Source organism: Pinus tabuliformis, chromosome J, assembly GCF_031772625.1.
Source record: "Pinus tabuliformis cultivar Carrire ecotype Pingquan chromosome J, CPIR1, whole genome shotgun sequence".
In the NCBI taxonomy this organism is placed as follows: domain Eukaryota; kingdom Viridiplantae; phylum Streptophyta; class Pinopsida; order Pinales; family Pinaceae; genus Pinus; species Pinus tabuliformis.
In genome coordinates, this window is record NC_142295.1 from 104906703 (window position 1) to 105050881 (window position 144179).

Genomic DNA, 144179 nt, shown 5'->3' on the forward strand with positions numbered 1-144179 from the left:
AAGAAATTCAGTCTTGTCAATTGGGACCAAGTCACCCTCCCGTATGACAAAGGAGGTTTGTCAGTAAAAATCCCGAGTCTATCCAATCAGGCTATGGGGCTCAAGCTACTCTGGAAGATCATCTCAGGACAAGGATCTTGGTGGGTCGAAATAATAAAAAGGAAATACCTTAATGGTTCGAACTCTAACATCCTCCAAGATCCAATCGTGGATAGGCCGTGCACTCCAATGTGGAGACTGATTAAAAAAGTTCTCCCTCACTTTAAAGAGCACGTCTCTAAGAAACCTGGCAGCGGAAAGAATGTCAAAATATGGCTGGACAGAATCATGGGATCAAGTCCCAGAGAATCTCTTCGAGAATTAAGACCCCTTCAAATTTGGATGGAGACCCACAACATATCCTCCTTATTCGACATTTCTTCATGGTCCCAAAATACATGGTCAGACTGGAAGGTTTTAAACCTGCCCCTGGATCTCAGAGATCAATGGCATAAGCTAATAACCTCACTAGCCGGAGCTGCGCCAATGAATAAGGAGACGGAGGACAGTTACATTTGGGACACCTGTGGGGGCAGTTTCTCAGTGCGTGAGGGCTACAAATCATTGCAAGACAAGACTCATAGTGCAAGCTGGAACCTCCACAAGGCAGCCTGGAACAATGAGTGCATACCCAAGGTAAAGCATTTTAATTGGGCCCTTCTAAAAGGGAAAATTCTTACTGCAGAAAACCTGAGAAAAAGAGGAATACAAGGTCCCTCAATCTGCTGCTTTTGTCAAGCTGAGGAAGAATCCATTCTTCATACTTTCCACCAATGCACTTTCGCTCAAAACTGCTGGAACCAGCTCCTTAGCCCTCTAGAATTCAGAAGCAGGGATGACCAGGTAAACAACTTACAGAGAAATTGGAAAAAAGATTACCCTCTGAGCAGGAAAGGGAAAAGAAATCTTCTCCGAATTTGGAATTGTATCCCAGCTACTCTCTGCTGGAATATCTGGCTGGCAAGAAATCACTATATTTTCAAGAATGAGCAGATCAAAATTGACAAGATAATTGCAAGGACTATAGCTGGGATCTCTGAGGCAATCAGTGCGAACCACATAACTCTCCCTGATCCGCAGGGATGGACAAAAGAGGAGACGGATTGGTACAAAAGGTTCAATATTAGCCACTCCCAAAATCTTCCTCCTCAGATCAAAATCAGGGAGAAGGGGCAAAATTGGAAACTTAGGGGGGACAAAGAAGAAGTAAATAAGTGGATCATAGCCCAGAATCGCCCCATTCTCCTCTTTGATGGAGCTTCAAAGAGCAATCCCGGGAAAGCAGGCGCTGGAGGAATAATCAAAGACCAGAAGGGGATCACAGTAAGCTGCTACGAATGGGGCCTCGGGCAAGCAACCAACAATGAAGCGGAAGCCTACAGCTTACTTTTAGGCACAACAATTCTACACAGGCTTGGTCTACAGGATGCTTTAATCCTCGGGGATTCAGCTATAATAATAGCAGCTATGAACACAGGCAAAGATTTTTGCAAAGCCTCTCTCAACCGCATCAAGGCCAGGATAAATGACACCCTCAGCCGCTTGGGAAAAACTACTTTAAAGCACGTGCTGAGGGAACATAACGCAGAAGCGGATAATCTTGCAAACAATGCGGTCAATCGCAAGCAGGGACAGGTCAGAGACAACACCAGAATATATGAAAGACCCATCCCATAAGGACGGCAGCTGCCAGACTGACCACAGGGCAAAGGTCACCAGGATAAGTCAGAAATATGACATCAAACTTGGTCCACACACCCGCGCTCATCAAATCCACACCAAAATGCCGGCGTTTCCCTCCCCTCACAACCTCAGAACCTCCCCTCCTCGTGACAATCTCACGCTTCTTCTGGGCATACATCCTTTCGACCATATGGATATGAGATCTCTAAATCTGCTACCCGATTTCCCCTCTGCAAAACCTCGGAAATATCCTCAACACCATCATTATGGAAACCCTCTCCCTCGTTCTTATATTCCCCCTCCTAATCCTCCCTTCCATCACCATTTCGTGAAGCAGTTTGGGTGTGAAGTTCTCTCTGAGGCCAGTAGACTCCGAGGGAGCAAGAAGTGGCTCCTCGCCCCGGTTCATTCAGGAAGCAGTCAACAAGACAACAAGCAAGACATTACAAGCACCCCGACTCTCCACGAAGATATCAGGTATAACAAAAGTTATTTGCAAGGTTATTCGCTGTTAATCAGTTTGTGTGCAGACATGGCAGAGGGACAGCAACCGGAAGCTCAGGGAAGAGCAGGCCCCCGCGAGAACCCCCTCGAAAGAGTCTTGGGAAACGACGCATGCGCACTGTGCAAAGACCATTGCTTTCTGATCTCCCGCTTCATGAAGCACCACAATGACCTGCGTGAAGACTTCATCGCTGATAGCCGGTCCAAGCGTAAGAAATTGGAGAAACGCAAGAAGGAAATAGAGAACCTCCAGGACAGATGTGAGCACCTAGAGGAGGCACTCAAGCACATACAGTCCATCACAGCGAGTATGCAGGCAGAAGCCTCCACTAAGGATAGTCAAAAGGAACAGCAACAAGAAGACCACAGGGAGGAAACCGTCAATCAATTTTGGTGTTAATCTCATGACCTGTAAAGTCTGCCTATTAGATGGCATTTTTGTAAGACAGTATAGCAGGCATCTTTTTCAGTATTTCTTCTTCAAGCTAATCTTTAAGGCTTCCAGGGCTGCGTCCCAGCTTAGTTTCCCCTCTTTCACTCTTCTTCCAGCATATATGTATCTTTCTCTGCTCTTTGCAGTTTTTTATAATACATAAGTACTCGATCTTGTTTAAAAAAAAATATGTACACAATCCTTCTCAAGGTATCCTTATAAAATTTCTAGCAACATTTCTTTCCTATACTTCAACTATTTTTTTTTACCATTTAAACCTTTAAACATCTTCCTCGTTTATCATCACTAGTCATTATGAAAATTCTCAACTTCATATCTTCACACTTTTAAACTATGTAGATCATCACTGTGATCATTACCAATCATGTTTCTCGGTCCATTCATCAATACCCTTAAAAGAACTTTCTTCTTGATAGAACATCCCTTCATTTCCTCCTACCCGATATTCATAGATATATTTTTATTTTTCTCCTAGTCTTAATTTCCTAATATTCCATGTCTACTAGCTTCAAAAATGGAAACTTCTTCACTTCATTCTATTTTATTAAATTGACTTTAATTTCTCACCTCCAGTCATTGTGGTTTCTTTTCCTCCTCTCTTAGAAGCATAGCATTGATACACTTTGGAAATGTTGTTACTATTCCCCAACTTGGGTAATACCCTATAAATAAATTCATTACGATGGCTACCAAATGTAATCCGCTTATCATTTCCGGTTTTAAGACATCAACATAATAAAATTGCCTGATCATACATCTTGTTACCCATAATTCATGCATACAGTTAGTCACCTATGGAAAACTTTACAATGTGGCTCTCCCATTAGAGGGAAAAACTATTAGAGATGTTGTCATGCACACAACTTATCTCCTCCAAGTTGGCCATAATCACATGAGCTATCATTAGTTATCATCATTAGAAAATTTGCAAGTTTCTCCTTAGATAACTTTATCAAATATATGCAATTAACCTTGAATCACGAAACCTCATGTACATTAGACTTAACATCATAACTGGAATCATAGTGTACGATTTAGATGTATCATAAAGTTTAAACAATAAAACATGCTTTTAGATGCCCCATAAAAGTATCTGTCTTAGCTAAGTAAGCACTCCTAATCATTCCTTAAATTATTTTCATTTCCAATACATTGACTTATTTAATCCAAATACATGACTCATCAATGGCATACCAACTTCTTACTCTTTACTTTAATTATTTTTCCATTAGTCTTTAATCCTCAACTTATCATGAAATGTATCTCCTTTACCCATGGTAAACAATTAACCTTTCACTATTGGTTTGTTAACACTACTATTGATTTGAAAAGTGAAGCATTGAACCACTATTACACTTATTCATCCATCAAAACATTTTATATGCTTGGTGTACTTGGTAATTTCTTCCATTAGCCATAGTATAAACTAGATAAATTTCTTCTACAAAAATCTCATTATATCATCAATCTAGTCATGAAACCATGAATAAAATTTAGTCAAATATTCCTAACATAAGCTCTTAATTAATTCATGAGAAACCAAATTATTTATAAAAAAATCTTGTACTAAAAAACAGTGCATGCCCTTTGGTAAATTTCTTCTAAATTAAAGAAAACAACCATTGAAAAACAAAGTAGAACTTCTATAATTATTCTCAATTACTAGTGTGGGCAATTTTTATCATATATTATTCAGCTATGGGAAAAGCATTCAAAAGCACTTAACACTATGTTTATCATAAAACCTTTAATCACTTGTTAAAACTACCAATGAGAATCCAAAGACTATGCTATTTTGACGATGTTGATAGGTCGTGGGTCCGAGTTTCTCCATTGACTTGGTAATTTTTGTTTTAATTATCATTAATGGTGAGCCTTATATTTCTCCAACACCCATGACAAATTAGTTTATTATTTTAATGACTTTTTAACCCTTTTCCAACTAAATTTAACTGCATAAAATATTTTTAAACAAATATCTTGTAAATTATTACAATTTCAAAGGCATATAAATACGTACTGTAAAACCTTGTAAATTGTTCCTATAAAATTCATATTTATTATTGAACATAACGATATATTCTTAAGCACTTCGTTTGAAATGCATCATATGCATTAATTAACCGTTTTACATAATTTTTGGTACTAAAATGTATAATAGCACACCTTATTTGGTTAATAAATGTATCCCTATATATCAGGGAACGAGTGGTTACACATTACGCGTGAAAGAACCTGTAAAGTTTTGGGTGAACAGGTTTGGGTCCCTACTTTTGCTGGTTATCAAATTATTCTTATTAAGCTTGTTTTAAAAATTATAGCCGAGGAATGGTGGTAAAGATTACCCTACAGGGCTAAACATAAAGATTGTAAAATCTATGACATCAGATCCAGAACAAGGCTGGCAAGATAGGGTAACGAATAATTTCTTGATTTAGGAATCTGTTAACTGAAATAAAAAGTGGCAAGCAATTTAAAAGAATAGAACTATTTACCACCAGCATGCTTAAATAATTTATTGCAGAAATTAAATAGAAATTAGATCAATGTTATGGATTATTTGTACGAGAGAGGATCGAAGAGGTTGAGAACTGGCCACTGAAGGGTAATAGAAGCCGGGTCCGGTCCTCTTCGAAACTCGATTCTGGATACAAACAAACAAATGTGCAAAGCCGGGTCCGGTCCTCTTCGAAACTCGATTCTGGATACAAACAAACAAATGTGGAACGAAAACACCGTTTGGTACAGCAAAGAAATTCTCATAAACCAATTGAGAAGAGGTCAACTTGCCCACTAAATTCCATGAATATCAATGACGTTTTATGTAAATTCACGACAATGGTTGATAACTAAAGAAACTTTTTACATTCAAACAGTCAAACATATGTGGATTGAACCCTCAACATTTCAAGAATCCGCTCTTATGTTTAGATGCATGAGCAAACTTTAATACATGCTGCCTTTTTGCCATTTTCCTGAACCTGATGTATATGTTTTGCAATATGGATATCCTGTATACATAGTCTGCCATTTTCCTGAACCTGATGTATATGTTTTGCAATATGGATATCCTGTATACATAGTCTTTTATGATTCATGTTGATGTATTTGTCTTTTTGTACATGGTGCTTTCTAGGACCTCTGACTTTTACTTGTTCTCCGAACATGGCTTCTTTTGCCACCTTTTTGTATTTTATTATGTTTTTTATTTGTCTCAATATAATCTATGATGCTTTTTTCTCTGAAAAAAAAAACTTTAATCCATGCTATACTTAAAACCCGTAAAAACGAATTGGGGTTAAACCCAGGAAAATGAAACATAAATTAATTCGTATTGTTTAACAGACATTGCAACAGGATTGCTCATTCCAGTAATGAGAGTAATATGAAGCCGATCACCTATTCGGTTCAGTTCACACAAATACTGTCTTGTAACCCTAAGCTAGAAGCAGAGCAACATTATCAATTGAAATGTCGGCAAGACCGGCCATAGATCAACTCTATTTAATCATCTTCGGAAGTAATATCCCTTTTAAGTGGATAGAATCATTAGGATGTCACAGAGCAACATTATCAATTGAAATGTCGGCAAGACCGGCCATAGATTAACTCTATTTAATCATCTTGGGAAGTAATATCCCTTTTAAGTGGATAGAATCATTAGGATGTCACTGCTGGATTGGCTCATGGCCTCCAGAGGGGGTATGCCTGAAATGGCATCCGGAGGGGGTATGGGTGTTCAGGTTGGCTCTTGGTAAGAGAGCGCCCGGAATGGCCTTTAAAGTGGGAGGGTGCTAAAAACCCGTGATAAAGTTTGGTGTTTCCTTCAAATCTGGAATTAATTTTTTAAAATCAGAAAAGCTAAATTGTATATTGATGATTTAAATTGTAAATCAGCTCGGAAAGGAAAAAAAAAAAAAAAAAAAAATCCGTGAAATTCTCCACCTGTTTTTTTTTTCTCAAACTAATTGCAAAACGACAAGCTTGGTGCCCTACAAATGGCGGATTTTCACTTTAATATCATAACGGCAAACTTGGTGCCCTACTATGGAATACATAATTTTACCAAGCTAAAAACTGACACGGTTATAGAGCTCAATCTAAGTAGAAACAACTTATGAAGCAGACATGATTATGATCATCCTCAGAGGCGGCACTGGAAATTTGAGACACAACTGAATTAAAAGAAAACACACCTAATTTGGCATGAAATCGGATTGCAACAATCATTTCCTAAATTCATATGTATCACATGTAGGCAACACTAATTCTATAAATAATACGGTAATAATCTGAATCTTTTCAAATGTTGCTAAACTCCTAGATAAGAAAAGTTGGGAAGAAAACCATGACATCTACCAGTTTGACTACATGCTGGGCACATGGATGCCGAGAGGCTTAAAGCAGACGGAGTCACCATTCTAGCCTAATCCACGAAAGAGTTTAACATCTAATTCACAAGTTTGAAAGATTGCAGGTTGAATCCCCTTGACAGTCACTATTTTTGTATCTTCATTGTGCCCGGCAGGAGAAATTGGTTCATATCCCAGGAAAATACATTTACGAGATTTCACTGACACGGAGTTGAGCTATCAGGGAATGGATGACACTAATCGACTAGTGCTCAGGCATTCAATCTTACTGAGGTCACAAAGCCAAATGAGATCTGAAGGATAAGAAAATTCTCCTCACTTGAGGGCAGAAAGTTTAACTCTCTTGCATATGAGAAGTTGATTCGCTTGCTTGCAGACATGAACATCAAAATAAAAGTTATTTCTGCCTGACTTGTGGACACCAATACCACAGCCATAGTTGCTTTGTTTCCGGCAAGTGTTAAGGCCTCAGTTAATGTGATATGTCTACGACCCATGTTATGAAAGCCAGGAAACACATTGTAAAAAGGTCGACACATAAATATGGATGGAATGTGGATAAGCTTAATGCAATTTACACGATTTCTATTGGATTTGTGTGGAAATGACTGAAACCTATAAAACAAAACTTGAAAACAGAATTTCACACAATTTTGATCATGTTTGCATTCAATTTCTGTTACCCACTTCTGAAAAGGTGATTTTCCAAACTACCCCTTGGCATATATTCATATGCGAGCAACCTCTGATCTTCTTCAATACAATATCCAATGAGTTTGACCAGATTTGCATGGCAAAGTTCACCAAGGAAGTTGACTTCTGCCTGCCATTCCTCGTGACTCTGTAACCCGCCAGGGTTGAGTGTCTTGACTGCACCAGTGAAGCCAGTGCCAGGCTTGACAGCGGCTGTCCCATTCTCTTCTATCCAACCTTTGAAAACATAGCCGAACATACCTCCCCCAAGGACGCTCTCTGGCCTAATGTTCCTGGTGGCAGATTTCAGCTCATTGAATTGGAATTTCAACAACTGAGATGATACTCTCAATTTGTCCTCTAACCTAGGAGTAGATAGAACGCTCTCTATACTGGTCGTGCTAATTGAAGGACTTGTCTGGAAAGATGGATGGATAGGATGGAGATGTGTGTTTTTTTTTTTTTTTTAAAGAGGAATGCCGCATGTATTATTTCCCAGAACAAATAAGGAATTGGAAAAAAATACATCACGCAATAGAGATAGCTACAACGCAGAATAATAGAGGTATGGGGAAATTCCCGCCCTAAAATGGGCAAGCATATGAACCTGCTCTAAATCCCCATGCAAACGCTCTCTCTTGTAATACTCAGAAATCTTGATTAGTAATACTCGTGTTCTGATATATATGGGTTATGCGATATAACACTAAGATCCTAATAACTTGAAAAAAAAATACTCGCCCTTAATTCATGTTTAAGATCTTAGCCATAAAACCCATAATGTATGAGATTTCTTATACAAATACAAAAAAAAAGTTTTGGAGATTTGATGTGATAATAGAAGAATAATACTTGTGCCAAATCTCAGGCCCATCTTAGAATGGTCACCAGAATTAATTAAAATGACAATTTATCTGATTCGTGGTATATGAAGTCCAGAGAGATTTGGTTCCTGGATTCGATATAGATTTTGGAGGGTAGCCCTTAACAATAGTTTTCAGAACAAATTTAAAAAGCCAACATTAAAGCCAAAAATTTAATAACTATTTTCAAGCATATGTAAAACAATAACAATAGATTTTATTAGTTCTTGCATTAATGTTTAATTCCCAAAATAAACATGTAATTAATTAGATTAATCAAGTAATTTATAATCAACATGCAATTATCCACTAGTTAACATCAAAGTTCAAAACTATGAATAGAGACATTTTCCTGTGATTCCAGTTGAAGTTCAAAACTATGAATAGAGATACTTACCTGTGATTCCAGTTGAAGTTTGCTAACTGCAACAAGGTTTTGGGGACGACTCTCCACCCAACCGTAGGCTCAGTTGCATAAAATCTCGCTACAACTGGCCACCCCCAAGCCCTCAATCAACGTACTACTGCTATGGAATCCTTTGTCTTACACACTATTCTCCTATTCTCCTAAGAGAATAGATGGTGGAATCATGGAATGATGGAAAGCCTCCCATCTTCCTCACCATCTAATAAATAGAGCAAATATTGGAAGGGAACCACATGCACACACTCCATGTGTCTACATGCAACTTTATTGCTTTCTTGTTTTATTTGTTTTTGATAGCTTTACTGATTTTTTTTTTTATTATTTTTTTGTTTTATTTCTATTTATATTTATTTAGAGCTTTAGTAAGGTTATTTATTATTTATTACTATTTTTAATTTTATTTTTTTTATTTATTATTTATTATTATGGGATATTACACCTCGCATGCTCCCTGACTGGCAGCCATGTATTCAGCCTCTACTAAGCTAAGTGCAATTGATCTCTGTTTCTTGCTATACCAAGAAATTGCAGCTGAACCAAGGTTGAAGATTCCTCCAGAAGTGCTCTTCTGGTCTGATGGACTACCTGCCCAATCCGCATTCGTGAAGCCTTGTAGCTTCACTCCCTCTGTTCGTCTGTACCATAATCTGTACTGTGTAGTGCCTCTGAGATATCTCAGCACATGCTTCGCTGCCTTCCAAAACAACTTGGTAGGCTGAACCATAGCTTGACTCAGCTGGTTCACCGCAAAGCATAAGTCGGGTCATGTGTTCACCAAATACATAAGTGAACCCACCAGCTACCGATAAACAGTAGCAGCTACTACCTCACCTGAAGTAGCATCCTCCTTCCTCCAGTTCCCAGCTAGAGGAGTCTGCATGGGCTTGCATTTCTCCATGTGAAAACACCTGAGTATCTCATTGGCATACTTGTCTTAAGACACAAATACTTCCCCATCTTTTTGCCACACTTCCATACCTAGAAAGTAATGCATGAGGCCCATGTCCTTCATCTTGAACTCTCTTGCAAGGTCCTCCTTGCAAGATTTGATTAGTTGATCATCACCTGTCAAAATCAGATCATCGACATAAAGTCCAATAATCAATGGCTTACCTTCTACCATGATGTAGTAAAGGTTCGCATCTGCTTCACTCTTGGTGAAGCCCAACCCGGTGAAATAGTTATCGATCCTAGTATACCAAGCACAGGGTGCTTGCTTTAGCCCATATAGTGCTCGTTTGAGCCAGCAAACATGCGACTCACAATTGAAGGTCTCAAATCCTTCGGGCTGCTCAATGTATACCTCTTCCTTAATCTTCCCATTGAGGAACGTCGTCTTCACATCCATCTGATGGATCTTCCAACCCATCTGAGCTGATAGAGCTAGCATCGATCTGATAGATGAGTACCTTGCTACGGGAGCAAAGGTCTCATCGTAGTCGATCCCCTCACCCTATGAAAAACCTCGGGCAACAAACCTTGCCTTGTGTTTCTCAACACTGCCATCAGTTGCCTGTTTTACTTTATAAAGCCATCGGGAACTAACCACTGACTTGTCCCCAGGTCTAGGGACAACATCCCACACACTGTTCTGTATGATAGAATCGTACTCTTCTACCATTTCATCAACCTAAATTGGTTGCTGCACTACCTTCTGAAAAGAAGAATGTTCGATCGCTACACACTCCCCAACCAGGGCCATGTAGCCAGTGTATCTCTCGAGAGATCTCCTCTGTCTACGCTGAGAGGATGGCTACCCCACATTCTCTCTCACATCTAGCATCAATTTTTCAGCTTCCTGCGAGCGTTTCCGCCCATCTCTGGAAGACTCTCCAGAAGTGGTGGTCTCCACTACTGGATCCTTTGCATGTGGCTGATCCACATCATCAAGAGGCTCCTCCTCCTTTGGAACTAAAAGTTCCTCATCACCATGCAACTTAAGCTCCCTCTCAAGTGACACTCGTATGGCTCTTTGCTCGTCGAACTTTAGATCCCTGCACACTACGATCCTCTGACTGGCAGGCAGAAACACACGACAGTTGTGGGGTGTATGTACCCCACAAGTATCCCCAACTCAGCTGTTGGGTCTAGCTTCTTCTAAGCATCTTTGGTCACATGACAGAAAACTGGTGATCCAAACATGCGGAAGTGACTCACATCTGGTTGCTTCCCCGAAAAAGCCTCCATAGGTGTCTTCATCCCCAAGATACAGTGAGGACTTCTGTTTTGAAAGTACACTACTATATTGCATGCCTCAGCCCACAAATGAAGTGGTAGGCCTTGGTCATGCAACATCGCTCGAACTGCTCCCACAATAGATATGTTCTTCCTTTCGGCCACCCCATTCTGTTGTGGGTTATGAGATGCTGTTAGTTCCCATTTAATTCCTTCTGCAGCACAGAAGTCTTTAAACTGCTGGGAAACATACTTTCTACCATTGTTGCTATGCAAGGCCTTTACTTTCTTCCTAGATTCTTTCTCTGCCGAGGCTTTAAATTCACAAAACCTCAAGAAGGTCCGATCCTTCTTTTGCATAAAGTAGATCCAACATCTACGAGAAAAATCATTAATAAAAATAACATAGTACCTTTGCTTAGTGGTGGAGGTTGTAGAGAATGGTCCACATACATCTGAATGAACTCGCTCCAGGATTGCTCCAACTCTACTATCCCAATCTTGAAAGGAAGCTTTCGCATACTTACTCAGGGTGCATCCTTTGCATGTATCTGTTTGCTCCAGTTTTCCTTTGGGTAAGCCAATAGAAATTTGCTGCATGATCTTCAAGTCCCCGTGATGCAAGTGGCCCAGTCTTCTATGCCACAACTCGCCAAAATCTTGGCTTTGCACCACCTCTGCTTTGGACCTTTGCATGTATCTGTTTGCTCCAGTTTTCCCTTGGGTAAGCCAGTAGAAATTTGTTGCATGATCTTCAAGCCCCCGTGATGCAAGTGGCCCAGTCTTCTATGCCACAACTCGCCAACATCTTGGCTTTGCACAACCTCTGCTTTGGACCTTAGTGTAGCACAATCTTCTACCTCCAACTTGTAGAGATTCTTTACTCGAATCCCAATTCGCTTGGTCTGTCCGGTGCCGATATGCCTCAGGAAAACTTTTCCTTTACTAAAGACTACATCATAGCCTTTATCTTCTAGCATAGCAACAAACACAAGATTCTTTTTCAAACTTGGTACATACTTAACAGTAGATAGGGTGAGAGGAGCACCATGCTCCCTCTGAAACACAACTGTACCTTCACCATAGACAATACTTTCCATCATTGCCCATCTTGATCTACATCTGGAGATCCTTCTCCTCCAATGTATTGAAAAGGCTCTTGTCACCCGACATGTGGAAAGAAGCTCCACTGTCCAGGTACCAAACACATCCCACCATGGATGAAACCATGCATGCGATAAGCGAGAAATCTAGCTCAAACTGTGAAGCTAGTGCATCACCATCAGATCCCTTTGAGGAACCCTTATTGGATTTCTTCTGTGGACAATTCATAGCATAATGGCCCACTTCATGACAATGAAAGCATCCCACCTTCGACTTGTCAACCTTCTTCCCACCATGAGAAGATTTGGATTGGGACACCTTCCCTTTCCCTTTCTTAGCTTTACTTGCTAAAGCTAGATTTTCTTTATCATCTTGTTTTGATGAAGATCCATCCTTGGTGCTCCACCTTATCTCCTCCTGCATTAGGTCCGACCAAAGTCGTTCCCAATCTAGCAGTGCCTCTCTTCCATTAACTGAGTCCTGGTAACTATGCCAGCTCTTTGGAAGACCGAGGAGTGCTAGACTTACCATGTCGTCATTAACTGTCACGACCCCTACACTTGCAAGCTCATCCCTGCAGGTGGTGAGTTTATTCAGGAACGTAGAGATTGTGTTGCCCTTTTCACACTTGATCTTTCGAAGTTTGTCCTTCAGTGCCAGCTTCCTCTGATCACTGCTATTCTGATAAAGACCTTTCAATGTTTTCAACATCGAAAACGAAGTCTCCTTCCCATGGAGGCTTGAGACAATGTGATCTCGAACTCCCTCCAGGAGGATTCTCCTTGCTCTCGCGACACACTTTTTCCATTCCTCCAATTGAGTAGCATCAGTCGACTTTTGGACTTCTTGGTCAATGAAGTCCTTGAGACCGTTATCTTCCAATACTGCCTCCATGCGATCCTTCCAGGCTATATAATTTGAACTGCCATCAAGGGCATATTCGAGTCTTAAACCACTCAATGCCATCAGTGAAATAGATGTGATAAGAACTCAATTTAATATTCAGAAACCAAACTTCGTACTTCTCCTGCTTGTATACTGTTCTTCCTTAATCACCTTTGCTTTCATACCATGTAGAATTTTCACTGTAGATCTTATGATATATGCAATGTCCTAAAGCATATTATTAGATCTACTTCTACCATAAACTTTGTGGAAGCTTAAACAGATATGAGCATCATCAAGCATGAACAGATATAACTGAGGATGAGAAGTAATCAACCATAACACAAAAGATATATCATTGGGGAAAGCACCAGCCTAAAACCCCAACTATGTATTATCATACAAGTGGAAATCTTGTTCAAGTTACAAAAAGAATCAGCTCTCAAGCTATCCTGCTCTCTCTACAATCAAACAATACAACTCATAGACTGAATAGATATAGAATATATCTTCCTCAAGCCCTCCAAGCCTCCTATTTCCTTGCGCAGTTTTAATTGGGGTCCAATGATATGACATGTGTGAATTAGCCTATCACACTCATTGTAACCTCAGGTCCAATTGCGCAATCCATAAAAAATAATATTCCTTCTGCATGCAAGGAATATTCACCAAAGAATATCCTAACAACTGATAGTACATTGTCACTCTATCTGATTTCAACTGGGTCTTTGACTGAACTGACATGCATGAGTTATCCATGAGTGAATACTTAGTTATCTGAAATACAGTAGTTACATGCATGCAAACATTAACTAACTGAACTCTCATTAATTTAACACATTGTTAAATTAATCTAACTGGTCTTAACTCAGTTAAACTAAGTCAACTAATTACAACTCATCCTTATCTCTTTAATTGATGGATAAATCCCTCAATCAAAGGAGAAACTGTTGCATGTCCTCACATGGACTTCAAGTTTGATTTTCCTTAACTAATTAACTCAAGATGAATTAATTAATTAATTTCCAAACTGTTGTTGATATCAAATTTGAATTTTACTTCCTATGTTTAGTCCAGTGACTGACTAAAATAAGAAGGGATCCCGAAATGCTATTTTTAGAAAAGCTATTTTTAACACTTTCAATTTTCACCCATTGTTGCTAAGATCACCAATGGTTGAACTACTATTTATAGCCGGACTATTTATAGCAGTGCTATTTTTAGCATTTATTGTTGCACACTTTTCAACAACCAGGACTTCCCGGGAGGTCACCCATCACAAATCGCCTCTAGCTCAAGCGTGCTTAACTGTGGAATTTTCCCCCCAAAATCAAGCCCACTTAGCTTGCTACCCCATTTGCAAAACCTTAGCAAGTATTGTGCCTCATGAACCATTCAAGTAGGGTTCCCTTCACTCTTTTGTATTTAAGTATTAACGGGTTTTCACAATGCATTATATTAGATATCATTTTTTTTGGAATTCAACTACATTAAGTAAGTCATTCATCTATGATCATTACCATGAGAGATAGTTGTAATTGACTAATTTCTCATGATTTTTGAATAGTCTTTTCATGGAAATGGTCATAGATGAATGAATTACTTAACACAGTTGAATCCAAAAAAAAAATGATATATAATATAATGCATTGCGAAAACCCCTCAATACTTAAATACAAAAGAGTGAAGGGAACTCTACTTGAATGGTTCATGAGGCACAATACTTGCTAAGGTTTTGCAAATGGGGTAGCAAGCTAAGTGGGCTTGATTGTGGGGAAAAACTCCACAGTTAAGCGCTCTTGAGCCAGAGGCGATCTGGGATGGGTGACCTCCCGGGAAGACCTGGTTACCAGGTGCAAGGCCCAAAAGTAATGATTGACGTTATGTGATTCATTTAACTAGTTTCAATCCCACTTCTTCACCCCTGTGAGCATCACCCAATGCAATGAGTGCTAAGTGGACTATTCAAAAATCATGAGAAATTAGTCAGTTACAACTACCTCTCATAGAAATGGTCATAGATGAATGACTTACTTAACGCAGTTGAATCCCCAAAAAAAATGATATCTAATATAATGCATTGCGAAAACCCTTCAATACTTAAACACAAGAGTGAAGGGAACTTTACTTGAATGGTTCATGAGGCACAATACTTGCTAATGTTTTGCAAATGGAGTAGCAAGCTAAGTGGGCTTGATTGTGTGGAAAAAAACCACAGTTAAGAGCGCTTGAGCCATAGGCGATCTAGGATAGCTGACCTCTTGGGAAGTCCTGGTTACCGGGTGCAAGCCCCAAAAATGATGATTGATGTTATGTGATTCATTTCACTAGTTTCAATCCCACTTCTTCGCCCTACAATGAGTGCTAAATGGACTATTAAAAAATCATGAGAAATTAGTCAGTTACGACTACCTCGACGGTCCTTTTCTTTTGACATGTATTCAAACTAAACACATATATAACAACAAGTTGTCTTTAGTATAGATGAATGACTAATGAGTTGTCTTTAGTATAGATGAATGACTAACGAGTTGTTTTTAGTATAGATGTAATATAGATGAATGACTTACTTAAGCAATTGAATCCCAAAAAAAATTGATATCTAATATCAATGTATATAAATTAACAAAATTACATTTTAATTGGTAAAGCATATAAAATAATGAAATAGTCTATAACATGACTTTTTGAAAGCCTTTCCGGCGGGTTTTTCCGGTCGAAATCCGACAGGAATTTATTGGAATCGCAAGTTTGATAGCTAGTTTCTGCACAATGAAAGCGTCCCAGGGGTTTTCGAGGGTGCTGAATCCAAATATGCAGTTAAAAAACCATTTTAACTGCAACAAATCAAGATTTAACCTCAATTTCTTCCGCCGGATTCCGTCACCGGAATCTCCAAAAAGTCGCATTATAGACAACTCCTAAAATAATACATTGCAATAAATTATTATAATATTAATAAAAAACAATTTACCTATCATTGTAATTAAATGTCGTAAAACTTGTACAACCCAAGCATTTAAACCAAACTCCAACACGACATCACACAACCATGCAAGGAGACACACGACGGTCCTTTCCTTTTGACATGTATTCAAACTAAACACATATATAACGAGTTGCCTTTAGTGCGACTTTTTGGAAGTTTTTTCTGGTCCAATTTCTCTAAAATCCGGCAAGAATTGATTGAAATCACAAGTTTGATGGGTAACCCCTGCACATTCGAAGTGTCCTAGGGGTTTTTCAGGGTGTTGAATCCATCTATATGTCAAAAAACTAGTTTAAATAACACAAATCAAGATTCCACCTCAATTGTTTCAGCCGGATTCTGACACCAGAAATCTAAAAAGTCGCACTAAAAACAACTCCCATATATAAACATTATATTGTTTTCATTAATTATATATAATAAATTTAAAATATTTTTTTGAAAAATATTTAAATAATACATAATAATATTTTGTTCTCATTACCTAAGTATATGCATTATAAGATGGATCAAATTTCATTTCTATATCCGTTTTTGAAATCAAATCTCTTGAATTGTGTTTCGAGATGCTCTCCAATTCAAAATGGAAAAGATAATGTAATATCTTATCCCATTATGTAAACATTTTGATTGAGTAAAATTACATTAAAAAAATTAAAATTAAAAAACATAAAATAAAATAAACAATAAGATTAATAAATAAAATAAAATTGAAGTAAAATGATCAATTCACTGTATTCGAGTTTACAACTCTCTACTAATAAGTATTTTATTGGGGCTTTCAAGCGTAATATGAAAAAAATGTTGTAATGTCTTCTTATATTATGTAAACATTTAACTTGATCAAATTACATAATAAAATAAAATAAATAATTATAATTATTAATTAAAACATTCTCATTTAACAAAATTATATAAAAAAAAATGAAATAAAGTAAAAGATAAAATTAAAAATTAAATTATTCTGGATTTAATTTTATTCCCGATTTATTAAACATTCAGAAAAATCAAATCGTATATCACTAAATTTAATCTTTCCACACTTAATAAATCAAGAATTAAAAATAATTTAGACAATAAAATTTATATATAAATATTTTCTTACTACTTGAGCATCGCTTGGTTTCACTAAATTAGATTTTCTCACTGAACGTTGATATCAAACTACTAAGTTGATAGTCAATATACATTCTTAGAGAGAATCATTGCGTGATGTTAGGTATTTTCATTCGAAAAATTGTATTAGCTTTGTCAAGAATCATAGCGTAATTTTTGGGATGTATATATATTTTTTAATGTTAAAATACATCATGCCTAGCAGCGCAATATTAGGGATATTAAAAAATTATGTTAAACTACATCATCAAGAGAGCGAAGTTTGCATTATTGTATTGTTGTGTTTATTTTTAATCGTAATAAAATGAATCAGTAGAATATGTTTTTCTTCGTAGTGTAAACATTTAAAATGTGTTGTAAATTTGTAATTAAATTTACATATTATTTGGTTCAAAATTATTTGAATTTTTATATAATTTTATTTATTTTGTTTAATGATTTTGTGTGTGTTGAATTTTAAATAAGTTTTATAGCTGTAAATTCAATTTGAGATTACCAACCTAATAGATTTTAATAAATAAGTTTTATTTTATTTAATGATTTTTTTTATTGTTATTTCAATTTAGTTGTAATGGTTGTAAATTTAAATTGAAATTACTAATATAAATTTGTAATAAATTTTAATATGAATATTTCTCTTAAATTTAGAGGAATTAATAATTAATTAAGGTTATTTAGATAAGGTATAGGTTCAAATTTAATTATTATTATAAAACTTAAACTAGTGCTAATAAATATGGAACTTATGACTTAGCAAGAGACGAGACAACTCTTAGGGGCATTTATTCTTCTAGCTTTGTCACAACTAGACATGTCAATATGAGTATCAATCTTAGAAACCTTTTCATCTCAAGATACCTAAAAACTCTAGTCTTTTATTCCAACATAATGTCCACATTCCCCAACTCCCATTGGAAAATGACTCCATTTTTTAAAATAAGATAAATCTAATATATATAGAGATTTACAACACCAAATTATTGTGAAAATAAATTTGAATGAATAAAAAAAATGTCTTCTATCAATAATTTTAAAATACAATATCTTAAAATAGATCACACCACAATTAAAAAAACATTGAAATACTTCCTAATATTTTGACACAAGGAACCTAACAAGTGGATCACTATAACTTTGAATTTTTTTAATATTCTATCACAATCACCCATAATCAAGATATAATCCTTAACATATTCCCATTTCCCAGTTTAAAATCTTAACATATTCCTATAACATAAGGTTTTCCCAATTTAAGATATTTCAAAATATGATCAGTAAAAATCTAATTTTGTTTCTTTCTTATATCTTCCCAAGTACAACAATTTTTTTTGTTTGTAAGTTTGGGTGGGATAACATCATCATCATGTCCAATATTACACCCTGATTGGGGCGGGGAATTGAACTAGTGACTTTACATCAAGGAGTGCCTTAACAAAGCACCCGAACATAATCTATCCAAAACCTCATAAACAAGTACAACATAATAATTATATACACTCTTTTCTCTTTATTTTTTAAAGTTTCTATATATATATATATATATATAGATAGATATATATATATATATATGATAACCTTTTCATCTCCAAGATACCTAAGAACTCTAATCTTTTATTCTAACATGATGTCCACATTCTCCAACTCCCATGGGAAAACTCTAGCTTTTTTTTCCAACTTGATGTCCACATTCTCCAACTCCCATTGGAAAATGACTCAATTTTTTCAAAATAAGATAAATCTAATGTATACATAGATTTACAACTCAAAGTTATTGTGAAAACAAATTTGAATGAATAAAAAAAATGTCTTCTATCAATAATTTTAAAATATAATATTTTAAAATAAGTCACACCACCATTAATAATATATGGAAATACTTCATAATATTTTAACACAAGGAACTTAACACAAGGAACCTAACAAGTGGATCACTAAACCTTTGATTTTTTTTAATATTCCATCACAATCACCCATATAATCCTTAACATATTTCCATAATACAAGGCTTTCCCAATTTAAGATCTTAACATATTCCCATAATAACATATTCCCATAATAGAAGGTTTTCCAATTTAAGATATTTCAAAATATGAGTAGTAAAAATATAATTTTGTCTTTTTTCTGGTATCTTCCAAGGCATATCATAATAGCATAACATAATAATTATATACACTTTTTTTTTTTGTTTTTTGTTTTTTTTTGTTTTTGTTTTTATTTTATATATATAATAAAATCTTAAATCAAAATAAATAATTTGTTTCTTTAGGTCCGATAGACCATTGTTTGGTCTTAGTGGACGTTAACCACCACCATCATCATCATCATATAAATTGTATGATTATAGTGAATTATAATTTATTTTATTTTATCTTTTAAGTTCTATTATAGTGAGGCTACAACATGGTCATGTTCAAGAATAAAATGAACTAATAACTTAATATTTAGGAGTGCCTTAACAACACACCCACTTATCGTTTATCCAAGACCCGATATATAGAGAACTGAGTATTTAGATTTGATTAGATAAACGTTTTTCTAATTGGAGAATTAAATTTTTTTTTTTGAAATTTAATATAAAATTATTGAAATTATAAATTTGAATTATAGATTTTTGAAAACTAAATTTATTTATATATTAAAATCACATTTTTAAAGTAGAAAAAAAATTATATTGATGAAAATTCCAAAAATAAAAAACCTAAAACATAAATCATTAAACTACCAGATATATATATATATTATTGCCCCACGAATTTAGTATGGTAGATATGTTGTAATGTAGTGTTTAACATTTTGACTAAGTCAAATTACATAACATAAAATAAAATATAAATATAAATATGATGTAATATAAACATTTTAAGTTAGTCAAAATAAATAACATAATAAAAAGAATCCCATAAAAAATACCCATTGTATTGAGAACTCATGACATTCATGTGAATTATAATCTATTTAAAAAGAAAAATGAAACTAGCTTAGATCCATCTTAACTCTTGGATCTACCAAACACCTAAAAAGATCAAATCTTTTCTTTAAAAACAAACTTTTTTAAAATGAAAAAAAAATTGATTTTTCTCGACACTTAATAAATTTAATATATTATAAATAATCTAAAACTTCACCTTCATTTTTTTTTTTTTAATTCCCTAAACTAGCTACGCATACAAATAACTTGTATAAACATAATTTACACACTCGCACATAATATGTAACCAAACATTATGAAAAAATTCACCACATTCAACCCAAACCGTACCCCATAACAATAAACCGAATACACTTCATCCATAAGCGATACCAGAGCTTGCCTGGCCCATTCCTTTTGAACGCCATCAAACACGATGCACGAAACTTTCGCATTAAAGCGCACCCATCACACCTAACTTGGATCGATACCAATCCGGATCAATTTGACCAAAGAGTAGACACACCAAACCTTGATAAGTCGTCCCCACCCACCCACCATCCCAACGTGTGAAACAATCCCACCTAATACCCCAGAGGATGAATATACAATGTGTACGCCGGACCATTATTTTTCCTCAACACATTCCGGAGGAAAGGTTCCAAGTCAGAAGCCAAAATGAGCTCTGCAATACTCTCAAAGGCATTCTTGCAGGTTTCTCTCAAAGATGGAACCCTGGAGGGACGTGGGATGTGCGCCCCCAAGGCAGATCTTGCCAGGCTGAGAACGGTTCGGATCCTTCCCCAGCAAACACGCTTGAGAAAAGTTGGTACGCTTTTTCTCCTTCTGCCATGCTTCTATGACTTAGTACGAGGTCATAGGTTCGACCTCTTTGATTCCAGACCTTTTATGGCTTTAATTCACAAGGAATTCTCATTAGAGTTTTATTTTGTGTCTTTTTGCAATTGATTACGACACCTAGAATGAGGTACCAGGTTCAAATTCTGGCTGATTCCGTGACCATCTATGATTTATATTTTTAGCATGAACTCTTATTAGTCGGTAATATCTTCTCTGCAATTGTTTTTGACACTTGAACGCCTTAAACATGATAAGTCCTCCAGAACAAAAATATTAGTTTGATTTTATTTACTTTATCTGTTTGAATGCTTCCCGTCAACACTAGCGATCCGCACCCTCCAACACGGGATATTACAATGAAGCAATGTTTCACATGTTACTAAAGCACATATTAGTTTGATTTTATTGATTTCTTATGTTTAAATGATTCCCTTCAACACTCGCAATCGGCACCCTTAATTTTGGGATATTACAATGAAGCATATATGTTTCGAATGTTACTAAGCACCCTTCGCTAAGAGCCCTTTGTTAAGCAGTAATCACTGGGGTAAATCACCCTTGGTTAAGTACCCCTTGTTAAGCAGTAACCACGGGGTGTAACAATATCTGAGGACTTAAACCTGTCCCTGACCACATTAAATGGCTGTTTGGCTGGCTGGTGTAATGTTCCCTATTGATTAATCACCCAAGGGAGGATGGAGTAGCCTATCCAACCCCGTAGGCTATAGTCAATGATAAGGGGGAACCCATTATCCAATGTTTTGGGGCAGCATTGGGTAAATTTGGGGTAATTGGGGCAAAACTTGGGAAGGAAGCCAGAATTGGGGTTAAACTTGTAACCTCTCATATTAAAATAAGGACAAAATACCCCATAAGGAATCTATAAATAAGAGAGTGGAGAAATCATTTCCCATCATTGTGGATTGGATGTTTCTGTTTTGTGAGCTGAGGCTCTGAGGGTTTTAAGACCCCTTCTTCTCTTGATTAGTTTTGGTGGAGATGATCCCACCATAGCTAACCCTCTATCTTTCACTTAGTTTTGGCAAGAGAGGAGTTCTTTGTGGGTTAATTGGCTTAAGGAGACAAATATGTGATGTCTTCATACTTCCCGAGGCATTCTGTGTCAAGCAGTGAGGCATTTTTAGGCTTCCGTCCAAAAGTAGCGAGGCAGCTTGAAGGTCAACAAGATCGATTTAGGTCGCTATTCAAGGTAGCAAGGCTTTCTAAGGCCTCTGCTCTAGTCAGCGAAGCAGAAGGGTTTCTTGAGGCCTCTTTTTTAGCCAGCGAGGTAGATTGAAGGGCAACTAGATCGTTTTAGATCATTGCTCAAGGCAACGAGGCGCCCTGAGGCTCTTGTCCTAGACAACGAGGAAGTTTGAAATTCTTTACCGCGAGCCAGTTGTAGCCACAAGGAAATTGGAGGAAACACGACCTAATACCTTGAGTCCCGATTAGGCCACAAAGTACCCTGGGCCAACAGAAGACAAATCAAGGCGTAGAGTGAGCAGTAAAGGTTCTTAGTTAAATATTAGAGCCACGATTTGGAGTAGTTGAAAGAATAATTGAAATAATAGAGGTTTTGGTTAAGAAATCTTAGATTGCAAACAAATTTTTTTAAGTTAACTATTGGGATGCATTGGTGGTTAGGATTTTGACTATTGTTGCGATCTTATTACCAATGTTTGGAAAGGATTGCCACTGCACAACCAGGGTTACTGGTGTGATAGCCCTAGAGGCAAGATGTTAGATTGGAATTAATATGATCTGTTGAAGTTTTGTGTAAACCTACTAGTTGACTATGTGATTGTGATTCTCTTTATCTGTCTGAAATGAAAAGAAAGACTATGAGAAATTAGTCAATTTCTTTTGTGATGTTGTAACCCTAAGGGCAAAATTTCCTAAGAACATTATAGTGGTATCAGAGATGTGCTTCTTGCTAGCCTGTGAGCATATGGTTTGGTATCACTGATCTTTAGGGAAGGCTTCAATGGAGGACTTGAAGAAGTAGCCTCAAGAAGAAACCATGCAAATTATGACCGCTCAGTGGTAGCAACAACAACAACTGATGACTCAACTTTTTGCCCATTTTGTGAATAATGTGGGTAGCATTAGAATTAATGGATCTAGTGGAGAAGGAAGTGATTACTATGCAACCTAATACCCATGGACAAATTAGCACTGAGATAGCTAGTCAGAAGACTTTGAGACCTTGGCTTCCCTAGTTCCTAAACGGGCGGAAAACAAGAAATCGTGGGCTACTAGAATAGAACAAAGATATTTCGGATTATTGGAGGGAGTATCAAATGCTAGGAGAGGTTACTCGGGCAACCCTGAGCTTTCAGGAATTCTGTGACATTAAGTACGAAGGTAGGCCAAAGATTATGTTAAAGGCACACAACAAAAAGTAGTCATGAGGAATTGGAACGATTTTTGGACTAACCCTATTTGTGACCCTCATCGGCGGCCATATATGGAACAATTATCAAAGGATCCTGCAAAGGGAACAAACTTTTCAAATATCTGGGTAAGTAAGAATAATCATGACTCTACGAGCAACGAGGTTCAAAACAAGTTTGGGAATGATGAAAAGTTTGAACGATGCTTATCAAATGGACAAAATTTAACTAGTGACGCTAAGTTCCAATGTTTAGTTGATGCAATTGATTCTCATTTAAATGATAATAATGAGCTTGAATCAGGGTGTTTTGATTATAAGGAAGAAAAGATGAAGATAATGTGACAGGGAATGACAATGAAGAAACTATCGAGAAAAGAGATAATGAAACTTGCAGTTAGGAAAAGAAAGACATTGAAGAGGAAAGGAGAGGCTAAAAACAATAGCCAACCTTAGAAGAGTGGAGGCAATGACTCATCTAGAAATGAAAACAATGATGGCAAATAAAAACCTAAAGGTGAGCGAGAGGAGGATGGAAAGCAAGAAACTGTGACAAAAGAGAACACAAGAGATTCTAAATCACCAAAAGTATTGCCTAATGTTGGGCAGGCTGAGCTTCTTAAGGAAAATACCATCGAACTCAGGAACCAAGAAACACAAGTTGCAGAGTCTAAAGATGAGAAAGGAAGATGGGAAGTTGAGAACTTGAAAGACGAGAAACACGAATCATCGCAGTCATAGAGTCAGATTGCAAAGGACAAGTCCCTTAAAGGCTAGGAATTTAGTAGGTAGGTAGCAGGTGACAACAAGGATTCGAGAGAACCAAAGGAGAAAAACAAAGACTAGTCCAATCAAGTTATTGGCTACTCCTATAATTGGCAAATTTGCAATTCAACAAGTAGTCCAGATTACATTCCTTATCTTGATAATTTGAAGGCTACCCAAAAACTCCCAAGCACTGAACATTGTGAGCATTGAGAGAGACATTGCCCTAAAAATCCTCCAACATGTCTTATTCCTCTTCTAGAAGGCTATTAATCACCCATACATTGGTTAGAGAGTAGAGATAAGATGTGGTACAATAATGTCCTGTACACCAAGCCTGCAAAGTATAAAAAACATCAAAATTGGGTGAGGATATTTGGAGAATATATTACTTTCCTTGGAGGTGGGATTCAATTAAAAAATGGAGCTCTTCACTACATAGACTTTGTTGAGGAGACTATCTCAAATGTTGCATGGGGAAGGTGGAGCCGTGTGGTATTGGATGTCAGTTGTGGAGTTGTTAGTTTTGGAGGCTTCCTATTTGAAAGACAGGTCGTGACCATGCCCCTTGCACCTAAAGATGAGCATGAAGCACAAGTGTAGCCTGCTCTTGGATGTGGTATTCTTGCAATATCAACTGTGATGGGCACTCAAAGACTTCCTTTTCCCAGTACTACTTTTGATATTGTGCATTATGCTCGATGCACGGTTCCATGACATGCTGATGGTGGCCAACTTCGTATAGAGCTAAATTGCTTATTGAGACTAGGGGGTTATTTTGTGTGGTTAGCTACTCTTATGTACCAAAACAAGGAGGAAGATCTTCAGATTTGGAAAGAGATGTCTTCTTTGATGGCATCTATTTGTTGGAATCTCCTTACAAAGCTGTGTCACCGCATTTGGTGAATTTTTCGCTTGAAATTCGAAATTCACCGAATTTGAAAGCATTCAAATGAATTCAATTCTCATTGGACGAATTTCAAATCAAACCCACGTTGGATTGGAAACCAAAAGGAAAATAAATTTGGCAATAACTGCACAAATTCATTGAAATTGAACCCATACAAAGTAAAAAATAAAATGCAGAAAACCCTAGCCGCCCATTTCACATGATTTTTGTTTCCCCAAGTCTAGAGCAAGATTTCAATCCAGCTTTCTCTATGGCACACGTAGATTCTAGAGGTTGATGTTGGTTTTCTAATTGCCGAGTCATAGACGCCAACGCCCAGTGTCTCCTTCATTGCTTAGTGCATATTCATCTCCAAGCATGGATTGGGGATTAGATCACCTGAACTGAGGGATAAGGGTGGTGGATCGTAATTTGCAACAACACACAAATATTTAATGAGTTGAGTCTCTTTAGTCATTATAGTTTTCAATGTGATAGATGGAAATCTACATAAAATTTAGATGAAAAATATATGTTTAAATTTTGGAAATTTTTCATTATTTTATGTGTTTATTATATATATATATATATATATATATCAAATTTTGTAGTATCTCGAATTTAATGTCGAATTTCATCATTAAAATTTTCGCTCCCAAATTTTTGTCAAATTTCAAGGTCGTCGAACTCGAATTCGAATTTGAACCTGGTGACTTAGTTGCAAAGAAAGGTGATGAAGTCAACGAAATGGGTGTTGCAATCTATCAAAAGCCAACCTCTAACAATTGCGACGAGTCTAGAAGGAAAAACAAACCTCTATTATGCGAAGAGGAAGGTGATCCTAATGTAGCTTGGTATGTTCAAATATAGAATGCCACACGAGGAGGAGGAACGTGGAAGTGAGTGGCCAAAAGAGTGGCCTTTAAAGCTTCAAAAGGTTCCTTACTGGTTAAAGAAGGATGTGCATGATCATTTCATCTTTTAGCTACAGAGCGTTGGAAAAGGATTGTTAGCAAGTCATACCTTGTTGGGATGGGAATTGATTGGTCTGTTGTCAAGTGGAAGCCCAACCCATCTCTCAGGCAAGGTCTCATTAATCTGGATATTTCTTCAAAAAGGGAGAACTTACCTGTCTATAGTGCTGGCCAGAGATGAAGGCTAAAAGAAATTGATAAGAAAATTTACCAGATACAAAATAGGATTGAGCACGAGAGTATGTTTTTACAGGAAGAGAAACAATTGCTGCATGATGTGAATGAGACATTTGGCGACATTGATAAAATTTGATGTGAATGAGACATTTGGCGACATTGATAAAATTTGAGAGCATAGTAAATCTCTGGATCAAGGGTTGGATTCATGAAAAAACAGATCTTTCAAACAGAAAGGGGTGTGCAGGCCATTAAGAAAGAATTTGGTACCTTGAACCTTGGTTTAAGACAATTGCAGGATCAATGGAATGATCATCTGAATCTGGAGACAACAGGGATCCCTCAAGAAGGTTCTTTTGACAGGCAACAACAAATGCTTCATGGTTGGGCTGAAAGAAAGGGGCCACAGTTTGAAGGAAAGATTCATCTAAGCAGTGAAGTTGATGCTGACAAAGATAAAATGTCTTTGAATATCAAGGATTCTTTATATTGTCTTAGGGGTAGAGATGAACTATGCTTATACAAAAATCCAGAGGAAATGTACTACATGAAACCTAAAGAAGGATGTATTGATAAGCATAGAAAAAAAGATGGTTATGGAAGTTTTAACATTAGCATCATCCCAAACTTCAATGCTGGTCACGTGATCATTCCAAAGCATTCATGGGATTTTTTTGCAATGGCAAATATTTCTGATGATGGCAACGTTGGAGAAAAGTCAGAGATTGTTGCATCATTTGTTTTGAATGGGGGAAGGTGGTTTGGAAGTGACCAAAAGGAAAGATACAAGACAAGTGAGCTGTTTTCATTCTTGAAAGCAAGGGGGCAAATTTTGCAGCATTGAACTTGCAATTGCTTGAGGACAAGCAATGATGGGAAGGGGGGACTTTAATGTTCCCTATTGATTAATCGCCCAAGGGAGGACGAAGTAGCCTATCTAACCCCATAGGCTATAGTCAATGATAAAGGGGGAAACCCATTATCCAATGTTTTGGGGTAACAATGGGTATGTTTGGGGTCACTGGGGCAAAACTTGGGAAGGAAGCCAGAATTGGGGCTAAACTTGTAACCCCTCTCATTAAAATAAGGACAAGAGACCCCATAAGGAATCTATAAATAAGAAAGTGGAGAAATCATTTTCTCATCATTCTGGATTGGATATTTTTATTTTGTGACCTGAGGCTCTGAGGGTTTTAAGACCCCTTCTTCTCTTGATTAGGTTTGGTGGAGATTATCCCACGCTAGCTAATCCTCTGTATTTCTCTAAATATCTATCTTTCATCTAGTTTTGACAAGTGAGGAGTTCTTTGTGGGTTGATTGGCTTAAGGAGACAAGTCTGTGACGTCTTCATACATCCTGGGGCATACTTTGTCAGGTAGCGAGGTATTTCTAGGCTTCTGTCCAAAAGCAGCGAGGCAGCTTGAAGGTCAGCAAGAACGATTTAGGTCTCTGTTCAAGGTAGTGAGGCTTCTCGAGGCCTCTGCCGCAGTCGGTGAGGCGGATTGAAGGTTAGCAAGACCAACTTAGGCCTCCATTGAAGGCAGAAGGGTTTCCTGAGGCCTTTGTTCCAGTCAGTGAGGTAGATTGAAGTGTAGCCAGATTGTTTTCAAATTTAGACCTCTGTTCAAGGCAGCGAGGCTCCATGAGGCTCTTGTCCCAGACAACGAGGGAGTTTGAAATTCTTTACCGTGGGTCAGTTGTAGGCGCAAGGAAATTGGAGGAAACATGGCCTAATTCCTTGAGTCCTGATTAGGCCACAAAGTACGCTGAGGCAACAAAAGACAAATCAGGGTGTAGGGTGAGCAGCAAGTGTTCTTAGTTGAATATCAACACCAAGATTTGGAGCAGTTGGAATCGCACAGGAAGGCATCAACACATAAGCAAGCCTGGTAGAGTAGCTGAAATAATAGAGGTTCTGGTTAAGCAGTCTTAGATTACAAACAATCTTGTAAGTTAACTATTGGGACAGATTGGTGATTAGCATTTTGACTGTTGTTGCAATCTTGTTACCAGTGTTTGAAAAGGATTGCCACTGCACAACCAGGTTTACAGCTGTAATAGCCCTAGAGGCAAGATGTTATATTGGAACTAATATGACCTGTTGAAGTTTTGTGTAAACCTACTGCTTGATGATGTGATTGTGATTCTCTTTATCTCTTTGAAATTAAAAGAATGACTGAGAAATTAGTCAATTTATTTTGTGATTTTGTAACCCTAAGGGCAAAATTTGCTAAGAACATTACAGCCGGCCCATGAGGGGCTAACACATGTCAAGGGATTTGAGCCTTCGTTGGGCAATAACAATGCCCCTGCTTTACCAACCAACCACGCCTAGGTTGGGTTGACAACACTAGTTTGATTTTTCCAAAGCCAACAATAAGCTGAAATTCAATTTATCTATGCACAACAAAGTTACCTTGGATAAATTTGCAGTAGACATGTTAGATTGATACAAAATTTAATGTTATCACTGCCAGTTTCATGGGGATGGGATTGTATTGCTTCATAAGCTTCTTGTTTGACTCCGACATTAGATTGCCGGTTCCTCCAAACTGGTCCACTTATAGCTTCATCCCCTTTATTAAGAGAAGCAGACTTTCCTCCAAGAGGGAAAGTTAGTTGCAGTTCATAATTCCTTAACCTTTAGCATCAGAAGATATGTATCTGAAGGGACTAACGACATGATGGGATGTAGATCCAAAGGTCTCATAGATAGATGAGGAGGAAGGCAGAGAGATGTAATGGGGATTGTTTTGGGTGACATTAACATCTTTGAGGAGCTGGAGGAGTCACAGTGATGTCGGTGTGTATGATGATGCTGAAGAACTGTTGTAATTCATGGTACCAAAAGATCACGTGCATGCTATCGAAGAGCACTTATTATTTATGCATCTAAGAGTATATCAATATACACTCTTGTCATTAATGTACGATCTTTGATCAATTATGTATCTACAAATTATATAAATATAATTTTTTGTCATTTAAAACTTTAATATTAAGTTCGATGGTGATGTACATACTCTACAAATATATCATTATGATGTATGGTTTGTTGAAAATTATAGCTTGGATAGGAACTTCACACATGTTCTATATGAACACCTTAGACGTTAGAAGTGTTTTGAGGTACTTTCGAAAAGTAATTCTATTTTGTAATTCACTTTAGTAAAAAGTGAAAGTTTTATATTTAACAGTTGAGTTTACAATTGTACTTAGACTAGGGTTAATCATCAAAATAGATTCTCCGCTAAAACTATAAAGACGGCAGAGTTTTTCTCACACTCGAGTAGCTGAGAGAGGGAGAGACAGTGGGCAGCAAGGAAAGTCGTTTCTAGCAGCGCATAGTCTTGTATGAGCATTTGTATAGTTGTATGAACAATACAATATGGATCCATACAATAGCGTTGTACAATAGTCATACATCCCATACATCAATGTCATACAACAGAGAATTGTGGTTGTTGTTTTCTTCAGCAGTTGTACCTCAGAAATAGCTTGTAAAAGCTCAAGTTTGGTGTGATTTTTGATAATTGTGCAATGTCTTTTTTTGGGGCAACTTGTGGAGGTTTCCTTGTATGTTTTGCGAAGGAAAGAAAAGCTGATTTGAAGGAGTAAGTACTTGCGTATGTGCGTGAAATTAATTTTAATGCTTCCTAATATATGTGGATATCGGTGGCCTCCCACCTCTTCCATTGATTTGATGGTTCTGCATCTTCTTGATAGTTTTTTCTATGGTTTTCTAAGTCCTAAACTTCTAGGCTCATTTTGAGGTCCTAAACAATGCTTTTAGGCCATTTGGGGTGCCAAAGGTTGCCATGGCATACTTTGGCCCCAACCAAAAGTTGTAATCCTTGGATAATTCTTTATAATGAGCTACTGTGCGCCCCAAATGGAGATTGTATACGAAAGTTATGCCTTCAAGAAGTTGACATGCCAACTAACCACCGCAAGGCCCACAAACCTTTTGGTGCTTCATCTTCCAAGGTCATGGTTTTGGACCTTTAGAGTTCCTTTCTTTATGTTTTAAAACCATTCTTTTGAGGCTATCGTGTAATAGTTTTTGATAATGAGCATAGTCGTCATCTCTCTCTTTAAAGATAAGATACCACAATTAGAGTTAGTCTGTGTCCTACAATTTTTTTGTTATTTTATTTATCAATAAAGCTGGGTTTTCACTATATTATTGTGCTCTTTGTTGTATTTCTTTGTGTATTCCATTTCTTTTCCTGCCTTTCATTTCATTCCTTATACAACCCAAATCAGTAGTACCAAAGCAATCTGCTCCTTGTTGTTTCTCAATGCATGTCCTTGATAAGGAGGCGGTACAAAAATTTGAGTCTTGAGCTAGTTTTACTTGGGAATGATCACTCTTTCTACCCCGAGTAACCTCCCATGGAGGAAAAAAATAGAGATGATAAAGTAGGAGATCCTATTAAGTTGTTGCTCGAAGAAGCACTCACATGATAGAGGAACGAGATGATGGACAATTTCGCCTGGATCCTTCAACGATTGTCAACAATAGTCGACACACCTTCAACAAGCGACAATTTATGAGGTGTGACACCCTTCAAGGTACAAGTTAACTTTGAAGGCTAAATAGATGTAGATGCTTTGGAAAAATGGTTAAATTTGTTAGAGGGCTATTACTCTATCTGAAATTTTTCTGATAATGAAAAGATCACCTTCGTGCTCTTGAAAGCCCTTCCTTATGGCAAAGATTGGTGGGAAGGTTACTGGGAGAGACAACAATATTGAAGGTAGGACCCACTTCAAGAACCTTTGTTGATGCCCTCAAGGAGGAATTCTACCTTGTAGGGAAATACAATGACCATTACATGGGATGGACAACTTTGTGACAGGAGAGACACTAGATAGTGCTCGAGTAAAACAATATTTTCCATATCTTGAGCAACACCTGGTTTTGAAGTACCATAATGGTCTACATAGGTACATCCAATGAATTCTTGGACATCTCCTCATTGGGAGTTGTTTATTGATATACTGTCAAAATTGAGCAAAAAATTGAGAGGAATAAGTGGTAGTTCAGGTTTGCAAATCTGTCACAATAGAAGCTTTGAAAAGGTGGCTCTAACCAATGTTTTAAAACTCCGATTCCGACTCCGACTCGGTATCGACTCGGTCGACTCGATTTCATTGACTTGGTCGTTGTAAAAAATACATTAAATAATTTTTTATTATTATAAAAGAACATAATTTTAAAGATTTTCATTCATGTTTCCAAACACACAGCATTAGAATATAGATAGAAGACAACATATGATCAAAGTAGGCTCATGAATATATCCATTATATCAAAATGGCACACAGTGCACTGTCCAATACATACATGATGATGATATAGAGATCAAAACAAAAACACATAATCAAGGAGGCTAGAAATGGCCTCTACAACAAAAGTAAATTGTGACCAGTACTACTGGCTATTGCTAGAGGAGCCAAGATTATCTGGATCAACCTCTGGATCAGAGTCAGACAGGGGGCCCCATGGCTCCTCCTCATCATCGTCTCCAACTGCAACTGTAGAAGTGGTAGCACTAGCAGGTTGTGCAACAACTACAAGCTGAGATAGACGAGATATGCACTTCTGTCATGGCTGAGCAGAGGAAGCGCCTGCAACTGGAGGACTTGCTGGCTTTGAGGCTGAGGCTGGTACAAGTGGATTAGGATCTGCATTCAACTGAACATTATGTTCGAGTGATGCTATTGTCTGTAAATCATAATCAATATCCTCATCAGAAGCAAACACTGCTGGATGACTCTCCACTACCCAATCTGATGTTGGATCAATGTCTTCCAACACAATGGGATCTGAACCAGGGCTTTTGTTCAGCAAATGGTTGCGTCTGAGCCGGAGGTTGTATTGGACATAGACTAGATCATTTAACCGTTTTTGATCCAAACGGTTTCTCTTTTTCATGTGAATCCTCTCAAAGACAGACCAATTGCGCTCACACCTAGTAGCACTGCAAGTTTGACTCAAAATACGAATTGCAAACTTCTGCAATTCAGGACAATGGCTACCAAAATCCTCCCACCATTGTGCTGCAAAAAACATAGTAGTGTAATGAGTTAGCTCAGCAAAATTACAAATTATATCCAACTTTCAAATTATAAACGATTTAACAAAATAAGTATTAAGAATTTGAAAATTGAAATTTTTGTTTACCTGGCTCATCTGCTTCCCTTGCAATCTTTGCTAGGTTCTTCCCAAAGGTACCTGAGGCATTGCTGAAGGTTGTGGCTTGTCGGTGTATCTCCAGCTGATGACACTCCAATGGGATCATGCGATCAATGCAGTCAATTAATCCATCTCTAACCTCCCCCTTCAAAGCTCCTGTCTCCTTAGCTTTATAATGATACCGTGAGTTCAAAAAATACCCAGCTGCATGTATAGGGGGATGGAGTTGATTGTTCCATCTTTCATCAACGATTGCCCAAATGGGCCCATACTTAGCCACTTTATCCTTGCATGCCCTCTTTATTTGCTCATAAATGAAGCCCATAGCCTCATAAATGAAGCCCATAGCCAATCTTTCCCCATCCACCAATCGCAACACCTTAACCAGTGGCTTAGCAAGCTTCACAATCTCTGCTGCCTTTCTCCAAAATATTTCTTCATTAACTTTCTTTTTCAATTCTTTGCCTTCCTGTTTGTGAGACCACTGGCTTTGATTCCATTCTTCACTGGAAAATATCTTTTGTAAGTTTCTATGTTGTGAAAGCATAGATTGCAATGTCAAAAAATGAATAGCAAATCTAGTAATGACAGGCCTAATAATATCCTTGCCCCCTGTGTGTTTCCTCATCAGGCTCAAAATCCATGAATGGTTGTAGATAAATTTTGTTATGCTTTTGGCATGATTTACAGTGTTTTTGACCCAATCTAATTTGCCAATATCCTCAAGCATGAGGTCTATGCAATGTGCAGCACATGGGGTCCAAAAGATGGTTCTGTGTTTTTCCTCTAACAATTTACCAGCAAGAACATAGTTAGAGGCATTATCTGTGATGACTTGAACAACATTAGCCACCCCCACCTCCTCAACAACCTCATCCAATAGCTGAAACAACAATTGTCCATCTTTTACCTTATCAGATGCATCAACTGATTTTAGAAACATGGTTCCTTGTGGGCAGAAGATAAGAAAGTTTATGATGGTACGGTTTCTTTGATTAGTCCATCCATCTAACATGATGGTACATCCTGTTCTTGCCCATGAGTTTTTGAAATCTTTCAAATACTCATTAATGGAGGCAATTTCCTTCTGCAAACGATACCCCCTTATCTCATGCATAGTAGGGCCTTTGAATCCTTTTCCAACAGCATGTATGGCATCAAACATAGGCTCATAATATGGTGAACGAGAAGCATTGAAGGGGATATCAACATCATACCACCATCTACATATGTAATCACAAGCAACGTCCCTCAATTCTTTCTTCCAATGGTCATCTAAAGTGGGCTGCAAAGTTCTACTAGCTTGAGGACCATGTGCATCTGATGGAGAGGAGTGTGTGACAGTGAAATAACTTTTGATATTCATATCACCCTTCTTTTTCATTTTACCCTTACCCTTTTCTTGAATAGACTCCAAAGAGGGAGGAACATATCGGAAGAGGTTGGATGCATCAGTACAAGGGATAGAGGAAGAACCCTCAAAATCAAAATGGGGGTTGGTAGCCAACATTTTTTGTATATTCCTCTTTTCCTCCCAATTTCAGCCTCTAATTCTTTTGCCTAGCCTTTTCTTCTTTAAACTTCTCAGAGTTGGCTAACAATTCCTTCCTAATCTCCCCAATTTCATCTGATTCACATGGAGTAATTTGGTCTCTAATCCCCGCAAGTGTTGTTTCAGCCTATTAATGCCCCTAGGACCTTCCTTAATTTTTCTATGGCAAAATTTGCAATGCATTTGACTATAAACCATTTCAACGTATGCGCAAGCGTCATCTCTCACTCTAGGTGCCATTTTTTGACTTGGAAATGAAAGCAAAAAATCTGAAAATGAAAACAAAAATATAACATTACTTCAATGTTCATTTCTTTCACAAAAAACACTCTTTTCAATTTCCAGATTTGCACATAAAAATTAATAGGCAAAAATAGATTTTTACAAGTGAAAAAAATACCTCCAGGCACAAACTGCCTCCTTAAGGTTGCTCCAAGCCTTTAAAAAACCAACTCCTCAATGCTGCTCCAAATGGATGCCCAAGAAGCTCCTCATTCCTGCTACAGTGCTTGCCCAAGACTCCTCACTGCTGCTCCAAAAACAAACTCCACAACTCCTCACAAACTCTCACTCAAATGCAATGAGATGGCTGTGAGAAAATGAGAGGGGTTGGGTGGGTTTTATAGGGTTTAGGAGAGGGGAATGGACCCCAAATAAACTATAGGCAAATTACAATCCTATTTGGGGTACCCAAAAAGCAAAAAAAATAAAATGAAAAATCGTTGTTTATGAGGTTACGGGCTGCTGTCATCCAAACCGGCTGAGTAGGCTCGGACTCGGTCGAGCCAACCGGGTTATTACCGAGCCGACTGCGTTGTTAGACAACTCGGCCGGCTCGGTAATAACCCGACCAGCCGAACCGGTTCATTGGCCGTTATGACTTGGTGAGGCCTTGAATCGGACCAACAACTCGACCGAGTTGGTTCTGAGCCGGCCGAATCTTAAAACACTGGCTCTAACTTGTAGAACAAGGGATAGAGCAAGCAGAGCCAACCTCAAGATAACCAATCCATGCCACAAGCAAAGAAGGGTAATGGGAATACAAAGGACACTGGAAAGTGGTGTGAGTTTTACAAAAGCCCTTGGCACAACACTAATGAATGTCGCTGTTGCTCGAAACAACCATTGTTGTTTGAGCTTAAAGAGAAAGAAACAAACTCTAGCTTTGATTTTGATTCAGAGTAGTATAAAGGAAAGTGGATCATCGATGCAGAACCCAATGCTTCCATCATAACGTTAAAGATCCAACTAGAAGAGTTAGAGGAATTGAGGGGGGCACCTCTTCCATTCATAGATGTGGGTGAAAGAGACACCACCACATTTTATTGTTGATAGCAAGAGCCAAAAGAACCTGATCTCAATGAAGGTCATTAAGAGATTAAAGCTATCAACAATGCCACAACCCCAACCATTCACCATTGGTTGGTTGAGCAAGGGATGAGACATCCATGTCAACTAGCAATGTTGCCTGTCCTGTGGAATCAAGCTCTTAAAAGATGAAGCATTGTGTGATGTTGCCCCACTCGAAGTTTGTGATGTTCTTTTAGGAAAACCATATATGTGGAAATGTCATGTTATTTATGAGTCACGTCCCCATCGTGTCATTGTTACTTTAGGTCATCTCTATAGGGTATTAGAGGTAGTTCCAACTACTGCAATTTCATTGATCCTAGCGAAACAATGTCGAAAGGTAATCTCTTAGATTGCAAAGTTTGTCGTCTTCATGGTTTGGCCAAAAGGTGAAAGGTAGGTCATTGTGACCACTATAGCCTCAACATGGGGCCTCTCAACACAATAGAAGCAGGGGGATGAGATTATAGAGGCATACAAAGTTATCTTCGCTTCACCTGTGGGGGTGCTTCGACATTGCTAGGTTAGACATTCTTGGTGCTCCTTTACCTAATGGTCTAATATATAGATTCTCTCTTCTAAAGAGTGAGGAAATAAAATGTTAGATTCATGAACTCATCCAAAAGGGCCACATGTAATTGAGCTTCTTGCCTTGTGGGAGTCCCAATTGTGTTGTTGCAGAAGAAGGATTGGACATAGAGACTTTGTATTGATTATAAAGCCTTGAACAAAATCATTGCCAAGAATAGATACCTGATCCCTTAGATTAATGATCTTCTTGATTAGCTTAAGGGTGCCAAGTTTGTCCGTAAGATTGATTTGAAGTTGGGCTACCACCGAGTTCCAATTAAACAAACTAATTTATGAAAGACAACCTTTAATCTAAAGAAGGCCTTTTTGAGTGGTTGGTCGTGCCTTTTGGCTTGATTGATGCTTCAACAATATTCATAAGGATGATGGATGATATTTTGTGATCGTTCAAAAATCTTTTGTGGTTGTAAATTTGGATGACATCCTTATTTTTAGCATAGCCCGAGTGGAACATTTGTGACACATTCAGCAGGTCTTGGGCACCTTGAAACAACACAAGTTGTTTGCCAATTTGGAGAAATGCTCATTTGGCATTTAGAGAATTTAATATTTGGGATACATCGTGGATGAACATGGGGTGCATGTGGACCTAACCAAGATGCAAGTCATTTGGGATTTGCCAGCAATGCTGCAAAAGTCTTGATAAATTGCAATAGAATTGTTGCTTGCGAGTTTTTCGGAGCACTGATTTTATTGGTGATTTTTTTGATTTGAAAAACTCCCTATTTTATCATAAAATTCATGATTTTTTCTCGTGTCGATGGAAAAAATCATGGGTTGCTGCCAAGGCAAGTTAAATTAGATTTTGATGTTTTTTTTGGGGGTCATTTTGTATGCCCAGTGACACCACCTAGCATAGTCATTAGTAGAGGACATTAGAGGCTACCTCCTATTTCTTCTTCTAGAGGACGTCAAAGTCCAATTCTAGCCCTAGGGCCTTCTTCCTCTAGAGGAAATGCCATTATCTTTTCCCATAAAAGGGGTAGAAAACTCGCTAGTTTATGTACCTAATCTGATTGTAGATGACTCACGATGATGAGATACATTTATTATATTTCTTGTTGATATTTTGACTCTTAAGGATGAGTCAGGATTTGGGATTTAGGACACGATTCCTTGTTGATATGTGATGTAGCACTAGACATCTTATACATGTTACATATTAGTTTTCTTTTCATATTTATGTGGTAATGCATTTATCTAATGTTGTGGTTACTTTAGATGCTTAAAAAATTGAAAAAATTTGAATATTTGTATGTATATATATATATATATATATTTTTTTTTTTACTTTTGTCGATTTTTACTGATTTTTTCTCGACTTTATTTATTTATTATTTATATCTATATATATATATATATATATATATTTTTTTTTTTTTCGTTTTCGTTTTCGTTTTTTGGACCCTTGCTGATTTATTCCTGATGTCAATTTTTTCAACATTATTTGCTATCCTCGACGTCTCTGACAAAGATTCACAACTTCTTGGGCCTTGCTAACTTCTACTGAAGGTTCGTGTTGGGGTTTTGTCAAATTTCTTAGTTCTTAAGTCAAGTGACTAAGGGTGGAGCTAAAACAAATTTTGCCAAGTCTGAGTCACAATGAAAAGCATTTGAGGATTTGAAACATTGCCTTTGCTTTGCACCAATCCTATGCTATTGGTGCAGTCTTTACTTAGCAGGGACATTCAATGGTCTATTATAGTGAAACATTCTTTGATATGGTTTGTAGGTACACAACCTATGACAAGGAGATGTAACCCATCCTGCAAGCATGCTGACAATGGACGCATTATATTTTGGGGAAGGAGACAATCATCCACACTAATCATAGGCCATTGTAATTCATGCAAACGCAAGCAAAGTTATAGAATGATCGCCATAAAAGTTGGTCCACATACCAACAATTCCACTTGAAGGGAAACACCAAGTATGTTGTACACTACCTCATTTGGTTGTTGATTGTGGTGCTAATCACAATTCTTAACTCAAAGGCATGGGACCTTCAAGTGGCCACAATCATGCAACGATACTGACTTCGTTGCTACATATTGGATGTTGATTGCAGACAAACGAGTTCCATACTTCCACCTCTATGGTGCTCTCTTGTGCTACATGGGTCACCTTTGTGTTCCTTCAAGTGAGCATGCCAAGCTGATTTGGGAGGTACATTGCAGTCGGGTGGTAGGACACTTTAGTGTGGAGAAGATAGTAGTTGCACTTCAGAAGTATTTCTATTGGCCAAAGCTTGGGCAAGACGTCATTCGATATATCAGACCGTGCACTACCTATGCCATTGCTAAACTAGCCATCACGAAGATGTGGTTGTACACTCCTCTAACTACCCTAGGCAAGTCATGGGAGTCAGTCTCCATGGATTACATGTTAGTTTTTCCCTCCACCAAGCATGGTAATGATTGTGTGCTTGTGGTTGTTGATTGATTCTCTAAGATGGCCATTTTAGCACCATGCAAATAGAGTATCATAGTCGAAGCTATTGTTAATCTCTTCTTTGAGCATGTTTGGGTTCATTTTGGGCTACTTGGACCATTATTTTAAATAGGAACAATAGATTCCTCAGTACCTTTGGTGTAACCTTCTGTCTCCAATGGATACCAAGTTGACCAAATTGTTTTGTAATATCCCAAACGAGATATTTTGCAGAAATCTGGCTAAACCAAAATTGCTTCATAAAATTTTCCATCATTTTAACAGAACATTGCCATGTAAAAATGTAACCAATAGCATGCGGCAAAATAACAACAAAAAGAACAAGAACAATCTCAGCTTTGATTATAATAGAAATTGGGGTTTACATGCTGGTACACAAAATAGCTGAGATGAGAAACTAGCCTCAAGAATTTGCTCCAATGCTATGCTGGCCCTCCAATCAAAACTGAACTACATTGCTGAGCTCTCTTGTGAATTCTGGATGAATTCACCAAGGGGAGATGGGAACTTGCCCAATCTCACTGAATCACTCGAGGGTTTCTGTCCCGGGGCCACCAATGGAGTAGAGAACTGGGTTCTCAACCTCTCATACAAGAAGAAATATCAAATCCAAGATATCCTGCAACGGTCTCCTCCTCCTCTTTTATAGATCTGATGGATCCCTCTCGAACCTCCAATTTTATTATTATTTTAATCATGGTGCACCTTTCCCTCTTTTAATTAAAATATATATATATTTTTTTAATGTGGAAAAGGGTAAATTGGCCACCATGTCTTCTCAGGTCACTGAAACTCACTTCTAAGCATCCCATCTTGTAGATCTTCTCGTTCCGGTTCCAACGAGCTATTACACTAAGGTGTTCTGTCAAGTATTCCTCTTGGAATGCCACCTTAAGTGTAACTAATTGAGTCAGACCCAATAATAACTTTGTTTTTTGAAAGTTGTCGGAATGTATTGGAACGAAAGGCAAACTGTGTGGATGATGGAATATACCAAGCGAATGCCATCGGACCTCATAGAAACTCGTCAAAACCCCTCCAAAAGTCCCTCAGTCTGCTGATGACACCAACTTGCACCTGTGACCTGTCTGCTCCCAACTCTGAAAGTCCATCCTAACCATGTCATAAAGAACACCAGAAAAAGGAACATCATAGATTGCCTTTCACCCCCAAATAGATAGACAAACAAAAGTGGTCAAGCAAATGATTGTGCATATCTTGCAGTACAACTACAAGCATCTATGTACATGGGATGAAAGCCTTCCATATGTTCAATGTAGTTATAACAACCCTCCATGGCTCCATTGGCCACAATCCTTTTTGTGTGTGCTTGGGGTTCCAACCATTGGCCCCCATTGATCTAGCTCTGGCCTTTGCATCTTCATCAGCAGAGCCCTCCCATGCTCAGGCCGAGGCAGATAGAGCAACCAAATTTGTTAAATGGATTCAACACCTCGAACAATAGGCTCATGATATCGTTCAGAAAGCCAATGCCAAATACAAGCAATATGATGACCAATATTAGGATTTAGACAAGCTTCAGGTTGGTGATAAGGTGTGGTTGCATCTTCAAAACGAGTGCTTCATAGGCCCCCATAGGATGCTCGATGCACTCTAAAATAGGGCTTTACACAATCACATGAATTGAGTATTCCCCTTTTGCTTGGCTTGCTCCCATTATTAATGAGGATCATTAAAACATCAATGATTTAGTACATATATAACTTCAAGCATCTAGTGGTTATAACTTATAACATTGCCATCAAATGATCAATCATCAACCACAACATCAACATTCAAGTTTTTGCATATAGACTTTGTCATCAATACATTGTAATGGATAACTTTAACCATGAAATGAAAAAGAGCATCTTACTCATTACGGAAGAGTGGTAGGATGCGGTCAATTATTCAAAGATGGGTTTAAGGATCAAAGTTCAAAGTTCAAACTTGAACTGTCATATGATAATTACAAAATAGGCCATAATAAAGACAAAGTACTAAGTTCTAGATATTGCTTCTAAACATAAAAAAGACAACTAGATCTAGTATCTACTAAAGCTTTCCTCTTGCAACTTCTAGTTTCTTTTCTCGTGATCTATGAACAAGGGGAGTAGCACTAGGTGGAAGAGTTTGTGGAACACGACGAACAGCTACATGACCCCCATGCAATTCTAGATGTTGTGACGCTAGAGGCAAAGCTCCTGCATCTAGAAACTTGCTAGTGGATGAGGTTGGCATTTTAGCTCCATGAATGTGATCACCATCATGATCATCCAAAAATTTACCCTCCAAGCGCACTAAAACTACGACTCTATCCTTTGAATTAGCCTCCTTTGGATTGCTATCCATAGATGTTCCATCATTCTTCACCACCTCACAATATTGGGACAAAATCCTCAAGTTATAGTACACATAAGCCAAGCCTTTTGCTTGGTCTACATTTAGACTGTTTCTCTTCACATTGCTTGATTCTACCCATTTGCTCATACACCCTCCCCAATCACTAGCTGATATGTATTTGCAAATAGAATCATATTATACACGGGCTTAAGTAATTGCTAAACATACCTAACCTATGCCCAAAACTAGCCATCAAACATGGTGTCCTCTACCTCTTGAAATTCTTGTCTATCAGGCGTGGATGCATGCTTGTCTTTCAAACAATGCCATGAATCACTTGAGACCATACCTAACAATTTCCTCTCTTACCTTCAAAAGGTGCTTGAACATGAGGTAATAATTGGCAAATCTGGTCTTTGCATTTGCAAACTTTACTAGCTCCAACTTAGTGTGATTGTAAAAAGTGTTGCGAGACATGCTATGATTGGTAATAATTTTTATTATTTTTTTCCCTCTCTTGTACAGTGCATCAATCCATTTATAATCATGCTCCATCTTAATAAAATCTTGCATCAAGAGACTCAATGCATGAACCAAACACCTTAACCAAAATATGTTAGCGTACATCTCCTCAACGATTGCTCTCGTTGCCTTACAATTGGTAATGTATCAATGATGACTTGAATGACATTGTACGACCCATTCTCTTGAAAGATCATACTATTAGTAGACACACCAAGAATACTTATGAAGGGCATGCCTTTAAGATTTGTCCAATTATCATATACAATTGATATGCCATATTTGGTCCAATAGTTTGTAGATTGTCCTAGAGCAATATGGATTTTGGCTCTTTCCTTGTCAAGTCCCATGGCTTTGGCTTTGTCATATTGGAGGCTCCTTCATCCTTTGGGGGAATCATTGATGGCTTGTATCATTCCCTGCTAATAGGGTGAATGAAGAACATTCAATGGTAGCCACATGCATTAAAAAACTTGAAATTTTTTGCATGTACGCCGTTTGTACAAACTTGGTCAAGGAATTTGTTCTATGCCCTAAATGCATAGGTGGTAATCCACTAACATAGAGGGATGAGGATCAATCATCGAATATTCTATGTGGGCTTGAGATCTCAGATTCAATCTTTGATTTTTTGGATTTGTTTTGTGTAGCCTTCTCTTCTTTCTTGTATTTGTTTTATATCTTTCATTGGCACATGCTTATTGGCTTTAACTCATGTAGTCTTACTTTCATCCAATGGCATAATCCCAACGGGATGCTTTCTCACACCTTTATAAGTTATATATATGAACCCGTGTATGTTTTGTGACAATGGGAGCATATAAATTTTGCGGTTCCAACCCCTTTTCGTCACTCAAGCTTTGTCACATACTTCAACAAGGGTGTTGGAAAGTCTATTTGGTTTTAGTCCATCATCACTCTTGGTGTCATGGTCGTCATCATCCCCTTCCATTTCTTCCTCCTCTTCACAGTATGTGCTGCTTGCTTCTAGTTCTTTTTCATCATCATTGGTATTAAACTCCACAACACCACCGTCACAATAAAAAATGAAATGAAAAGGATCAACCACATTCACATACCCATTTTGCTTGTTCAATCGTGAGAATAACTTGTTTACAATAGAATGATGGAGAAGGAGAAAGGGGAAAGAGTAGGAGAAGGGAACATTCAAGCATATAACATAGCAAATTTACTAGTTTATAACACATGGAAAAAAATAAAAAACAAACAAGAATGGAATTTAGAGCTTGCATCTTCATCTTTACAATGGTGGTTGAATGAAAATATGGCGGCCTTCAACCTCCCTTCGAAGCTCTCACAAATGATAGCCTTCAACCTCCCTTCCAAGTCTCACAAATTTGCGTCATAATAACTAGCAAGTAGCCTACTCAAAACCCTAGTAAAGATGAGTGAAAAATGTGAAATGAGGAATAAAATGAGAGCAAATGGAGTGAGTGAGTGTTTTAATCCATGAAGAAACCTTGGCCATGCCTACACCTACCTTTTGGATGCTTATCTTGGTTCCCACAAGAAAAAGATTGCTCAAGGAGCATTTTTTAAGTTCCTTATTGGGAATGATGAGTTTTTTGAGAGGGAGCTTGCTCCCAAAAATCACTCCTAGAAGGGAGACTTCAGCAAGTGCGATTCCAAGGGTGCTTCCTTTGGGAGTGTGCTTCGGGAACAAAGTGTTGTGGGGGGCATCACTCTCTTGTAGCTTAACCAAGGGTGCACCACCATCACATGAAATAATGTATAAATTATGTGTGATGTAGTCGTTGGAGGCTAGATCTCATGGAAATATGTGCCAAATAGAGGAGCGCTCAACTAAAGATAATAGTTAACAATCTGAACAACCAATCCACATGTAAAGTGTGCTCACATAAGCAAAGGCATACATGCCAAGAAGGGAGATTGATCGTCCATAAAAGCATAAGAGTGTATTAGCAAACTGTGCAAGAAAGGTGCCACATCTTACATTAGAGGATCAAGGGTATCATAAGAAGATGTGACCTAGCACAAAGTGAATGAGCAGTAGTATGTCCTCATATTACATCTGTAAACCATGTGCTGTAGTGTGAACCCAAGTGCCAATACCCTCAATGAGTCCTCAAGTCAAATATGCCAAGGTGGAGCCCTTGAATAATGTGCATTGTATCATCCCATGCCTTCAAATATGTGAAAGGATGTGAAGAAAGGAAACACTCTACTTCATCACATGAACAACTACTTAAATGATCCCACACTAACACCTATCTGTCAATATCACATAGGGAATTCCCTTACAAAGAAACATTGTGTTATATGTTGAAATGTGTAACTACTTTTGGTCTTCATAAGTATATAGTAAAAGGAAAGAAAAATTTATTATTGCTATTTTGTAGCATGGGTTTCATGCTCAAGGTCTTATTTAGAGGTCTAGCACCCATTGAGTGCTTCTAGGGTTTGTCCTAGGGTCAAGAAGTCAAAAGAGTTATTGTCATACGAAGAAGACCCCAACAAGCACATTATAACATGTAAAAAGAATTAATTTTCTTATTTAAAAGAGTCAAAATACCCTCAAAATACCCTCCAAGACCAAGTCGGCCTGGTAGCTAAGAAGTCGGCCTCATTAGGGCATGTCGTCCTCCTTGGAAGCCTATATATAGGAGGGAACTTGACCTCCTATGGACACTCACTCATCTTCTCATCATCTAAGCGAAGGAGAAGCAGAAGAAGGCTAGCGAAGAAGGAAGAAGGACAAAGGACGAAGGTTTGGGTTATTTCTTTCTCTCTCTCTCACACGTGCGAAGAAGGAAGGCTAGGGTTTCGATGCTGCAAGATCGAACTTGAAAAAATTGCAGGAAGAAGGTTGAAGGAAGGTCTATTAGGTCACCTACAAACCCTAGAAGAAGGAGAACACAAGCGAAGGTCAAAGGAAGCCTTGGAAGCCCTGAAATTGCTCACATGTGTGGAAGCAACAACTGTTGTAGGGGCCGAAAATTTCAGACCTGCAGTGGAGGCCGAAATTCTGTAGTTGGGGGTCAAAGTTGTGCAGCTGGAAGAGATTTGACTGGGTTTGACTTGGGCAAAGGAAGCACATCATCAAGAATTTTTGACTTGGTCTTGGAAGGGTATTGGTCTTGGCCTAGAGGTATTGGAATTCGTCATTTGAAAAATCTATAAGAAGAGAAGAGATTTGCGGGTTTTCCTCTCAAGTGGAAAGGTTTTGGCTTTGGCTTGCAACCTACATCCTGTGTTCTTGTGTATTGTTGATCTCCTTGTTTTTGGTAGCTGTTTGATGATAAGAACAACATAATAATAAGAGAAGAAGCTAATAATCAAGAAAATTAAAAATACATCACAAGCAGTTATCAAGTTTAAGAGAAATCATCTTAGTTGCAGCCCTTTAGATTTCTCAACATTATGAATGATTTATCACGATAGGCACCAAGAGGTTAGACAACCATAGCAATGAGTGCATGCGCAAGTGCTCAACTTAGATGACCATGAACCATGATAAACAAACCAGTTGTGAAGATTATTGTCATCATTTAACTAAGATATAGCAATAATAAACCAGTGGAAGAATCCCTTTTGGTGATGTGCTCCAGGGGTTAACAATAATATGTAAACAAGTGTGCAAAACAACACTCCTACTCAGGACACCTTAGAACCCACCTGAAAGGTGGTTGACAGAGACAAGGGAAGTGTGTGCACAAATCATAATACCAGTGTGTCAATCAAGTACTCCATTAGTACCACTCGCATACCTTTGACATTTGTGATGAAAATCACAAGTAAAACTAGGTTGTGATGAAAATCATGAATATAAGGCCACATACAATATGTGAGGGGTGACAGACACTATCAGTGACAAATACAATACAAAAAAAGTCAAATTATAAAGTTAAAATTTTTATATTTTAGCCATTAAAGTCTATTTGAAATCATATTATATTTTATACCTTTTACATCAACCAAGAGCAAAATATCTCATCTTGTGGAATATTCACTATGTGTATGTCGTGCATACTTATTTTCATGTTGAAAAGGTTAGTGAGACATAGAAAGTTCTATAAATTATTAAAATTTGTATCTATTTATGGCAAGTCTCTAACTTAATGAGGAGCAATTTAAATTTCCTGTTTCTTTTTTCAAATTGCAAGCAGGATTATTTATTTATTTTATATCTGGGTAAACCTCATGAGCACTTCTTTTGACTCTGAGGGTGGTATGTGTATTTAGTACTTATTTTCATGTTGAAAGGATTAGTGACACAGTTTTATAAGTCAATTCAGCTTTGAACCTATTATTGGAAAGTCTCTAACTTAATGAGAAGCAATTTAAGTTTCCTGTTTCTTTCTTCAAATTGCCAGCGGGATTATTTGTTTTTATTTTTATATCTGGGTAACATATTTTGGGGGAAACCTCCTGTGTATATCACCTTACTCAGAGGGTGGTACACAAGTTAAACCCTAGATTTTTTAGGGCACAAGGCCAGGACAACAACTCATGAATATATCATATATAGCTTATCAACACTGGCTTACTTAGAGCAAACATGTCACAAAATGGGATTTGAAGTTTGAACATGGGTGGGGAAGGTTAACAACTTTTTCTTGCAACCACTCGAGTTACACCCGCTTGTCTTTAGTTTGATTTTGTCTCCAATTCTTTCAACTTTATATCTATTGTTAGAATGTCTATAACTTAATGATTACCAATTTAAGTTTCATGTTTCCTTCTTTAAATTGCAAGCAGGATTACCCATAATGAATTTGTACTCATTTTGCTATGATTTTGTCTTTAAAATGGCAGAGATACGAGCTGGTACCGGAAATACATTTGGTACTTTATTTCGTGTTACAACTTTTGGAGAATCTCATGGTGGAGGTGTAGGATGTGTAATTGATGGATGCCCACCTCGAATTCCTCTGTCTGAAGCTGATATGCAAGTGGAACTCGACAGAAGGTTTGCTTTTCATCCTTGCAGGATTTTTCTTTTTAAGAAAAGAAAGAGAGTTCATTTTGACATCAGTTCTTGATATTTAGAACATGCTATCTTGCCAATTCTTCATGTAATTTTGCTATCAGGAGCTGTATAAATTTCACACAATATGCAAATTCTTTGGGCATTAGTTGACCAATTTATCTCTAATTTTAGGATCTAATGATGAGCTGAAGATGGGTGGATTCTTTCTTATTTTCATTATTAATTTCACGCTTGGCTTGGTTATTTTATAATGAGTATCTTTATCATATCATCCTGTTCTAATGTAAAGGTGCTGTTTGGAGATCTGTAGTTTGATTTGTAAGGAAATATAAAGAATTTTGAAATTTTAGGGCCTCATTAGCCACATTGTTTGGAGTGGGAGACAGAAGCAATACAGAAATACTGTTTGATAACTGTTTTCCTACCTTGCCATAGTTATGGAAAACTGAACAGCTATTCAGTACTGCATTATGGATTTTTCTGGAGCATATTCCTGTTCTTCAATGTTCTGAAACCTCTATCATAATCATTGCCTATTACATCGATTTAATGTTTTGGAGATCAAGGGTGTTAGTTGTTAAGGTGGAGATATCTCTCCAAAATACTGCTGATGGCATAAGCTTTGAAGACCTAATTTTAAAGTACCTGCAATCAGTTAAAGTCTTCTCAGTACGTATGTGAAGGTTATAACTTATGAATTATAATATACACATATAAGTATACATATCACAGGTTTTTAGGGACATGCCGCAAAACAAGTCCCTCAACATGCGTACTAGAGTGAGCATACTACTATCCAAAGTTAGAGGCATCCAAGATTGCAGGCATCCCTAGAGTATTCATGGTAATCATCTTCATGGGCTTATATGCGTGTCTACTTCTACAATGCCCAGACCAACCCTAGGAGGTCCAATCAACTCATCTCACTGTAAATATCATGCCATATGTAAGTGTGGCTGATGGCACATGGTTATGTATCAGAACACCAAGGCATTTGGATGCCTTTAGATGCAATGCAACCTTGCCTATTTTTACTAAGCTTTCATCCAGTGTTGCGAAAATCTCAGTTTAACTGGAGTTTTTCCCTGAAATGATTAAATCAGCGATTTTTTTTTTGTTGAAAAAATCGTGATCAGACCAAAAAAATCATATTTTTCGTATTTTTTTTTGTTTTTTTAATTTAATTTTGCTGTTTTTTGCCAATTTTTACGATTTTTTGTTTTGTTTTGTTTTGTTTTTAATTTCCGGACCCTCGCTGATCTAATCCCTATCGCAAATATCGCAACATTGCTTTCATCCCTTGGAGGCTTGGACTGGGTACTTTGGGGATTTCATGTTTTAACTGTTTACTGAACTCAAAGACTCAGGATTGAAGGACATGAACTAATATATGATGACAAACTTAAGATATTAAACCCACTTTAATGTATTCCTTTGCCATATTACCGGGATGTAAGAAATTTATTTCATTTACTTGGTGCCATCATTGTGAATTCTTGTGATCCGGGGCGTGGGATTTTTAGTCTATTTATGTGGTACTGCCATTTTCAGTCCTTAAAAATGGGTACTTAGGGAGATCCTTTTACTTGGTACAATCATGGATTACATGGATTACATGTCAAGCCTTCCTTCTACCAAGCATGGCAACGATTGTGTTTTCGTGGTCGTCGATAGATTCTCTAAGATGGCCATTCTGGCGGCCTGCAAGAAGAGTATCTTAGCAAAAGCCACTGCCAAACTCTTCTTTGAACGAGTATGGGTACACTTTGGGATCCCACAGTCCATTATCTCAAATCGGGACAGCCGATTCCTAAGTGCATTCTGGTCAAGCCTCTGGTCGTTGTTAGATACCAAGCTCACTAAGTCCACGACCTTTCACCCCCAAACTGATGGCCAAACAGAGGTCGTCAATAAGATGATTGTGCACATCCTGCGCATGTACAACTCGAAGCACCCACACACATGGGATGAGAGCCTCCCCTATGTCCAACACAACTACAACAGGGTTCTCCATAGCTCAACTGGCCACAACCCCTTTTAGGTGGGACTGGGATTCAACCACTATGTCCCATTGATGTTTCCATACCATTTGCAGCTACTCAGCCAGATTCGGCTCATGTCTAGTCCGAAGCTGACATGGCTAACAACTTCATTGAGTGCATTCAACACATCTGCTGTCAGGTCCATGTCATATTGGACAGAGCAAATGCAAAGTACAAGCAACACCATGATCATCATCGGGTGCCACACAAGTTCTAGGTGGGCGACAAAGTTTGGTTACATTTGCAGAAGGAGCGCCTCGCTGGGCCCCACCGCAAGCTTCGCCTGCTCTGATATGGGCCTTACACCATCACTAAGGCTGTAGGGTACAATGCTTTCAAGCTTAGCATTCCACCGTTCCTTGGCCTGCACCCAATATTCAATGTGGACCGACTGCAGCCATACTTTCCCCCATTGTTGGACACATCTGACATTGCTGAGCAGTTGACACCAATAGAGCTCAACTCAAGTTGTATCGAACAGGCCACAATTGATAGGATCATGGACACAAATCAAGAACACTCACCAGTAAAGGATCCAACTATATCGAGTTGTCAAAGCAGGCCAACTCCTTCACAAGGGCAAGCGGCTCACTAGAGACCAGGTTCAACATAATTCCCTCACCTCATGGAGGCTTTGCACGCAATGGGGACCATTGCTTCCTAAGTGGGGAGGATTGATCCAGGTGGATATTGGTGGCCACCCGCCTATTCCACCTAGACCTCTAGTTGGTTTCATCAGTGTCCTTGATTATAGCAACATTTACTATTTTTAGCAGTTTTTCAGGTCCTGAACTTCCAAGTTGTTTTGACCCCCTAAACGGTCCTAAACTTAACTGCCAAGGGATGTTAAGTTGCAAGATGAGTTGGTCATGGAGGTTGCACAAAGTTCTGGCACAATAGTAAAACCGCTGCACGAGAGGAGCAATCACCGGGATAAATAACTACAACTGTGAGGAGCATAGCTGATAGGGTTGTCGAGAGGGTGACAAAGCTTGGTAGTGCAAGGGAATCAAAGCATCGGATAGTAGCACTGATTATAGTTTGTGGGATGCAAGGGGAGCAATGGCAAAAGTAAGGTATAACGAGTTATCAGGGAAACTAGTCGACCCCGACACATGAGCATAGGCGACAAGGAGCATGTTGTTTGTGGCTGGCACAACCACGACTACTAAATAGTCAAAGGACAAAGGTTGATGGAACCACAAGTGAGTTGAGTTGCCATTTGGAAAATGTTGCGGAGGATGCACAACTGAGCAAGAGATGTGAGCATGAGGGGACCTAGACTAGGCCGTAACAACTGAGCAAGGGTAGACCACGTACGAGTGGCAATTGAAGGATGACAAGCCAAGGTTGTGGGTGGAGTTTGCAGATTGACATAACAATAGTTTAGTTCAACTAGCAGGATTGACAGAGGTAACGGAGAGAGGGAGACCATACTAATCAGGGCGTAAGAAGACCAAATTTCTCAATTGATTTTTTCCGATTTCGAGATGGCAACAATTGGTCTGAGGTTTTAGGATATATTTGATGGGGCTTACAATTTTAATTCATGGAAGGAGAGGATAATGTTGGTTCTCATGGAGAATGACCTATGGGATTTGATTTTGTAAATGCCCTGGTTACATCTCCTTCAGACAGTACAAGTTTGGTAGCCCACAAATTAAAAGATATGAAAGCTAGATGTATCATCATGGATGTGATGCAGGATTATGTGATACTTCACTTATCAAGGAAAAATGGTGCCCATGAGATGTGGAACACTCAAATGAACCTTTATTAGAGTGATAATCAAAATCAGAAAATGGTGTTGAGGGAGAAGCTTAGGAACACCAAGATGACTGAATTAGACACACCGACATCATACCTCACCAGTGTTCAACAAATTCGAGATGAACTTGGAGTTATTTGGGGAAATTGTGCAAGAGGATGAGCTTGTAAGGATAGCGTTGAGCGGGTTCTCAAAAGCTTGGGCTACCTTTGCAATAGGTCTTCTGGCATGAGAAAAGGTACTAGATTGGAACAAATTGTGGGATGAATTCACTTAGAAGGAGATTTGGGAGAAATCATTGTCTCGAGGACAACAAAAGAGTGGGGATAATGAGAATCTTGCTCTTGCCAGTCAGGCAATGAAGAGCAAATGTTCAAGTAGCAAGGGTGAGGAGACAACCTCACAACTCAAGAAGAAGAAAGACTTGACTAAGCTCAGGTGTTTTTCCTGTCATAAGACGGGACACTATGCTTCACAATGTTCAAAAAGGAAGAAAGGGGGGAAAAACATGTAGTCAACAATAGTTGCGTTGGAAGAAACTTAGGAGGAGTATGCCAAGAAGTTTGAAACCAAGTTTTAACTTGTTTCCTACCTTACCTCAAGTACATCACTAGTGGGTGTGTGGCTGCTAGACAGTGGAGCCACATGGCATATGGTAGGGGTACTTGAGCTGTTTGATAGCCTGGCTGAGTGGGACTTAGAACTGCATGTGGAGTTTGGTGTTGATTCCAAACATTTTATGAAAGGGGTTGGAACAATGATATTACAACTTGAGTTAGGAGGTAGGTTAGAAGTGAAGTACATGTTATGTGTGTTAGAGCTCAGGTGGAGTTTGCTCTCAGTATCTATGGTAGAGAAGAAGGGGTTTTGTGTAGCATTCTTGGATGGATAGGTACTGATCAAACCCAAGGTATCTAGTTCTAATGAGGGACATGTCATTAGATTTAGAGATAACAACCTGTATAGGCTAAAGGACCAACCTATTTGAGTAATGGCACAAAGCAAAACAGTGACAAAGGACAAGGAGCGAGAAGCTTCAAAGGTTGAATAACTCAGAGGGAGTCAACCTTTAGGCTTAGGTGGGGAGGAGCAATCGATGGATTCCTCTAAATCTGTCAAGAAGGTCTCTTGGTATGAGATGACCTTACAGGATGTTCAGGAGAAGGAGGCTGGGAGCAAGTGGCAAGGACGACTTCCATTTTAGAGGGAGCAACCAATGCGACTGATATAGTTCCAGGATCGAAGTTAGTTCTAGGGGCAGAAGTACCTCTATCACTAAGAGGGAGTGTTGATGTTTGTAGCTCGGGTAGGTACTTCTACACAAGCTTAAGTGTCTAGGTGTGCGACATCTCCCAAGATCTCCTTAGACAGTTGCTCTAGTTTGAGCAAGTTGCTTTTGTACTTAGCCTAAGTTTCAACTTTAGAAAGACACATAATTATTGTGTTGGCTAATTGAGATAAAATAAACTTAGGAAAAGTGAAATATTTACTTTAATGATTATGTTTTAATCTCAACTGTTGATCTCAAGTGAGACGAGATTTAATCTTGGCTGTTAATCACTTTGGGAATTAGGGTTTGGGATTTAGCTCAATGCAAAGTTATAAAATCAAGGGTAAGGAGAGGGAGAAAGATACAATATACAACAACACAAGATTGAGAGAGGCATCTTAGTGAGGAGTGTGATACTCTAGTGTGTCAGGTTTGAGCAAGTGCAAAAAGGAGAGCTTGGACATTCGTATTAGCCAAGGAGATCGGGGATTGATCTAGGGCTTGATTTGTTGGGTCAGATCCAAGGTATATTGCTAAGTCACTTGACATGGGGATACATGATTCGACAGAAATAGGGATTCGAGTGTCGGATACAGACACATTGACCCCCTGGAACAGGACACGTTCGGATATGTTATATATATTTTAAAAAATTAGATATTTCTTACACAAATTCTCATTCATGATACAAATTCATTGATTTCAAACATAGATCTTCATCTAGATGTAAGTTTTACAAAGTAACATTATGCATACAAATATTGTGGCATAAATGATAAATCATAATACATATTCAATTCATCAATGATCCAATAGGAGAAAAACAAGATAGTAAGATAAAGATATTGTAGTTGTTAAACACACATGGGCAACAACATAATCTGAAGGATAAAACATGAGAATATATTTTTATTAACAAGAGATATACATTTATAGTACATGGTTTGACCGTTGGGTTTCACATCCCAAGGTCTCTTGGACTCCTTTTGTCTATTCGACTTCCACACTAACCCATTGAGGATTAGGTGTCCAACATTCCCTCCCTTAATCCGAAGGGTTATGTATGAGTCCAAGAAGAGAGCTGTAATACAAAATGTGCAAAAATGCATGGCAGCACTAGGCTGAATGTGCTCTCTGAAATGTTGGTATAAAGGGTGGTGGTTTAAGGATGACCACCAACACTGGAACACTTAGTGCAGTTCCCAGAACTCTTCCAAAACTGGGAAAAAGCTGAAGTCTTTTGCTAGAGGAAGTGCTCCTATTGTTTTGAAGAGGGAAACCTTCAACCATGAAAGGGAGGTCTCACCCTGCATAAAAGGGAGAACTTCAACCTAAAAGGGAAGTCTCAACCTGTGATGGTTTAAGGATGACCAACAACTCTGGAATGCTTAATGCAATTCCTGGAACTCTTCCAAAACTGGCAAGAAGATGAAGTCTTCTGCTAGAGGAAGTGTTCTCAATTTTTTTCTTGGAATTCTTCCAAAACTGGCAAGAAGCTGAAGTCTTCTGCTAGAGGAAGTGTCCCAGATTACCAACTGAAGGCATGTTTAGGGGCATCTTTGTTTCTGGCTACAACTCTGAATCTGGTATGGCAGGTTGTGGCTCAGGCTCGCTTGATGTGGCTTTGAAGCTTGTAGATGACCATCATTTCCCCCCTTGTCAGATACAAGGTGAGATGATGGAGAAAACTCAACTGCAAGACTGTTCAATACTCTGGAACAAGTTCTGACATGTGATTGGAATATCTTCTTGGCTGTTGATGCCCATTGCCAAGAAGCGATCCATCCAAGATGAATCTTTGTTCTTGCAGGATGTTTGTTTCTGAAGCATCTGTGTGAAGAATGGGTGGTTTTATGACAGTGCTTACATGGATGAAGATCAAAACAATGATCTTTCAAATGGCCAACTCGGTCACAGTGTTGGCATTTTACAATCTGTTGTTGTTGTTGCTGCTGTGGAAGAGGGGCAGAATCTGGAACAGCTGGAGGTGAACTGTCATGAAGGAATCCAACACTCTGAAACTGAATGGGCTTTGAGTAGTCTGGAATATGAAAGGACAAGTCCTTCTCATATCCAAGACCAGTTCTGTGCTTGTTGTAGACAAGTTGTTCCCAAGGTCTGATGATGGGCTTGGGAAGTGCAGATTGAGTTTTTGCATCTGCATGTACAACTGCTGCTTTATTGGGTACTAAATCTGAACCAACTGTAACATTATTGACTTGCTTTTGATGGGTTGCAGTCTCAATGTTCTGAACAAAAACATGTTTAGAATGAATCCTCTATTTTAATTCTTCTTGCTGCAGCTGAGATTCGAGCTGCAAAAAATCAATTTTCTCTTGTGCATTTTGTAGACAGACCTGAATGTCTGTGAGAGAAACTTTGCTGATTTTTAATGTATCATGAGTGGTAGACAATATCAGAGTTTTGAGGAACTCTAATACTTCATTGATTCTGGCCATTTTTTTTTTCAATGTCAGAATTACACCTTAAAAAACTGATCACAACTATTACTCAATGCAGAAAAGTAATACCCACTCACAGTACACATCAATATCCTTTATAAATGTGCAGCAAATGATCAGTGTGCAACCAGCAAGCACCAATTACAATCCATATAAAAATAAGAGTTTACTCATGACCAGCACTATGTTCTGACAATACAACCGACTAAACTTTTCTCCACAATTTGTCAAAACAATCATTGCCTTTATACAACCCACCAAACTCTTATGCAGCAGTCGAATCAAGGAATCAATGCATATATATGTAGAGAAAAAATGAGTTTTAAATACAATGCCACAACTGGGGCAGCAACAATTGCAAACTTGCTTGGATCCTTCAAATACTCCTTCACTTTCAAAGCAGAAATGATGGCTATCAAAACTTCAACAACTATAGCACCATGTCATGGACAGGACTTGAATGCTCATATATAAATACTTTGACTAGGGTACGAATCAATATTCTCTGATCTTGCCACTTTCTTCAAAGAAAACAATAGTCCACTGTAAGAAACCCAACCGGAATAACTAAGAGAAAACCACAAAGAGTCCTGAGTTTGTATGGTTTGGTCCACTGTAGTATTTTAACAAATAGTTTGTGTATCAAATGCTGTAGGTGCATTCCTTGTTGTTGGCTCATGTAAATACATAATATGCTGGGACAAATACTTGTGGAAGAACTTCAAAATATTAATTTGATATCAACTTTAGACCCAGCAAGCATAAATAATACTAATAACAAGTGTAGCAATACAAACTTCTTCACTCTTCCTTGAAATACATGTTCCGGATTTACACAATGATGTTGTACATGCTAGCAACCATTTAACTATTTTAATAGATAAAGGGGAGAGCTAGTACACAAACAAAATCTGATATATATATATGCATTGTCAATGATGGCATTAACTTACAGTTTGCTTCAGCATTGGAGATACCAGATTTGAGTAAGTTACTGGCAGTTTTTTTTTTTGGCTACCTCTTCAACATATATCCTCACCTCAACACATCCTCTTCTGAAATAGTGACCATGTTCAGAAAAGCCATGCAATATAGTTGAAGTTCATTCATTCATTGGCGACTTCATCAATTACTCATGCCCAAAACTCATCTCATCTTGTCGACGTAGTGATTGATAACTTAGTGAAGAAATCTTCATGCAGACAAACAGATGACTGCAACTTCCTTTAAAATTGCACCGGCTTCACCTGAAACCTCGATTTCGGCTCCATCCTTAATATGACAATGACTTCGCTCTTTCCAACAAACAACGGTTACCCTCTGTTGAGCAACGATTAACAATAGTTTATTGTGGCAACAACACTCTAAACAACAGGAGGAAAACGACTGTTCTCAACAGTTAGTGGATGACTAGCAAATAAATAACGGTAGTGAGAGATAAACTCTTAGCCGAGCAATGACTTTGTTGCTCTTGATGTGGGCAGAGCAGCTCAAGGGATAGCAGCAGCGGAAATTGTTTATGTGCATTCGATGGCAGCCAACACCGTATTTTTTTTTCAAAACATTTGATTTTCATAATATATTGACCTGCAACGTATATTATTTTCTGTGCAGAGGCATACAAAACTCGACTTTAACATACCATTCAGGCATATGCATAGTCCAATGCACAATTCAAACTTTTCAATGCTTCAAACGATCTGTATATAATGCAATTTTTTTTTCACAGCTTCAATAGAGTTTGCATATATCGGCCTTTTAGGAATATGTTTTCGTGACAACACACCCAATTTTCACACACGATTTCCAACGTACATCAGTCAACATATAACGATATTTCTAAATGAGTTTCAACATACCATTATTCAATGAAGAGATACCATAACCTCGCTCTTAAATCCGCATATAAACTCTGAATGTTTCGTCGTGAGACTATTCTCGAGTGTTACAACTGTGGTTGCAGAAATGTGTTTTTATTGGGATTCATTTCTGCCAAAATGGAAAGCGTTGTTGTTCTTTTATGTAGAGAACCTTGCTTGAGTGTCAACGCGCTGAAAGATATGAACTGGGATCTAAGCCAATGGTGCCCGCTAATCGATGATAGATGCTTTCTGCAGTGGCTCGTCAAGATACCTTCAGAGCAGGAGCAAGTTGCAACTGAGGGCACACCATATCAGTGCTCAACAAATCAACAAAGTAGAAGAACTTTGGAAAACAAGCCCTGATGCGACCCTTGAAGATCTCGAGAAGCCCGGTGTAGATGATGAGCCGCAACCTGTTGCTTTAAAATATGAAGATGCGTATCAGTATCAAAATGTTTTTGCACCGTTGGTGAAATTGGAGGCGGATTATGACAAGATGATGAAAGAGTCGCAGAGCAAAGACAACATTACTGTCCGTTGGGATATTGGTCTCAATAAGAAGCGCATAGCATACTTTGTCTTCCCAAAGGAGGATAATGAATTGCGTTTGGTACCTGGTGATGAGCTGCGTTTGCGTTACTCTGGGGATGCATTGCAGTCAGAGAAGAATATGAACAACCCTTACAACACAATCAAGTACCCGACGGGCGTTTCTGAGGCAGAGAATCGACAGAGTATATGGGCAGAGATCCAGGCATTAGGCAGGCAGAGAGACAAATGATACCAGGAACGTTCGCGCTGACATTTTCTGCAACTAGAAGAGGCGGACAATGTAACTGTTATGATAGCGGACAGTGGGCAGCGTAGTTGTCTGACACACAAGACTGGAGTAACGGTGTGCAAAAATCAAATAAAATTGTGCCATTCAATGACAAGTCAGAGGTGCGTTTTTGCTAGGGCAGAGATGGCAGGTCTGAGCAAGGAGCGTTTTTAGAAGGCAGGTGAATAAAAATGGCGCTGGAGAAATAACAGGTTGCAGCTAAAATTTAGCTGAGAAACTATTCATGAAATGCAGAATTGATGGTAGAAATGATCTGCACATAAAGGCCATAAAACAAATGGCTCAAATTAATTATGCAGGGCAGGAAATCGCCTGCTCTGATACCATGTTAAACACACATGGGCAACAACATAATATGAAGGATAAAACATGAGAATATATTTTTATTAACAAGAGATATACATTTATAGTACATGGTTTGACCGTTGGGTTTCACATCCCAAGGTCTCTTGGACTCCTTTTGTCTATTCGGCTTCCATACTAACCCATTGAGGATTAGGTGTCCAACAGTGGTTTTCTCATTAAGTCATCAAAATCAAAATGTGTTACATAGGTAGTGCAATGCCAATGGCAAATAGAAATAGCAAATACAAAACAACTACAAGTATACAAGCCTCAAGGCAGTAGGTAGCTCATGACTCATGAGTCATCAATCCTCATAGTCATCATCAAAATCAACATCACTGTACTCATCATCATGGTCACCACTGCTCTCCTTTGCTGCATCCTCCTCCCCTGTATCCAAAGTCATCTTTGCATTTGCTGGTGTGGAGGATGACCCCTCTACAATATCACCATCATCAAATGTGACAGGCTCTAGCACTAGATCATTGAGATCCAAGTTGGCCAATGCCAACTCAACACTGCTGTCCAGACCCATATCATCAGGAAAGACATCCCACATCTTTGTCTTTCCCTTCAACCACTCATCCCTCTGCCTGTAAATAAGACGAAGGTTGGTGTGCACATACACCATTGTCTCTGCCCTGCACTGCTTAAGCCTGCTCTTCTTGACACTATACAAATTCCCATATGTGCTCCAATTCCTCTCGCAACAAGAGGATGAAGTCCCCTGAGAGAGGAGCCTCATGGCTAACTGCTGTAGAGGAGGGCTTGTTGCCCCATGATTTGCCCACCAAGAATAGGGCTTTTTGAGCCCCCCTGTCTCTAATCAGATCATATCCTGCGAATCGACCAGTGCCAGTGGAAAAATTTGCAAAGGCATCCTCCACCTCATCAAGGAATGCTCTATCTTGAAAAACCCGCCCGAATGCATCTTTCCTCCCCTGTGAGATTTCACCATCCATGTGAGGAGGGAATCTGCGGGAAGGTCCAACATTTAGCCACTCATGGCTGTAGTATTTTGGGTTCAATGAGCGAGCCAAAAATGTGAAGGTGTGCAATTCTTGTCCCATATGCTGACGAGAATATCTTGTATGGTGGTGAAGAAGGCCTCTAATGATGTCTCATACTCGGGGCACTCACTCTGTAATATAATGCTCCTCATAGACTCAATCATGGAAGCCCATCCCTCTTAAACCTCTCCTAGGATGGGTTGGTCTATATCTGCAAATTGAAGCAAGGAAATGATAGGGTCCATGATTTGAATAAGTAGATCTACCCTCTCCCACCAAGCATCATCTAACACTGTGTCCTTCACTTTTTTAGAGGCTACTTGATCTGTGTTTCTCCAAAAAGACTAAAACTCTGAAATAACCATGGCCCCAAGAGCGGTCTTGACCTCCCTTAACCTCTTCAACATTATGAATGAAGAGGCAAACCGTGTATCCACAATCTTCAACAATGATAGATTGGTGTACTCCTCGTAGATAGTGAGGGCATTTGTATGATTTTGTACAAAGTTGCAGATATGCCGCGCATCCTCAATAATGCTACCAATCCAAAGCACATCAGAAGTAATAGATTTAAGTGCTAAGTTCAATGAATGGACAATGCAAGGTGTCCAAAACACTTGTGGATATTTATCTTCCACAATCATGCCAATAACCTTACAGACAGGTGTATTATCTGTAATGATTTGCACACAAGAATCAACACCTACATCTTCTATAACTTTAATAAACAACTCACCCATATATTGTGCATCCTTTTATTGTCCAAGTGCATCCACTGCTTTCTAGAAAACTGGACCATTCAAGGAAGACACCATGAAGTTGATGAGTGGGTGTCGTGCTGGATCTGTCCATCCATCAGAAACAATGCTAACCCCAGATGTTGGCCATGATGCTTTAATAAGCTCAAGCATTTTTTCCACCTCTTTTTTTGCCTTCATCAACAATGCGGTTCTAAGCTTCTTTGGTTCAGGAGGCACATACCTTGATGGAGACACATACCTTGATGGAGCCCCTTGAGTTAGAGCTCGACACATCTCAATAAATATAGGTGAGCGTGCGACATTAAAGGATATGAAGTTTTGATAGAAAAAAAGGCAATGGTGAGATCAAGCTCTTCCCATTTCTCTTTCTGAAAAATCTTGTCCATTGGACCAAGTGAAATTGCCTTTCTTTTTGTTGCTTGTCCCCCACCAAAACTCTCAAATGGGAATTTGTTGCTGCTTTTCCTCAAGAATGGAAGGGGGTCATCATTCTTGGTTTTTTTAGATTTTGCAGCCACATTTGCCATACCAACATTGGACTCTCTTTCCATTTCTTTCTTCTTTGGTAAAGGCACCTTTGTACAAGCTGCAATTCCACAACCTGGTAAAGCCAACAAATGACCTTTCACACGGAAATATGTGCTTGTGAAAGTAGTGTTGCAATAGCTGCATTTCCAACTCACATTGCCTCCTCCCTTCACCTTGCTGCTTGGCCCTTGCTCTCTTGTGACATATTTCCACAAGGGATATTTGTTATCTTGAGGAGGAAGTCTTCCCTCAACATTTGAAGTTGCTGTTGCAGCCCCACTTGCAATAGAGGGAACACTTGCAGCAGACCCTGATGAAATTGGGAGAGGAGGGGCATCTCCAATGGGAACATTCTTCCCCTTCCTTTGCCCCTTCCCTGCTGCCCTTGATTGAGCCATGAATGCTGTAAAAAAAAAAAAAAAATGCACAAATTTGTAAAAGAAATGCACATGCAAACTACTGTAATAAAAATGCAAAAAAAATAGAGAGAAAATGCACTTACATGTTGCTTGAATCTCCTTGAAAATGCTCCCACACCCTTTGCTTTTTGCTCCCAAACACCCACAGCAAACCCACAACAAACAAAGTAAGTCAATGTGAAAAAAGAATGGCAAAAACTGCCTTTTTAATGCTGTGCGGGTTGCCAAAATGGGGATTCGAATCCGAAAATCGGGACATGTTCAGAAGGACGCAAATCCGACCAAATCATGTCCGATTCGGGACACGACGGGCCTGGGGGACGAATCCGGTTTCATAGGTATATTGTAATTTGTATCTCAGTTGGGCCATTATCTCAATGTAAAGTTATAAAATCAAGGCTAAGGAGAGGGAGAAAGACACACCATATAGCACAAAAGATTGTAGAAGGGCACTTTTATGTGATTACTTCAAACTCAAGCACACAAGATTGTAGAAGGGAATTTTTTATGTGATTACTTCAAACTCAAGCCACAGTAGGATGTGCACTTCTTTTGTTATTTTTTGTGTTGGTTCTTTCATGGTGGTTGATGATGGTATTAGTTCCTTTCTTGATTGTGATGCAGATCAATGTTTCTCTTCTTACACATTATCGATATCTTCTTCATTATCTTGGATTTACCTATTGGTTTTCCTCCTTTGTATTCCTTCATTGCCACTAACGCTGGTTGTACCTTCAAGTCCCATTGACCTGCTGTTGTCATTTGTGGACATTGATATAATTACTTTGTTTCTTTCTTTCAGGTGATTTTATTGCTGTAGATAAGAGAAATCATCTTGATATTAGTTATTTCATTCTCTTTGATAATAAAAATAACCATATTCCATTAGTGGAGGACAAGCCACATGCAACAATATCTTCATTAGTTGATATTTTTTTACAGCAAAAGGTATTGGTGTTTATAAACAAACCATGCTGCTGCATAACCCATGCAACCATGGTACAATCCTAAAGCATACCAAAATTATAAGATTCATCTTAACTAGCATGAACTTCTTAGATACATACATACTGAAAACAATCTAAATTTTCCTTCTCACATGCATGTAGGAATAGTTTAATAAACTGGCCTAGAGTAAAAGCAAAAAGAAAAAGAAAAACCTTTCATAGTTTCAATCATAAAATTAAATTGACTTAGTGACTAATTGTAGGTTCATCCCAGGTGTCATATGTTGACCAACGGTCGGCAATATTGGTAGAGGACATCTTGTTGGGGTAAGATACACAAAGTTGACAAGGTTGAGCAAGAATGTCTTGTGCAGCAGAAATACCGCTTCATTAATTTTGCTTCTGAGAATGATGAGGTTGTCCCTAGCTTCCTTTTCCCAGTGTCTGAGAGCCAGAATATGCTCGACGGCTTTCACATGGAGGTGTTCCTGACTCTTCGTAGCTTTTTTGTACTTAGAATCAGCCTATTCCCTCTGCGCTTCTGTCTGCTCAATCGCTTTTGTCAGCTAATTGCATGGCAGCAACCATTGCTGAGCAACCTATATTGCTTCTCTTAACCCCATGGATGTACTGCAGCATTGTTGGGCAGCAAGTATACCTTTCCATGGTTATCGAAAGCATTGGGATATCTGAGCCCAGGTCTTTACAAGGAGCTCGCAAAGCACAACCTCGTCTCCTTGAAAGAGAATTCTAGGATGAGAAATGAAGCAGGGAGAACAAAATCAATCCATCTACATTCTGGGTTAAGGAAGGTATGGTTTGCCTGATGCAAATCTCTCGATGAGATCATATAGCAAGTATGATAAGCATGAGGAATTAACTTCTTCCAAGCCATTGTAATAGATAGGACCTTTGCACAAACTGGCATTAATGGCTTTGCTGTGGTGAGAAGACACTCTAGTGGTTTCAACTGTCTGTTAGCAAACTGTCCCTGTGCCTTCTTATTTGGTGAGCCAAACTCCTTTTGTTTCCATGTATCACAATTTGGGTAGAGAGTGCCACCTTTCATGCTTCCTCCCCTTGGGACTTTGTATTGATGATGGTATTGAGGTGTAGAGGGATTTTCCTCCCCCTCGATACATACTCAGAGGGTTCCTTTGTCTTCTGAAACTGCTTGCTTAGCCATCTGATTGACTTGGGAGTTGAATCTTTTTCTAACCTGAAAATAGTGGACTTATTTAAATGCATTGAGTAGCAGGACCATTTTATGATAGATGCATGCCAGGGCTTAGGAGGAGGGAGCTCTTTCCTGCTTCAGTGATCTTGTGATTATGTTGGAGTCCTCAACAATAACTACATCCCTTTGCACAATGTCCTTGAGGAACCTGACTCCTTGATACATTGTTAGTGCTTCCGCTTGTTATTAGTTGCTTGTCCCTATATCCAGGAAAATTTTAATTTCTAGATATGGTGCCCCTCCGCCCCCTGCCCGCCCCATACTTGCGACCCCCTCTATGAGTTGATACTACGCTTTTTATATTAGATGATTATTTTTAGACATGGGACAAAGATACCTTATGCTTGCTATTTGCTATGATATGTATACATGTATTCACCACTTCTATTGACTACTTTTGATCACTAGTGCCTGTGGATATTAAGATACTCTTCGTTTTCTTTCCTTTATAATACAAGGGCAGAAATGCATGCAATTCTTTCTGTTATAGTAGATATAGGAGCTGCTATACCACTCCCACTTTATATTACATTGATTGTACTCTTTTATTCCCATTGACCTACTTTTGTGGTCATTTATTGGACATAACTAAAATTATCTTATCTTATCTAAATTAGTTGTTTGTATTATATGTGGAAACTGTTTTAAAATTTGGAAGACTATTGTGGTTCATCTTGTGAGATATGAGTTGATTTCTGAGAATACCTCTCTTGGAAATTATTGTAAATCTTAGGAGGCCGGGACAAAGCCGTATCACTACTCCTCGTAAAGAAACTGACACATGCCGCATTCTCTCAGGTCTTTCTGAAGGTTAGTTTCCTTATTCGATCACCTTCCTAAGAATCAAATTCTGTGCATTTCTTGAAGTATTCATCTGTCTTCGTTCATTTTTTCTTTTTGCGTTTGGTACCAACCTTAAACAATGCATGGTATGCATTATTGTATAACATTTACAATGTCTCTAAAGTATCTGACCATGAAGAGTATTGCAGGTCAGACTACTGGAACTCCAATTGCTGTGCTTGTGCCAAATACAGATCAAAGAGGAAATGTGAGTACTTGAAACAAATGTAGAATTTAAATCAGACAGGTTCAATGAAGAAGTTACCTACTGATGTGTCATTTGTATTCTATGTGTTGTTACATTCTACTTCTGTTGTTGAAGCAGTGCATTAAAAAGAAGTGGAGCTGCTTGTAGTAATAGAGTCGAATTGGATTTTATGATGATAGACGTCTTCTATCATGTGCTTCCATGACCTAAAAAAGTATTGATCGACTGTAGTTGAGAAGAAAACAAGATGCAGGAAAATCATGCATTTTTATATAAAGTACATAGCAATAGTGTGTATTTTTTTCTCAAGGGAAATCATCCTTTCTCAGCCTGAGGACGAGAGTGAGGGTCAATACAACAATATTCATAAGCACATAGCCATTACAACAATATTTCTCATCATCATGTCACTCACAGGGAATTGAACCTGGGTAGGGGAGATAACAACCATTCTACCCAACCACCCAAGATAACTCCAATTGACATAGCAATAGTGTGTATATCCTTCTGAAATAAATAGAAAGAGAAAGTGATGCATTGTAAATACCAATGTTCCACCAAGGTTCTAGGACGAGGAGGCGAGGGAGCGAGGATATGCGGGAGCAGCCTATGCAAAAGCTCCCCACCAATTTTTAGGAAACGTGGGGGGACGTCAGGGTCTTAAAAACTTATAAATATAAAATATAATTTATAAATTGATGAATCATATCACTGAAACAAATTTAAAACGAAAACATAAACGCTGCAAAGCATGATCATTGATATGAATATCATTATCATATAAATTTAAAATTCTAATTTATAATCATAAATCATATGTTATGATTAATTTATTAAACCATATTGATGTTCCACTTCCTACTATGAACATTGAATGCTAAATATTGACATAAAATTATAAAAGTCAAGTCTGATACATCAAGAGTCAAAATTTTTTAGAATTATAAAAGTCAAGTCGAATACATCAAGAGTCAAAATTTTATAGAGTCAGAGTAACATAAGAACATCAACATATCAAAAGATAAACGAGCATAATTTTGCTCAAGCCTCAAGGTAATGCCCCGCTAGTCTCTGCATTCAGCGGCTGCATGAATAAATCAGGATCAACCATATCATCATCTGAATCTGAATCACTAGCATTCTCAAACATGCCGAGTGGCACACCAACCAACCCCATCTGTCTCTCATCAAGTCTCTCCTCCATATCTACCTATGCATCATCCTTTGGATCAACATCCGATCGTGTTGCTGGTCCCTTCAAATACTCAGGTGTCTTCCTATGCTCAAGACGTAAGGCACTATGCACAACAACTAACTTCTCCGCTCTTTTAGAGGTAAGCTTGTTCCTCTTGATAGAATGGATGAAACTATATGTGGACCAATTCCTCTCTGCTGCAGAGGAACTAGCAATCTGAGACAACAAACGCATAGCTAGATCTTTGAGCTCTGGAGCACCATCCCCATGCATCCTCCACCAGCCAATCGGGTCATCTTGGGCTAGATCTATGCGATCTGCCTGAGCACCGCGTGTGTTGAAGGGGTCGCTAAGAGATGCAAACTGAACAAACTGTCTTCGAAATCTTTCCCCCTCCTCCTCATTGTACATCTTTGCAATTGCATCTAGGAAGCCATTCTTTACCTCAGGATCATCAATAGGAGGCACCCTCCCAGGTCTCTCAACATACCATTTTGGGTTTAATGCATATGCTGCCATGTGCAAAGGTATGTTCATGTGATCCCACCTATGCTGAATGATGGGTCGAATCTGGGATGTACAGAACTCTAATGAGGGCTCCCTCTGCTGAATGGCTACCTTCACATGACCCAACATGCTATCAAAGGTATCATAGATTTCTCCAAGACTAGGAGCATCTGAATCAGTGTAACAAGTGACCTCCACAATATGGCCCAAGAATGACACCAAATAAGAACAATCTGCCCACCAATCATTATCCAACACCTGAAGCCTAACCTTCTTCCCCACTCTGAACTCACAGCCAAGGATTGTAGAGGTGCTTGTACCTCTAGCATCCTCTCCAATAAGAGAAAATAGCTAGCATATCTAGTATCAGTGGGCTTGAGGAATTCCTTCCTCGTGTGAGCCCTGTACATAGCCAAGGAGGTGTGGTGGTTGCAGATAAACATCTGCACATCTCTTGCAACTGTCACCAAGTCTGATATCCACTAAATCTTGCCAATGTCCTTCAGTGCATTATTGAGTGCATGCACACAACAAGGAGTCCAAAAAATATGTTGATACCTGTTTTGAATCAATAACCCAACTGATCTACAAACTGCTGCTGCATCTGTCACAACCTGCACCACACTATTAGGCCCAACATCCTCTATAGCTTCTCGAAGAAGCTCAAATTGGAAAGATGCATCCTTGCGCTTTCCAGAACAGTCAACAACTTTAAGAAAGAATGGACCTTCTAAAGATGTCACTATGATGTTGATTAGTGGGCGTTTTCGGATGTCAATCCATCCATCCATAACAATAGAGCAACCAAACCTCAACCATGTTTGTCTCATTCTCTCTTTTTGCACATTAATTTTGGACACTTGTCTATCTAAAATTGTTGTTCGTAGCTTATGTTCTCTGGGTGGTACATATGAAGGCCCTATTCTTGCAATTGCTTGGACCATTTCCTTGTAATAAGGAGAACGAACTACATGGAAGGGTTCCATTGGCAAAAAAATATTGCCAATTGCATCATCTGTGTCATTTCGATCTAGAACGTTGTACATCCCAGACACTGTACCACCCATTGCAGAAGAACGAGATGCACCAGTAGAAACCTTTGTCTTTTTTGATGAAGCACTGGATGGAGGAATATTTGTGGATGGATCAACATGTCTACTAGAAAACAATCCTTTTCCAGTGGCTGCCCTTTCTAGCCTCCAAAGTTGCTCTCTTTGAGCTGAATTCAGGTTCTTTGAGGGACACATATTGACTCCTTTACCTGTAATAGCCAAAATGTGTTGCTTCACCCTGGTATAGCTGCCAACAAAGTGATGCCCACAAATATTGCAGACCCAATCATGTGAGCCACCACCAACTTTTGGATTCTTTTTCGGCAGTCTGGTTGCATAGATTAGAAGTGGTTTTAGAGGATTAAATGTCCCCTTTGCAAATTTTTCCAGCTCTCTTGGTGGGCCTTCAGAATCTACACCATGCCTATTTTGGTTTCTTGCCCCCCTGTGACTGCTTTCAATTTCTTCTTGTGCATCTTGTGGCTCACTACCACTTTAGCTGCTGTCACTGTTCCCACTGTTCCCAGAAGAAATCTGACTCTGACTTTTAGTTGTAAGTTGAATGACAAATGTAGGTTGCACCCTGTAGTGAAAGTAAAGAAATTTAAAAACATTACATAGGCTGACTAATACTAACAGCACACACATTGAACACTGATTTTTTATTTTTTATTTATTTATTTATTTATTTATTTTATTTTATTTTATTTATTTATTTTTTATTTTTTTTTTAATTTTTATTGGAATTTACAAGAAAAAAATTAAAATTAATACACAGTCAACACTAAAAAATTAAAAAAATTTAAAATTTACAAAAAAGAAATGAAAAAAACACAGTCAAGTTAAAAAAAAAAAGCAGCCTACAGGCACACAGTAAACACAGAACTGAGAAATTTTTTAAAAAGTTACAATTTACAAAAAAAATGGAAAAAAAACAGCAGTGGGAAAAAAACAGGGTATTTACAACTTGACTGTCGATGGGGGCTGCAAACTAGACTGTCAAAGTCACAGTTCTGGTTCGAACTTCACAGTTCAAGAATGAAGGGGGCTGCCACAAGTCGCGGTGGTGTTGGAGTCTGGACAGGTCAGGCAGCACGGTGCAGCAGCGACGGTGCTTCAGTTGTTGGACGGAGACTGTCCGAGTGATGGCGTCCACGTCCAGGTCGACTGTCCCAAAGATTATTAAATATAAGGAAGCAAAAAAGGTTATCTAATGACTCAGATGGTGGATGAGCGGTTGCCAATAATGGCTTAATTTGTAGCCATCCTCTTGATTAAAGTTTTCTGCTTGTTTCTCTATTTCAAGGGCCTTTCTAATGATTTTGTTACACTTGATGTAATGACTGCTTACTAGAAGCTAATCTATAAACATGATTTTGATTTATCCTTATTCTTGTGCTATGTTTGTTGGTACTAATGTGTCTGTAGATGTTTTATTGCTTTGTAATATTTAGTACATTCTTGTGCTTTTACCGTTTTAGGAATCTTATCTACGTCCCCATTTCAAGTGGCATGGTCATTGAGCTTTTGTCTCAAGAAATTCCGCTGGAGTTTAAGCTTTTATTTAGTTATATGGTTTGTTGTGTTATCCTACGATGTATACAAAAGTCATATGGCTAGCTCAATTATGGGTGATATATGTAAACCTATATAAACTACTTTGTAAGCTACGTTTGTCCTGTCTGTTGCTTATTTCTCTCGTTTTTAGTACACAATGTAATATTTAGTACATTCTTGTACTTTTACCGTTTTAGGAATCTTATCCACGTCCCCATTTCAAGTGGCATGGTCATTGAGATTTTGTTTCAAGAAATTCTGCTGGAGTTTAAGCTTTTGTTTAGTTATATGGTTTGTTGTGTTATCCTATGATGTATACAAAATTCAAATGGCTAGCTCAATTATGGGTGATATATGTAAACCTATATAAACTACTTTGTAAGCTACATTTGTCTTGTCTGTTGCTTATTTCTCTCATTTTTAGTACACAATTGAAGCATTGTTACACTAAATTTAGTAATTTATATTACAAGCTATGAAAAGGGTCAATCAGGTCAATCATACCAATTTTGGGAGTAAAATGGGAAATGCCCTTATTAAGATCTAGTAAAATATGTATAATGCAACAAGAAATGTTGAAGTTCATCTTAGACAATTTTTATTAGAGAGGATGTGGTTCATTTAGATCACTTGCATTCCCCCCACAGCCTCACAGCTCTAAGATGGCCTTTTATGCTGAGCAGTTCTTCCATATTGTTGATGGTCTCAGTGTTTCCCTAGATTACCTACCACAACACTAGTCGCTTGGTTATGGGATTCCCTTGGCTAGTTGAGAGTATGCTCCCACCATTTACGAGTTGAGACAGATCACCTTATTTGCCAGGAGGACAGGATTTGTCAACTTCGCTTCCTTTATGATGTGGAAATGGAGGAGCACTTTACATTTGGGTGCCCTATCTATTATAAGCTTTTTGGGAAATTTCATTACTTGTTTAAATTTATACAGATTCTAGATTCTGTCACTGCCTTCTTTCACCACCCACACTGGATATGCTTGGCCATGTATATTATAGTGGTGCTGACTTTTTAGACGAAAATCCTTATAGGGACCTTCGAGGGTTCACTAGAGGGCATCAAGTGCCCAGCATATACTGGTGTTAAAAGCATAATCAATAGTAGATCAGTGAGACAGTTTATGCCAGTCACTAGTTTGTCTCATCCCACTGTTCCTTGCACCTGCATAAAGGGACTGGTTTCTGTTGCCTTCTATATTTGCATTTTATTTTTATCCAATTTCCCAAGCCCATGTACTAAAATACAAATCTAGGGCAAACTAGGGACTTCATTCAATGTCACAACAGTGAAAGCCCCTCTCTGTTTAGGTTGGTGCTTTTCCAAGTAAGTGGGATAATCTAATAGGATCACCAATCAGTCATTACAATGCTGTTACAAAAATGAGATTGGTGAAACAAGAACTTTGTGTGTCTTTAAAAGATAAAATGGTGGATCCTGGAAAGACTAGTGCCTTGTCTTAGGGTTGTGGAGTCTAGGCAACTAGTGGAGCTTTAAAACATGTGAATCAGGACATGATAAACTCCCTACCAGCAGATATTATCAACCATAACAGATCTGGCGTATTAATGGTAGCTATGTGAAACATACAAAGAAGTGCAGTGACACATCCGGCAACTTATTACAGCCATATCTGTTAAATATGAAATATGAGTAAAGAAGCAACTATGTTTTTTTTGCATGAACTACTCCTTAGTACATTGTAAAACATATTTGACAAGAAAGAGTGGAAGAGGGCTGCTAAAAACACCTTTCACACCCTATTTTGGATAGTAATAGATATGACAGCGATGAAATTCAATCGTGAGCTTACAGCTATGCCAGTTCTGTGAGAATGAATGAAGAAGATGGCAGTTCCAAAAGATGTAACATTCAAGTAACAATAGCCGACTATACCTGGACTTCTACTCCTTTGAGAATCACCCTTTGTAAATGAAATGAGCTCTCTATTTATAGTTGTATCTTTAAACCCTATAATGATTAGTTTAGATATATGGAATAATAAATAATAGTTCTCCTTTGCCTCCAACCTTTTCATTAAAATATTATTTAAGAAAGACCTAGAAGATCCTTCTTCACCTTTTCCTCCACAAGAAAACCTCACACCCTGCATAAAAAAAATATAAAAATGGCCTTGGAGTGTTACCAAGGAGAGTGTTCCTCTTCTTCTGGTTCTATTGTCATGACTTCGGTTTGAAAAGGTCCACCTAGGCACATGTCCTATTCATATGACAAATATTCCCTCAGTATACGCCTTTAATGTGTAATGTTCTTCTAGGTGAGTGCAATCTTGCTTGTGAGGTGTGCCGAAGGGTCCATATTAACGATTATAATGATGAAATATGCCTCCAAATATGCAGAACATGACTCAAATAATGTGTTCCTACCCTGAAGTCCTCCCCAAAAGTGAAATATGCCTCAAAACAGGTAGAAGCTCCTCCAACTATGTAGAAATACCCTGAATTTGAATCTCACTCTTATCAATGCTAGCTATCCTCATCTATGTGTGCTTAGTTTTTACCTTGGGGTTCATGCATTCCACAAGACGTTCCTGGACTTCATTTATCCCTGAAAGGGTAATGCAAGTTTCTCTGGCCCATGATCATGTTAAGAGTTTCCTCTAGGCCATTGCTTATCATTTGCTATTGTGATTGATATTCAACTGTGTATAAGAGTTCACTTCTTAAATATTAATGCACTTAACTGACCTTGGGAGTCCTCCTAAGGTAGTCAATGACTGCTTTGGAGCCTGCAAAATGAACCGTGTCTCTTCATACGATAACACTTCCCTTCATCGTTCTCAGCACAGATCTCACAGATAAATGTAGACTAGTATGTTTCTCTCTTCCTTGTAGTGTTCGTAAATGTCTTTGAATAAATCAGCCTCATTCTACAGGTTTGATAAGCTTGCTATAGGCTTGCTTTCTAGTTTGGGTTTGTGACTGAAATGCATTTTAACTTAGAATTGGAAAGTTGATAGAGGCAAAAAATTGGTATAACTATTACCTATATTAGATATGAAGAATTGTGTTTTCAGGTTTCTTTATGGTGAAACTCTGACAAATTCCATATTTGCACTTTTTTAATTGTGTAAACAATAATGTTTCTATTAAGGTAAGCTGTTTGAACTACACACACATTATTAAGTTTAATTATAGATATTATAGTACAGCTTGAGTGGGCCTAATGGTTAAGAACATGTGTTTCTTCGTAAGAGGTCACAAGTTCAAATCCAAAGGGGTGTAGAGTATGCACACCTCCGTAGACTTTAGCAGTCAAATCACTGCGCAGAGGCAGGTTCCTTGTCCCACAAACAAAGGGGTCCCATACACCAATTTGGTGTCCGGCTTGGCCGTGACCTTAAAGTTATATTATTATTATTATTATTATAATAATTATCTTGACTAGTAGTCTCCTTGTGGGATGACCGAGTGGTTAGCATAATAGGATGTTATCCCCTCCACCTAGTTTCGAGTCCCATGCAGGGGACATCTTTGGCATGTTATTATAAGGCTCAAGGAGTAGGCTCCCCCACCCTCATAGAGTCTCAACTCTTGCTAAGTCATAAATTCCTGGTATATCTGGCTTATGGGCTGTTGGATTATACTCTTGGTGTTAGAGTGGCAGTTGCTAGGTTTGATCTTGGGCCTCGCCCAGATTATTCCAACGAGTTACCGATTCACCATGGTAAAAAAAAATGAAAACAATATCTTGACTAATCACAATATATAGTGCTTGTATTCTCATTTTTGGCCATGCTTTATGTCTTATCATTTATGATTGTAGGTGATATGATTAGTTGAAATTCACTAGGGAAATTATGGTCTATGGTCAAGCTAGGATCAAGTCAAGAGGTTATATGACCTCTTGATCTGGTTACTATATATATATATATATATATATATGTTTCATTTGCAGTCAGATCAAGGGGTCAGATATATATTTCGTTAGTAACCAGGTCAAAGGGTTTGTAACTTTTTATCTTTAGATCATGGAGCAAATCTTTTCCAAGTCTTGAGGTAGTTTGAGATGGTGGGATGCCAACTAATTTTTCTCTTTACATGATATTAAGGATTCCTTGTGATTCTATAGGCAGCATTGGATGTTATAAATGCTAGCCTGTTCTTTCTTTATTTCATGTTTGTCGTTAACTCAGGGATGGAGGGTTGGCAGCACATGGAGACAAGATTCTGGCATGATTGGGAGGAGGGTAAATTGTTATGATTCTCTGTTAAATACACAAGGTAAATGTGCACGTGTATGTAGAGGTAATTAATTAGTCAAGTGTTGAAATAAAATGTTAAGATCTAAAGAAAACTGTTTTTTCTCCTAAAACTGGATTACCCACCTGTAGGTTGCTGAGGATGTCTGGCTGCACCTGAGCACCACTCAGCTATCTATTAAACGAACTGGGTATGATGGAGACATCCTTTACTAATTACGGCCTTTATGGACATATCCCTGCCTAACCTAGATTTAGTTCTTTTAGAGAGGAGTATCTATAGAACTAAATCTATATCTTCAAGGCTATCCCTAAAAGTACTAAATTTAAGTCTCTAAGGATTTGCGAGCCTTGCATTTTTACTGTGCTTGAGTTTTGAGGGTGAAATCTAGTAGAGGTGTAACTCCTTCAAGGCATTGGCAGTAGTGCAATGTTACTATTTAGCATTAAAGGTTTAGCTGTTGACACATTTAAGCCCTGTGGCTTGGTACCCAATTTCAATAGTGTATGCTTTAATTGCTATCCATGTATGTGGTCCTGGTAAGTCTAACCATATGTCATTATGTATGTGATAAGTAATTGGCTAAATCATAAGAGCGTGAAATCTAGTAGAGGTGTAACTCCTTCAAGGCATTGGCAGTAGTGCAATGTTACTATTTAGCATTAAAGGTTTAGCTGTTGACACATTTAAGCCCTGTGGCTTGGTAGTAGGTACCCAATTTCAATAGTGTATGCTATAATTGCTATCCATGTATATGTGGTCCTGGTAAGTCTAACCATATGTCATTATGTATGTGATAAGTAATTGGATAAATCGTAAAAGTTCTCGGGGACAGTTCACTCTATGATGATTACGTCTACTAAAATCATGAGTGCCTGGTTACAGAGTTTATACTCTGAATAGAGAACAGGATTGTGTCATACATTTCGGCATTGTGTTTTACAAAGTAATTGAGATAGTTGTTTACACTTACAGCACGCGAGCTTTTGAAATTCCGAATCCACTCTTTCTTGATTGCATTTTACTGAATTTGACAGGATTACAGTGAAATGTCATTAGCCTATCGGCCATCTCATGCGGATGCCACATATGACTTCAAATATGGTGTTCGTTCAGTTCAGGTATGCTTAAGCATGCCTATTTGCTGAGTAGTATGCCTCTCTTTAAATGCTTCTTGCTTTTGAAGATACAACTTAGTGATTTATGTGTTATAACTGCATTTCTATAAAATTCAGGGAGGTGGCAGATCTTCAGCACGGGAAACAATTGGAAGAGTAGCAGCTGGGGCTGTGGCAAAGAAGATACTTGAGCTAAAAGCTGGGACTGAGGTACGGTCATACTACTATCAGTATTGCAATTTGCAGAAATGTGTTGAGGCTTCTCGTATACTTTTTTCCTCTCTAGATGAACTAGACATTTTTAAATTCTGGGAACATTATTTCACTACTACCATAATATATATTGTTGATCTTAAAATTTACAGAAAATAATATAGTGTGGAATACCTCATTTAATTGCAGAAATTTCCAATTATTGAAAGCAGTGCCGTGAATGCTATGTCAAACTGTTTTCTCTGTTGGTATTTATGTGAAAATGGCTACAGATAATCATTAAAGGATTCATGATAGGCACATGGTAAACAATATCATGTATGCGTACTTATATTGCTAGGATGTAGGAATTTCCATTTTGTAGTTGTTCATAGGATCCGAGCAGAATAATTGTTTCAAGAATTGAAATTATGCCAAAGGATCTGAACTCATGAATTTTACCATGCCCAATTTTAGGCATGTGGCTTGGGCATTACTAAATATTAAGTTGGCTTTCATTGACACTTTAATTATAGAATTTAAAAATTAAGACATCTAAGTGCTCTAAACCCATCAACATGTAGCCATCCTTTAGTTAACCAACAAAATGAAGCAATGGAATACTAGTGGAAGACATGAAAACTAATGAAAATGCATGTTATCAAAATGTCCAATCTGATAGTATGTTTTAAAATTTCCTTGAACCCACCATCCTGGCAATTCACCACCTAGCAGATTACAAATCTACTGAACAAAAGTACGACTGGGATGTTAAATTATCCTAAAGCCAACTATCTAAGCAAACATATCAGACCTAGTTACTTGCTGGAATTATTAACTCTTGCATGTAGTGGAAAACGAGAAAAGAAATCACACACAATGCACAGTTATTTCTGCTCTTCTAGATCAGTTCATTATTTGAAATTATTTTCAGAACTTACGAGAGTTCCCTTACAGGGAAAATGGTTCTGAGAAATTAATCAAACGAATGGCAAACCTGAACAATTCAGTCTGCATAGAAATTGAGGCAGCCTGCTCTCCAAGCTGTACAAATGTACGGAATCCATAGGGATGGCTGTATGGCCTGCTTTGCTGGGATGCACGGCTGCTCTTTTCCTTGCTGCTGGCTGGCTGCCTTTTCCTTGCTGAAGACTGACTGCTTTCTCCTAGTTGAATTATTGCTGAAATCCTCACCAATGGTTGAAAATCAAACCTCTGATTTTCTCATTCACTCACATGACTTGTACAATGAATGCTCTCTATGTATCTTTGTCCTTTGTCCTCTCCTTTTATAACTTTGACCTGAGCCAAAAACCTAATCTTCAATGGTTAAGATCTAACCATGAGATCAATGGCTCTCTTTTAATTAAATCATTAAGTGACCCACTTTAGTCACTTTATTAATTAAAAGTCACTTTCATAAAAAACAATTAATTAATTAACTAATTAATAATGAATTTTTAGAAAAAAACATAGGATACATTTAATGACGATTTGCATAAGTAGACACCCTCGTGGAAATACCTGTCTGAGCTACAAACAGTATCATGGGATCTTAACAAAACTTAAACAATGGAAACAAAATAGACAACCAATGTCAATCACGTAAGTGCACAAATTTTCTGCCCAATCAAACAGTTCTTCATTTATTAAATTCAGAACCCATTCGGGCTCCCTTATTGGAAAATGGCCTTTCAAAAATTACATATACAACAATACTCTGGGTCTGATCCATCTGATCCCACCCTAGATCTTTCTTTCAATCTATCCCCTAGCGAATTTGGATCTCCCTCGCTGTGCCTTGCATCTTCCTCAGACCGATACACTTGAATGGAAGTCCTTTTCTACCCACTCACTGAGATCTCACTCTCACTGTGTCTTGTGCTCAAGATGTATTCTGCCGTCTTCCTTAGCCCAGCCTTTTTTTTATAAGCTTGATTTATGATCGAATCTACAACCATAATTTCCAAAGTGATTGATGGTTGAGATTAGTTCTCACCTCATTTGAGATCGGTAGTTGAGATTCATCTAATTCACTAATGCAAAAACCTTTGCATTTCATTAGATTAAGTCACTTTTGTCTTATGAAACAAATTACTTTAATCACTAAAGTAATTGCTAAGGTTAAGGGTGTATTAGGCAACTTATGCATGCCCAGACTCTTAGGCCTGTGCAAAAGTACCTACCCGAGCTACAAACATCACCACTCCCTCTTATTAAGGGAGGTATTTCTCGAAGAGCTACTCGGAACTGGTTGCCCCTTCGATCATGGCACATTGCCCTTCTTTGGAGGCTTGTTCTTCGTAAATGTGCTCCTAGGAGCTTCCATGTGCTCCTCAACATCACTCATTGTTTGAATAGGTTTTCTCGCCAACCTATATAAGTTGCTCTCTCTAACCCCGATTGCCATCGCTGTGTGTGGGCTAGACTTGTCTGGAAAAATGAGCACCTTCCCATTCTTGAATTTGGCCTCAAATCCTCTATCCTCCATGACTGATACTAAGAGAAAGTTCTCCAATCTTGCTATGAATAACACATCCTTGGCTTATAACGTCCCTCATAACTCTAGTTGAAACTTAATAGTTCCAACCCTTGTCATTGCATACTTGGCATCATTACTAAGCTCCTCATTTAAATCTGAGTCTCTCTCCATCAGATTGCTAAGTAGTTCTCATGCCTCTATCATATGGGGTGATGCATCACTATCTAGGTTCCATGCACTCTTATTCCCGTTGAAAAAAAAGGTACCATGCACTCCTAGTGGTGGTGCTGGTTGATAAATAGGTTACAAATGAGAAGTCCTCCTTGAACTTTGCTATAAACTCATCAGGCTGAACCTCTGTTGATGCTGCTATCTATTGTGACTTCCCTTTTCCCTTCTTCTCCAAACACTGTGATTTATAGTGCCCAATGTTATCGAAACCAAACCAATGATTGAATTGGAAAACCTTGTGGATAGGAACCGGACAAGAAAACTAGTCGACCAAAGACATAAAATATTTAAATTTTAAAGAAGCATATGTATTCATGTGCATTCATATGAATTCAAACCGTTTATACACAAATATGCGAAAGTTCTCATTTATATAGTAGGTAAGAGCGCATATAACCAAAATATCACTTAGTGCAAAACATTGTTGAACCAAAATACATCAAGAAGCAGGCTCTAAATGGACTCTATAGTCTAGGATAAGCACAATACTACAATACTACAACTACAAGTGCTAATAGCTATCACCAAAATCATCATCCTCCTCATCCTCATGCGCAAAATGAGTAGCCTATAAGTTTGCAGTGGGATTCTGGCTTGATTCCCCTGGCCTTGAAGGTGGTACTTGTGATATCTCTCCCTCTGGAGCCTATGGAGGTGGGTGCAAGTTCAATCAAGAAAGGTATTCATTGTCAAATGCTGGTGCATGACTCTCCACGACCCATTTTGATTTTGGATCAAAGTCACCCAAGACTATGTTGCTTGATTTTGGGGTTTTGTTTATCAATTGGTTCCGCCTCAACCTAAGGTTGTATTGAACATAAACCATGTCATTCAACTACTTTTATGCCAAAGGGTTCCTCTTCTTAGTGTGTATGCGGCGTGCGCTAAAAAATGCTCTAACTCCGCTCACACCCTGAAGCATTGCTTGTTTGGCTCAATATCCGAATTGCAATTTTTGTAATTTAGGGCATTGTCTACCAAATTGTTGCCACCAATAGGCTGGAAAAAGGTTGGAAGGCAAATAAGTGTTAGCAAATGGCTTTGCAACTTGGACTCAACAATTGCAATGAGTAATATAATTTACAAATTGTAACATATCTTACCTTGGGGATCCCTTGCTTTGTTTCTTATAGCCATAGGCATGCCAAAGGTACTAATACTGTCATTGAAATTCAAGAGCTTAGTATGAATCTAATCTTGAATCTTGGTATTTGGGGCCATACACTCAATGGATCTAGACAATCCCTTTATTACCTCCCCATTTGCCTCAAAATTTGTAGTGTAATGGTACCTTAAAAGTTCCAAAAACAAAAACTGGTCATTAATTGAGTCCAAATGTTTAATAAAACTTTTCTAATGAATGACAACTTATAAGCATTGAAATCCAAAATTACATACCTTCGATTTATGTAGCAGTCAGCTCCATGTAAAGGTCTATGGAGTTGTTTGTTCCATTTTTCATCAATGATTCTCCATAGAGGAATGTACTTCTACCTTCTATCCCCATATGCCAACTTTATTTGTTCTTTGGCCTAATCCATGGCCTCATAAACAAAACCCATGGGAGGTTTATCACCATCCACCATTCACAACACTCTCACAAGAGACTCACTAAATAGCACAATCTCTTCTGTTTTCGACCAATTTTTTTTGTCAAACACTTGGTCAACCATCTATTTCCCTTCAACCTTTTTGCTCCACTGGGATTAATTCCATTCATTATAAGAAAACATCTTCCTCAAGTTGGCTTTCTGCTGAACAAAGGATTGCAACGAAAGAAAGTTTGTTGCAAATCATGTAATGACTGATTCAACAAGCTCTTTACCGTCAATGTGCTTTCTCATAAGTTTCAAAACCCATGAGTGATTGTACATGTATCTAGTTATGGATTTTGCTTCTTCTACACACTTCTTCACCCACTCAATTTTGCCAATATCTTCAAGCACGAGGTCCAAACAATGGGATGCACATGGAATCCACCAAATTGTGGGGTGTTTTTCCTCCAACATCTTCTAGCTGCGACATAGTTGGAAGCATTATCTGTGATCATTTGTACAACATTGTCAACACTTACTTCCATAACCACTTCATCCAAAAGACAAAATAGTAATTGTGCATCCTTCATTTGATCAGATGCATCAAAAGATTTGAGAAAAATAGTACCTTTTGGGCAAACAATTAAGAAATTTAAAATGGTGCGTGATCTTCCATTAATCCATTCATCAGACATAATTTTGCCCTTGTTTTGGTCCATGATTGCTTGAACTCTACGAGGAACTCATCTATTCTTTGGACCTCATTTTGTAGAGGTGGCCCATTGATATCATGAAAGCTAGAGCCTTTGGAGCCTAGTCCACATGAAGCTATAACATCAATCATTGGTTGATAATATGTAAAACTAGTGGCATTAACACCCTGCTGATTTTTGAGTAGCTGCGGTCGGTATTCCCCAGCAACATATGTTAGCCCTTGAAAGAAAAAGAAATTTAAATTTTGGAGCACATGTAGGCCCCAAAATGATAGGTTGCCCCCTATGCAAATGGGCACGACCCTTGGTAAAACCCCCTCTTTTAACCACTATATATATACCAATTTGACCTCCCTCATTTGGACAATTTAGATCATGACACAATCTGATCTTCTGTTCACATGTGAAAGAGAGAGAGAGAGAGAAGACTGAAGTTTGACCAGGGTTTGACCAGCATTGACTGACCTTTCTGTTGATTGTTTGACCACAGTTTTGGGCAGTTTGACCGAAATACTTCTGGGCAGTTTGACCGTATTATGGTCAGAGTTGACTGAGGTTCTGGGCAGGTACAGGAGGTTGCATTTCGGTCTGTTGACTGAAATTCTGGGCAACAACAGGAAGGGCGAATTTCGGGCTGTTTGACCTATATTGATTCTGTGGTCTGTTTGACCAAATTTGACTAGAAAAATGAGATTGTACTTCGCTGAATTGAACAATTTCTCCTAAGAAAAGATTGCTGGGTTTTCCCAGGGTAAATTTATGTCTCTTTTATCATTATGCTTGGCTGTCTCTTTATGATCCTACTGTCATTATTGCATTACTGTTGAGATTTTCTATGTATAATTGCTTAATGGTATATGTGATATAAGATGAATTAATTAAGAAATCATTGGAAAGTAATTATTAGATTAGAAGATCAAATTTCTCTTTGAAAAATCAACATGGTTTCAGAGCCTAGGTGAAAGAGCAACCATTGAAGTATCTCTAAGAAGCCAAGTTTGAGAAAGTTTGAAGCCAACTTTTTTCAATTTATTCTAATAGGGTTTGTTTTGGCGTTAGCCCTTTTCATTTCAAACAAATCACACGATCCATAGCAACTGATTTTGTGAAAACATCAAGCAAAGAAGGAATTGCAGATCACAAGTGGAGGATGAACTTGAGGTCTATTTTTCTGTTTTTTGAAAGAGAATTTTCCCTAGTGAAGGAGGCCAAGTTTCTCATCTAAATTCTGGTCTGCTGGATAGTGGAAAGAAGGCTAACCTGAAGGGTTATGGAAGTTGTCAAGTTTGTCTGCTGTTGGAATAAAGGAGGCCGAAGTTTTGTACATCTTTGTTTGAGTGTTGAAGCCCTAGAATTTCGTTGCAATTGGCTGAGAGGTCCTTAGTACCAACTATAGGTAGGCTGAAAGGCCTCAGGGGTGACCTCAGGAGGGCTGAATGGCCTCAATGTGACAACAACAAAGGCTGAGAAGCCTCAGATTAGTGGCCCCGAAGTGCAGTGGTTTCCCAGGGCTGCTGTTCAGAATAGGAGGTTGCGCAGTTGTTTTGTAAAGTCTGTTAGGACTATTTCCCTCAGAATGGAAGACAAGGAAGCTAGTCTAGAACTAGAGGGAGCTTTTGTTTCTTGTAATACAACAAAGATACTTGTTGATGTACGAGGTATTCACTCTTTGAAGTTTGCGATTGTTTTTTGAACCATTGGCACCATTTGAAGTTTGTCATGGCTTTCAACTGTTGGTACCCCTTGAGATTTCACATCAATAAAAGGAGAAAGACAAGGCTTTTTCCATGTGGTGAACTTGGAAAAAGTACCTGCTAGAGCACACGACTCACCCCTTCAATGTCAAAGGCAAGTTTAAGGCATTCCATGATCACTATCGATCATCTCCACAATTCCAAGTTGGTGGCTGTGTTTGGCTATAGTTGGACAAATCAGAGGTCCAAGAATAAGGTCTAAACTTAGGGTTTGTAAACCCTAGAAGATCTGAAGGTTATGACTTGGATGTGAAAGTCCTAAGGGTTTGTGAAACGCTAGAATGTGACCATGAATGCTGAATGCTAGTAGGAGTGTATACTTGGTAGCATGGAAATGTCATTAGCTTGCAGTTGAGCCTTTGGGGTTGTTGGATAACTCGAGGATGAAGAAACCCTAGCTCATTCAAATCATGCAAGGAAGGAAAGGAAAACAACATGCATTAGTAGTTGATGATGAGGACGAGGATGAGCATTTCTAACTTGATGAGATTGCTGAAGGCAAGGATCAAGAGGGAGTTGACGATTCCTTACAATCCTCAGATCAAAAGATAAGTACTTCATGTCTTTCCTCCTTAATTATTATTGCCTTATTATTGGTCAACCTCTTGTCTTTGTATCCTTTTTTGCTTGGTTATAATTATTTTTTCCATGGCCTCCTAATGAGGTTTGTAGGTACATTGTGAAGGCTGCCAAGGTTTTGGCAGTAGATGGAAGCATTAGGAAGAACGAAGCAATAGTTTGTGGCAAGAGGATTCTCTTAGGATCTAGCATAAATTTAGCTAGAGTGATTCATGTTCGAGAGGGAGAAATTGTACTGACATCTAGAACTGTGCCAAATGACCGAAAAGCTTCTAGTTTAGAGGTAGTAGGCCAACAAGTTTGAACTTTGAAGGATGCCATGATGGAGGAAATTATGCCAAAACCTGAGGGGAAGTCAGTGGTGACTTCTAAGTGGATCTACAAGATCAAACATACAGTAGATGGCAACATAGAGAAGTACAAAGTGAGATTCATGGGAAGAGGGTTCTCCCAAAAAGAGGGAGAGGATTATGAAGTGTGCTTAGAACAACTTCAGGGCTTTGAGGTACACGAGAAGGAGTCTCATATTTGCAGATTGAAGAAAGCTTTGTACAAACCTTGGCCATGATATTCTTAGATTGATGGATATCTGTTGAGTCTTGGCTGATCTTGTTATTATATGACTTGTTTCTGGCAAGAGCAGAAGGGCGCATGTGACAGAGGGAGCAATAGTGGCAAGAGGATTTGCTTCCGTGATAGAGGAAGCAGTCAAGATTACCTCAGGAAGCCCTTCTTCAGAGGGAGTTTACCTTTGAGTTTGATATGAAGGATCCAAATTTGATGCATTACTTCCTTGGTCAAGGGAAGTATACTATTGAGATCCTTCAGATGATGGACTACAAGATTGTCAGACTAGATGCTTAGAGATAGGAGGTCTCTAAGAGCAGTATGCCTTCTATGAGTGGACCATGCCAGACAATAGATATGCTTCAGTGATTAGGAAGCAACATTGGCAGAGGGAGCAACCAAAATTGCTATAGCAGGATCTGTTTCAATGTAAGAGGAAGCACCGAGTTGGGGTGACTGAAAAGTAGCTACGATGATGGATCCAGTGAAGGAAGCCAGTTAGTTTATGGTTGAGTCGAGGCATGCGACACAACATGTGTTGAAGTACTAGCATGGTATAATTGGATATGGATTGAGATGTCTCAAATGATGAAGTACAACTGCAGGGATATACAGATTCAGATTGAGCAGAGAGTGCAGAAGACAGGAAGAGCACATTGGGATGTTGCTTTGGTTTGGGTTCTGCTATGATATCCTGAATGGGTAGGAAGCAAACATCTGTCGCACTCAACACTGCATAGGCTAAGTATATTGCAACTAGTTTGGCGAGTTGAGAAGCAATGTGGCTTTAGAAATTGCTCGCAAGATTGTTTGACTAGGTGCTGGAGACAACCGTGATGACAGGTCGAAGCACATTGAGATCAAGTACCGAGACATGGTACAAAAGGGAGCAGTGAGGCTCCCGTACATTTCTACAGATGAGCAGGTTGCAGACATTCTCACAAAGCCTCTGTCCTAGATGAAGTTTGTTTACTTCAGGGACAAGCTTGGAGTGGTTGAGAATGCTTCCCTTAGTTAGAGGAAGTGTTGATGTTGTAGCATCAAGGGTAGATATTCTCCCTAAGTCAAGGGTATTGACAAGGAGCCATGTAATGTGGCTAGGGAGATTGGCTAGAGAGCATGCGGGTTTGAAGTGATCCCTCGGTCAGAAGGTTCTAACCATATTGCCAAAGGTTACTTGGCTAGTGGGTAGAGTGAGTGCCCCATAACATTGGGCAAGTGTTTTACCATTCAAGTGTCATGTGATGACATGAGGGTTCACTAGTGGGTAACTAGATCCTTTGCATGATGCTTTCCTTATGGTTTTAGGATAGAACATGAAGTGGATGGATACATTAACATAGCAGGCTCATTCAATCTTTTCTTGGGATGGATAAATTGTTCAACAAAGAGAACATTTGAGGAAGTCAAGGTGAATACCTCTCTAGCTAAGAGGGAGTGTTGATTTTTGGGTAGTTGTGGTTAGTATTCCCTAGCTACATATGTCAATGCATGAAAGAAAAATAAATTTAAATTTAAATTATAAATTCTGGAGCACATGTAGGCCCCAAAATCACTGGTCACCCCCCCATGCGAATGGGTGTGACCCTTGGTCAAGCCCACCTCTTTTGACCATTATATATACCAATTTGGCCTCCCTCATTTGGACAATTCGAATCATCACACAATCTGATCTTCTGTTCACACATGCGAAGGAGAGAGAGAAGAAGTCCAAAGTTTGAACAGTGATTGATCAACATTGATCGACCTTTTTGTTGATTGTTTGATTGTTGTTCTGGGTAGTTTGACCAAAATGCTTTTGGGTAGGAGGTCGAATTTTGGTCTATTGACTAAAAGGGTGACAGAAATTCTGGGTAGTGGTAGGTTGCCCAAATTTTGGCTTTGTTTGACCTATATTGATTTTGTGGTATGTTTGATCAAGTTTGACTGAAAATTCAGATTGCACTTTGTTGAATTGAACAATTTCTCCTGAGAAAAGATTGTTGGGTTTTTCCCGAGGTTGTGTTTTCCTAGGGTAAATTTGTGCCTTTTGTGCTTGGTTGTGTCTTTATGATCCTACTGTCATTATCACATTACTGTTGAGATTTTCTATGTATAATTGCTTAATGATATATGTGATATAAGATGACATAATTAAGAAAACATTGGAAAGTAATTATCATATTTGAAGATCAGATTTCTCTTTGAAAAATCAACACCACCATTTAACAATGCATTCATATGCAACCTCCTCTATCTTCTTCCAACTGGCATCAATGGTGGGTTGCGAACTAGTGGTGGTGCGAGGTACAAAGAAAGAGTCAATCCCCTTACGTGCCCTCTTCAAAATAGTTGAATTAGGGCTAGAAATATGTTCATCTCCAACTCTAACATAGAAACTGGACTAATCTTCAAATTTGGGCATACATTCTTCAAAATCAACATCACTAAGAGCAACATCATATTTTTGACTTTCACCTTTCTTTTCTAAGTTTCTTGTTTTTTCCCTATTTTGCTTGGGAGGCTTCAATCAAACTTAGCATCTTTGCTTTAAGATCATCATAAACATTCCTATAAGGTTTTACTTGCCCTTTCCAATGTGCTAGTTGTTCTTTAATCCTATGGATCTCCCATCTTTAACTTTATTCCCACAATCGCTGCATATTTTTACCCCTTGTTCATCTAAATGAAAATGAATCCATTCTAGATCATTCTTGTTTTTGGGGGCCATGGCAACTTTTACAACAAATGAAAATCTGCATAGAAAACCCTAGGAGTTTTAAATTTCTAGGGCAAAAGAACAAAATTTTAGAGAAAAATAGAAAAGGAATAGAAGCCACGAAATACTTTGAGATCTCCAAATGTTGAGAAGAAAAGAAGCTCCAAATAGTAAAAAACTAGGATCTGTTATTCTGTAGTAGCCCCCACAAATCTAAAATTGCCCTTTCAAGCAACTCCAAAATCTCCCTTTGAAATTTGTCGAAGAAATCCCTCAGAATAGCCGTGCAAAACAACAATTGTTTAGGGAAAAATAGAAGATAGGGGGTCATGACAACTTTTGCAATAAAAAATAAAACTCTTCATTGAAAACCCTAGGTTTTTTAAAAATTTAGGGGAAAAACATTTTTTTTATAGAGAAAATAGAGCAAGAATGGATGCCATGAAATAGCTTGAGTTTCCCTCCAAATTTTTCAGAAGAAAATCAGCTCCAAACAACAGAGAAATCAAATCTGTAGTAACCGCCACAAAATTTGAAAATTGCCTCTTCAATTAGCTCCAAAAACCACTCAGCAACACTATTGGGCACCTAATCCATTAGGGTTAGTGTGAAGGAATTCCAACAGCCACTGAGGTCCAAACGACATCTTGGAAGATGAAAACCAAGGGTCAAAAAACTATGTATTAATATGTACATCTTGTGAATAAAAAAGCATCACACTTTTATCTAATGTTGCATATCAATTTTGTGTGGGTTTAACATGGTATCAAAGCAAGGTTCATCTTACACTTCCCATGCCCATCATTGACCTTGGGAAGAACTTGACAACAACAAGAACAACATTAGTCTCGGATATGAAATGGTTGTATCCTTTCACATTCCAAACTACTCAACCCATCAAGTTTCAGAGTACTGGGTTTCTTCAAGATGATTCATCTTCACCTGTTCCACATCTTGCTTCTCTTCCACAATCACTTTAGATTGCTAAATGCCAACATTGTAATCAAGTTGACATGTGAAAGATCAATGTTTTGATCTTCACCCTTGTGAGCATTGTGGAAAACATACTCATCATTCAAACAGATGTTCTAGACTTAAGACTCCTGTAAGAGCAAAGATTCACTTCAGATGGATCGCTTCTTGGTAATGGTTGTCTCGAGTATTGACAAGTCTTGCAGTGGAGATATCTTCATCTTCTCACCATGTATTTGACAAGGGGGGAATTGAAGATCAACTACTAGCTTCAAAGAAATATCAAGTGAGCTTGAGCCATAACCTGAACCAGAGCTAGCTACAGGAGCCTAGAGCTAGAGTCAACTAGTGCTAGACTCGTAGCTGTAGGCAGAGATAGATTGATGTTTCATGAGCATGACTTGTTTGGTGGCCAACCTTAAACCACCACTTGTAGAAGACTTCGACTTGTACTACCCATGTCATCAATTTGTGGTCATCTTCAAACCATCATCAAGAACACTTCCACTTTGCAAAAACTTCAACTTCTGGCTAGATTTGGAATTGTTCTAGGGGCTGTTTTGATCATAGTTCCATAGTTGGTGGTCATCCTTAAACCACCACTGGCAGAAACTTGGGGTTCTCTTGCTTCTTTTGATTTGTGGTCTTCCTTAGACCACCATTTTAGTGAGCACATCTAGCCATTGGCTGCTATGCACTTTTGTATTTCAACTCTCTTCTTGGACTCATATACACCCCTTCAGATTAAAGGAGGGGGGGGGGATGTTGGATGCCTAATTCGTTAGGGTTGATGTGGAGGAATTCCAACAATCATTGAAGTCCAAGCGACCTCTTGTAAGATGAAAACCATGTGTTAGAAAAATATGTATTAATATGTACATCTTGTGAATAGAAAGGCATCACATGTTTATCTAATTTTTCTTATCAATTTTGTGTGTGTTTAAAAAACACCCAAAGATCTTTGGGAAAAAATTTCTCTTGAAGTAGCGTCAAAATATCTCTTAGAAATAAGTCCAATAGCTCTCCAACTAGCTCTTCAAATTTGCTCAAGAAGTCCCTTAGAACAGCCCTTCAAAATCTGTCCAATTCTCCTCAAGAAACTTAGCTCAAGAATTTCAAGAAGCTCAAATGAATAGTGTGAGTGAAAGAGAGGGGGCTTAGGGTCCAATCAATAGAAAATAAAAGTTGAAAAAAATTGGGTTTTTCCTTGCTTGGGCCGCTCATATGGAATTGTACGTACTACGGATCAATATCGAACTATTCAGTTTCGTTACCGAATCGGCTACTGGTTCAATACCATGCCGACATTTTCCAGTTCCAACACCCGAACTGATCAGACCGACTGGTTTCGGTTCAATTCCGATAACATTGATATTTCCCACTCTTGTAGCAACTAAAGCAATTGATCTTACTTGAGTCCTTCTTCCCTGGTTGAGAGTTTGCCTTTGGAACCCTTTCCTTTGCCATTTTTGGTCATACCTTCCAAGGTTAGGTTCTTCTCTTCATCTTCCTGCTTGCTGAATCTAGACTCTTTCCAAGTCTCTTCGTGGATGCAGTCATCCCAAAGCCTTTCCCAATTGGGAAGGTGCTCTTGGGTGCATATTCCTTTGACAAACGGTTCCCATACTTGGAAGACCATTTAGTGCTACATTCATGAGCAATACGTCCTCCACCTTCACCTAGTGGTTGCAAGTTGATCCTCATGAAAAAATTCGTCTAGGCTTATTTCTCAAGATTATCTCCTTGTTCATGTTGTTGCTTTGAACCAAATCAACTAGAGCTTTGTACATTTCCTTGGTTGTCTTCTTTTTTTCTAAGTGAGAAATCAGGTGATCCTTCATGTCATCCATGATGACACAATTAACTCTAATGTGCTTCTTTTTGTGAGCTGCCAACTGTGTTGGATTTGTTGGTGATTGGGTCTCCTTATCCACAATCTCCCAAATGTCATTCTCCTTCAATAGCAAGGTAGCCCTTGCCTTCAAGGCAGGAAATTTGATGCTTCTTCCAACCATTCCTTGAATATGAGATTAGTCATTGCCATCTCTGATCTGCTCAATTGTTGTGTGCTTAACCCTTTAAGCACCCATAAGAATTAAAAAAGCTATTTTATAGATATACTAGGATATCCTCATGGATTTATGCTTTGTTTTTTGAAACATCGACAAAAATTTGATGCTAAACCTTTATTTGGTATGGTCTCCCTCTTTCCCTCTGAAGGTTAACCTTTGTTAATCTTTTTGGCTGTACTGATACTTATGTCAGAAGGTTCATTGAACTTCAACATTAAGGTTCGAAATTCGGTGAACCTAAAAAAATTTGAGGTTTCGCGAACCTCATCGAATGTCATGGCCATCGGCCAAGTCCATAGTTCAAGCTCATAACCTCATATCACAACTCGAGCTTGTACTCTATCTTTATAGTGTCCAAGTCCATGATATCATTTTTAATGTCTATTGATGTTGATATATATAGAAAATGTATGTAGACAAACCTAATTGCGATAAAATTTGAACTCAAACTGGAGATAATCATTCCCAAACTTGAACTTGAAATTGAACCATGTGACTAATACCGATACTGTCCTTCACTCTTGGTTGTTATGGCCTACTGTACTCAGCTGTACCCACAATATGGAAATATCTAGTTGTATAGCCCGACCTACTTTGACGATTGCTTGTACCCATGCGCGGTTACATTGACAACCCATCTTGCCTCTGCATCCACACATGCTCGATTGGACTCTAACCCTGTAGGCTGTGGCTTATTTGGGGCCTGGGCTATTGGCTAGATTGTTGTCACTTATGCGAGTCCACGAATGAATGTTGGTTGACCCTACTGGTCATTATGTCCCCACGCTGCTTGTGATCATTGCTCATGGTGCTTCCGTCGATTTGCTGTCTCTTGCACCGGTCCTGATCGCCACTCTGCCCCCACTTGTAGAATATGTCCCTATGCGCAAGTTTGACTATGATGGCTGCGACAACTCCCCATGACACTTTGTTTTTTGCGCGACAACATGTTGGACTTAACTAGCTATTAGAAACTTTTGTGTAGGCCTTGCACTCGACTCTACGTGGGCCCTTCCTAGCTTGGTGACTCCACCTTGTTGGTTGCCCTAACACTTTGCAGTTGTTTTCCCATCCCACTCCTGCTTGGCTCCCGCGACACACCTTCGCCCTACATGCATCTACTCAGCTTGCTGTTTCTTGTGTGGGCCCCCATTGCCTTTGTGTGTTGCATCTGATAGTCCTACTAGCCGTTGTGATTGCGGTGCATGGCTGGCAGCTGGGTCTATCGACCACTCATTTTTTTTTTATTTTAGTTTTTAATTCTTACTTAGCTCGTCTCTTGTCTTTCCGTATTGGGTATGAACTCATACAATTATTTATTTATTTATTGTTTATTGTTTATTTTTTTAAATTTCACTTCAGTGGCTCTTGCACCATGCTGCTATATGATCCAATTTCTCACCCCATGCACAACCTGCAAAATAAAATTGTGCCTTATACAGTCAGTGACCCAAATTTGGCCTCTTGATGCTTGTACGAACCCGACACGATTTTCTGTGATTAACTTCTTTTAGAGTTGACGTCGTGATACCATATTAATTCCCTTGAACTCAACAACATGGAAATTTACCACTTGGCATATTACAGATCTATTGAATAAAAGCACAATTGGGATCTTAACAAAACTTTAACAGTGGAAGCAAAAAAGACAACCAATCTCAATCACATAGCACATATTTTTTGTCCAATTAAATAGTTCTTTATTTATTTAATTTAGAACCTACTAAGAAAATGGTCCTTTGAGGAAATTACACATACAACAATACCTTGGGTTTGATCCAATTGATCCTACCCTAGATATGTCCTTCGACCTATCTCATCCCTGCTCTGGGTCTCCCTTGCTGCGCCTTGGGTTTCCTTGGACTTGGCATACTTGAATGGGAGTCCTTTTCCAACCAATCATTGAGATCTTACTCTCACTGTGTCTTGTGTTCAAGATCTATTGTGTCTTCTCCCTTAGCCTTGCCCTTCTTTTATAAGCTTGAATTATGACTAAATTCACAACCCTAATCTCGAAAGTGATTGACAATTGAGATTAGTTCTTGCCTCACTTGAGGTCGATGGTTGAAATTCATCTAATTCACTAATGCAAAAACCTCTGCATTTCATTAGATTAATTCACATTTGTCTTATAAAAGAAATTACTTTAATATCTAAAGTATTTGCTAAGGTTAAGGGTGTATTAGACGACTTCTGCATGCCTAGGCACTTAGGCTTGTGCAAAAGTACTTGTTCTAGCTACAAACATCAACAATTTGCACACTTATTCAAATTGTCCAAGGTGGCATTTAAACCTAGGGAACACTCCTTATCCATGGACTGTGGACATGTTGGACACCTATCGTTTATGCCCTCATCAACAATAACCTTGAGTTGTTTAAACTTTAAGGAATTGGATTGTTGAGGTAGAGTTTGTTCCCAGGCTCCATCATGAATGGTTCTCTATTTCTTGTTTACATGTTTTATGTGTCAATTTGTTGAGAAATATATCTTGAGCAGAGACTTTCGCATAGGTTCAGTCTGAATGTGGTGCAAGTAGTTTGAGATATTTGGAAAATTAACTCTATTTTGTAATTCACTCTAGGAAAATGTGAAAAGTCTTATATGTAGCTATTGAGTCTGATAAAGTGCATTTCATGTATTAATGACTTAGATCATGATTTTAGTGAAAAGTATAAAGACAAGTCAAGATGGAGAGTTTAGATAGTTTTTGTCAGACAGGGATGACGACCAAAAGAGAGAGATATTAGAGTGCATCAGTTAGGAGGAAGAGTACCATACAATAGGTCCATACAGTACAATGGTAAAACAGGTCCATATAGCCATATAGTACTGTATACGCAGCGAATCCATATAGTTATACAAATGTATAGTAGGCTGTACAACCGTATATCAAATGTTTATGTTCTTTTCGGTTTCCTTTTCTTCAACAGATTGTACACCTTAGGGTAGGTGTGAATTTATCAACTGCACAATTGCTAGGTTTTAGAAGCTGCAGAGGTTGCCCTGTAAGATTTGATTAGTTGAAGTATAAGTTGATTTGACAGAAAATTCTGTGGATGTGTATAATTTGTTGATTTTTAATGTACTTTGGACAAGTGGTTTCCCATAGGTTAGTCTCTACCTAGGGAAAAGTGTCCAAAATAATTCTTTTCCTAAGTTTGACTTTATAAAGTGAAAGCGGCTTTATAAGTGGTAAAGTCAAAGTTAAATTATAAAGTGAAAAGTGACTTTAGACATAAAGTACAATGTGGGCACTTTATTTAATGGGTGAGTTAAAAAATAGAAAGTGAGAATTAAATGTACATTTATTCTCATCCCTTGATCTAAATGAATTTGAGCCATTAGATCTTAAGGTTGCCCAAAAGTCATTTAGGGAAACAAAAGGGGGAAAAGAAAAGAGAGACTGCATTCATTCTTCATGAGTAGATTGGGGAAAGGAGGCTGAAAGATGGAGAAAAATTCTGAAGGAGAAATTTGTTGCAGCAAGCTGAAGAAGTGATTTCTGGGCAAAGATGGGCATGGAAATCAAGGCATAGAAGACAACAGAAGGTACAGTACGAACAACATTGAATGCTGTGAGCTGCATGTTGTTTGAGAGAAGTTTTTGATTTTTTTTTTTTGAAAAAAAATCTGTACAGTCCATATGGAGTCTGTAAAGTACAGTCTGTATAGTCGTATCCGTACAATACATATTTTCAGCTTCAAGTGGGCACAAAAATCGAGGCAAAGTGGGCACGATTTTCAAGGAGTTTTGGGCTGAAGAGATAAGTTGTATTTTGCTGTTTTGTTTTGTCTGCAAATGTATTTTTCCTGAACTTGAAAGATAAATAAATTTGAAGAGCTCTCTAACAGGTTTTCCCCGGAGAAGATTGAAGGGGTTTTGCCTGGGTCTAAGTTGACCAAAAATCTGTGTGTATTTTTATGTGTGTTGCTGGTCTGGTTATGTCCATATTTATTTTCAGCATGTGTTGACAGTCCCATGTGTTTTAATCTGCAAATGTATTTTTCCTGAACTTGAAAGATAAATAAATTTGAAGAGCTCTCTAACAAGTTTTCCCCGGAGAAGATTGAAGGGGTTTTGCCTTGGTCTAAATTGACCAAAAATCTGTGTATTTTTAAGTGTGTTGCTGGTCTGGTTATGTCCATATTTATTTTCAGCATGTGTTGACAGTCCCATGTTTTTTAATCTGAAAATTTCATTTTCAGAATTCTATATGTTGAATGTATGTTTATGGGAAAGGGCATTTAACTAAATGAGAGTGATAAGGTGAAATTAAAACTGGGTTGTGATTGTAGGAAAGTTTTTTTGAGTCATCAAATTTCAACATGGTATCAGAGCTATAGGCTGAAAATTGCAGTTTGAACAACGGACAGTAGTTTGGGACAGTAAACAATGGTTTGGACAACAAACTGAATTTTTAGGCAGGAAACTCAGTTTGGACAACAAACTGATATTTTAGGACAGCAAGGTGAAATTTCACACACACTGAACTTTTGGGACAAAAAGGTTGTGCTGGAAAGTTCATTTCTCCATTTTCTTGGTTTTGTAAATTTTGGACAGCAGTCATGTCCACGTTCTTAAGGATAGAGGACAAACTGGGTGGGATATCCGACTATGCCGTTTGGAAGGACAAAATTCAGACAATGTTTGAGGAGGCAGTAGTTTGGGACATAGTGCGGCAAGTGGTTGTACCTCCTATTGCTGCAGATGAACTTGCTGAATTCACAAAAAATAATGCAAAAGCAAAAAGGATTTTGATGGACAGTCTGAAGGATCATGTGGTTCCTCAGGTGCGAGGAAACACGTATGCATATCAGATGTGGGCAACTCTAATCACTCTCTATCAGAGTACCAATGAGAGTAGGAAGATGGTACTCAAAGAACAATTGAAGAACATCAGGATGACAAAGGCTGAAAGTGTAGTTCATTATCTTGGCAGGGTCAAACAAGTACGTGATGATTTGACTGCTATTGGTGAGGCAGTTGCACCCACAGAGTTAGTCAGGATAGTTGTAGCGAGACTTCATGAGTCTTGGGAGGTCTTTGGAGATGCTGTTACCTTAGGGAGAGTCTTCCCAATTGGGACAAGTTTTGAGATGATTGTGTGCAGCATGAGATATGGGAGACTGGCAGTGGTGGGGTGAAGATAGCAAATGAGGAGGATGTAGCCTTGACAGCCAGGGGGAAGAACAAAGGGAAGGCCAAGAAAAGGGCCTCATCAGATGGGGCCAAGGGAAAGGAGAAAAAAAAGAAAGACATGGATATGTCCAAAGTCAAATGTTGGGCATGTCAGAAGATGGGACACTATGCTGCTACGTGTCCTGAGAGGAAGAACAAGGGGAAGAAGGGTACTGCAGCTTTAGCAGAGGTGGAGCAGTTTGCTTCACAGTTTGACCAGGACTTTGCATTTATTACTTCTACATCTAGTAGGAGTACATCATCCGATGTGTGGTACATAGACAACGGGGCTTCCCGCCATATGACAGGTGCACAGGAGTTCTTTTCAGAGCTTGCAGAGAGGGCACTTGATATTGAGATTGTACTAGGAGATGACCGCACTGTGAGAGTTGTTGGTGTGGGGACTGTGACCTTTGAGAGGGAGTCTTTGCCTCCTTTGAAGGTCATGGATGTTTTGTATGTTCCGGGGATGAAGAAGAACTTGATTTCAGTGTCTGCTATGGAGGAGAAGGGGTTTGACGTCACTTTCTCAGGAGGGCAGGTATTGATGCATCCCAGGGGAGCTTCCATCACTTCGGCCAAAGTGATTGGAGTCCGCTCTGGGAAACTATACAGGTTCAGTTTTCAGTTGACAAGAGCATTGGTGAGTAGCACATCTGGTAGCACTCACACTAGTACCACCAACAATAGAGACTTGTGTGAGTTATGGCACCAGAGGATGGCGCATATGCATCATGGAGCTTTGAGAGTACTAAGGGAGATCACTACTGGAGTTCTTGATTTCAGTGTCGAGCATTATGAGGTCTGCAGAGGGTGTGCTTTGGGCAAGTACACCAAGTTACCATTCCCAGCGAGCGACAACAAATCTACAGGTATACTAGACTTGATTCATACTGATGTTAGTGGTCGTATGTCTCATGTGTCTTTGGGTGGTTATGAGTATTATGTTATATTCATTGATGACTACTCTAGGAGGACTTGGATATATTTCTTGAAGACCAAGGGTTAAACCCTAAACCGATGGTGGGTTTTCTGACTTCTGTGCACAGGAGGGCATTAGGAGAGAGTTCACGGTTCCTTACAACCCCCAACAGAATGGGGTGTCTGAAAGGAAGAACAGAGCTATTGTTGGGGTTGCTAGAGCGATGATTCATGATCAGGGGTTGCCTTTGTTTTTGTGGGCTGAGGCTTGCAATACTACTGTTTATCTTCAGAACAGGAGTCCTCACAGAGTATTGGGGAATATGACTCCGGAGGAGGCTTTCACTGGAGAGAAGCCTCATGTGGCACATCTTCGTATCTTTGGATGTCTCACATATTCTTATATCCCCAAGGCGCAGAGGATGAAGCCGGAACCCATGGCAGATAAGGGTATCTTTATGGGTTACAACGAGACTTCGAAGGCCTATCAGATCTTCATTCCTTCTAAATGGAGAGTGGTGATTAAGATGGATGTGAAGTTCGAGGAGGAGAGGGCCTATCAGAGATCACGAGAGTATGATGAGAGAGAGTCACAGACTTCTCCTTAGCAGGGAGGTCAGGTACAGGGAGCAGGACCTCAAGGTTCTGGATCGACTGGTACAGGAGGTACTTTAGTGTTAGTGACATCTGGGGCACCAGTGGTAAGTTCACCGAGCACTTCTTTAGGGAGTCCACTGGTATAGAGTTCACATGGCACTTCAACTGACACAGGCACAGGTGCCAGTACAGGTTCTTCGAGGACAGGTGCTGGTACAGGCACACCAGGGTCAGTTGGAAGACCTTCAGGTTCACCAGACTGGGGGGCAGAGGATGAGGTTCCCTATGGGGAAGCTTCTTCAGGGAAGAGGAGGCCCAAGTGGCTTCAAGACACCTTGAAGGAAGCGGAGTCCGTTGGTCCTTCGAAGAGGGTGAACAGGGAGAGTGTGCCACCTGAGTGGTTTTGCAGTTATGTAGCCAAGGCTACCAACATTGTTGACTCTGAGCCTACTAGCTATGAGGAGGCTGCCAGCCAGGAGGTATGGAGAGAGGCTATGGTGGAGGAGTATGTCTCTATCATTAAGAACAATGTCTGGGAAGTGGTGCCTAGGCCTGAGGGCAAGTCAGTTGTGACTTCCAGGTGGCTCTACAAGATCAAGCATGCTGCGGATGGCAGCATTGAGAAGTTCAAGGTGAGGTTTGTGGCTAGAGGTTTCTCACAGATAGAGGGACTTGACTATGATGAGACCTTCGCTCCCGTAGCTTGGTACACTTCTATTCGATCCCTTATTTCTATTGTTGCAGAAATGGGTTGGCAGATCCATCAGATAGATGTGAAGACCACATTTCTGAAAGGAGTTATAGAGGAGGCGGTGCATGTTGAGCAGCCACAGGGCTTTGAGGTACTTGGGCGGGAGACCCATGTATGCCGGTTGAGGCGAGCACTCTACGGACTTAAGAAAGCTCCAAGAGCTTGGTATTTGAGGATTGATACTTACTTGCAGCAAATGGGTTTCACGGAGAGTGATGCAGATCCGAACCTATACTACATTGTTGTAGGGGATGATCCGCTCATTCTTGTGTTGTATGTTGATGACTTGTTCATTACTGGGGCAGAGAGACTGATTAGTGGTTGCAAGGAGGATCTTGCTATGGAGTTCGAGATGAAGGACATTGGGCTAATGCATTTCCTTTTGGGGCTTGAGGTGTGGCAGGAGGAGGGGCATATCTTTCTAGGGCAAGGGTAGTATGCTGTGGATGTGTTGAGTAGATTTCACATGCCAGACTGTAGACCAATGTCTACACCTATGATCACCAACTAGAAGAAGCTTCATGCTTCAGATTCTAGTTTGGTGGATCCCACATTGTATAGGTAGCTTATTGGGTCCTTGACATATCTGGTCAACACTAGGCCAGATATATGCTTTGCAATGAACACACTTAACCAATTCATGGTTGAGCCCAGGAAGGTGCACTGGGTAGCTGCAAAGCACATTCTTCGCTACGTGCAAGGGACTGTTGATTATGGTTTGGACTATAGGTGGGGAGATGGAGTGAGGTTGGCAGGTTACACAAATTCAGATTGGGCAGGCTGTGCTTTTGACAGGAAAAACACTTCAGGGTGTTGCTTCGGATTGGGTTCGGCAGTTGTGTCGTGGTTTAGTCGAAAGCAAAAGTCAGTTGCTTTGAGCTCTTTTGAGGCTGAGTATATGGCTGCTAGTCAAGCTAGTTGTGAGGCCATTTGGCTTCGCAAGTTGTTGTATGGCCTATTTGATCAGGAGTTGAGACTGACGATTATTCATTGTGATAATCAGAGTTGCATTAAACTCACGGAGAATCCAGTGTTTCATGACAAGTCAAAACACATTGACATCAGATATCATTTCATCAGGGACTATGTTCAGAAGGGGGCAGTGAAGCTGGAGTATATATCAACAGATGAGTAGGTGGTCGATGTGCTCATGAAGTCCTTGCCAAGAGGCAAGCAGGTCCATTTCAGGGACAAAATGGGTGTGGTGAGAAACACTTTCCTCGGTAAGATGGAGTGTTGATTTTTAATGTACCTTGGACAAGTGGTATCCCATTGGTTAGTCTCTACCTAGGGAAAAGTGTCCAAAATAATTAATTTCCTAAGTGTTAATTTATAAAGTGAAAGTGACTTTATAAGTGGTAAAGTCAATGTTAAATTATAAAGTGAAAAGTGACTTTAGACATAAAGTACAATGTGGGTACTTTATTGAATGAGTGAGTTAAAATATAGAAAGTGAGAATTAAATGCAAATTTATTCTCATCCCTTGATCTAAATGAATCTGAGCCATTAGATCTTAGAGTTGCCCAAAAGTCATTATGGAAACAAAAGGGGGAGAAGAAAAGAGAGATTGCATTCATTCTTCATGAGCATATTGGAGAAAGGAGGCTGAGAGCTGGAGAAAAGTTCTAAAAGAGAAATTTGTTGCAGCAATCTGAAGGAGTGATTTCTGGGCAAAGTTGGGCATTGAAATCAAGGCATAGAAGACAACAAAAGGTATAGTACGAACAACATTGAATGCTGTGAGCTGCACGCCATTCGAGAGAAGTTTTTGATTTCTTTTTGAAAAAAATCCATACAGTGGTATTCGTACAGTACATATTTTGAGATTCAAGTGGGCACGTAAATCAAGGCAAAGTGGGCACGGTTTTCAAGGAGTTTTGGGCTGAAGAGATAAGTTGTATTTTTCTGTTTTGTTTTGTCTGCAAATGTATTTTTCTTTAACTTGAAAGATAAATAAATGTGAAGAGCTCTCTAACAAGTTTTCCTGGAGAAGATTGAAGGGGTTTTGCCCAGGTCTAAGTTGACCAAAAATCTGTGTAATTTTATGTGTCGCTGGTTTGGTTATGTCCATATTTATTTTCAGCATGTGTTCAATGACAGTCCCATGTGTTTTAATCTGAAAATTTCATTTCCGGAATTCTATATGTTGAATGTTTATTTATGGGAAAGGGCATTTAACTGAATGGGAGTGATAAGGTGAAATTAAAACCGTGTTGGGATTGCAGGGAACTTTTTTTATTCATCAAATTTCAACATAATTGGTTTACGCTTGCGCTATTTATTGTTTCCAGCTATTGTGTGGTTGTTGCACTATTTCAGAAATTAATTTCTGAGTCATTTGATTAACAAAATATTAGATCAGCCCAGGGTTGGGAAATTTACATGGTATCAAAAACTATTTCTCTGATTGAGATTCTCAAGGGTTTGTAGCAATAAATCAATTGCCAGAAACAAGGACACCTCATCTTAGGCGACTCATTGTGAGATTCCTGTTTGAGGAGGACACCTCATCTTGTGTGGGCAGCCCTCTCATTTCGAAATCTATGTTTGAAGAGGACACCTTGTGCAGCATGGATATATTGCATATGAAGACATGATGCAAAATCTTGAAATTGTGTTGTAACTTGCAAGGATGCCAAGGGAGAGGTCAACATTAGGGTTGAGCGGAATATGAAAGAAGAAGACCCTCGACAAGAAGAAGACATGGACCATTATGTGCAACATCATGACATGTATCTATAGGAAGATATTTTTAAATATCAATAGAGTATGTATGAGGATACTTTTAGATAGTGACATGAAATAGGGGAATGATCTAAAGTTCATGAGGGGGAAAAATATGTATAGGAGTGGCAAGATGTTGATCCCCTTCATGTATGCCTGATCCAGAAGGAACTTAGACTTTAATTAACACAAGTATTTTGCAAACATGATTTACTTTAATTAATTCTAAAGGAGGATGGATAGAAAAAGATTATAGTGAGAAACTGTTCTAATCCCCCACTAGTTAAGAAATAGAGGAAAAAGGATGTGCGGTTATTTCTTTGAAGAAGTAGTGGTGCTGATCCCATAAACATTTGTGTCAAACGCTTTGTTAGTGGAGATCCCCAAAAGACTTGTGGAATGTAGATTGTGTTAAAATTTTTTTGAGACATGTGGGACAAAAGTAACTTCATAAATAACTTTGTTGAAATTGATTACTACTAAGGGACTTAACAAGAAGGAATGTCTTGTTCCAATGACATGAATTCAACAAGCAAGCATTCAAGGAAATGGAGCATGACGAGTGATGACTACATGTAGTTTTAGAGGAAAAGGACCAATCCTGGTACTCATCACTAGATGTGAAAATTGTGGACTAATAGATAATTATCGTGCCCAAGAGTTGACTGAGGATGCTCAATGATTATGTATTGATATTTGTAGCATTGGACAGGAACTTCACACAGGTCTAAGTGTCTAGACGTGTGGAAATCGTCCAAAGCCTTCAACCTTAGCAAAATTACTTTAATTAAAGAAATAATTAAAGTGCATTGCTTTTTATAAGACAAGTGAGTTTAATCTAATGAAATGCAAAGGTTAGTTGCATTATTGAATTAGATGAATCCTACCCCTTCATCTCAAGTGAGGTGAGATGTAATCTCAACCGTCAATCACTTTGGACATTAAGGTCATGAATTTGGTTAGCAACTCAAACTTATAAAAACAAGGCTAGGTGAAAGAGGAAGACAACGACAGTGAGTACAAGACACAGTGAGATAGCAAGGATCTAAATGATTGGGTGAAGAACTTTCGTCCAAGTGTGCAGGGTCTAGAGAAAGACAGCAAGAGGATTTGCAGCAGTGAGAGGAGGAAACCCAGCAGCAAGTAATTGAAGGATGGAGGATTTCTGCAGCAGCAAAACCCACACAAAGGCAGAGAAAGAAGGCTGCAGAAGGCCACACATGCTCAGGCTGTACAACAGTGTGCATGTGGGATTATGGCAGACCATAAAGTGCACAGCCATCTCAAGTACAAGCTGTACAGGTTGTACAGCAGTCTGTGAGGGCAGATTTGCAGGTTGGAGTTGATCCAGAAAATTAAGAGGGCTGTTTGGCCCGTATAGGTGCCCAGTAAAAATTTCTGAACTGCTGTAGCTTGCATTTTTCTCATTGGGCCATTTTCCTAGTAAGGGAGCCCTTCTATGCTGAGATACTTATTTAATAGACAACAGATCTGAAGGGAAGAAATTGCTATGTGTGCATGTGTGAATTTGGCTAATTTTGCTTCCGCAGTTTTTTATTTTATCTATTGTTAAAATCCCAGCTCTGCAATTTATTCAGTAAATCTGCAGTTCAATTTAATTTACTGCAAGGAATTACCAAAAAATATTTTGCTTGTTTGCTTGGTTTAAGGAAATTTAACATTATCTAGGGGGAATATATTAGCACTAGTTGGTTGTTATGTCAAATTTGGTCTTTAGTTGATTTTGTCTTTAACGACATGTGGTAGGTGGGCTTTATTATTATAGTGTAAAATGTACTCTATGAAGTGGGTCATCAGTGAAGTGACTAGGTGATTATGAAGACATCAATAGGAAGTTCTTGTTATTCCTCAATCGTGTATGTGATCTTTTGTGTATGAAGAGGCTCCATATCTTGATTTGAATTATCATCATGAATAGATAGAGGTATTCTCACTTTTCAATGTATACCATTTCTCATCTCCCTCGCTTGGTAATTTGTACATTCTTTTATCAAAATAGAAATGAAGTTGAATAAGAGCATCATGATGATTATAGGACCTGTGAATGATGCTACGATTCTTCTTTCTATTGATTACGTTTACATATTTATGTAAATGGATTTTGAGTTAAGAGAGAGCTTCATAATAATTCTGCAATTTGTGGATGATGCTGTGATTCTTCCTTCTTTTCTCTTATTTATTTAAGTAATGTGCACACACTATTTTCTGGTAAATGTCTCATTTTCATTCCAAACTCATAACATACAGTGGATTAGCTCCCAACAACCATCCTGTGAAGTTTGGGGAAAGTTGAGTAGTCTTCTAAAAACTTCTTTGGTGGCGAAGATTATTTGTAAAAGATAACTCGAGATGCAACACACAACCTAGCTTCCTTGATCGTAGATACCTATCCATAGGAGATTAGAGCAAGAACCTTTATATAGGAAGTTGAAAGGTTAGGAAAGGATATGAATAAGTTGATTGTGCAACTTTAGAGCATATTAATATTATACAACATGCAAGAACTTATGAAGAAAGTATGCAATGATGTTTAAAATGTTGGAAGATAAGAGTTCACCACCTATTGTGCATCATTTAAAATATAAAAATGATCTGGTTTTGATCCCCCCCTATAGACATCATCTTGCAATGGGTATTAGATATTTTCTTCTTTTACATGGAGTTAGCAATTTTTTTGTTAAAATATGATTATCATATTCATAAATTCACAAGATGAAACCAAGAGTTTGGAAATTGAACTGAAGAAGTTAGTTGTTAAAAGAAGGTGCTATTAGTGGCACAGTCGTTGTCACTAGCATTATTTTTCATAGCAACAGTATCAACAGCATTAGTCTATGATATTAACATACCTTTGGACACCATCCCACCAATTAAAATCATCAGTTGACATTAAATTATCCTTTGAGTGGATTGCTAGAGTAGAGTTGGCAGCTGCTAGCCCTTTTATAGGTGAATTCATATTTTATCTACTAGGCTATTCTGTCATTTAGTGACTTTTTCCTTATTGGTATTTTAATTAAAGTATGTGGTTGATAAAATTATACTGTGCTAAAAAAGGTAAGTTGTTTAATGAATTGTATACATGTTCGGAAAGTTAAAAGGTCATAATTAGGAAGTCCCGATTGGTTGAGCATTACACAGTTGCACCCCTGCTATCATATGTATGCCCTCAACGAGAATAAGAACCCCCAGCTTGCAAATTGAGTTAACATCACAAGTGAATGTAGATTGCTAGTATTTTTCGTCATACTTGTCCCCTTTTTGGAATAGTCATTGTCTTTGGAGGATTTGTTGATTCAATGATTTTGATAGGGACATCATATCCAGTTCACCTCAAGATTTGCTTGAGATGCAAGCAAAGTTACTTGCAGGAGTTGGATTGATATGCAAACAAGGTGATAAGAGCATGTTGTGGTTGGGTGAGGATTATACCACCTATTTTTAGTTTGTTCTAGGGGTTATCTTATCATGATGAGGTGACCTTACATAACACCTATTTTTGGTCTATTTTTATGTTTGGCAATATGCTATGTGTGGATTAGATCTTAGTTATAAGAGAGCAAGGAGAAGAGCAAAGTTCCAATTTGATTATTCACTCTTCTTCAACTTCTAAGCTTTCTTGTTTTCCTCCTACTAGTTTTCTGAGTTTGTAGCAGCAGTTTGATAGCTTGAGAGGTTAACAAGATCTTGAGTAGTCACTGTGACCTATGCCCCTGCCAACTACTTGGGGGCAGATTTGTCTTGTTTTCTGCTAGAAATATGCAGTGGCATCTCGGAGTTGTTTTATTGTCAAGAATTCCAAAATGTCTCCTTTCTTGTGACATTTGTTTTTAGGGCTTCCAATTAGCAAGACATAATCTTGTATTACCTTTCTTGTTTTCTGCTAGAAATATGCAGTGGCATCTCTGAGTTGTTTTATTGTCGAGAATTCCAAAATATCTCTTTTCTTATGACATTTGTTTTTAGGGCTTCCAATTAGCAAGACATAATCTTGTATTACCTTTCTAATTTTTTTCTCTTCCCTTTTCTCCATTCAATTGGACCTTGCTTAGAGGATTACATCTTTCTTCCCAGTGCTCCCAGTGGATTGGAAAATATTTGGAGAATCAAAGAGATTTGTGACCCTGGTTTTAATTAAGTCCACCTCCTGACATTGTTTTCTATACCATCAGTTAAGTCTATATTGTGATTTTGGGAGGTCCCTTTCCACCTTCTTTTGCTATTAAGATCAGAAATGTTTGCCTTTCTACATATGTGCGGCATTACAACAGACAATAGACCTTACAAGATTTATGTAGATCTTGTTCCACCAAATTGATTTCCTCCTTCTAGCCTATCTCGGTAATTGGCGGTTCTAAACACTATATAGATGCCCTAGCCCCAAACATAGATGATATTAGGTTAGTGAGATATCCGCATTGCCCCCTTCTATTGGTATGCAACTACATTCACGAGGCCACAAAAATGTACCTGCTTTTAGTGTAGAGTTGTGCCCATATCAGGCAACCAAATGTCCATCACTAGATTTTTCTCTCTGGCCTCAAATGTTAGGAGGGGTTCAGCTGATCACCACCACATTGCTCCTCCCATGATGCCCTGGCTAAATATTCTGCGTCAGGCATTCTATAAAGGACATTATTGTTGGTCTTTGCATTGGTACCTTGGTGATGGAGATGAGGATGGCTCTGCTCCCTCCTATACATCTTACCTCTATATCTGGTATGGAGTATTGATTTCTACAATTTTAAGTTTTCCTTCTTGATTCACCTTTCCTTTCAGTATCACTTGTATCTCTTTATCTTTTAGCTTTCAAGAATCAAGAGTAGACTGGGCACTTCCACAGTATTTATTTGTCTCATTGTATTTTCTATTCCCATTGGCTTACTGTTTACTGTATCTTATCTTCCCCCTACAAATGTTTTTAACAAAAGTATTATGGTTCAGTTTTGATATGATGCTGATTGTGTTCTTAGTCACTGCATTTGCTGTTATTTTTTGGGGGATGCTGCGGGGGGGGGGTTTAAAATTGAAAGTCATTGAATTTAATGGCAAATTAAATCAGCCAAGCAGGTTTTTATATAAAATTTGTGAAAAAATTATTAAGATTCATTTTTTTTGTTTAAAAAAATAATATAATAATATATATATATGTGTGTGTGTGGGTGTGCATTTATGTATGTATCTATGAGCATGTTTTTGAACAATATATGATGGTTAACATGTTTTAGTCTTGAGACATTTTTGGATCAAAGTTGAAGTTATAAAAAATATTTGTGTCTTTTGTTTGAATATATGGAGTCTATCGAAATCTGCTTAATTCATTTTCCAAATATAATGGGAAATGCTATCGTGTGCTTGTGCATTTATGTATGTATCTATGAGCATGTTTTTGAACAATATATGATGGTTAACGTGTTTTAGTCTTGAGACATTTTTGGATCAAAGTTGAAGTTATAAAAAATATTTGTGTCTTTTGTTTGAATATATGGAGTTTATCAAAATCTGCTTAATTCATTTTTTAAATGTAATGGGAAATGCTATGACATTTTTTTGCATTGTCACATCACAAACACAAGCCATGTGACTTTGGTTGTGTAACTTATGTTAAATATGAATACAAATCTATTGAGATGAATACAAATGTATATGTATTTGAGTATATTAGCACTCAGGATAATGGATGAGGGCTGTCTTGGATATGGGATTCCCTCGGTAGTAAAATGCTATAAGTTGTTTTTGATGTTTACTTGTCTTCTGTTTGCATTTACAGGTTCTAGCATATGTATCGCAGGTTCATAAAGAGGTTCTCCCAGATGGGGTTGTTGATCATGACACATTGACTCTGGCTAAGGTACAATATAAAATTAACTCACCTGGTTAATTACATGTTAGGATCTGAAAATGAAATTTCTAGGGGAGGATTTTTTCTAAACCTGTTAATTTTAATTTGTGTCAATGGATTTGATGAATTCTGATGTCTTTCACTAAATGATATGTCCTAGAATATTTGTTATTATTGATCTTACTAGATTTGATTATATTGAGGAGAAGCTTTTAGCTTAATCTTGGATGTGATTATGCTGTTGAATTAAAATTATCTTTGAATTTCAACACCAGAATAACTGTGGGATTATATTAATTTAAACCCCATTTTTGTTGTAAATTCTAACCTTTATTGCACTTCGAAACCTTTTGCAGATAGAAAGCAATATTGTTAGGTGCCCAGATCCTGTATATGCTGAGAAGATGATAGCTGCTATAGACGATGTTCGAACAAAAGGTGATTCAGTTGGTGGGGTTGTTACCTGCATTGTAAGGAATGTACCAAGGGTATGTAACCACAATCATTATTGTCAGGAACTATGTTTTTCCTGAATTACTTAAATCATTCTTGTTTTGACTCATTTGAAAATCGATAAATATTGAGGCAATTCTTTGTAAAGTTATTCTTGGTAGTTCTGTTGCTAATAAGAATTTTGCATTCTTCAGGGACTTGGTTCACCAGTATTTGACAAGCTCGAAGCAGAGTTGGCAAAGGCTCTAATGTCCTTGCCTGCAACCAAAGGCTTTGAAATTGGCAGTGGGTTTGCAGGTAGTTTTGTAGAAATCAGTTTTTACATAATTCCCATATTGTCTACTCTTCTATATTGAGATGAGGATTTGAGAATCATGATGCCTACCAGCGGCAAGCTTCCAAAATCTGTGACTTAGTTGTGATGACCCATTTTCTCCAGGAACTCTAATTACCGGCAGTGAGCACAATGATGAGTTTTACATGGATGAGAGGGGAGATATTAGGACCAGAACTAATAGATCAGGTGGTATACAGGTATTGCCACAGTACATTAAGGGCACACATGTTCTTCAGTTTTTCATGTGTCGAGTTTTATAAGAAATTTATAAATATTGATTGTTTTTAACAGGGTGGGATATCTAATGGCGAGATGATAAAACTGAGACTTGCATTTAAACCAACGTCAACCATTACGGTATGTTGTTGATATCAAAATGTAATAGATGGAAACAATTTGTAACTCTGTAACTGATCAATAAGCTACATATTGGCCATACACAGATTTATGAACTCTTTTTCATTATTTATGAGCGAAGCATTAAATTCCTAACAATTATATTGAATTCATGTTTTTATCCTTTTTTTCCATACCTGCAATAATAGATACAGTTCCTTATTTTGCAAAGCTTTTCACATAAAGACAAACCAGTGGCTCTGAGCATGACTGCCTGTCATTTAAATGTGGCCCCTTTATTTCTGGAGTTTCACTTTGAAGCTAATATATGTTTATATGTTCTTACTTGTTAGTATGTTTAAGAAAAGGTATTTCCTCTCATTCCTGTTTGTCTGCCACCAATTTTAATCATTAGTTTAGTTTCTCACTGTTTCAAAGACCAGAGGTAGATTCTCTGACCAAAAGATGCTGATTGAGGATGATGTGCTTTTTACATTAATGAATTCTGTAAACAATTTTCCATGGGATGTTTTGAGCTGAATGTTCCCCTTTGGAATATAGTTTCTAGTTCTGTTGAACTTCCCACTGCTACAGGGACTGGAGTTTTCATTTGTGACCATATGACTTGTCTGCTTTCTCCTTTCCTATCATAATTTGGATTCTTGTTTTACTATATGAGAACATAAACTTTGAGTACTCAAATGCTATGATTTTTCTGCGTTTGGGCCAGTCTTAGCCAAATATGTCTTAGATAGACAATTGCTAAATGCTTTCTAGACTCTAGAGCGTTCTCCCCCAAGGGTCCATTGACTAGTATGGAGACATAATTCCCCTCAAAATTCTCTCAAATCTCTTCCTACTTCTATTCACTGTGAATGCTATTATTGTTCAGTGTGGAAGTTTGATCACATTACTGTTTAGTAAAGCAATAGCTGAATGTGGACAATGTTCTCAGCCTGTCCTTTCTTTGGTTCTTGTTGCCTCAAACTCTAGCAGGCCTTGTGAGAGGCCTCACAAGATAAGAGCCAGACTAAAACGCAACAATGAGGTGGATGCCACTGTCACCTCAGCTCCCAACCTCCTGCTTTTTAGTGGAATTTCACCACACCTAAGGCTTCCTAGTATAGATCACCTAAATGTATTCTAGGTTGATAGGATCAAGGTGATATTCTGGAAGGCTAGATCAAGGTACACCTCGCTAGGTACGAGGCACAATTCTTTGTAATAAAGAACAACATACCTATGAAGAAGCCTATACAATAGGGCTTATAGCCTAGGCTTTCAATATGTGGCTCAACAATGGCACATCTAGGCATATACAATCAAAAGGGAAAAGGTTTGTTTCCAAGCCATGGTAAACAAATGGAGTGACAAAACTTCAAATGACCCTTAGTTGAAGCTTTTATGTAGGTTTAGGGTTTTGCAAGACCTAGAATTGTCAAGGGTTGATGACATCAGCCATAGGGAGACACTTTTTACCTATGTTGTCAGGAAACGTGGGTGCGGGGACGGGGACGGCATTTTTGGAAACAGGGTGCGTGGGTTCGTCGGGTAATATAATAATATTAAATTTTAATAATTATATTTTATAAATTATAAATTTATAATTAATAATATATATGAAATTTGAATTTGTATATTTTTTCAACTTTAAACAAGAAAACTTTAATGATAATCATTTAAACATGCACATCATTGAACATTCAACATTGACATTGAAATTTCAAAATTTATCACCAAAAAACTGTTCTTTTGAATCTTTTCTGTGTAACCATGACACTGTGACAGCTATGTGAGAGAGCTCAAGGCTACTACTAAGATTGAAAATTCAAAATACATACTAGGATAAATGCTAGACTCAGCTATTTTGGTGAAACTTGGGACAGATTTTGTCACACACAGGGTTTAAAATAACTATGCAGCTTAGGTTCATTTGCAAGGATGCCTATCAATGAATCAGGCTGTGGTCGTACAGACCCTTCCTCCTACACAGCGAAGGAGTGTTATCATTTCTGCCTCCTGCTCTAATTTCAAGACAGCTTCTCTCCTTATTGAAATTGCTCATTTTGGCTGGAGCTTGAGCTTGTAACTTTGCTTTGAATGTTTAGTCTCTCCCATATAAAAACACAATTTTTTCAGAGGAGATTCTTCTCAACCTGATAGTGGTCTAGAATTTTCTTGATGTCTAATCATCCACCTGCCCCATGCGTGGTGTGCTCTGTGGTAAAGCAATCCCAAAAACAGTGGTAGCCTTACCCTTCCACAAAACACACTTATCAGTCTTTGTTTCCCAATAAAATGCACAGCAGGCATCTGATGGCTTGAGGGATAGTTTGTCTTTGAGTGCGAAGCTCTGCCTGAATATTAATTATCTAAACATAAAACATCTTCGCAGTTTTTAGAGATTACTTGGTGTACAAGTCTGTAGAGACCATATATGATTTAGGCATATTTTCCTAGTTTTAATCTTAACATGATGTTATCAGAATGCTGTGAGAAATTGGCAGATTTTGATACTTAATTTAGCCATTGTCCAAAATAGCCCTTCGCCATTTAACAGCATCAGCTGATTACAGCTTATGGCTGGTCTCAATCCTACTTTCTATTTGACCGAAAATGTCTGAACCTGTATGTGTGCATTTACAGTTTATAATTTGATGGTTATTTGGCTCGGGAATGAATGTTTCATTCCAAATTGATTTACAAGAATTCTTAAAAAACAAGACTTGTAAAAAACTTAAAAAACCGGGTGCGGGTACCCGTGCAACACAGGTTTTGATGGTAAGGACCGTGGAAGAATGTTTCATTCCAAATTGATTTACAAGAATTGATTTAGGGTTTTTTAGGTTTTGTTATAAGTTTTACCTTTGTTATAAGTTATTTTTTAAATTTCAATAAAAAAAAATTATTTGAAAATTAAATTTTTAATATAGTTTTTTTTATGAAGAACCCAAAGAACCTGAAGAACCCAACCCGAAGAACCCGAAGAACCCAAGAACCCAAGCACCCGAAGAACCTAAGAACCCAAGAACCCGTTAAAGGAAAAGAACCCAATTTTTTTTTTTTGAAGAACCCGGTTCTTCATGGAAGAACCCGATTCTTCTGGGTTCGTCTGGGAATAAACCGTACCCGAATCCGGTACTTGGGTGCGGGAACTCGGGACGGGTTCGAGAACCCCATCCCCGGGTGCGGGTACCCATGCAACACAGCTTTTTACCATGCATATTGCTAGATTTTGACATTATAAGGTCAAGCAAGGTAAGAGTTCCAAATTAGCTCAAACACTCGAGCCCTAGTTGAATTCAACATGAACCCTAACCCTGACGACTTTTCTTGAAGGGCCGAAATTGTAGGGGGAGAAAAAGACAAGATTTTGAAGTTTTTGATCATCAAGATGGTTGCAAGTGCCTTTTCTCTACTTGGGTGATGGAGTCTTAGGAACTTCAACCATGGAAATATCAAACCCTTGAAAGAAGTAAGGGGAAAAACCCTAGGTTTTCGTTTTCTAACCCTAGATATCATTTTATGAGGGGATAAATTCACTAGAAAAATGCTCTTGAGGAGGTTTTCTAAGGAGTTCAAGGATACAGGATTAAAGCATGTAATACTTACCAAGCATTTTATGTAAACATATGCATTTAGACAAGGAAAATAGAAATCCTAGCAATATTCCATTACATACAATAACCATAAAATATATTCAATATAAAGCACTCATAATATATCCAAGAACATGCTTTCTTTCAATCCCAAAATGATGTCTTCACAACAATAATTAGTCTCCAATAGCCAAAATCCCCATAAGATCACATCTCCACATGTAGCGAAGTACAGAGAGCAAGGCCGAATCTCTTTAAGAGAGGTCGAATTCCACACAAGTGATGATGAATAAATGAAAGAGGCGATCCTCTACTTATATGGGGTCTACGACATCTAATTTATGACTGAAATCCCCTACACAAGTTTTATTTTTCAGTGAACATAAAGTAAAATTGGGTTACAAGCCAATCCATTAGCTTAACAACAAAATAAACGAAAATAATCACACGTGTGATTCGTACGCCTAAAATGGTGATGACATCATGCCCTTTTAGGGCTCCAAATGCTCCATCAAGGCAAAGGAAAAGGCTAAAAATGTCTCCAGGAGTCCTGATGATCCTCAATTTGAGGAAGAATACTCAAACCAAACCTCGAAGCAGCTCCATGTGTCCAAAATCTAGCTCTAGTGCCACACGTCATCTTCATGGGTGCCAAGTAGACAACATGGTGCCTTCTCTCTCCAGCATTGGAGCTCCATTAGACAAGGAAAATAGAAATCCTAGCAATATTCCATTACCTACAATAACCATAAAATATATTCAATATAAAGCACTCACAATATATCCAAGAACATGCTTTCTTTCAATCCCAAAATGATGTCTTCACAACAATAATTAGTCTCCAATAGCCAAAATCCCCATAAGATCACATTTCCACATGTAGCGAAGTACAAAGAGCAAGGCCGAATCTCTTTAAGAGAGGTCGAATTCCACACAAGTGATGATGAATAAATGAAAGAGGCGATCCTCTACTTATATGGGGTCTACGACATCTAATTTATGACTGAATCCCCTACACAAGTTTTATTTTTCAGTGAACATAAAGTAAAATTGGGTTACAAGCCAATCCATTAGCTTAACAACAAAATAAACGAAAATAATCAAACGTGTGATTCGTAAGCCTAAAATGGTGATGACATCATGCCCTTTTAGGGCTCCAAATGCTCCATCAAGGCAAAGGAAAAGGCTGAAAATGTCTCCAGGAGTCCTGATGATCCTCAATTTGAGGAAGAATACTCAAACCAAACCTCGAAGCAGCTCCATGTGTCCAAAATCTAGCTCTAGTGCCACACGTCATCTTCATGGGTGCCACGTAGACAACATGGTGCCTTCTCTCTCCAGCAATGGAGCTCCATTAGGTGAAAATTTCCTTCCACAATCATCCAGGGGATAACCATCCTCATTTGGGCCCTAGATCATGGCATGCCCATCAAATAGTGTTAAGGCCTGCTTGGGGGCATGTTGGGTCTACTGGTACATCATCGAGTATCCTCCATGCTAAGTAAGAGACGCTCAACGTTCTAGCTTTTGGGGTGCTTTGGGATATGCATCAACTACTCATGTCATCAAAATGCCCAATGCTCTGCCATAAGTGGGCAACTCTACATTTGTGAAGTCATCATGCTCTTTAAAAATGTAATGTATGGCTTGGGCATCATGTGGAGTAGGGTGCCCTCAAGGCCTTTGCTGTCACGGACCACTTGGAAAAACCAACTCAAAGTCAAGTGAAAGCAATCATTCATTAGAGACTAGGGTCATAAATGCATCCAAGTGGACCATACTTAAGTGTTAAGGGCATATTGATACTTCAAATTGGGTTACGTTCAAATATCTAACTAGACCAAGTCCCATACAGGTGTTCCATACCTTTGTAGGGGTGGCTAAGTAGTCAACCCAATTAGGTGCTTCCGGACCCCAAGGGGAGGTGGCATTTGCAAGGTCATCCCTCTAATCTATAGGTGTTAGTGAAAGTAGGTGGCCATGGAGGGGAAAGACTTCATGGCCAGTGTCATGGTGAGGGGACCAACCATTGAGAGTCCACATCCTGAGTGTATAGATGTAATGAAGGGAGCAATCGTGGAGGCATGAGTCGCCCCTCTCGGCTCGCTTTTTCCAACCCTCCATTGCGTCTTTTAGTTCTTTTTGATAATGCTTTTAATTTGGTGCATAGCTCAAGGATCAAAGTTTGCTCTTTATGATGTAGCATTTGTTTTACCCCTTAAGATGAGACGACTTCTCACTCATTAGGGTTGGGACGTGCAAGGGCTCATTTTGATGAGATGGAGCATCAAGTGCTGAGGAACCAGTTGATGGCTAATGAGAATGGTAGAGCTCATGCTAGGCTTTTGCCCAATGTGCTAACTTATGTCTCAACCATCTTTTGCATTTTAACTTTTCTTTTTCTTTCATTGTGGCCATCTTATGCTTTTTCATTCTTTTAACTGCATCAACCTCTAGGGCAATGTTTCCCACCCCCCTACTCAAGGATGCGGATAAGAGAGTGCCAAATGCCAATGAACTAGTGATAGTTAACCCAAAGAATGGAGATGATATCAAAGGATAATAATGTGACATGGAAAATTTTAAGTATGGTAAAGGAGAATGGACACACTATTTCAATCCAAGTCTTCCAAGTAGTGCCCCTCCTATAACCCTAAGGCCTTAGGGGTGGTCCCACTAGACTAGGGCTAAAGATTAAACCACCTGGGAAGATGAGAGAACAAGCTTACAGTGAAGATAGTCAATCATCCAGACCACCCCTTTATTCATACTAAATGCCCAAAACATTAAGTAAAAGCATTCGATTGCAAAATGATGAAAGTACCTGTTGAGTGGTAGGCCACCTTCATCCAAGATGAATGCAGGATGATGAAAGGTGTATGACTGATGTAAATGGTGGAGCAACTGGCATATCATCATCAATAACCAAATGTGCATGGCTGCTGGATGGCTGACTATCCAAGATAGGAGAAAATGTTTACTCCTTTGTTGTTACCTATTTTGGTTGGTAACAGTTCCAATAACATAAACCAAAGTTTGAATCTCTCAAGTATATATTGCTGTTTCCTATTGGAATCTATTTAAGAATGTCTGTATTCAAGCAACTAATCTAAAACACATTACAAGAGTCTGGTATGAAATGAAGATTTTATGTTTGCTGGATCCGTAGGCCTCTCTCTTCCAACACATCCTATCTGGGCACAGAATCTTAATGGTTTTGTTTTGTTTTGATACAAGTTTTTGATTGGATGCTTCAGGAAGTAAAATTGGGAATTTGTTTACATCCTCACAAATTCCTTTATTAACATTTTGTTTTCTGTACATTCTCAGAGGAAGCAAATGACTGTCACCAGAAACAGAGAGGAGACTGAACTCCAAGCACGTGGTCGACATGATCCATGCGTAGTCCCTAGAGGTGTGCCTTCTTTTTACTAAATCTAAGGCAATGCTTGCTTGAATAAAGTAGCATGCAAGTCTTTTTCAAATTGAAAATTACTTCGAAACATCATGTACGGCTGGTTTCAAACGATTTAACAATCAGCACAGCAGTAGCTTGAAAAATACCTTTAACTGACCTAGAGCATTCTTGTTTCAATAGAAAAAAATATTGTTGCTTTTGATATGCATTTTTTGAGTTGGTTATTTTTTGGAACTGCAGCTGTACCTATGGTTGAAGCTATGGTGGCTTTGGTGTTAGTTGATCACTTGATGCAACAGTATGCCCAATGTGAGTTGTTTCCCATGGGTTCACTTCAAGATTCATTGGATCAGCAGAATGCAAAAGCAGTTGAAATGCTCAGCAAGTAGTGAGGTTGATAAAGCTGGAAGTCGCAGTTTTGTTTGGAGGTTGATTTTTATGGTATTTTCCAAATAACAGAGATAGCATGAAGGTTGTTTGTATGAAGCAAATTATATGTATCAGTCAGGTTAGGGTGTTGTATCCAGACAAGACCTCATGCCACAAACGAGACATATCAGCTTCTTTTGATTTGTAGTAATCCAGGCATGGAACTTATGCTAAGGAAATCTGATTTCTTTTGTTGGATTTAAGAGCACTGGTATTATAATTGAATATGGCTACTTAATGAAACTGTGCTATGACTCGAGCAGCAAGGCACAAATTTGTATATCAGAAGATTTTTAATAGAGGAGATCACGGGTAATACACTTTTCCAAAGTCTGCTGATGCAATACGAAAATAAAATATAATTGAGGCAGATTTTCTGTAATAATATCACAAGGATTGGAAATTGATGGTTATGTCTTGAACTGCCAAGTTCTTGAATGTAATGCATATTTTTATGTTGTTACGTGATTTAAAAATTCTCAATGCAGTGAATACTTTTTTTTTTGTAAGCTTGGTAGGACTCTCAGATTTTCGAGTTTTACATGTCCATTATTCACCCCACTACAAGGGAGGGTAGCACAAGATTCGAACCCAAGATCTCCGGTTCGGTGAGACTTCATTCCACAGCCATCGCCACTTGAGCTACCCCAGGCGGACAATGCAGTGAATACTTGACTAAGCTATTGAAACCTGTTTAATTAGCTTTCAATAATATTACGATAATTGTAGTTTGCCACATCGCTGAGATAGATATTGGCAGAGTAAGGAGATATTTTTGAGATTATTACTTTGATTTGTTGGATCAAAACAAAACATTAAGCTGTTGTTTTATCTTGTTTATCTCATAACCTGAATTGTAACTGGAAGCAATACCTCGGTGAACAGTGAACAGGGCTTGAGTTTCCAGTAGGCTCGTGTCCTAATTACACCATTGAAATGGCTTGAGTCTTGTTTATTGTTTGTTATATCTGTAGCAAATGGTTTCTTGTTTGAACTCAGGTGTATATTTTTCCAATCATTTGCTTGCATCGGGCCTGTCCAGAAATTACAAAATCTTAAATCTTGTGATATGTCTCTCTTCATTTCTCATGCTGAACAAGGCACAGATCAAGTTTTATGGAGTGGTAACGGCACTGATTCGAATTATGTCGTTGCAATTACCATCGAAGTTGACCTGAGAAGGAATTGCCCACCATAGTTTCCTATAACACAATCAATGGAGATAAGGGCATCCATAGGGATACCTTTCTTATTATTGATTTCATTCATATCCAAAGTTTATCTAGATGCTTAGGAGATTCGAGGCATGTTGCAGCTTTTATGGGTTTAAGCTGTGGCATGTTAGTTCATATGTCAAGGGTATGGACTTACGGCAGAACACACCGGAAGGATGATCTGCAAGCGATATGATGGTATGTTTACCCCGTTAGGCTGAGTTTGTAGATTTAGATAAATAATTTGTTAATGACTTTTCGAGTTTTATGGATTGGGAAACTTGAGTTCTATGTTAAATATTAGTTCTGATTATAAATATATTTAATAACTGAAGAGCGCCGCAGCTTAGAATTTGTGAAGTAAAAGCTATGGTTTCACAACGGTGCGATAATTACATGTATTGTTGACAAGCCGAGGATTTTGCACAGGTATATAAATTGAGAGCTCTAATGGACAACAAGTCATTATTTTGGTGCGTGTTATGGTGTTTAATTTGTGGCATGATAAGTTTTTCATGTGTTATGTTGGACTGGGGTAGGCAAAGGGTTTCACAGACTATTTCATAAAAATTTAAGAGCTGCAGTAAACAATCACTGGCTACTTGTGTGCGTGTTCTGGTGTGGGATGATATGTATTATGTACATATTTGATGTAGGTATTTTGCTACGCTGTGAAAATTATTTATAATTTTAATAATAGGGATAAATACGAAGAAATATAGATATTTTAGGTTTCTAATTAAACACAAATACAGTATTGAATTGAATTTAATTCAGAAATACAGTATTGAATTGAATTTAATTCAGAAGACTTTTTTCGCATCTTTTTCATTTGATTTATTTGTTAAAATGCTAAAGTTTATCTTTGGTAAAATCAAAACTATTTTAGGTTTCTAATTAAACACAAATACAGTATTGAATTGAATTTAATTGAGAAGACTTTTTTCGCATCTTTTTCATTTGATTTATTTGTTAAAATGCTAAAGTTAATTTTTGGTAAAATCAAAACTTATTGTCAACAGACATTATATGGTTAGTATTGCAATATTAATATTTCGCAGTGTGGTTCATCCTTTTAGGTTGTGATTATGGTCCAAGTGATGTTTATAATTGCAAATCACTATTTGCAATGACAGACATATGTGTGGGGAATTTGTTTCAAATTAATATTTATTTTATTTTACTTATAGGTTTATAGGCTATTAAACATATAATTGAGAATTATAATGTAAAAATTAAATAAATATAATACAAAGTAAATGATAATATAGTAAATGAGAATGTTAATGCCCAACACAAGGTAATGATAGTAAATATTGATAATATGTTAAAGATGAAATCATCATTAATACAAAAATGGGAATGATAGAAATCATTCACGGGGGACAAATCTTAATGGTGACAATAGAATTAAATGTGATTTTAGAGTAAATAAAAACAAATTTGACCTTGAATTTGGATTGCCTTGTGATTGACAAAGTTGGAGTTGTTTATACAGATCTTATATTAGCTTTAGTTAGCTTTTCGATCCTAAATTGAATTATAAGGCAACATACTTGGTGTGATTTGGATATTGAAATCATATAAATATTGGTGAAACAACTTCATTTGTATTATTCATTAACAATTATGAAATTCATTGCTTATCATAGATGTGCTATGTACATATAATAAGTTTGAGCTTTTAATTGAGTCTTTGACTTTTGTGGAGTTAGTCTTTTTACATTTATAACACACTTACGCATTTGTCTCGTTTCCACATTTTCTTTACATGTGAGAGTGGATTGGAGTATGATTGGCAAATTGGCGTCAATGTCTTGTGAGATATTTTTAAGATTAAATTGCAAGGTGTCTAATCATGTCTTATGGGAGTAGAAGGGATTAAATTGCAAGGTGTCTAATCATGTCTTATGGTAGTAGAAGCGGTGACAAGAGAAAGATCATGCTATCATTATTAGTAATATTTTATTCATGTCAAGCCTCCTCAAAAATGTAGTTTCTATTTTATTAATTTTGTCCTCTTTGATTTAAATACCATATGTTTATCTTGTTGTTGGTTGTTACAAATCAAGTATTTTTCTTTAAATATCTAGTTTAGTACTAAAGTTGTGCAAGTACATCTCTCTATTTCTTGACAACAATGACATAAAAAATGACAAATGCAACATTTATAAATGATTATTTAATGCTTGCATGTTCCTATATAATGTGGAATTAATTGTGAGTAAAATATTCTACACTTGCATGAATGGTGCAGTAGAATACAAAATTTATTATCAATGTTTAATGATTCAAAACATCTATTTTGAAACAAAATGAAGGTGAGTGTTAGTAAAAATCAAGAAGGATATCTAGAAAGCACAAAAAACATAATAATTGAGAAGCTCATTGAGTATTTTCGTTTTTGTTTTTGTTTTGTTAAATCTTTTCATAAAGTTGAACCAATTTAATTATCCTTGTACCAAACACCCCCCACCCCAACCTTTTTGAGATGAAGACAACACTTATTTAACAAAGTGATAATTCCACCAAACTGCACACCCACCACTATCAATGTCGTACGACAGGCTTGCTATTATGTTGTTTCCTTATGAGCATACTTGGTCAAAATTTTACTAGATTACGTGGATCTCATTTATACCTGTCAAAGTTTCACTCCATATCCAATTTAATAATGCCTATGGAATTTACAAATTCCTCTCTTGGTTTTTTAAGGTTGAGAAGATAAATTGATCAACAAGTGGTCATAGTTCTACCAAGTTGTACACCCATCACTGCCCATGCCATATGACAGGATTGCAACATTGTGGTCTCCCTCGAGCATACTTGGTCAAAATTTTGCCAACCCATGTGGATCACATATGTAGTAGTCAAAGTTCCAATTGACACTATAGTTACCTTATGGTACACCTCTACACAAAATTTGTATGTTGGTTCCATTAAATTGATGCACCTTCCTTATGCATTTGATGATATCTATCTTTTCCCTTTTTAAAACACCTAATTATCTCATGGATTTTGTGAAAAGGGCCATTGCTATTTTTTTTTGGCTGAAAAAGGTAGCTTAATTTTTATATTTTTGCGATGTTGGAGAGAGAATAAAGCTTTGGAACTCAGAAGAAATGAAAGTAATTCACATGAAAAAAATATTCAAACTTGTCTTGGTAAAAAGCAAGTTAGTACAAGAATGGGCTATGTTTAATGTGCCATTATATACATTTATTTCATAAATTTTAAAGATTTGAACCTCAAGACATTTCATTCTAATTTTGAAGTAGCGTTGAAGAATTTTATTTCGAAACAATCATTGGCACAATTTAAAATCTCGTGCGTATTGATTCACACAAGTTGCTTGGAAGCATTTATAGTGGAGATCACATAAAAAATTAATTATTTCCATAATTAATAGCCTACTTAAGTGGCATAAGGTGTTTGTAACAATCTTGAACATTAAAATGTAGTTAATATCTTCTTGCAAGATTATTTGAATTTGAAGTTTGAATAGATAATTGATCATGAAAAGGAAAATGTTTTTATAAATCATATGGATAAAGTATCAAAAGAAAAACTACCAAATGGGCAAGTCACTATTGAGGCAAACCTAGACGTTTATGGCAAAATGGTAAAAAGAAAAAGAAGACGTAACAAAATAAAATGTTGCACAAGAGGAACTTTCTGGAAGAAGAGGAAGTAGATGAGGATGAAATGGAAGACTTCACACTTAGAGAACCATAAGAAGACAAGGATGAAATAAATCTAATGCCTTGGTATATACACTATGGGGCTTCAAAACATGTGTCTTATCATAAGCACTGATTTTGTGACCTTGAAAGGAATTTAATCACAAAAAGTGTCATTTTAGGAGACAAAATGATATAATGATAAAAGAAAAGGGATTGTTTCCATCAAGTTTGCACATGACATTGATATTGATAAGGTAGAAAAACATACTCTATGTTCCTAGCAAGAATAATCATTTGATTTTTGTGAGGAGAATGTCAAATGAGAGATGAAGGTTAATTTTGACAATTGCAGTTCATAAAAAAATCACAAGGAAAATATAGTAATCATATAGGAACATATGAACATGAGGTTGTCAATCTTAATGTTGAGAATGTAATTTGAAAGGTATTGGCACCAACATGAATTTTCATGGGACAAGTTTTGAAGCAAGAGGTATGCCCACTTGAATCATCAATAATTAGAAATGAAGAATATAGTGCTAGAATGCCTTTGGTTGGTGAAATCACCGAGTTGTGTGTAGAATTTTCCACTAGGAAGCAAGTGGATAATTTGAAAACTCCAAGTCTAAAACTGAGAAGGCACTTGAGCTTGTAAACAATGAAATTGATGTGCATGTGAAGACTAACAATGTGCTTCATCATATTTATTGGTGAATTCACAAGTTCAATATGTAGATTTGCTTCCTGAAGGCTAAGTTAGAAATAGTTTAGAACTTCAAAACATTCAAGATAAAGTCTTCGAGGTCGAGTGACAAGAAGTTAGATATTTTGAGAACAAACAATGGAGGGGAGTCCATTTCAAATGGCTTCAAGGAGATTTGCGTGCACGAAGAAATCAACGACAAACGACAATTCCTGGAAGTCCTCAACACAATCAAGTCTTAGAAATGAAAAACAAATTTGTCACGGAAAGATAAAAAAGTTCTCATAGGAAGACATTCCTTTTACACAGGTTCTAGACAAAGGTGTTGGCATTATGACACAGATGTGGCGCTATGGCATAAGTGTTGTCCTTGATGGCAACTCACTCAAGTGGCAAATCACTGTTCAGGCTCTCAAAATGATAGAAAATGAGATACCCGCAGGTGCGCCTAACAAAAGCTGCGGACCCGTAGGAGCTCCGAACAAGAAGTGCGGACATACTCGCAGGTTCTCCGAACAAAAGGTACGAACGTCAAATTCACTCACTTTCATGCAGAGAAGCGTGCGCACGTGGGAAATTTTATGATTGATCCATGGTATTTAGTCCGACTTTTTTGATCCTATGGTTTTGGTCCGTGGTATTGCATCTAAAATATTGAACCCCGGTTTTGGGTCCCTTGTATTGGCTTTCTATGGTTTTGATCCATGGTTTGAGTAAGGGCTTGCCTATAAAAAGGAAAGGAGATCAATTGGCTAGGCACTTATGTGTTGAATATCTTAAGATGAACAAGATCTGAAATTCTTGTAATCGGTTGGTGAGTTCTAGTTGAACCTGAGCATGAGAAGACAGACCAATTGAGGGGTCGTGATCTCTTTGGCGCATGATCAGATTTGTGAATCTGACAGTCGATGGTATATCTGAGGACTGATAAATTGTCTTTAGCCGGAGGTCCACAAGCCAGAAACAATTCAGATGTGAAGGTACGCAGATCAGAAGACGCCCCAGGTGCGGAGGTGCGTGGATAAGCCGACAGTGCAGGTGCGGAGGTGCGCGGATAAGCCAACAGTATAGGTGCGGAGGTGCACGGATAAGCCGACAGTGCAGGTGCGGAGGTCCGCAGAGCAGCAGACAACGCAGGTGTGGAGGTACGCAGATCAAGAGACGCCTCAGGTGCGGAGGTCTGCAGGGTAGATACAGTACAAGTGCAAAGCTGCGCAGGCCATAGACAACGCAGGAGCGAAGCTACGCAGGCCACTGACAGAGAAAGTGCGGACATCCGCAGGTTACTATTGGTGAAGTTGCGGACTTTTCTCTTGATATATGTTTTAGCTGCTTCTGTCTATCACTGCTGTGTTCAGGGTTCTGAATTGGTGTCTGATTACTGGTACTGTGTTCTGAGAAGTTATTTGCACAAGGAAGTTGGTTGATTGCAGATGTAATTGATGTTTGATTGAGATTCTTGGATCCAGTTTGAAAATTTATGAAACATGGTCCCTGGAAGAAAAGAGAAGATTGAAGCCTTCAGTAGGTGAGCACCTACATACTAGTAGCTCAGCTAGTACAAGAGCTAAGGGGGTTGTAGCTCCCTTCCAGGAGAGTCTAGAAAACGAGAGAGGGTTGTAGCTCTCTGCAGGTTGCAGCCTGCGTACTGGTAAAGGACTGCACCAGTACAGAATCATTGTAAAAAGAAGTTTCTAATTGAAAGAAGATAGAGACACAGTGCAGCAGGTGGTTTCCACCCACATTGGGTTTCCACCTTATATCTAGTGTTCTTTGGTGTGACTGTCTGTTTTTCTTGTTCCTGTTCATTATTATATGGTACTGACATTCAAATTAATGGTCAACATCTGAAGAATAAATTAAATTATAAATCTAGAGGGTATATTGAAAAGAATTTGATAATACTGATTCACCCCCCCTCAGTATTATTTCCAACAAAAGGTGGTCAATACAATAGTTCACTTGTCGAGCATGATTCCTGTTGTCTCTAAGGAAACCAATTTCTTGGCTGTGGAGAAATTGTGCCTAAGACATTAAAGTTTGATTATGCATGTCACTCATTAGTATAAAGTGTCTTTATCTTGAGGAGTATGAAGAGCATTATTTTTAAAACCCTTGACATATAGGTGACATGAAAATTTCAAGATGCCATTTGATGCTGAATACAAATGCTGTGTGAAGAATACTTAGGAAGATTAGTGACAATATGCTGTATTTAACAGAAACTATTATCTTTAACTTAGAGGAAATACAGAGAAAGGAGATTTAAACATGGGAGCGCTATTTTAAGGAAATTTAACTTTATTCACAGAAGTAAACAAAGACCAACAACTTCATTACCATATTCAAAGAGAGAAAGAGATAAAATGACACATAATAGAGAGATTACAAATCATACTCAACACCGTATGGAAAACTCCTGATTCTTTCATTAATCATCAATTCATCAAGTACAAAATTGTGTAGTCTTCAGATTCCCAAGACTCAGACCCTTTTTCTTTGATTTTCCTCCTTTTATACATTATGGGACAATTGATAACTACCAAGAAACTGTCAAAATACTTAACTACTTTCTAACTGCCTTAAGTAAAAGTCATTTTAAAATATTACATTGGAGGGTACAAGACACCTCACTTTTCTTAGAAAATAAAATAACATAAAATGAAATGAAATCAAATTATGATTGATTGTTGCTAGTCACTGTTCGGATTGTTGGTTTGAGTAGATGGCCCTGCTGATGAATCTTTTGTCTGTTCTATCATCCACTCTTTGCATCTTCTCCACAATGGTACATTTGGCTTTGCTGCTTCTTCCAATTTGTTGAGTGCCATTCTGAACGCTGTGATCCTACTATAAGTAGGCTTGTCTGTAAACAAAGTCTTTACCATCCACAAAAGTTTAAAATCCTTATTCAGATAATTCACAATAGTTGCTCCTTTCAGTACTGCTGTCTTCTCATGGGTGCTGTCAATCTTACTTTTTGCTTCCACTAGCAAAGTCTCATATGATTCCCATGGCAACAAATTTCCTTGTAAATCCCAGCAAGAGGGGAGCCCAGCTCTAACTCTTTTATCAAATAGGATATTGAACCTAATCCACATTTAGGTTTTGTCTAATAAACTCAAGAGAAAAGAGTCGCATTGGCACAAATTTTGGTAGTTTATATGGTTTGACTGAGGCCCCATAAAGCCTAATTTCTACATGCTCTTCAAATATAAACCAGTCTCCACATCTTACATCTTTGCTCAATTGAAGAAATTCTTGAGCTTTGGGAAGAAATGTTGGTGGCAAGGTCCCATTCAAAATCTTGTAAGCCACTGGAAGAAATAAAGAAGTAAACTCAAACAGGTTGCCATCTTCTGGATCACCCCTCACCAGGTCTGTCCAAAACACCACTGACTGTTTCTTTTTATTTATGTCTACAATGTTTAGCCCCAAATTAGAAAAATGCTCAGCATTCTGGTACAAGAACAAATAAGTGACAACTGAAGGAAATTTAAATGAACCAGTAAGTGACAGAGTCATGAATTGAGTATTAATGGTGTCCACCCAGAATGATGGAATATCTAATATCACTTCTGGCTTCATCATCATAGTGAAAAATCCCAAAACTGCTTTATCAACCTGTCTGGAGTCTTCCCTTCCCAGAATTTTAGAAATCACTTGCAAAATTGGTCTTATATCTGCTGCAAAGATATCTAAAGATTTTTTTTTTTCATCTAGGGAGAACTGTCCAGGTTTGGGAGCTAAGAAGGATAAAGCATAAGAGGACTCTTGGGATGATAGGTTGTCATAATATGAGATTAAAGACTCTTCAGTAAAAGTGACATAAGTTCCAGAGACAGGGTAATTGAAAGCTTGGTGAATTAATTGAGAGGTTACCTAGAAGACACTTTCTCCTAACTGATTCATCACAAAACATTGCTTAGGGTACATAGACGAGGCTAACCACTGAATGAATTCTGGAAACAAGTGGGTTTTTGGGACAAATGCTGCTAAGACACCTGACCTAACCATTGCCATAAATACAGGGGACTTCTTGTGATTCAAAATAATGTCTTGATATAGGGGAGATGCTTAATTGTGCAGAAGGTATCAGAAATATCATGTTCGACGTCCATTAGCAGGGTATGGATAACAGAGGAGGAACTTACTTGTTTGGCCATGGCATCTGAAAATGATAGTTGTTGACTTGGAATGCTGAACTGGAGGTGAGAGTTTATGTGTTGGAGCTGCTTGTAGCAAGAACAGGTGACTAATACAACAAGGTTTATTTCCCTTTTTTAATTTATAAATGAAAGCAAAATGGGGGGAAAAGTAACGAATTAATGAAGTGACGGGGATGAGGTGATGGGGTACAGTGAGTGAGTTGGACAGAAATGAATGGGGGCAGAGGATGAAGTGGCGGACGTGAGGTGGAGCGGGACGATGAGGGGTGGCCCACTGCGGGGGTAGGGGGTGTACGAGATGCTGATCAAGGTCGAACCCCCGCAGTGATCACGGGTCGTCGATCTCCGTCAACCGTGCTGATGTCAGGGTCAACTATGGGGGTTGAGCCATGAATTATAATCCGTGTTAATTGTTCCCCCACAGAGTGCTTAATCTATCTCTTTTACCGACATTTGATTGTGCTTTGTGAAAATGCTCGGGCTTTAGTAGATGGGTCGGGCCCACCTTCTTAATGCCATTTAAATTAATATTTCAATTTTGTTTTTTCAAAACTTATACATGATATTTTTTTTTTTGGATTTTGAATAATAAAAACTAAAATGATAGAGTAAGCTACAACACCTGGCTCCACCTGGGGATAGTGCTTTTGCCACAGAAGCACTAAGAACTGTAGATTAGTGCCTTCACCTCGGGCATGGAGTCATGTATTGCTTCACCAAATTCAATTCTATGAAAATACAATGAATTCACTCTGGTATTTACAATGACAAGGTGTACGTGACTCAGAACTGGAAATAATGTTTGAGGTACTGCCCATTGACAAGCAGTTGTAAAGTTTCACCATCAAGGTTCTCCAAGTGAAATGTATTGTTTTCCCTTACCTCTGTAATCCTGAATGGCCCATACCAGAGAGGGTCAAACTTCCCATGTTTTCCCTTGTCTTCTCTCCTGGTATCCCACCTTAGCACCAGGTCTCCAGCTTTAAAATCAATTTCTTTAGCTTTTCTATCAAAAATACCTTTCATTTTTTATTGATACATAATCAAATTATCTCTCACCTTATCTCTACTTTCATTCAACTCCATTACCTTATGCATCCTTCTCACTAAAGCATTGGGTTCTTCCTTTGCTTCCTAAATCATTGCAATCACAGGTTTCACAAGTTGACTAGGAAACAAAGCCTGCATTCCATACACTAGCTCGAAAGGTGATTTGCCTGTAGACCTTTTTGTAGTCACTCGGACGGCCCAAAGAGCAAACTTCAATTTTGAATCCCAGTCCTTTTGATTCTCTGCAATGGTCTTTTTTAGAATTTTCACCAATGTTTTATTGGTGGATTCAGCCAATCCATTCCCTTGAGGGTGATAAGCTGTTGAATGAGATAGAATAACATTATATTTCTGACAAAAAGAAACAAACCTGACTGAACTGAACACTTGAGCATTATCAGTTATGATTTTAACAGGGCACCCAAATCTGCTGAAAATGTTTTCTTCTAAAAACTTCATCACCACTTGGTCATTTTCCTTTCTAGTAGGTATAGCTTCTACCCACTTGGTGAAATAATCAGTTGCTGTAAGAATCCATTTATACTGTCCACTTGAAGGGGGATTAATTTCTCCAACAAAGTCTAGCCCCCATTGTCTGAATGGTTCTTCTATGAAGACTGGAATCAATGGAAAAGGGGCCAACTTCTTCTTCTCAGCGAAAAACTGACACTTTTGACAGCCTCTGACAAACCTATATATATCACTAAATAAGGTAGGCCAATAAAAGCCTGCCTGGAGAATTTTATGTGCAGTGACCTTCCAACTGTAATGGCCCCCACACAACCTTTCATGATAATCCTTAATTATCTCTGTAGACTCATCTTCTGTCAAACATAACAGCAAAATTCCAGCAGGATCTTTCCAATACAATCTACCCTCTACAATCACATATGGTTGTGCCTTGATTTTTAATGCTCTATATCTTGCTCTATCTAATGACTGAGGGCAAGAAAGAAAACATAAATAGTGAACTATGTGCTTATACCAATTTGAGCATAGAAATTTGTATCGGATCTTCATACCTAGCTTTGATTTATCTTCATTTTCTTTACTCGTTTCTTCATTTACAGGTGTTAGTAAATTGATTCCTAAAGCCTGAAAATTTGACTCAGCCAACATCTTTGCCAACCCCTGTCCTTTCACTAGTTTGGTTGGCTTTATGTCTAGGTCATATTCTTGGATCTTAGCTATCCATTTTCCTCTTTTACCCTCCACATCACTCTGGACTAGGACATCCTTCACTGCAGCATTTGGCACATAAGCAGTAATTTGTGACTGTAACACATAAGTCCTGAAAGATTTTAGGGCCTTCACTAAGGCGTACACCTGCTTTTCAAGAATATTGTATTTGAGTTCAACATCCCTGAGTACCTTACTAAAGAAAGCAACTGGCTGCTCTTTACCTTCATCATTTTTCTGTAGCAAAACAACAACTATTGAACTAGGTGATGCAAATGAGAATATTTGAAAGGGCTTTTGATAATCTGGACTAATCAAAACTGGAGCTGCTTGTAGTGCTTCTTTGATTCTTGAAAATGACTCTTTAGCCTCTTTGGTCCAATGTACTTCATTTTCCTTTTTCAGCATATTAGTAATCTCTTTCACAATTTCAGCATAGTTTGACACGAATCTCCTTAGAAAATTTATTTTCCCCAAAATATTTTGAATATCTTTCTTACTTCTAGGTAGAGGTATCTTTTGTACAACCTGTACTCTTGCTGGATCTATTTTTACTCCCTCTCTTGAAACAATGTGTCCCAACAGCTTGCCTTCTTCTAGAGCAAAAACAGACTTCTTAGGATTCAAAGATAGGCCATATTTCCTGCACTTCTCAAAAGTCTTTTTCAGATGTTCCAAATGCTCCTCATCTAACTTGGAGAAGACCACAAACTTATCACCCACAAATGCAATATCCATAGCTCTCTGGAACGTTTCACCTGCATTCATCAGCCCAAAGGGCATCCGAGCATACATGAAGGTTCCCCAAGGGGTTGTAAACGCAGTCTTCTTTTGATCCTCCTTATCAACAACCACCTGATTATACCCGGAGAAACCATCAACCATTGACATTCTGAATGATCCAGTTACCTTTTGCAACACATGGTCCATTTTAGGTAATGGATAGTTATCCTTTAAGGAGGCTTTGTTCAAATTCCTAAAATCCACACATAACCTTATTTCACCATTTTTCTTCCTTATCGGTACTAAATTGGCCACCCAATCAGAGTATCAGAGTGGAACTATTATCTTGGCATCCAGAAGCTTCTTAACTTCTTTTTCAATTAATGGAAAAAGCAAAGGATTGATCTGCCTGAGTTTTTGCTTAAAGGGTTTAATCCCTTCTTTCAGGGGAATCTTGTGCTGAATTATGTTCACATCATATGTCTTGAGATCATCATATGACCAAGCAAAAACATCAATGTACTTCTTAAAAAGCTCAATATACCTTTCTTTATAATTAAATGGAACTCCCTTAAACAATTTGACTAGCTTGGGCTCCTTCTGGGTCCCAATGTTGCAATCTTGGACCTGTTCATCCTAAGAAACTTTTTCTGAACCAACTGCTACATCATTAGAACTAAAGAGTCTTTCAAGAGGGACAAGTCCTCTTGGAAAAACATTATCCTTCAATTGAATGATCTTCTGATTAGCTATGGACTTTTTATAATCACTTACTTCTGCATTTTTTGTTACTTCATCCCCATCTTGATCAATTTCAGTGCCTTGAAAGTCTTCAATCATTGTTAAGAACTCCTTGATTTGCTGGTCATCCTCGAAAACCTGCCAGTGCTTTATGTTATCTGGAACAGACAGTCTATACTTCATTTCGACCTCATACCTCAGTTTTGGATTTATAGGAGGTCTGAAAGTGCTGGCTGCAACAACCAATGAGTCTGCTAACCTGTTCCCATCTCTTGGAACGAACTGTATATTGAAAGCCTCAAAGAAATTCTCAACTAGATCCCAAACTTCATTTCTATATGCCCTGAGTCTAGGGTGTTTTGCTTGACAGTGATTTTTGATCTGCTTTATAATCAATTATGAATCTCCAAAAACAGAGATGGACTGAACCCCCATTTGTTTTGTTGTCTGAAGAGCAATGATTAAGGATTCATACTCTGCCACGTTGTTAGTTGCTTCAAATTCTAATTTAAAAGAAAATGGCATCATGTTACCTCTAGGGGTAATCAACAGGAAACCAACACCTGTGCCCTCCTTAGAGTAAGCACCATCAAAGAAGCACTTCCATACACCTTCTGTTTGCAGCTCTGTATTTACACATGCTGAAGTGAGCTGCCTCTTATTATCTTCAGCGAGTTCTGCATTATCATGCAACATAAAACAAGAGAAATCATCTTTTTCTTGACTGTACATAGGTGAATTACTTGCTCCATTCTTTGTAATTGTCTTAACAAACCTTGTTTCTCTATACAACCTTCTCTCTTCCCCACCAAAAACCGGTATAATAGCATAAGTAAAATCCAACTTCAGAACTCCTCCCAATTTAGCTCCCCATGACCTGGATAACAACATTCCAAACCTAGCCGGGATATCTACAACTACTACATCCATTACTAAGCTTCTGGTTGGGATCTGTGCTAATGACACCACCATATCCTTGATGACACCAAGACACTTGACCTTATTTGAATCAAAGGAATATAGGTCTCTGTAGGGCTTAGTGACTTGTAAATTCAGCTGTTTCATTACTGACAGTGGCATGAGGTTATGTGAAGCTCCAGAGTCGAGCATGCAGTTATGCAAGATGAAGTCATGAATCAATAAAGAAATGTAGAAAGGGGGGGTTGAAGAATCTACCTCCTCAACATGTGGGCCAAAAACAACTACAGGTTTATCTTCTTGTAGATTCATAGTATCATTCACATTTACATTTTGAGACAAGTTGATAAACTCAACAATTTCCTTTTTGTAAGCTGGTGTCTTGACCAACTCTGTGAGAGGTACTTGAATTTTTATTTTCTCCAATTCTTTAGTGAGACTAAATGCATGGAGTTGTCTTGTATTCCTTTCTGTTTCTTCTTCACTTCTCCTCATAATTGGAATTTCTTCAGGAATAGAAACAATTCTTTCTAAAGGAATTTCATCAGTTTTATCTTGAGAAGACTCACCTTGATGCATCTGAGTCTTGCTATTTACACTCTGCGACTGCTTTCCTTTATTTAATTGTTTGCAGGCTGTGCCTCTTGTGGAGTCGCCTTTTGTAAGGGAGCAGAAACCTACTGCTCACCTTCATTTTCCTGAACTCTAGATCTTTTTCTTGATCTCAAGTCATACTTCTTGTGCAATTCTTCCTGCATAAAATCAATAAATTGGTTCCAATACTCTTCAATTTCATTTTCATCAAAGGTGACATCTGTTTCAGTATATTCTTCTTCAACACCTATTTCATCTTTGCCCCCTGCATACAATGTGGAAATATGATCATCATGATCTTTAGAATGTTCTTTTGATGCTTCACCAGGATCTGCCTCCAAGTAGAGTGGCACTTGGACTTGATCTTGGTCCTTTCTTTCCTTCTGTATTGGGGATTAAATCCTCTGTTCTGTTGTACTTGCCTCTGAGAATTTTTATTCTCCAATTCCAATTTAATCAATTTGCTAGACAAATTTTTTATCACCTTGTTCATATCCTCCAATGTCTGGTTTTGAGATGATTCCTCTTTGGCCTTTCCCTTATCTTGTGCAGGCTGTGTCTCTGGTGCTTTGCCTGCAACCACCAGATTTGCTTCTATTTCTAGAGCATCAATTTGAATCTGGTCAAGGGTTGAGGATCTTCTCTCCCTTAATGTGAATCCAAAGTCTGATTCAAATGCCCCTGCAAAAGTCACTTTTGCACCAGTAGGAGGGGGCTTGATCTCCACTGGAAGACTGTTGTAAAGTTTATTGAACCTCCAGATGAAATCAACAATGCTTTCATCAGATTTCCTTTTGATAGAATTAAACTCTGTAAGTGAATATCCATGATCTTGTTTCTCTCCCCATCTCTGGGTGAACTGGCGCTCCATCTCCTCCCATGTAGGGATAGAGTTATTAGCGAGCCCCTTAAACCACTTTCTTGCTTCACCGTCTAAATATTGCACAAAAAGTCTTAAAACAACATCCAGGTGTTCAACATTGAGATTTTCTGCAAAGTTACAGAAACACCACTATATGTTTCTCTGTTGTTTGTTCGTCTTCCCCCGTGAAACGAGGAAGAATCTTTAAGTATTCTTGAGGCATCAGATTTAGTTGTTGAGGCAACTGAATAGGTGCATACCTATTTAGCAAGAATGCAGGTGCTGCCATGTTTGCACCAGAACTCACTGAGCCTTGAGTACCAGCAGATGTAGAACTTGCCTGAAAGGTAAATGAATTATGAAAAGGAGGTAATGCTGATATAGGTTCAGGTTGAACAACTATAGCAGATATATTTTCAGGTACTGAAAAGAGAAAGACAGACTCTAAAGATTGTTCTTGAAATTTAGGCTCTTGAAATGAGGTGGGTGTAAAAGGTGATTCTTGATCAAGAAAAGATAATCTTTTTGCTAAGCTCTTGGGAAAAAGATGTGCAAAACTGCTACTAGTTACAGACAGTGTGGGACTTGGTGTAGATGGAGTTTTTGGTTTCCAAACCCTCTTAGAAACTAATCTCTCAGGATTTGAAAGGACTTGAGCTTTCTGCTGCGAGGTATCTGACCTCGTATGAGGCCTTTTTGAAGCCAGAGTTGCAATTCTTGTTCAATACAGCCAAATATTTCCTCCTCACTGAACAACTAGAGGAAAGTATTAAAACCCAGGGAAAAATATTCTTATCTTCGGTCCCCAGCAATGGCGCCAATTAATGTTGTCTCTTAGGAAACCAATTTCTTGGCTGTGGAGAAATTGTGCCTAAGACATTAAAGTTTGATTATGCATGTCACTCATTAGTATAAAGTGTCTTTATCTTGAGGAGTATGAAGAACATTATTTTTGAAACCCTTGACATATAGGTGACATGAGAATTTCAAGATGCCATTTGATGCTGAATACAAATGCTGTGTGAAGAATACTTAGGAAGATTAGAGATAATATGATGTATTTAACAGAAACTATTATCTTTAACTTAGAGGAAATATAGAGAAAGGAGCTTTAAACATGGGAGCGCTATTTTAAGAAAATTTAACTTTATTCACAGAAGTAAACAAAGACCAACAACTTCATTACCATATTCAAAGAGAGAAAGAGATAAAATGACACATAACAGAGAAATTACAAATCATACTCAACATCGTATGGAAAACTCCTGATTCTTTCATTAATCATCAATTCATCAAGTACAAAATTGTGTAGTCTTCAGATTCCCAAGACTCGGACCCTTTTTCTTTGATTTTCCTCCTTTTATACATTATGGGATAGTTGATAACTACCAAGAAACTGTCAAAATACTTAACTACTTTCTAACTGCCTTAAGTAAAAGTCATTTTAAAATATTACATTGGAGGGTACAAGACACCTCACTTTTCTTAGAAAATAAAATAACATAAAATGAAATGAAATTATGATTTATTGTTGTTGGTCACTGTTCGGATTTTTGGTTTGAGTAGATGGCCGTGCTGATGAATCTTTTGTCTGTTCTATCATCCACTCCTTGCATATTCTCCACAATGGTACATTTTGATTTGCTGCTTCTTCCAATTTGTTGAGTGCCATTATGAACGTTGTGATCCTACTATAAGTAGGCTTGTCTATAAACAAAGTCTTTACCATCCACAAAAGTTTAAAATCCTTATTCAGATAATTCACAATAGTTTCTCCTTTCAGTACTGTTGTCTTCTCATGGGTGCTATCAATCTTACTTTTTGCTTCCACTGGCAAAGTCTCATATGATTCCCATGGCAGCAAATTTCCTTGTAAATCCCAGCAAGAGGGGAGCCCATCTCTAACTCTTTTATCAAACAGGATATTTAACCTGATCCACATTTAGGCTTTGTCTAATAAACTCAAGAGCAAAGAGTCGAATTGGCACAAATTTTGGTAGTCTATATGGTTTGACTGAGGCCCCATAAAGCCTAATTTCTGCATGCTCTTCAAATATAAACCAGTCTCCACATCTTACATATTTGCTCAATTGAAGAAATTCTTGAGCTTTGGGAAGAAATGTTGGTGGCAAGGTCCCATTCAAAATCTTGTAAGACACTAGAAGAAATAAAGAATTAAACTCAAACAGGCCACCATCTTTTGGATCACCCCTCACTAGGTCTGTCCAGAACACCACTGATTGTTTCTTTTTATTTATGTCTACAATGTTTAGCCCCAAATTAGCAAAATGCTCAACATTCTGGTACAAGAACAAATAAGTGACAACTGAAGGAAATTTAAATGAACCAGTAAGTGACAGAGTCATGAATTGAGTATTAATGGTGTCCACCCAAAATGCTGGAATATCTAATATCACTTCTGGCTTCATCATCATAGTGAAAAACCCCAAAACTGCTTTATCAACCTGTCTGGAGTCTTCCCTTCCCATAATTTTAGAAATCACTTGCAAAATTGGTCTTATATCTGCTGCAAAGATATCTAAAGAAAACAAATTTTCATCTAGGGAGAACTGTCCAGGTTTGGGAGCTAAGAAGGATAAAGCATAAGAGGACTCCTGGGACGATAGGTTGTCATAATATGAGATTAAAGACTCTTCAGTAAAAGTGACATAAGTTCCAGAGACAGGGTAATTGAAAGCTTGGTGAATTAACTGAGAAGTTACCTGGAAGACACTTTCTCCTAACTGATTCATCACAAAACATTGCTTAGGGTACATAGACAAGGCTAACCACTAAATGAATTCTGGAAACAAGTGGGTTTTTGGGACAAATGCTGCTAAGACACTTGACCTAACCATTGCCATAAATACAGGGGACTTCTTGTGATTCAAAATAATGTCTTGATATAGGGGGAGATGTTTAATTGTGCAGAAGGTATCGAAAATATCATGTTCAACGTCCATTAGTGGGGTATGGATAACAGAGGAGGAACTTACTTGTTTGACCATGGCATCTGAAAATGATAGTTGTTGACTTGGAATGCTGAACTGGAGGCGAGAGTTTATGTACTAGAGCTTCTCGTAGCAAGAACAAGTGACTAATACAACAAGGTTTATTTCCCTTTTTTTATTTATAAATAAAAGCAAAATGGGGGGGAAATAACGAATTAATGAAGTGACGGGGATGAGGTGACGGGGTACGGTGAGTGAGCTAGACAGAAATGAATGAGGACGGAGGATGAAGTGGCGGACGTGAGGTGGAGTGAGATGATGAGGGGTGGCCCACTGCGGGGGTAGGGGGTGTACGAGATGTTGATCAAGGTCGAACCCCCGCAGTGATCATGGGCCGTCGATCTCCATCAACCGTGCTGACGTCAGGGTCAATTGTGGGGGTTGTGCCATGAATTATAATCCGCGGTAATTGTTCCCCCGCAAAGCGCTTAATCTATCTCTTTTGCCGACATTTGATCGCTCTTTGTGAAAATGCTTGGGCTTTAGTAGATGGGTCAGGCCCACCTTCTTAATGCCATTTAAATTAATATTTCAAATTTGTTTTTAAAATTTCCTTTGTTTTTTCAAAACTTATACATGATATATTTTTTTTTTGGATTTTGAATAATAAAAACTAAAATGACAGAGTAAGCTACAACAATTCCAACAAAATCAATGAATGAGATGACACCTTAGAGAGTATGGAGTGGAAAGAGCCTCAAGTCAAACTTCTTAATTTTTTTGGATATCCAACATATGTTTATGTCCAAGAGAAAGAAATGATGTTGTTTGAGGGGAAATACAAGAAAGGTCACTTGGCTGAAGTGAAAAGACAAAGGCATACAAACTTATTAACTTAGAAAAATACACAAATATGTATTAGCAAAAGTGTTGCCTTTGATAAGGACTCTAAGATGAAATTGAATGAAAATCAAATAGGTTAAGTTGATCAACTTGAAAAAGAACGAGTCATCAATTCCCTCGTTGATGATGAGGACGAGCCCATGGGAAGTGCATTTAAGTATAAAAATCCTAAGTGGTTCTATAATACCTTAGAATGAGTTAGAGATGTAATGTCTCTAAATGTTTTGTATGAGGTTACGATAAGTATAGGTTAATTTAGCTTTGGTGCATTTGGAAACTAGTAAGGCATATAAACTCAAATGAAGAACAATGATCTGTTTACCCACATTGACGACAAGTTAGAGGCTATATTCTTGCAATAAAATGGAGGACCGATTTACATAAAATTGAACGAAAATGGTTGAGCATTAGCATAATTATGGTCCAATTGGGAAGGTTTGATAGTGTTGAAAACTGTGTAACTAGGTTCGGTCTTCATAAGTATGAAATGTATTCTTGTAAATATAAAATGAAAAGATGTTATTATTATTATTGGAGCATGGCTTTCATGTTCAAGTTCTTTTATTTTATAGGTCAAGCACCCATTGAGTGCTTCTAGGGTTTTTCCTAGGTATAAGAGTCATTTTCATATATTGAATGTTGAAGAAAAGGGTAACTAGGTTCTGTATTTGTCAATGTAATTTTGATCTTTGTACTTGTCAAGAAAAATAATTATTATTTTTATAAATTATATGCATGAGTTTCTTTCTCATTCCATAGCTCTAGGAAAGTCAAAGAGTCAAAAGAAAATTCAAGAGCTCTTCTTGAGCATGTGTAATGTATATGGGTCAAACCGAATGTCTAGTTTCACCCTACAAGACAAGCACAGTCCTATGGATGAAGTCGATCAACAAATGAACTAAAGAAAAGTCATGTCAGCTTGCAAATAGAGACACATCTGTTCACACTGATAGGTCGATTTAATATGTGGGTCAAACCACTATAAATACGTGTGTAAGTTCAGAATTACAGTCAAGGAATTTCAAACATCTCTCTGCAACTCGCATCTCTAAAATCTCAGACAAGTACAAGGGTCTTCAATCCGCATTATAGAAGAACGCATTTTCGGATGTTTCTGAAACAATCTCAGTGTAGGAAGAATACTATCACAGTCTCAGTAGATATCAACAATCTTTGCATATATGTGATGAGAAGGATCTTAGTATTACTATCTCAGCATGGTTAAGGATAATGATGATCCCATAGTAGCAACACAGTCTCGACATCTGTTATGAAGAGTATAATACACTCTTGACATACTCACAGTCATAGCCTCATTGTATTGATAAGAACCTCAGTGATCCTACAATAATGTTCTCTGCCTTGACATACATTTTAAGTACACCTATACTCTCATAGAAGTAATCGTGTAAATACAATCATGATCTCGATGAAGGCAAGGTCAGTATAGAGACTTAGTAGACTTGGTGATGATCTCAGTGAAGGTGCAATAATCATCTAGATGAAGGTGAAACAATGGTACTACTGTAATGCAATAATGATGACCTTAGTGAAACAACAACAATGAAGATGATCTCAATAGTAAAAAGGAAGATGATTGGTGTTTTGGTCTTGGAGTGACATAGAGGGTCAAGTTTAATGGCCTTGGTGTTCATCAATTAGAATCTCTATAAGAAGAATTATGTGCGGGTTTTCCTCCTGAACAGGGAGAGGTTTTGGCCCTGGTAGAATGCCAACTTCTTTTGTTCTTGTCTCTTTGTTTTGGTCGCAGTTTGATGAAGTAAACACACACACTCAGAATAAGAAGAAGATCAAGATAAGATAAATAATAAAAACATTTTACAAATTGTTATCAAGTATAGAAGAATCTATCTAATGCTAACTGCCCTAGATTCTTCAACATGGTATCAAAGCTAAGGTGATGAAGTCAAATGAAGGGCAGAAAAAGAGACATACAAGGATCTGTCTTCAAAGACATCAAAGCAGGTTGAAGGGATTAAAGGAGCAAGTATACAACACATAGGTGTACAACAATCATGGAGTATCAAATTCAATAATTACACTCATGCACTCAACTCATGCTCAATTTGATGGAGTATATCAGTGATCCTCACTTCTTGATCATTGAACTTTCTCCATGACATAAAATATAGTTTCAGGTATATATATATATTGTAGAATTAATCCAAGGAATACCTCTCACAATCCATGATTACATCACTGTCTCGGTATAGTTATTACATCAAGGCAGTTTCAGTGATGAGACAGTCTATCTATACAGTGCCACCCACAATTTAGTTTTATTATTCATTAACAAGTTTTGGCTCTCAATATATTGCCTCTCTACACAATGCACATAGACATCACTATGCAATGCCATATCAATATACTTGTCACAATCTCGAATTATGTCTATGATTATGATCTCAATAGCATGGTTCTCGAATCAGAACATATGATCACTAACATGTCAACAATATGTTGAAGTCAAAAGTACCCTAAAATGAATTGGGAAGGCCGTGAAGTAGTCTCGGTGATGTCAAGACCACTTGATGTCATGGTGCTAGAAGGCCTCCAAGGAAGTCGTGATGAAAGGATACTAATGATGGGAAGCTCAAGAAAAGAAGCATCAAGGTGAATATCTCCTCTTCACACACCAAGTAAGTATCTTTCAAATTTATAATCAGATTTGGTTAAAAGATTTCATGATTGCAAGGGGATTTATAAATCGATTAGATAATCGAAAGTCCTTGCATAGAATAAAGAGGATTGTCAAGAATTGTTTTAATCCATCAAGAGATTCATAAGATTCATATGATATCACTCAAAATTCCTCTCATACCTAAATAGCAGAAGAGGAAATATAAAGAGAAATATATGAAATGCTAAATATACTCTCGGAAATTAAAGTAAAGGAGGTCACTTAGACCTACACAATAGTAAAGTTATCAAAGAATGAAGGAATAACTTCACGAAGATCTAGGAAAGATGATAAGAAGGTAGTTATGATTGATGAGAAAGGTAACATATATCAATGAACAAAGAAGGTTACCTCACCCAACAATTTGTGATCTCTATGCTAGATAGAGAAAGACTAGTTGCAGTCTATAGTATTAAAGGATACAAGAATTCAACCTTGTGCAAAAGGAAAGGCAAGGTTGGTCCTCAAGCAAAGACAAAAATAAGTATAGTTAAGATTCAATGCTATATAAATATTTTGGAAGCTCATATCACTGAAAGATGGAGGAAGCTAAAGAAGGGCCAAGGAAAGAGGGAGTATCAAATCTCTCCTATGAGTAAGATAACATCCCTCACAAAAGGATCCTATCATAAGCTCCTATATCTTGTGCTATAATATATGGCAATGATAATTAGATGCATCATAGCATCATGAAAGCATTAGAAGCAAGAGCTCGTGACATCACCATGGAAATCATGAAGGACACAAAGGAAAAATTCCATGGTAGTCAAACATGAAGGATATAGCTCTTGGGAATGTCATTGAACATTAAAGGAAAGAAAGGAGTCATTTAAGACTCATCATACATTAAGTCAAAAAGGAAACATCTGCCAGTTGGTGATATACAAGATCCTCAAAATTCTCTGATGGAATCCTCATTGTAGGGTTCACTAATCTAGAGAAGAAGCAAGTGTTGGAACAAGAACTCCAACATATGGAATCCATGAGATGATGATATGACATGAAGAAAATCAAGGGATTGAAGATCTTTTCAATCAAGGAAGCTGCTGGAAGAAGCCTCGATGACCTGAAGGTAAAATAAGGTATGTATGCTTGTGTTTAATATTATAATGTCATGTCGTATGGTTTCAGGTAATATGGATCCTTGCTTATATCTTAAGAAGCATGATCACGAAAAAAAAGGGATCTCTTCCTTTGAAAATATGAAGGAAGGCATAAGTCACACTAGATGAAATCAACATAATATGTCCTCATATGAAGTATGAGGTGATTGAATACAATAAATAAACTCTGACTGAAAGCTATGGAATGTGTGAGGAAGGAAGAGATTGTGAGATATTCAACCATGATGAAGGCAATCAAAATCCAAAAGACCAAGAAGATTTGACTAGGAGATCTCCCAAAAAGATATGAAGACTCTGATGAAAGTCTGAAAAAGAGTGAAGACACTTGATAATGGATATCTTTGGGAGATGTGACAATATGCATGCAAGATGCTAATACCTACAAGAAGATTTCATAATGAAGAGCCATATAGTAAGGTATGATTTAATTTAATATAGTGTTTCAATTTCTTGAATAATATCTGGATGAGTTCATGCAGGGCTACTAGAACAAGACTTGTAAGTACAAGTGCAACCAACATTCATGCGATGGATGGAAACTCCTGAAAGAAGCATGAAGAGAAAATAAGTAGTCATATGAAGAAGGTTCTAGATATGTACCAAGAAGGCCACTTTCCATGAAGAAAGGAATGACATGATGGAATAAGAAGGAAAGTGATCGATGGTTGTTTCCCTACAAGGAAGAAGCTCAACTAAATTTCATGACATCAAGGAGAGAAGTTGATCAAGTAGCTGAAGGACCCAAAAATAAAAATTTGTTGATATATAGAAGAGTCCCTAGCTAAGAGGGAGCTTTGACAGGTCCCTGATCAAGAGGGAGTTTGAATTAAGATCACCCCGATTACAAAGGAGTGAAAATTGTGTTTTCCATGTCACGTGTCATGCACTAGATCAGGACTGACAGTCGTAAGTCTAGATGAAGGCCATGAATGGAAATGTAGACACATGATAGACAAAACATTCTTTTCTTCACTTGGGAAGAAAGAATGGGAGGGTTGGGCAATCATCTAGCATCCGATACTCTTTGAGGATGTGTAGGGAATCCAAGATAAGAGTAGGCAAGAGGACTGATATTCTTTGAGGGTTGGGAACCCAAGATAAGAATAGTCCTAGAAGGTCATACTCAGTGAACACCTAGGTGGGTATGTACCTTGAGAGACAATGATGAAGGTGTCTATAAATCATTGGTCTTGCCAGCATTGTAGCTCATGGTCTCATGGAGAGATGGAGCTGTTAGTCAAGGCCTTGCACTATGACAATGCTGATTGATATGATGCTATACAGATGGGATTACCAATCCAATTCTTCTTATGAGAAATTCTTCAGATTGAGAATAACCAAGTACCATTGTAAATACCTCCCTAGTTAAGAGGGAGTGTTGAAGAAAAGGGTAACTAGGTTCGGTATTTGTCAATTTAATTTTGATCTTTGTACTTGTAAATAAAAAGAATTATTATTTTTATAAATTATATGAATGATTTTTTTTCTCATTCCATAGGTCTAGGAAAGTAAAAGATTCAAAAGAAAATTGAATAGCTTTTATTGAGCCTATGTGTAATTTATATGGGTCAAACCGAATGTCTAGAACAACCCTCCAAGACAAGCACAATCCTCTAGATGAATTCGGCCAACAAATGAACTAAAGAAAAGTAATGTCGGCTTGCAAATAGAGACACATCTGTTCACACTAACAGGTCGGATTAATATGTGGGTAAAACCACTATAAATAGGCGTGTAAGTTCAGAATTACAGTCAAGTAATTTCGGACATCTCTCTGCAACTCGCATCTCTGAAATCTTGGACAAGTATAAGGGTCTGCAATCTGCATTACAGAAGGACACATTTTCGGATGTCTCTGAAACAGTCTTGATGTAGGAAGATCTCAGTGTAGGAAGAATGTTGAGCTAATTTATTAACACAAACTAACACAAGTATTCATTATCAATCCGGGTTTGTAAAACTTGGAGGTAAGTCCACAGTGTATGGATATCAGATGTAGCCAAGCTTAGAAGATAAAATTTGAAGAGTTAAGGAAGTACATATTACAAATATAAACCTATTTTAACAATTTTTAATTCACTTATGTAATATGTGAGGGATGAGGCTCCTAACTTAGGAGAACTAGGTTGTCCTTCCCTGCAATACTACTTTCATGAAGAGAAATATAAAAGCACTAATTAACAATGGTTTATGATGCAGAAGATGTAAAAGAAGAGGCTCGTAACTAAGGAGGACCAGATTGTCCTTCTTCACAATTCTACTATATCATAATCACCATTGCTTCAAACCAGAAATGCAGGAATAACTTCAAATAAGAAAAGGAGAATGAAATTCAGCTTTAGTTCAAGATCAAATAGAAGGGGAATTTAACTTAAATTCCTGTGTGTCCCTTCATATGTAGATTAGAATTAAACCAATATTCATTCAACAACCATCACACATTAATTCAAATAAGCAAGTCTGAAACAAAACAAGTAAACAAATCTAAAGCAATTAGTTCATGAAAATTAAGCTAGTTTAACAATGAAGTGTACTTAGCTTGGAGTGGGGGCCCTCCACCTTTACCTTGCACACTTGAGGCTGCTATCAAATGCTGAAACTTCAAGCACTCATCCACACTAATGAACAACAAAATGAAAGTAGAACAAGTTCTTCTAATTAACCTCCAATATTCAAATGTCTCAGCATAAAGTTATATAAAAATTACATATATAAGCCTTCAAAGTTTTGGCTTAAATAGAAGATCATGAAACAAACTGATCTAAAGTATTTCTAACAACTATATCTATCCATATTCACCTATCCAAGTCGAATCCATCCAATCTATCACTAAAAATATGGAAAATCCCATGAAATCATAAAACTGCCCTATTTCCTAGGGATTTTCTGGATGACTAGTCATGTTTGACCAGCCTTGATCGGGTCCGATTTAGCTTGTTTTGACCGAACCAATTGGAATTAGTTTAGTCGTAGTTCCCAAGATTTCCATTCATGTATTTAGCTCGAGCCCAAGTGTCCTTCAAATATGTCATCCACATAGCCATTACGGGAATTTCGAATTCTATCCAAAAATACTCTTACAAACCCAATTTTTTTGCAAAAATATCTAAAAAATTAAAGAACATAATTTATTTGCTTGAATATGCATAATAAGGTCAAAATAAGGTGTATATGGATGGTATATGGTGGAAAATGATGGAATTTAGGTGGATTTTAATAAGCAAAATTTGATAAAAAACAAGGACCAACATCTCCCCCTTGCTTACTCTCAAGCATGTCCTCATGCTTGCCTTTGTCTCATTGATCTTCTACCTCCGTATGCTGACCCCCCTTGCTGTTCTACCTATGGATCCAACTCCTTATGTAGAATCCTTTGCTTGTGCTGCTTGAAGAAATATAATAAGCCTCTCAATTTCCTCCTCTGGCAATTCAATTGGAGCACATCTAAGGATTAACAAAATTCTTTGTCATGTGAATCATGTCCATTACCATACTTTTGGAGATGTGTCTAAAAGTTTTCTTTGATTTTGAAAGAGGGTAGTACTTCCTTTTATCTGAACCATATGAATATCCTTATACAACCCATTCCTTTTGAAAGAGGGTAATACTTCCTTTTATCTGAACCATGCAACCCATTCCTTTGTAATTTCCATTTCTTAATGCCCAATAACCAAAACCACTATTTTTGCCCAATTTATGATATTGATAGGACATGAATTTCAAAGTAATGATCATTCAATTCTAGCAATGCCAGTGAAGTTGAAACATAAAGTTACATTGTACAAGTAGCAACAAACTTTTTTAACCATTTTCTTATAAACTACAAACTGGGTTTCTTTGAAATTTTGCAAAAATATTTCTACCACTCCATTGCTTCTCTTCACCAAAAATTGGAAGTACCCTCATCATAGATTTTGAGAAAAAGACAAATTGGCTGTAGGTGACATTGCTTGATTCCTTCAAAAATGAAAGTTCTTTTGGCTTGAACTTTTCTGGGTTTATTCATCTTATATCAATGCATCTTCCCTCAAAATTTTGCATCAAATGGATATACGGTTTAAAAGTAATCAACAATTTTTGAAAATGCAACTATTTGCTTACCAAGCTTGTAATATTTCTCAAAAATTTTGAACTAGAATGTTGATTTGCTGGACTGATATGTAAATTTCGACCACTGTTGAATACCCATGAAGATGAGGAGAAATTCCTGAACTTGTAATGTCAAATTTCTGAGCTGAGACACTACCTCTGTTTTTGTTGCTTGTGGAGAGAAGGCTTTGTTTTAATGCTTTGAAAACACCTTTCTGGAAAATACCTTGTCAAAATACCTCTGAGAACAATCTTCTGATTGCTACCGTCTTTATAAATTAAGTTCTAGACACCTACAGGTCTGGAAATTACAAATTTTTTAAATTAACCCTCTCTGCCTTCAATTTTTAAGAATCAACACCATACTTTCTTTTTCAGAAATCGAATTCAGGAAATCAATAGACAATTTCTTCAAATTAACCTTCTTTGTTTTCTGCTGCAAATAATATCAAAACAAGGTCCTCTGTTTGTAAATCTGAGTGAAGAAAAATTCTGACTGCTGAAAGATTATAAAAATATCTCCACTGTCAAAATAAAATCTTTCACTGTTTTGCAAAATCGTGCTTTACCCTCATGAAAACTCTCTCTGTTTCAACAAAATTGCGTACTCTGTATACAACTGAAGTTTACTACGTTTTCATATGCAAACAGTTGATAAATATGCACAAGGAAATCGTTTAGGATACCTGGTCTTTAATTTACTGCAAGAAAACTTGTAGAAATTTCTGGAAAATGGTTGTTTTCCTCTGTTTTGAAAGAAAAATGAGTTCTTTGCCCCTTTAAAAAAATTCACTGTGTAAAAGATAATAATAAAAAAAATCATCTTAACAGTGCTCATGAATTCATACTCTATCCTTCTTCTTCGAAGATCCTTTCAAATGCATTCACTGTGTATAAGATTCTTTACAAAAATATGATCACTATGTATGAAAAATATGCTCACTGTTTCCATAAATCGAATTTACATGGAGAAATTTCTAACTCAATGAATATACCTGATCTTGGAGTGGTCTTGTGATGACTCTGAGTTAATGATTTTTTTTCTTGTGTTGACGCAATGGAAATTCAATTAGAACTCCTCTTTAATCTTGTCGAGGATTCACTTTTCTCACAGGTGGCAACCAGTCAGGTTAAATGATGGCATAGTCGGGCTTAATGGTGGCACAAAATTGATTTTATATCTGGTGTTTTATGACACTTTTCAAAATTATCCCGAGCTTTACTGACCATAAACTCTGTTCAACACTAGTAAAAATCCAGAATCAATCTTTACCTGCCTCTTCTGCGCAATTCTTGGAGTTTGTTGGAGTGCTTTAATCCACTCGGCGAACAGAGATCTCGGTCTTCAACTCACGTTAAAACCGATGCCTATCCTTCCTATTTCTCCACAACTTCCTCGCCTATTTTTAATGCAACTTTTGCATACGATTTCTCTGCATCACGCATCCTTCTCCTTAATTTTTCATTCTTCTTGCTCATTTTCTCCACAACCGAGGGTGCTGTATGAACGCATGTGGATGCACAACGTTACTCCCTTTCTTTCTGAGCTAGCCTTTGGCTATGATGGTAGAAGAAAGGCTTATCTCAGAGCTTGTTTCGCTGTAATGGTGAAGGATAGCTGTAGCATATTTTTTAATATATTTTGACTGTTTTTCACATCCAGCCATGTCTTTCACTTGCGTACTTGTGGCTGCTTATGTTTCACTGTGTGTACTCACTTACCATGTTCTTGTCATTCCATTTGCCATCCTTATTACGCTGCCCACATTCTTTAACATTTCGTCTTTCAATCATAACCACCCTCATTACGCTGCATGCCCATACTTTAGTTTGTTTGCATCATAATTCCATGTCCTTCGTTGCATTGTATTTGCATTTCAACTTGGGTTTTGTCATTTGCATTGTGCGGCCCATTTCCATACCTTAGCTTATATAATGATTGCATTCTCAGCTTTGTTTATATATGCAATTATACATATGTCCTTTCATCCTCTCTGCTTTCATATATTGCATATATAGTTTTGCATTTTGATTTTTGTACATTAGTCTTTGTCATTTTTTATATGCTCACTTCTTAATTTGTTTTTGAAATGACCATAGGATAGGTCATTTTAAAATCAAATTTCTTATAATGACATTAACTCTTTGTGGTTTTGTAGGCAAACAAAAATTCTTATGGCAAAAATATTAAGTCCTCAATCTTTGATAAAAAATGCTTATAGGATGATGTATATGGAATTATGGTAGGAAACTTATATGGGTTAATTTAGGATTATGGAATTTTTTTTTTTTAATGTAGGATGTATGGTAGGGTAATGGATATAAATAGGATTATGATGAGGGTAGGATGAAGTTAATGGATTATAGATAGGAAAAATATAAGATGATGAATGTAGGTAGGTTAAATGTAATGGATGCATATCCAAGTTAAATTAGTTCTATCAAATTCTAGATTCTTTTTTTTTCAAAAATCAAAGGTTCTAAGAGAAATTTTTACACTTACTGTACTTATACTTCCATAATAGCTTGATGTCAATGCTAACTGATGATGTCCTTTGCTGGTTCATTTTTTCCTCATGATGATGGTTCTTCAAGGATATTCTTTGATGGAATGTAGACACTAGTTTCTGCATCTGATATTCAGGTCCCTTTTATATTGTCTTTGTTCAGGTCCCTCGCTGATGAATGTGGATGCATGTTCTTTATTCAGGTCCCTAACTGATAAATGTGAATGCGGGTGCTTTATTCAGGTCCCTTATCAAACCATTGCTCAAACTATTTGCATAGTTTTATTACGAATCTTCCCCCTTGCTTATTCTGAGACTTGTCCCCAAGTCTTGCTTATTCTAGAGGATGATTCCTGCAAAATCAAACTGAAGAAATGGTAAAACAAAATAGAGAATTCATATTGGCCAAGCTGGTTGGTTTTCCGATATGAATTCGAGTTTGTATTGTGCCACTTTCGTGGGTTTTCACAACCAAACTCCTTTATTATTTTTGATTTTTTTCTATTTTTTATTTATTTTTTCTGGATGGAGGTGGGGTGTAATGTAGTAGGGAAGTATGAAATATGGATGATGGATGAAATCATGAACAATATGGCTTATGAAAGACTTCTTTGGAAATTGATGTGACTTGACATGGTACAGAACTTGACTTCTTCTTCTGATTATTAACTTCATGTCTTTTGCCTTGATCTCAATCATGTCGTAGAGTGATTGGTGTTGTTGGTCAGCAACTAAGAGCAAGCTTCACAAATTTGAGTTTCATTGGATGAACTCAACATCAGGTGAATTTTCACTTTGCTTTGACTTGAACATTTGTATTCATATTCTGAAATATGAATTTAAAATTGACTTTGAAATGTACTTCATCCATGGAGTTCACTCCTTCATTCTTCCTATGACCTGCAAAAACATAGCACTTGCCTGCAATACAATATTAGATGATGGAGGAAGAGAGGTGTACAATCTCTCTTCTTCCAATAAATATATAAATCATTACAATCATTGCTTAGAAAACAAGTTCAAAGAGGATATACAAACAAAATATATTTATTTACCCCTTGAGGAATGGTGGCCAGCCTAGACCTCCTAGTGGTATTTTGTTTACAAAATATTCGTTTTATATCCAATTAGAGTGATTCAAAAACCAAGTTGAAGTGAATTCATATGGCTACCTTTAGTATAAACAGGTTTTCAAAATGGTTTAAAATGATATGGTAAAAATTATAAGGAGTGCCATGTTTGATAGCGCTGCTTGTCAATTTTTAACTAGACCAACAATCACTATTTGAAGTGTAACTTCTTCGATAAAGATCGGATCAATGTGATTCCACTTGGATATTAAAATATATTAATTATTTTTATTTACAGTAGAAACCTATTTTAAAAATTCTTAGGCTTTATATCACAAAATTGGTGATGAATAGACCTAAGAGGCAGAGTTTTACTATGCTGATTTGAAGACATGCAGTCACTAAATGTGGCATAAATTTTTCATTTCACCTCCAAATGGGATGATTCAAATTGTGTCTTAAATTAGACTTGAATATATATCTCCCATATAAACAAGTTTTGAAAAGAAGATGATTTGGTATGCTAAATATGCAAATTAACAGTCAAGACCTAGAATTGTCATCATGCAGATTTATCGAGAAGCAAGTTAGTATTTCAAGAATCAATTTTTCATATGACACCTAATTGAAGTGATTCAAATTGATTTGAAAAATAGATTCCAAGGGCTATCTTCCCTATGAATTTTAGGTAAAAATGTTTCCATTAGACACCTCAAATATAGGTTGTACTAACTCTGTCCTCAACATTTCACTTGAGACCTAGTTTTGATTTTGATCACATTTTTATTTGTGATATAAATTGAAAATTTCAAAATGGATTCAAAAACTAGATTTCAAGAGATATGTTAAAAAAACATGATTTAAAAATGATCCTATATGGTTACCCAAAATAGGATTGTTCTTACTGCATTTTTCCATGTAGTCCTTTCAAATGAATATTGAACAATGATTTGAAGAAATATTCATGACAGTTTGAAACAAAATTATTATGGAAGTCTTATTGTGAATTCATTCTACTTGTTTATTTATTCTATTCTATCCTATTCTATTTTAGAAAAATAATTCATTCTCTCAAGTATAAGAGAATTTCCAATGCATCCATTTTCGTAACAAGATCATAAGTAAACTCATATCCAAATTTGAAAAATATACTTTAATGAATGTTTGGACATGAAAATTTATCTGATCATAAAGATTTGATGAGAAAGAATGTTGAAAAATGGAGTACTGTTGTAACCTAATGACTAATTGAAAGCAAGTTTTAAGATGATCTTTGTTTGCTTGGCTCTCATTAATTGTCATAGCACCAAACTCTTCTTGTGGTACTTGTTCAAAATCTTGTATGCACAAGGGATTTTGTGATATATATGAAAGAAATTCTTCAATTTCTGGCTCTAATGTTTGATCTTTATTGCATGTGATCCATGACTCCTTCACCTCCTCACAAAGATAGTTAGAAGAAAGTTCTAGATTCTCTTCCTGTGGATCATCTTCATGGATGTTTTGTTGCTCTTCTATCCTTTGACATAAAGATTCATCCCTAGTGAGCATTTTAAAATGAGGACAAGGACTTAAGAATAGTTTTGTGGTGGCATACCCTCATTTTCTAAATGATTTCTTTAACATCATTTTTTAGATCTTGTCTCGCAAATGGATCTTCACATTTTTATTTTTTTGTTGGGGGTTTTGTTTTGAGAATCTACTTTTAGGATCTCTATTTCTAGGCATAAAGAAACATAACTAAGAGAAATGTATATTAACTAATTTTTTAGTGTTTTTGTTTATCTTCTATTTGACTATGCTGATAATTGCCTCCCCGGCAACAACGCCAAAATGTTGAGCTAATTTATTAACACAAATTAACACAAGTATTCATTATCAATCCGAGTTTGTAAAACTTGGAGGCAAGTCCACAGTGTATGGATATCAGATGTAGCCAAGCTTAGAAGATAAAATTTGAAGAGTTAAGGAAGTACATATTACAAATATAAACCTATTTTAGCAATTTCTAATTCACTTATGTAATATGTGAGGGATGAGGCTCCTAACTTAGGAGAACCAGGTTGTCCTTCCCTGCAATACTACTTTCATGAAGAGAAATATAAAAGCACTAATTAACAATGGTTT

General features: G+C 37.8%; 1 protein-coding gene and 1 pseudogene across 1 annotated transcript; both read left to right on the forward strand.

Annotated features, from left to right (window-relative positions):
- Positions 1–20820: 20820 nt before the first annotated feature.
- Positions 20821–111373, forward strand: LOC149225741 (chorismate synthase 2, chloroplastic-like). The gene is made up of 13 exons (XM_089377302.1): positions 20821–21042; positions 46084–46237; positions 62484–62560; positions 62743–62801; positions 72385–72468; positions 72583–72675; positions 102228–102308; positions 102656–102787; positions 102947–103049; positions 103192–103286; positions 103381–103446; positions 110355–110439; positions 110683–111373. Exons 1-13 carry the CDS (start codon positions 20892–20894, stop codon positions 110829–110831), a joined length of 1329 nt encoding a protein of 442 aa, XP_089233428.1. The 5' UTR covers positions 20821–20891; the 3' UTR covers positions 110832–111373.
- Positions 23485–26278, forward strand: LOC149225742 (putative methyltransferase PMT26 pseudogene; annotated as a pseudogene).
- Positions 111374–144179: the final 32806 nt, after the last annotated feature.

Bases quoted from the DNA above. Each gene is read 5' to 3' on its own strand.
- LOC149225741 (XM_089377302.1), top strand. From the start codon at position 20,892: ATGAGCTCTGCAATACTCTCAAAGGCATTCTTGCAGGTTTCTCTCAAA. The intron at 102,788-102,946 runs GTATGTAACCAC...TGCATTCTTCAG, and splicing joins TTGTAAGGAATGTACCAAGG to GGACTTGGTTCACCAGTATT. The intron at 110,440-110,682 runs GTGTGCCTTCTT...TTGGAACTGCAG, and splicing joins TCCATGCGTAGTCCCTAGAG to CTGTACCTATGGTTGAAGCT.